General features: G+C 47.9%; 1 protein-coding gene and 1 long non-coding RNA gene across 11 annotated transcripts; one reads left to right on the top strand and one right to left on the bottom strand.

Moving 5' to 3' along the window:
* Positions 1 to 10,636: 10,636 nt before the first annotated feature.
* LOC310922202 (E3 ubiquitin-protein ligase NEDD4-like) lies at positions 10,637 to 97,631 on the top strand. 9 transcript variants are annotated; one of them, XM_083882637.1, is made up of 31 exons: positions 10,637 to 10,728; positions 36,457 to 36,530; positions 46,934 to 47,015; positions 48,857 to 48,895; positions 49,325 to 49,378; positions 69,553 to 69,603; positions 71,578 to 71,639; positions 71,738 to 71,840; positions 72,075 to 72,241; positions 73,116 to 73,248; positions 73,670 to 73,846; positions 74,949 to 75,023; positions 76,473 to 76,532; positions 79,160 to 79,291; positions 79,757 to 79,876; positions 80,500 to 80,697; positions 81,101 to 81,178; positions 82,533 to 82,587; positions 86,528 to 86,586; positions 87,933 to 87,998; positions 88,469 to 88,698; positions 89,329 to 89,450; positions 90,213 to 90,283; positions 90,387 to 90,482; positions 91,517 to 91,590; positions 92,584 to 92,644; positions 92,949 to 93,008; positions 93,497 to 93,604; positions 93,886 to 93,982; positions 94,282 to 94,354; positions 95,308 to 97,626. In XM_083882637.1, exons 1-31 carry the CDS (start codon positions 10,681 to 10,683, stop codon positions 95,408 to 95,410), a joined length of 2,928 nt encoding a protein of 975 aa, XP_083738763.1. In that variant the 5' UTR covers positions 10,637 to 10,680; the 3' UTR covers positions 95,411 to 97,626. The 9 variants fall into 9 exon arrangements, with proteins under 9 accessions (XP_083738763.1, XP_083738764.1, XP_083738765.1 ...); XM_083882639.1 differs by lacking the exon at positions 10,637 to 10,728 and adding an exon at positions 31,466 to 31,486 and having other exon boundaries at positions 95,308 to 97,627; XM_083882635.1 differs by lacking the exon at positions 10,637 to 10,728 and adding an exon at positions 31,770 to 31,931.
* Positions 97,632 to 103,365: 5,734 nt separating this feature from the next.
* LOC310922214 lies at positions 103,366 to 105,472 on the bottom strand. 2 transcript variants are annotated; one of them, XR_014592342.1, is made up of 4 exons: positions 105,409 to 105,472; positions 103,880 to 103,999; positions 103,554 to 103,699; positions 103,383 to 103,427 (listed from the first exon to the last, which is right to left on the bottom strand). It is a non-coding gene; the product is annotated as an uncharacterized lncRNA (long non-coding RNA). The 2 variants fall into 2 exon arrangements; XR_014592341.1 differs by having other exon boundaries at positions 103,366 to 103,699.
* Between the last annotated feature and the right edge of the window lie 4,222 nt (positions 105,473 to 109,694).

The following is a 109,694-nucleotide window of genomic DNA, read 5'->3' as shown; positions in this document are numbered from 1 at the left end:
CCATTGTTCAGCTCTGGCCAATTGTTTTGGGATATTATTGATTTTATGACTTGCATTGTTGTCTGCACAAAACCAGGCCCATTTGGGGTAATTTGCTGCTTTCATACTTTCTGAGGGAAGGGAATGATGTTGGTTTGACTGAAGCAGCAACAAACCCCTTCTATTATTTTATGTGGTTTAAAAAGGGAATCCATCTCCTGTTTCCCTGGAGGCACTTTTGTGATCAGGAGTTACTACAACATTACTCAGAGCCCTTTGTGCAGGCGTTTACTTTGGGATGTTATCCCAGATAGTGCACATTGCTGTTCTCCTGACTGGCTGGCATGCAAAAAAAAAAAAAAAGGGAGAAACCAGTCTGCCAGGCAATTCTAGCTGTAATTCCATGAAAATTCACAGCAGTAGGGGAATCCTCCAGGACAGAGCAAGGTACATAGCAATAATATTACTTACAAATTCAAAGCATTGTACAAAGATTAAATCATCTCTTAAGCAACTCCAAGAGATATGTCCTAGTGAAGTGATTCCAGAGACTGAAATGCTGCTCACACACCAGCAGGCAGGGAATACAATTAAGGAGAGGAAAGTAAGAACACCAAGGACAAATTGTGGCTGCAGGGTATGATCCAGATGCTCCTAATGGATGATTCTGCCTTACAATTGCTCTCTTGCCACTCGGGCAGCCTGTCTGAGCAGGGAAGCAGAGGTTTGAGACATAAAAGGAACAATAGGTTATGTGGATTGTTATTTTTTGTCTATTGCAAAAGCAGTTTGCAAGGAGCACACCCAGCTCTGTGCACAGACTCCCAGCAGTGGTTCCCTGCACACAGGAACAGGTAAGGAGCCACTTGTGAGCAGCCAGGGACTGCCAGTTCTGCAGGGACTGGGGAGGCAGCTGTCCCCAGGATCCACAGGGTTCATCCAGCATGCAGCAGCATCTCTCTGTTTTACCACAGACATGTGAAAGTGACTCAGTTTGTTTGTTTTTGAGGAAAGCTGCTGATTTTAGCCACCTCTGAATGTCATTTTATGCAACATGTTCATGAGTGGGCCTGTACCAAGAGCCATGGATGTATATATATATACATGTATGTATATATATAAAAATAAAATAGAGGCATTATAATAAAGTGGCCACATATATATATAGTTATATATATATATATATAACTTGTCACAGCATCCTTTTCTTCTTTTCCTGGCTTATAGCTCCCATGGTTCTTTTGCAAGCTCCATGTACACAGGACAAAGAAATTCTTTTGGTCTTTGCACCAAGGAAGGTCCATTATGGAAGTTGAAATGCTGCTCCCTCTAGACGTGGCTTGAAGCCTGAAATTAAGGGGAAAGTATTCCAGAAAAGGAATCACTGAGCAGAGCTCATGTGGAGCTGTGGCAAAGATTGATTTGAAACAGAACGGGGGCAAGGAGAGGTTGTACTGGCCAGCTGGGAGTTGGACTTTGCTGATCCCTGTGGGTCCCTTCCAACTCAGGATATTTTATGATTCTATTCAAGACTTAAAATGAATATGCAGAGAAGCATGAGCTAACTAGAAATTCACTCACTCATCCTGCTTTAAGCCTCCATTACTGCTTAAAATGTCTGATTAATGATGTTAGATGGTGATAGCACTCATTTGATTAAACTCCCAAAGTAAGCAGAGTGGAAATGCCTCAGCACTGGATTGCTGGTAAATGTGACTTATGCTTTGTGTGCCTTGGTCTATAAAAATCTCAGCAATCTTGATATAGGCACATCTGCATTAAATTTGTGCAGCTTCTTCAAGAGTGCTGCTATTTGGACCAAACCACATCCCTCATATATATTCCTGTGCGAGGTGTGTGCCCACAGGAGGATGTGCCCAGCTCTGGCTGATGAGAACAGAGGCAGAGCCCTGCAATCCGCGGGGACTCCGTGAGGATGTGCAGCCACCCACAGAGTTACACGTGCTGGGGCTTTTGACAACACAGAACACCTTCCCTGATGCCTTTTTTCTTTCTCTGCTAATCCTCCTCCCACTCAGCAAGGAAAGGAGCTGCACAGGCTCTCACAGATGTCACGCTATCAGCCTTACTCTAGGATAATTTAACACATCTCTGGAGAACTCTTCCTGACTCTTGTTTAGGGAGGCTGGGAATTGGGTTCCTTGCAGTGTTCAGCCTGTACCCTCAGACAAACAACACATTTAGGCTCTGGTTCATTACTATTTCCTCTTCTTGCACTCAGAATTCCTGCAAGTTGTTGTGCTGCCAGAGAAGCTCCGAGGAGCCTCACTTGGGTGGATAGAGCTGTGCTGTCCCCAGCTTCCCTCTGCCATGTGTTGTCAGCCCCATGAGTGTCAGCAGAAATGACTGTGCTTAGAATTTATGAACAGAAATGCAAAACGTGTTTGTCTGGTACAGAAATGCCAACCTCCTGAACCTCAGGTAGCCTCAGATGCTGTTTTTGACAGATCTGTACGTCTTCCTTGCTGATGAAGATTTATCTCTGGATCTTTCAGTGTCAGAGAAGGAGTTTGCTCTTTTGAGGGTGATTGGAGTACGAGGTATGTGATCCCATCCCTGGAGAGCATGTTCTGCATTGGCATGAGCTGCTACCTGGAGGCTCTTCTGTCCAGAGGAGGTGTCACTCACTGCATCTTCTGGCTCCTCTTCCCAGCATACCAGGTGGAGATGAACATGGAAGCACCAGGAGAACAGTCTCCACATGATGTTCAGCCAGTTCAGGACTGAATTTCACCCATGGCCACTGGAAGTTTAGAGGGTGCTATAAAGAAGTGTAATCTCACAGAAATAAATAGTGAGGCAGATAAGGTTTTACAGCAATAGAAAACATCACAGGTTTTGTATAATCTGGCACTGGTTTGCCAGGGTAGGTGTCTGTACTCTCTGTGTGGTTGATTGAGGAAAAATGCCCATGAGTGTAATTCAGAGGCTGGGTGGATTGAACTGATTCCTCCTCAGACCCTAAGCTGGCTCTGTAAGTATAAACCATACAACTTCCTCCTTTTTCAGGGTAAGGCCTTTCAAAAAATTCTCAGTTTTTACATTTTGGCACAATTCTTAATCCCATTCTATTCTTTCCTTGTATTTTGGGCACTTTTGGAACTTGTGCCACCACTTGACCCCACATATATGCATCAGCTCCATGAGTCACCTTTGAGCATTATTTACTGCACATGATGAATACTGGGTGTGTGGCAGAGGGGTTATTTCCCCAAGTTTTTGTGTGAATTAGAAGAATCTGGGATATCCTTTGTAGACTTGTTTCATGCTTCAGTGTTTGACTCACGACTCTAATCTGGTACCATCTTCATGGCTTTATGTACCTCTTAGCCGCCCACAGCTCAGATTGATTTTCCTCCTACTCACCCTTTTGCTCACTACTCTCCTCCCAGTTCTCCTCCAACTAATCCCTCTTGTTTCCCTCTGCTCTGTTTTGTTTGTTCCCTCTTGTTCTTCCCTCAGCCTGCCCAGCCAGGGGACACTGGGCCAAGGGTGCCATGTGGGCCTTACAGCCAGGGAGAAAGTGCCTTGCTGGACTCCTCCACAGACTGACACTGAGTACTTCCAGGAGGATTTTGGAATATGGATTTTCTTACCTGGCATTCTTTACCCTACACCAGAGCTCTCATCTACTGTTAATCCAAAGCAATTAATTATTAGACCGTTCAGAATCTGTGTTTTGGAGAGACACCCTGCATTTCCCAAACCATCCCCAGTCTCTGGGGAAATGTTGGGCAGCTTGAGCTGAAGTTAGACAAACAGCATAAGAGAATAGAGGGAAAATATTCTGGCTGTTTTGCACATGGCTGCTTTCATGGTATGCCCTTCATCCTGCAAGGGAACTGTTTATAAAGATAATTCCACTAAGCACAGACAACTGATTCATTTCCCTACTGCAGTCACACTCACAGAAATCCTAGTGAAACACTCACACATTATTATTCTGCAATTTTATTGCTGCAGTATTCCTGTGGGTCAAAGCTCCTTGGGAAGTTCAGTCAATAACTTGTGCCATGACAGTTTGCTTTGGTTGAATGGACAGAAAGTTTAAAAAACAATACAAACCCAAATGGAACCAAACAGCTCATGGAACAGGAATATCCAAATGCCTCAATCTGAGCTGATGGGATGGGTGCCACATCCTGGCAAGAACTTCGCGGGGTTGGAGCTGAATCTTCCACCCCTTTAAGTGGGATGCTGTTGCTTTCTGTGTCCAAGGATCTACCAGGCTCTCCAGGTTATTATTATCCTTCTTCTAATGAGCATGTTTTATTAAAGAGCAGGTATTTCCTAAAAGATTTGATTTGATTTGGGGACATCACCTGAAGGAAACCACAAAATGTCACTTTTCTCCCAGATCTTTATAGTCCTGTATGGAAATGGTTGAAAGCTTCTTACACCTGGTTTCAGGAATACCTGTCAGTATTGTCTGAAGTCACACAACTGAAATGAAGGCACAGAAATGGTAAAGGTCATTGCTGCTTTTGAGAAAGTGATACCAAACATCTCTCCTTTGGACAGGAACAAAGATGGGGAGCTGAGATTTCTTGCCAAACCCCACTGAAGTAATTTGTTATTAATTGTATGCTTGTCACACTTTAAGTGGTCTAAAGGTCATGTCTTCGGGATCACTCCTGTTTCTCCTTCAGACATGGTCAGGTGGGACTGTGACTTTGACCTGCCTTCAATTCTACAAGAAGCAAAATCCTGAGGCTGTCTGGATTTGAGGTAAATGAAGGAATTCTCCTCTATAAAGATGACACTAAAAGTAGGGAGAGCCCATTGTGAGAAATCTGTCCTCATGCTTCCAAAATCTCCCTGGAGGAGGAGGACTTGTCCGAACTTGGATAAACCTCCACAAAGCTCCTGTGCTGTGCTTGGCTTTTGGAATGGGAGAAGCCATTCCATGCCCTGCAGACACAGGAGAAATGATTGTCAGCTGCAACCCAAACACTGGAGTTACGAAACCCAAAGTGCAGGAGAAATCTCCACCCTGAAAGGAGATATGCATGCTTGATTTGGAATTCCAATGGGACGGGTGGGGTGGCTGTGCTGATTACAGTTTGGGGCAGGAATGATGGAGGATTTGCAAAAGCTGGGCTCCTTCCCAGAGCTCTCCAGCTTGAACACAGCAATGTCTCCTTAAAGATCTGCAGAGAGGGATTTTAGTGCGAGTTCCCTATTGATGATCCTGCACAGAATGAGCAATACAGGCAACAATCTGGAAACTTCCATGAGACCCACATTTCTGTGTCCCTCTTCCCAGGGGCAGGGCTCCAGAGCTTGAGCTGACCTCTCCCTTCCTTCCCCCTTCCTTCCAGAAAGCATTGGTGCAGGACTTTCACTGGGGCTATGCCAGCCCAAAACAGGCTTGCAGGACACGGAACTGTGCCCTCAGCAGACACATTTGAAGCTCACACGGAGTATGGCACCTTGGCTGTGTTAGGGTGGTGTGGTGGCAGCTCCTCAGGTGGCACAGCAGCTTTAGCAGGATGTGAGCTAAGAAAATCCATGTTAGGTGGGGTTCCCCAAAGCTGCAAGTACCAAACCCACAGCCAAAAAGTGATTTACAGGAAGGTGCAGGTCTGCTGTCTCAGGGTTGTGTTTGTCATGGCTCTCACTCCCTGTAACGGGCTGGGAGGGGAGGAAAAGAGGGTGAGGATTGCAAAATGGATTGTTGGAAAGGTTGAGGAAACTGGGGATCTTGGAGGGACTGGGTGTGCTTCAGATTCACAGCAGGAAATAGACTGAAGGAGAGGGTTATGGGCCCATAAAAGCACAAATCTCTGGAGAAGATGCACAGCTGATACTTATTTCCTGTGCACCATAATATAAGAAACCAGAAGAAATCAAATTGCATAGAATTATAGAGAGGCCAACAGAAGGAGGTAATTTTCCACTCTGGCCAGTTCCAGGGACAAGAGACCAAGCAAGATGAGCCTGAATGTTAATGACCCCAGTCTTTTGGGTCTGGGGTTTTCTCCTCCCCCAAGGGGTGAGCAGCCCAGGGAGCAGTAGGGAGAGCTGCTGGCCCTGCAGTGGCCTGTGGCGTGGTGGAACAGGAGGGACAGCATTGCTTGGGAGATGCTCCAGAGATTAGAGGCTCTGGGCCTGACTCAGGCCCGTGTGACTCACCTGAACACCCGTTTTCCCATGGAAGCTGTGGAAAGCTCCAGTGGCTGACTCTACCCCCAGCTCTCAACCCCGGGTCTGTTGGATGCTCTCCCTCCCTGTCACCCACCCAGACAGGGGAGTGTCACACGCAGCTGGGACTCACACACTGCTCAGTGAGCCCGACACTGTGCAAATCTGAGCAACTTCACATCCAGAAATGCTGCAGGTTTCATTTTTTTTTTTCCTCTTTCCCTCTTTTGCTGTCCTCCCTGGGGATGTCTGCCTGGGATTCACAGTAGCACACACATCCCAGCAAACCCGAGGTGTATTAACACAGACAGAATGTGAAATCCAAGTGAAAGAAACAGTGTGCAGAACAAATCTCATGGTATTTGGATTGCTCATGGGCTAAGCAAGGTAAAACATCCTCAGGTTAAGTACTGAGCTGGAAGAAAAGCCCCTGCCCTGTGACAGCACTGCCCAGCTGCCTCTGCTCCCTGAGGACCTGGCCCCTCCACTCCCACACTGCCCAGAACACTTCCATGCTCTGGGAGAACAGTGAGCTGGACGGAATTGTCTGGAAAACAGGCCACTGGCTGTATCAAAGGCCTTGCAGAACAATTAGCAGCTCCTGTCCAAAGTGTTGTGGCACCACACCTCGTGCAGTTCTATTATTACTCTTTAAATAGCCCCAAAATGTTGGGTTTTTCCTTTCCTGTAAACTACGATTGCTGACAGGAACACAGGGCTTCTCTTGACTTCTCCAGGGTTAATCTTTCTTTTCTTGCTCATGCCTGCAGTGTCATATCATCACTGGGAACTGAGCAACAATTAACAATTTATGTTTCGTGGGAGCTTGATTCAACTTGGCTTATAGCTTTGATGAGTTTTCTATGACATTCTCAATAATACATTATAAAAAACTGACATGTTTTTAAATAGTTAATCTTTTACTAGTTTTCTGTGTTCTGAACCATGCTCAGCCCCCAGCCATTTCAATAATGCTTCAAGGAAGGTATATACTGAGAACACAGGGGCAATTATGTTAGTCCAACAGCAACCTGATAAAATATTAACATTTCTTATGAAATTTTTCCAGAAGGAAGGAGAAAAATCATCACCAGCGCGAGGCTTTGCAGTGGGAAAAGCCTTTTTTCAGCAAAAGGTTGTTAAGTAACACCATTAAATATTGAACGATGCTGAGGTGTGTCTGTGCACAGCCTCATTTCAGCCCAGTGTGATGCAGATTTTATTTCCTCCTCTGCAGAAACCATGAAATCCTGTTTCAAACCACGATGTAAGAGCCAATTGGGCAAAATCTGTACCTTGCCATTACTACTTTTATGATTTGTTAAGTTCACTGGAATGAGTAATACAGTGTGAATAGAATATTTTAAATACCCCTTGGCAGTCACTGAAGTACAATAATCATTTAAAAGACACAAGAATTACCAAACTGCATGTGCAGCTGGTGCCACATCAAACCAAAGGGAGCCTTGTCTGGATGATTTTCACCTCTGCACTCTCATTTTGTATTTCACCAGAGCTGTGGAGAATAAATAAATAATAAATTGAACAGCAAAAAGCAAGTCATTCTGGGCAGTCTCTGGCAGCAGTTTGCTCTCATAATGCTGTTTGGTGAGCTGGAAGCATCCAGCTCATTTCCTAAAGAGCATTTTCTGCTTAGGTTTGGGCTCTATTAATCTGTTCAAGCCAATTCTCTAAAATCCAAACCATCTGTATTTGGGAAGATCATGGTTTATTTGGATTCTCTTTGTGTCTGCCGTCAGTGGATGATTAAAAGCACGAGGGATTTACAGTGTAAAGTCTCTCTCCTGGCATGTTACAGTGACCTTCTAAGTAGCACCTCCCAATATTTGGGTAATACTTCTGAGCAGCATCTCTTTCAATATTTGGGTAACAGCTGGTACAGTTGAGTCCAGCAGGGAAACAAAGAACAGCCACAAAACCTGGAAATGGCTGAGCTCTGGCAGTGTAGAACAAATGGCTGTAAGGAGTGGGGATGGCTGAGCTTTCAGTGCTTCACCAGGTGTTTCACCAGCAGTCGCTGAAGGTTCCTTGTGAAACACACAGCAATGTAACATTTTTGTGTCAGGGTGCCTGGAATGTCTGGAGAAGCAGTGAAGCAGTGACTGGAGACGTGGCCATAACTTCAAGTCCTCATGTCCCCATGCCCAGGTGCCATCCAGCCCCAGCTGTGTGCAGGGCTGCTCCTCTCCATGCCCCACTCACTGCAGCCTCCCCTCCTGCACAGGTGGATGGAGTGTCAGCTCTCGTGGAGAACTGCCAGCCATAAGACATACTAAATCTATTTTTCTCAGAAAACTGTAAATAATTCATGGGGCTTGCTTCTATAAAGAGGCCAGTTATAAATCATCCGAGCTGCACCTGGAGATTTCTGATGTCAGCATTATCACATGAATTACATCTCTCCAGGGCCATCTATTATTGTAAACACAACTCCAAAGAGGAATTGTGCATGTAACATGCACAGCCAAACAAACAAGTAATCTTCAGCCTGGATGTGATACTAAAGCTTTGCCATCCAACTGAGTTGTTAGTGGCACTGATTTTCTGCTCTGGCCTCACAGATCCTTTCATTCTGTTCCTCTACAGGTGGTTTTTTCCCTGGGGAGCACCTGTTGGTGGGAATGCTGGCTTACTGTACACCACCAGCAGCCCAGGTGCTGTGAGGTGCAAGAAAAAAGCCAGGGATGTGATTCCAGAGGGACATGAACATGCGCTGCAGGAAAGATCTGGATTCTGAGATTTCCACGTATCTTTACTCTGCTGGGATTCCATTACATAGAAACATTCTTGAATAGAAACACGCCAGGTTCCTGGTGGCTTCCAGCTCTTGGTGTCAGCACAGAAGGATATGGGAGCAAAGAACTGAGATGTGAATCAAAGGACTCCCAAATCCTGCTTTTCCGTGGTGTCAGGGAAGGAGAGGTGCTGGAGACGCTTCTGTGAAGGCAACCAAGTAGGTGAGTGCAAAGCGGGGGGGCAAAGCTACATCCAGAGCTGGGAATGATCTGCTGAGGTCGGAACAAAGGGGAATCAAAGTGAATCCATCCTGGCAAGAGGCCCGTGGAAAGAGCTGGTGCCAGGTGCTGCTGTGGGCTCGACCACCCGAGGGCTGGCCTTGGCCAGGCCAGCAGGAGCAGCGTGGCTGTGCCTGGCCCTGCCCTGCACTGCCTGATCCACGTGTGCTTTATGGCCAGGAGGGACCCGTGGCAGTACAAAGGCTGAGGTCTCTCCAGGCTGGACTTTAACAGTTCATGCTCAGCTCCAAGGCACTGCTGCCTGGGCAGAGGTCACATCCTTCCTGCCCCACAAAGGGCTTTGGAAAGGTTGGAAAAACACTTTCTGGCCTACAGACTGCTGTGGAATCTCCCCAGAAAAAGGGATCTCCTTTTTCCCTTTCTGCTCGGCTCTGTGGAACAGAAACAGGTACAAATTACCTGAGCACACAGAGGCGGGCTGCTGGAGCCAGTGGCAGCTGTCTGAATGCCCAGAACAGCCTCGTGTTGGGCTGTGGTGACACATCTGACACATCTGTCCTGTGCCAGCAGCTCCACGTGCCTTTGGTAACACGCTGTGCGCTCAGAGGTAAATGGATCAGAGCATAAACGTGTCTGGGCACCGCTGCCTGGAACTGCCTCAGCAGCTTCCACTGAAACACCGCAACGCCAGGGGACACCGAGGGATGACAAACGTGCCCTGTGGGGCACGGCTGGGGGCAGAGCCCCCTCAGGGGCACTGAACAAATCAAAAGCATTTAGAGCTAAAGCGGGACTCTACTTTGCCCAGAAGTGCCCTCGCCCCAAGTGCCCACAGTGTTTTATTTCCCTAAAACTCATGATGGCCCGGGAAGAAATGCCACGGTGAGCGACCACCCCCGACTGCTCCGGAGAGCCGCAGGCGGCGGGGACTTTGCTCCGGCCCACCCCGGGCCCCAGCGGGGACACATCCCGGACACATCCCGGACACATCCCGGGGCACATCCCGGTCCGGAGCCGGGAGCGCTCCCGCATTCCAGGCCGGGCTGCGTCGCTCCCGCCCACTGGGGGGCGCCCTCCCCACGCGCCCGCTGCCCCCGCGCGCCAGATCCGCGCGCGCTCCCGACCGACCGCCCGCCCTGAGCGCGCGCGCCTGCTCCTCGCGGCCCCTCCCGCGCGCCCCCGCTCCTCGCGGCCCCTCGCGCCCCTCGCGAGCGCGCGCATCCCTCGCGCCTTCCCCTCCGAGCGGCGCGGGCGCGGATCGGAGCGGATCGGAGCGCGGCCACTCCCGCGCTTTGTGCCGCGCCCCGCCCGCCGGGCCGGCCCCGCGCCCGCCCCGCCCCGCCCCGCCCCGCCGCGCTCCCCGTCCCTGCGGCCGCGCTCAGCCCCGGCCCGCGGCGGCGGCGGCGGCAGCGCGGGCGGCCCCGCCCCCGGCCCCTTTCCGCCGGGCTCGGCTCCCGGCGCCTTCCGCCGCCCGCGGGCCAGCGGCAGCAGCGGCAGCAGCAGCAGGAGGAGGCGGCTCGACGGGCCCGGGAGCGGCTCCATGGCGACCGCGGCGGCGGAACCGGTGTACGGGCTCTCGGAGGACGAGGTGGGTCGGCGCGGCCGCGGGGCTGGGCTGGGCTGGGGCTGTGCCGGGGCCCCGCCGGTGGCTGGGGCTGGGGTTGGGGAGCCGGGCGAAGGTCGACGGTCGGTCCGGGAGGGCGAGCACTGCCCGCCCCGCGGGGCTCCGCGCCCCTTCCCGGCTGGCCCGGCCCGGCCCGGCCCGGAGCGCCGCCCGCAGCCCCGGCAGGTGCGGCCCGGGAGCCGCGGAGCCCCCCCGGGCCGGGCCGGGCCGGGCGGACAAAGAGCCGCGCGCGGGGGCGGCCGCCCCTCTCCCTCCCCCGGCAGCGCTGCCGTGTCCCCGGGGAGCGGCCGTGTCAGACACCGCCTGGCCCCGGTGCAGATGGGGCTGATAAGCGGGGTAGGACCCGCGATAACTAATCGCCCTGTGCCGGTGTTATCAGCCGGTGGCTTCTGCGGAACCAAACAAATCATGCGGGCATGAGGAGAACAGTCCGGTCTACTTTAGGTGAATGTTAAAAATCTTATTTACTGCCCTTTTTGTTTCCTTGCCTCGGTCAGGTGCTCCTTTTCTTGGGAGCCGGTGTCATGGAGCATCAGCCATGGGCAGGGCTGCGTTACCGGGCTGTGGTTTCGGGGTGTCCGCTGTTAGCAGCGCACGGATTGCTTTTATTTTTACAGGACTGAATAGTAATTACAACGGCATCGCTTCCGGTTCTGTGGGGCTGAACACAACGGGTGATGTGTCAGTCTGTTTGTAGTGTAGAATAAATCTAACATTGAAAACATCTTCTGCCTTGTGAAGCTGACAATGTTCCTTACCTGGTGTATTTGAGCGGCACCGAGCCTGGATGGCTGTAACGTTTAATTCTCATTGGGAAGGAGGTTCCTGGGCACAGGAGTGGGTGTTTTGGTAAGGGGGGGTGCCGTTCTGTTGTTGTTAAATGATAAGCTGAGAGCGGAGTGATTGCAAATGCTCTGTGTGTGTGAAGGCAGGGGAGAGGAGAGGGCATTGCAGGAGCCTTGGGTGATGTGGAGGAGAACCTTCTCCTCGCTGGGCTGTTTCCATCAGCCTTGGCTGGCAGCAGTCCCCAGGCGGCTTCGGGCAGCGCCGGTGCATTGCCCGACCCTGCAGGTAGCCGGGCCCGCTGCCGAGCCATCTGCAGGGCCCTGCCTGCCCTGGGGCTGCCCGAGGGCCTGCGGTGATCCTGCCCGCTCCTGGGCTGCCACAGGGGCTCTGGGGATCCTGCCTGGGCTGCCGGGGGGTTTGCACAGGCTTAGGGAACAGCCAAAGGCAGTGGGGTCTGCTGTCCCAGCGTGGGCATCCCAAAACATTCGACTGGAGGTGCTTTTGTGCTCGTGTTAGCCTGTGTGATCTGTGAGGGAAAGGGAAACGTGGAGCCTCCCTGCCAGGACCCGGGGAGGCGGCTGAGAACAGCTCTCTGGAGCTCGGCTGCTGCCTTTTCTGTTGTGCGTGCGCTTGCTGTGTCTTTTGTCCCTGCCTCCTGCCTCGACATATGCTGGTACTTGCACAGAATGCTAAAGAGAAACGGATACAGGGAGAAATCTGCTGCCTGCTCTCACCTTGGCTCCGAGCTGGAGGGATCTGGGGAGAGCAGGGGCTGTTTCCTGCCATGATGCTGAGCCCCAGCTGGTGCTCGGGACCTGGCCTGTGGAGCACTGGGCAAGGAGATGTGTTTGTCCCTCACCTCCCGAGGTAAAGCCAAGCTGTTGGAAAAGGAGCTGCTGAGGAAAGAAAGGCTCTGGTCTCTCAGCAGTCACAGCTGCAGTGATGACCACAGCCACACTGCCTGAGGGACAGGAGACTGGGCTTTGTTTCCTGCTTTGCTGTGCATCTGCTGATGCTGGACACTTCTCAGGAAGAGCAGTGACCATCTAAAACTACAGTGGCAGATAGGATGGAAGAAAGAGGGAAAAGAGACTGAGGGAGGAGTGGCATGGAGAAGGGTGCAGGTGATACTCACAGCCTGTTGGGCTGTAGTTTCATGACCCTGAGAGGCTGACTCACCGTTGAGTCTCTAGAAATGGGCAGAGGAGGGGAGGATGGTCTCTCAGGAAGGAAGGCTGTGAGAAATCTCTAGTAAAGGTAAAGCTCAGGAGGGCAGAGGAAGGTGTGATGACAGTTCTCTGCATGGCTGGCTTGTGTGGGTTATGACTTCCCGTAGCATTGGCTTGGACTTGGCTCATCATTTTTTGGAAAGCAGAGCTCTTTTAGCTGTGAGAGAGCTGCGAGAGGCTGAGTTGCTATGTGGACATATTCAGCCTATTCATTTCCTTTGTTCCTGCCCGGGTTTGAAATGCAGTTTGCAGATCTGTTGTAGATGCGTTTTGGAGGGCTTTGAGTTGGCCTTGTGCAGTGCTTCCACTCCTGGCACATTTGCTGATTGGAAAATGCAGTGATTTACATGCGGGCTGGACTTGCTGAGTGGCTCTCCAGGGAGACAACTTAGCAATCTCTCCTCCAGAGCAGAGCACAGGCTTCCCTCCTGCCTGCACAGCTGATGTGTGTGGTGGGCGTGGGGCAGGCAGGGGACGGGCCCTCGCTCATCCCCTGGGTAGCTGTGCTTCATTCACACCCTGCCTTCCGTGGGGGCATTGTTCTCTTTTGCCCAAGGACTCTGATAGGTGTTGGAACACCAGGCAGTTTGGGGATTTGGGGATCACTGACTCACAGGGGATGAGCCAACCGTTGCAGTGTGTTATGGCAGACCAGGCTGTGTTCACAGATCAGCCTCCTTGTGAACCTGAGCTGTAAAGTGTTTTATATTAATTAGTTAAAATGAGTTGTAAATCAGATTCATAGCCTGCCAGTTTTTCACAGCACTGGGCCAGGCTGCCCAGAGGGTGTTGGAGCTGCATCCTTGGGGCTGTTTGGGACCATCAGGACACAGGCCTGGGCAGCCACCTCTGGCTTGAGCAGGGGCTGGGCCAGGTGACCTCCAGAGGCTCCTGCCAACCTCAGCCCCCTTGTGATCCTGTTAAATAATATTTATACAGGCTCCTGGAGGCTTAGGCGCTTTCATGCAATCTCTAAATATCAGTGTATATAAAATCTTCAAGCCTTTCGTAGCAGAAAATATTTGTGAATGAAGTGCACCTCCTGTTTGTTTCAGTTTGGGTTTCTTGAGAGTCAAATGTTTCCCACACAAATCCACAAACATTTTGCTTTCTCAGTGTCCTTGGATGGAAGCAAAACTTGCGGCTCCTTGGATCTTGTTTGCTTGAATAAAAAATGGAACTTCAGAAAAACAATCCTTGAAGAGTGTCTTTTTATACTTTAAAATATTAGAGGAAAAAGAGGTTCATATGTGAAACTGCTCTTTGCAGTTCCAGCATTCTTTTCTTTTCAAGTTCTATTCAACTTCTGTGACTTGTGATTGAGTCAATTGGAATTAGAAGCTTCCTACTGAGATGACATTTTGTCATGCCTTAGAAATTGTCAAAAGGATCTTATGTTCCTGAAAATATCTCAGTGTGTGAGATACAATCCCATATGCCTCAAGATTAATAATTCTGCATGTAGTCACTGCAGCCTAACCTTTCATCTTAGTTCTTGTGTGCTGTGCTGGACAAAGCCTTGTGCCTGAGGAATGAATCCTGAAGGATTTCAGGACCTCAGGAGCACCACCTGTGTGGTGCTTTGCTTTATTGTCACACACTTTGGGGAAAGGGAAACAAAGCCAGCTCTGAGTATGATGGAGATGGTTCCTATGGACAGGATGAATTCCTATAAAGCACAGGCTCACCTGTATGGGATCGGACATCAGGGTGAAGAATGAGCCAAGATTTGTCACAGTGGTGCTGTGGTGGATAAACTGACTGTCTGTGCAAAGGGAGGTTGGTTTCTGTGCCTTGTGTTTACACGTTCCTGATGGATTTGTTGCTCTGGAATGATCTCCCTCGAGGGTGTCTCCTTTCCTGGTACTCGAGTGTCATGTTAACGGATCCGTGAGATGGGCTGTGGGGGCCTCCAGAAGATGTTATTGCTTATGATCAGCAGGATTTACTGGGGAGGAAAAGGGCTGCGACTTTCCCTCCCTCCCTGGACTTGGTGACAGCAGTGACATGTGGGAGTTCAGGCCTGGATTTCTCTGCTTTGCATTTGAAGCAAACCATAAACTTAGGAAGTAGTGGCAATGCTGAGCTGTTGGGGCAGTGTCAGTGTTGTAGGTGGTTGCAGTTGAATTTCAGGTGACGTTTCCTGTTGTGTGGTCTCTGTGGTGGGGCTGTACCTTGCTGCTGTGCTGGCACAGCCAGGCTGTCCCCACGGAGCCCCTGCCAGGACTGGTGCTGGGGACGGGTTCCAGAGCCGTGTCCCTTCATCCTGCTGGTTCCCAGCTCAGCTCCAGGAGCAGTGCTGGAGCACCGACTGCTGTGGCGCTGGGAGAGGGCTGGAGGAAAGGCGCTGGTGTGCTGGAGGAGCAGCTCGTGGGCAGCTGTGGCTCCTCAGCTGTGGGGTGGAAAGGGGCAGTGAGGGGGGACCAGTCTGCCCAGGGATGCACCCTGGCCCCATAAGCTCCAGCCCAGCCCACTGCTGCCTGAACCTGGAGGCTTTACATGAAAAAAACCTGTGAGTTCCTTAAGAAGACGCACCCTTTGTCACCACCACTGCACACAGACCCTTTAAACGAGAGCTCTTGTTTCTGCTCTGAATATTCCAGTTACATAAAAGCCTCTCTGCTGTCTGAGTGTGAGAGGGGCCTCCCTTGGTCACAGCACTGAGAGTGTCTTAGCAATAAGCAATTCAGAATAGTGACTTTTATTGACCCTGGATTGTTTTTATAGACTCTAAGTGCACTGGCTTCAAGGATAGCATGTAAACATTAAATGATGATTAAAAAGTCCAGGTAAGGAAGCATTTCATAAATGACAGGGCTTGCATATCTACTTGTGTGGCAGAATATCAAAATAGGCTGTGGTTCTCAGGAGGTCAATAGATTTTTATAACAGCCTACATTTTAAACCAGCTTTTGATGAATTATCGGCATATTTTGGTCACTAGTGCTGACACTAAGTAAATTCTAGTTTTATTATAGAATGACTTTAAAGACATTTAAGGAGGCTTGTATTAACACGAGGCGTCTGAGAGAGACAAGGAGTGTTAGTTTTAGCTGTATCCCCATTCAGAGATGGCTCTGTCTCCGCTGGCTGTTGTCCTGTCCTCTGAGGGATGCAGGTACTGCAACCCATGGTCGTTCCGTTGCTGCCTTTGGGAAGGGGGATAAAGCATTCCTTGGGTTCCGTGTGAAGGGCTGGCCGATGGAGGGCACTGTGTAATGGGAAATGGGAACTCGAGGTTTTCCTCTCCTCCTGCACAGGGGCCATTTTCCTGGGAAGCAGACATGGACTGTGAGCTCCACACCTGTTGCTGAGCCGGCACCTCACCCCCGGGGCACAGCTTGTGCTGGGAGTTACAGTTAACAGATCTCTGACGGGATTTTTGTGTTTTGTTTTGAAAATATCACCAGGCAGGGTAGGAGTGCCAAATGAGCTTATCTGTCACAAGGGAATCGGTCTTAGGATGTTGTGGGAGGAATTCACCCCTGCAGCTTCTAGGCTGGAGTTGTGTCTCCAGCCACTGCAAAGTTCTGTGAGATAAAATACTTACCCTTTCTGGGGCAAACACAGCTCCTGCCTGCACAGCTGCTCTGGGATCCAGAGGCCACATTGGACTGGTGCTGTGGGTGCAGCCTCTTGGCAGCTCACTGATTTCTGATAGATTGGGCCAAATTGACAACCTCTCACTCCCAGAAGATGGGATGGGACCAAGACCTTTGCTTAATTAAACTCTGTGCAATATAAACTGGGGCTTTCTGGGCAAGCTGGAAACTTCCAGGCCTGGTAATAGCAATGAGGCCTGGATTATCCAACAGCTTCACTCAACAGAAAGCCGTAGATGTGATTACAATGTGCAGAAGTAACTTGTTTTAATTACAATTAAATTTTGGTGTTGGTGAACAGAGAAATCTCATTCGCTTCTCTAAATTTCTCCATCTTTTGCTTTCTCTGCTACTTCCTCTTAAACGTTTCATTGTGTTGAAGAGGAGGGTTTTACTGTAGCAGTAGAAGTGCTGCTGGGCAGCTCTGTCCCCTTGTGGGAAGAAGTGCAGTGTAATCTTGTGTACACTGTTATTTTGGGTAAGCTGGGTAGGAATGTGGCGCGGGTTGGGTGACTCCTACCTCCAGCACTGGGAGGAAGGAATGTGGTTTTACTGCTGGTGTGCTCAGCTCAGGACTGGAGCTGCTGCCAGGTCAGTGCTAACACCTGACAGGGTTTACCTGGGACTGGAACTGTGGCTTTCAGAAGTGTTTACACACTGTCACACCAACTGTTTCCAGCATGGGGTTCTTGAGCTGCCCAGTTTCTAGTGCTGGAGTGTTTCCTTCCCCTGCTCCCTGTGTCTTTTCCTCTCCACTGCCAGAAAGAAGGAAGAAAACCAAATCCTTAGGAAAGGGATTGTTTTCTGTAGAGAACTAGTAATTAATTTAAAAATAAGAGATGTGGCTAAATTGCACAGGCCTGGAAGCTAATTGCAGTTAAAATAGTTAAAAATAAACCAAGCTACAAAAACAACTCAAAGCCCCAACAAAACAAATCCAGAAACTTGATTTCTGAGATGGATTATGGAATGTAATGAGAGGTATTATGTCTGCCAGGTGATATCTTGACTGGGCAACAGACTTTCTGCGTATACTTGTAATTGTTCATTTTTTTTCCTCCCTCCATTTAACCATAATTCCTCTGCACTGGCAGGCTGTAGGTGCTTGTCAGAATCCTGATTTCTAGGATTTAGGAACCTTGCCTGTAATCAAAATAAATATCTCCATTCGGGAGAGCACTGGCTATTCTGAGGAATCACTGCATGGATGAGCTGGATTTGCCATTGAGCCATAGCACCTTATTTTTGTGCCTCACTGCACGGATCAGTGTGGCTGTGTTGGTGTCCTGCCAGCTCAAGTCAGGTTTTCCTGTTTCCATGTAGTTTATCTGCTGGAGAGGAGCAGAACAGTTTGGAACAGGGAGCACAACCATGCTGCCCGCTCTCCTTTGGCACATCCTAGTGCTGAATAATCCTGGCTTGAGGCTGGAAGTATGTTCCTGTAATCTGTGTTGGTTTTAATTGAGAGCAGTTCACAGTCTGACTCTCCTTAAGCATCTTTACATTGTGTAGATGATCACACCGAATTCATGGTGAGATTTTGTAGGGAATGAATAAGAAGTGTGCAGGAGAAAGTGTCCTGGGATGACTCCCCCATGGATGGTCTGTTTGAAAATTAGTGTGGTGGGGAAAATCTGCTTTTGGCCTCTTCCTGGTGGCACTGGAGGTGCAGTTTGGAATGTGCTGCTCTGGAAGCCATGTGGACAAAAATTAAGTCCCCACAGAAGTGTTGGGTTTTGGGGTGGGAAGGGAGAGGCCAAGCCTGACACGGTGGGTGATGGGAGACAGTGCAGGTGTCTGGAAATGAGGCTGTTACTAACTGCTCCCATCAGAGGTACTTTAGCCTGATTTGTTCAAATGAACCAAATGTGGAATTTTGGGTTGGGTATTATAACTGTCTCCTTGGCACTGGGCCCTTGTGGCAGAGCTGGGGGTGTGTGATGTGCTAAGGACCTTCAGCTGGTGCTGGTTTCAGTGATTGATCCCAGGACAGTTCATTTGCACCTCCACCCTCTACCTGAGCAGGGGCAGTGGAGGTTGGTGGGTTCTGGAGCCATCCAGTGGATTTGTGCTGCTGAAAAAGATGCTGCTCCCTCCTGTTCACCCTGGGGTCACTCGTGGCTCAGTACGACTCTGCAGACAGCATCCCATGTCTTTGTGGGGCTGTTGAATTGCAGGAACTTCTGGAAAGTCTCTTCTGATGGAAGTCTCAGGTATGTGGGGTGGTGGTGGAGGGTGTGTGTGGGGAGGGTCAGGCACCTGCTCTCTGGGGGCCATGAGCTGTGAACTTGGCTGTGTGGGTTTCATGAATCCAGAGCTTTGGCCAGAATCCTGACCCTGATGAAGTCTGTGGCAAGTTTGTGTAAGAGCAGCTCATCTGTAAGTCATATGGGAATGTGAAATGGATGAGTTCTCTAACAAACAGGTGGAGTTTTTGACCTTTCTTTAACTATTTCTTGAGTTGCCTGTCCCTGCTGTTTGTGGTGAAGGGAGTGGTAAGAGGGAGAAGTGGTGTGTGGACAAAACTGAGTCTGGGCTTTGTGCTTGTGCTGATTCAGTCTCATTAACAAAGCAACAGCTTTGCTGCACAGTGATGAGCAATGGACTTGCTTCTTTAACCTCTGCTTTTGGTACAGTGATGTTTGATGTATTATACAATACTGGCTTGGCCATTGTTTGTAACAGTTGAGCTGAAAGAACTTGAAAATGCTGTCTTGGACGGGTGTTGCTTTAGTGGACTGAGCGAGAGCATATGGCAGGGGTGTACCTGCAGCTCCATTTTACAGCTGTGGGAATGGTGCCATTGTTTAGAGGTGAGGGTTGCAGGATCCCCTCCCTGCCTCGCTTCATGTCTGCTTTTTCTCCCCTGCCTCTTGTTCAAATGCATCTTAGTGCTGAAGTTTACCCCCATCCCAGGGGATGGGTGGGCACTTGAGGTGGAGAAGTGTCTGATCCAGGGCGTGTGAGTCGGGCAGTTCAGGTGCTGTGCCACAGCCAGGGGCATGTTCTTTGCACAGCCTGCACTTGTCTCAGATAAGCGGTGGAGGCACATGTTTGGGTGGGTGCTAGAAAGACCTCTGTAGTTATCCTTGTGGCTGTTCGGTTTGTTTCAGTCCCATCTGGTCACTTAGTGTTTTATTCCTTATGTCCGGTGTCCATAGGAAAACATTCATTCCTCAGGGTCAGGTAAATTCCTGTGCACGCCCGGCCTGGCCTGTGTGTGAATAACCACTCCTGCTCCCGTGGCCCGAGGAGGCACTTCTTTCGTTCCCTGTGGGAGGGAGCCTCGCTGTGCGGTTTTCCCCGGCAGGGCAGGCCGGTCCCAGCGCTGCTGTGACACACCTGGGTCCTGCCGGTGCCAGTGACTCAGTGTCCCTGCTGCGGGAGCCGGGCTGTGCTGGGGCCGCAGGGAGGAGGCGAATAATCCCGCTTCGTGCCTTCTCTGTGGGCACTGCCTGCCCTGCACCCCAGCAGGAGGGCTGGTGCTCCTCACCTCCTCCCCTCGGTGCCTCCGGTGCTGCTTCTCGCCCACGGTTCTGGGGCTGATCCTCCCCTGCCAGTCACGCTTGCTGAGAGGCTTGGAGGAGACAAGTGAGAGCGTTCTCATTAAAAACGAGCTGTTCCCAGGGGTTTGGTAGCCTGAGGGTACCGGAGGGGTGTTTTCCTTCCTCATAAGCAGCTCTCTGGCTGCAGCCGTGCCGTCAGGACTCCAGCAGTGCCGCTGGGCGCTCACGGGAGGCGCAGCGACCTGAGCTGGGCAGGAAGAGGGACAGCCTTCCCCTGGCCACCCGGGAGGCGGGGTGAAGGTCTGGAAACCAGAGCTGGATGTGGGACTTTAGGAGAGATAACGGGCAGTGAACCTGAATGGATTGTTCTCTTTTTAAGGTAGCGCTGTAGATGGTTTTTCCCGAATTTTCTTCTTTTTTGTGCAAAGTGGATTATCCTTATGCTTCTGTTGCCTCTCTTATCCAGAAGCTACTTCTTGTTCTGTGTTCCAATTAGCATGATAAAGAATGTGTTGCATTTTCCTCCTGCCTGTTGAAGCTGAGATTTCACTTATCCTTGTTTAGGGGCCAGCCGCATCCCAATGTTGGTGTCTGTGCCGCTCTGGAACCCCAGAATGGGACAGGTGGGTGCAGCAAAGGCCAGCAGGCCCCCCTCTCCTGCAGATGCTGTGCTGGGCAGGTCTGGCCAGGCTGGGAGCAAGGTCAGGGTTGTTTTTTCCAGGGATATCCTGCAGCTGTACTAGAGCTTGTGCCAAATCAAGTCACACAGTCAGGTTTTGGTTTTGTCTTAACTAGTTTCTGTTGTAGTTTGAAAGTCAAACATTGTAAAGCAGACTGCTCTAAGTGGTTACAGGGTGTGGATTACCTGCCAGGTCATTTGTCACCGTGTTCCTGCATGCCCCTAATGCCAGATCCTGACAGAGCCCCTTTGGAAGCTGTTGAAACCAGGGGCCCTAAACAGCTGATGGTGATTGGCCTCAAAGTCTGCCCAGTTAAGGTGCTGGAGTTTGTAGCTAATCTGTTTTCAAGTCTTATAGTGACCTTCTCCTATCACGTGCCTACCTGTGTCACTTTTTTCCTTAGACTGTTGTCCAAAATTTGGCTTGGAACTAGTGCATATTTAAAAACATTTCAGTCACAGCTTTAGTCACTGTTTCGATTGACATTGTTATTAAAGAAATGCCTCTTAACACTGCCTGAATTGATTTAGCAAAACCCTGAGTGGTTTCTTCAGCCTGCTGACATCATGAGAATTTACCTTTAATCCCTTGTGCTGCTGTCATTTTATTTTGGGTCTGGTCACTTCAGTTCTGAGCTACTTGTACCTGCATTTCATTCCAGTGGGGGATGATCAGCTGTAATTTGGTGCAGGTACCCGTACCCTGGGCCAGTGCATGCTGCACAGCTCTCAGCAGCCCTCCAGTGTCTGTGCCCTACAGGGGGTGAGGTTGTTTCAAATTCCCAAAACTTGGGCAGGAAGTGGATCCTGTGCCAGAGGGAGGTCAGAGGTGAGTGCTGAAATGGCTGCTGCAGCCTGGACCTGGTGAGGGAAAGCAGTGAGCACTCTCTGCTTTTAGTCACCTCTGTGTTGGACACCAGAACTGTGGCATTTGGGAAGGGAAATTGGGGTGCCTAGGCCGGTGTCACTGCAGGCTGGAGCACACGGGGGTCCCCAGGGTGGTGTCACTGCAGGCTGGAGCACACGGGGGTCCCCAGGGTGGTGTCACTGCAGGCTGGAGCACACAGGGGTCCCCAGGGTGGTGTCACTGCAGGCTGGAGCACACGGGGTGTCACTGCAGGCTGGAGCACACAGGGGTCCCCAGGGTGGTGTCACTGCAGGCTGGAGCACATGGGGTGTCACTGCAGGCTGGAGCACACAGGGGTCCCCAGGGTGGTGTCACTGCAGGCTGGAGCACACAGGGGTCCCCAGGGTGGTGTCACTGCAGGCTGGAGCACACAGGGGTCCCCAGGGTGGTGTCACTGCAGGCTGGAGCACACGGGGTGTCACTGCAGGCTGGAGCACACGGGGTGTCACTGCAGGCTGGAGCACACGGGGGTCCCCAGGGTGGTGTCACTGCAGGCTGGAGCACACATGCCGATAGCCAGCCTTTGATAAGGCTGGAATGTGCTACAGGAGCTCTCTGTGTCATTGCTAGCTGTTGCTGTGGAAACTGGCTGGTTTTGGTGGTTGAGCACTCGGCATCTCCTGATGTTTGTTGGGAAGGTGGGGCAGTGCTGTAGCTCATCCCCCAGCCTGGAATCGCACGCCAGGGCTGCTGGACACCAGGGTTGTCACGCAGGTATTGCTGGATGTGTGACCTGGGGTAGCTGCCCTCAGGAGGTCAGACAGGCTCTACCTGTGTCCTGGGGCTGGTGTGGCTCCCCAGGGCATGTCCTGCTGGCTCTCTCTGGGGGTGCCATGGGATAGGCTGACCCCGAGGCTGGGGTGCTGTCCCTGTCCTGGAGGTCAGAGCTGGCAGGAACTCCCTGCCTCCCACAGCTGGCCTTTGGTCCAGACAGGTTGTATGAGGAGAGCTGGTCAGGGGGAACACGTGTGTGTTTGTGCTCCCTGTGAGTGTGCTATGCCCAAAAATCCAGGACCTCTGTGTGATAAAAGCTGTTCACAGCTCTTATTCCTGAATTCCTCTTGCTCTGGCATTCGCCTGGGTCTTGTGTTTCCTGTGGATGTGGTTGGTGGTCTCGGTTCTGCTGCCCCTTGTCTTCTCACTCGTGTCCCTGGGGCTCAGCGTTAAACTCAGGAGTGAGCAGAGGCTGCAGGGCCAGCGTGGTGGTCTTTGCTGTGAGGGGCTTGTGTCCAGCAGTGGGGGCAGTTCTTGACCTTTGGATTTCATCTCTGATCTCTGGTTGCAGTCTGTGCTCTTTGTCTTCTCAGAGGTGGTACTCCCTGCAGTTTTCAGGAGAGTTTAAGCCCTTCTCCACTGTCTAACTGGCCATTAATGTTGTGTCAGTCCTTGGAGTGCTGCTGCTCAGACTGGAACATCCTTGCTGTTTTCAGTGACAGTGAGGAGATTTTTCTTTCTGAGAAATCTCGACTCCTCCAGTCAGATGGAAAGACAGGATTGTGGGTAAGTGAGACAGAGGACAAGCCGCACTGTGTGATCACCTCTGAAAAGCTTTTTCGTGGAGAAACTCCCCTTCCCCTTCTCCTTCCTAATATTCCATGAGTGCTTTCAGTGCCTGGAAGGTGCCTTAGAGGCAGGAGGTACCTGATGGCATAGGACAGGGAGTACATTGATTTACTGGTTTTTTTTACAGTTTTCTGACCTCACTTGTAGTTTTTAGGGAAGGCTGGACAAGGAAAAATGTCCAGATTGCTGTTTGAGAGCTGGGAGTGTTGGAAGAGAGAGCACTTTGCTGCTCTGGATGCAGAAATATTGGCTATTCCTATCAGAACATAGCACCAAATTACACAGTAGGCTTTGTGTGCCAGTGAAGGTGTCTGCTGAAGGGTTGGCCAGCACTCTGATTATTAAATAAAAATTACCCTTTTGCATTCCAGCAACGACTTGGGACAGACTAATTGTGAGAATCTTTCAATATTCCAGCTTGCTCCAGTTTAGTGGTAGCTCTGGCCTGGCTACTGTGGGCAAATTGGGAAGAGACTAAGCTGAAATGCTGCCTCTGAGATGGTCAAAGCAAAACAGGATAAAGTTGTTGCAAAGAGTTGAAGAGACAGTAAATAATATTCCTTTCTCATTGCTGCCCTGCATCTTTGGCAACTTACATGTTGTGCTGGGACCTCATTCTGGTTTAGATGTGTTCCCATCTCTCGGTGGTTGTTGGTTACATGGGAGGAACTGGTACTTTTCCTCTAGCATCCCTCTGAGTTCCTTTGTCTGGATATTGGAGTTTTGTGCTGTTCTTTTTTTCCTCATTATGAAAATGCTTGGGGAAGAGAGAATCAATCCCTCTGCAGGACACCTGTTCCATAGAGCTGTTCCTTGGCAGGCTGGTTCTCAAGGCTGGTGACTTTCAGGCTTCCTTCTGACAAGGCAGGCTGGGTCTTGTGCCACACAGGTTGCTGCCTTTTCCTTGCCCAGGGCTGGAGCTGCTCCTGTTGTCTCTGCGGCCTGTGTTGGAAAGCAAGCTGGGGTTCAGCAGGTATTGGCTAGTCCTGTGTGCCAGGCTGGTTCCCTGGGTTTGGAGGCACTGCCAAGGCTCTGCAGGGACATGCTCAGTGCTCACTCATGTTCCTTGCAGAGCTGGGGATGAGAGGGGGGCTTTAGCACACTTGGAAAACAGGCTTTGCCTCAGTGGTGCTGTCTGTGCGTGCGGGGCTGGTTCTCCCTCTCCACACACTCTGAACTGGGGGAATGCTGCTCTTGTTGTCTGGGTGACCTGCAGCAGGGAATGGGGAGTTACCTGATGCTGCAGCAATTGTGTGAAATTACTCGGATGCCACAGCAGCTCCAGGAGGTTTGGGTTTTGGTTTTTTTTCTATTTTTGCACCTAACTTTCTGCTTGCTGAATAAATCTGAACACAGCCACCCTCATTCATATTTTGGATCTTGTGCTTTAACATGGGCTCAGTTTTCACAAACCAAACTGCTGACCCCAGTGTGGTGGTTTGGTTTGATTTAGTTGCCCTCAGGGCTTTGCTGTGCTTGGCAACTTTGGATTTTTTGCTGATGACTTTAGCGCTTTCCTTAGTGTCAGAAGTTCCTTACCAGCATTTGTGTTTTCTGGAGCTGTTACCTGGTCTTCGGAGCAGATTTTGCTGTGTTCAGTATAAGCAGCTGCAGTATGGGCTTGGATACAGGATGATACCATCACATGGAATGTGTGAGGCTGTATGTGTTGTGGAGCCCCAGCCCATCTCCAGTGGGAGCCTGTTAAAGGAGGCAGTTCTGTGCCACTGTCAGAGTTTGGGCTCTGCAGCTCCAAGCTGCTTTTCTCCCTTTGCTTTGGTACAGCGTGGCCACCATTTAGCAGCACAATTGGACTTTGTGTAGATCATCTTGTTATTTCTGGAAGGGGATGTGACTTCATTTAAACCTGCCTGGAGGAAACTGAGTTTGTTCTTCAGACTTGTGGTAATTTGTGTGATCCCAAGAGCTTTTCACTGCTGTACTTCAGTCACTGTAATATGCATCTGTGTTCTTGGAAGAAAAATCCTGTTCTTTATTCCCAAGGTTGTTGACTGAGCTCTCTAAAAGTCCTTGTGGTGTCAGGAGCAACCAGCCCTGTGTGTACCTCATCATCTCTGCAGGTAGCAATGGGATACAGGGTCAAGAATAAGCAGGTAGAAGCAATAATTTCATTACACAGCTGGTTGCTGTGGAAGCTGATCCACTACCTGGAACTTTCCTGAGGAATTCAGCATTGCCGTGCCCTCTGCTCCCTTCCCTTTCTGCCTCTTTGAGGAACATGCATCTGTGCTTCCCCAGGACAAGGTCCTGCTCTGGGATGCTGAATGACTGACCCTATTGCAGCTCTTCTGCAAAACATGGATTCTGAATGTGCCTTTTGTTTGGGGCACGGAGCCCCAGTTTGCATCCAGAATGCCTGGCAGGACACAAAGTGCCGCCTTTGTTTTAGATAATGAGCGGTGAATATTTTAATGAGTGTTTCTTAGTCTAGTCAGTGTCAAGTACCATTTTGGGAACAAGTGACTGAGCTAACCTCTGGGCTTGGTCCAGCAACGATCCATTTATTGACAGAATGTCACAAATTTTGAAGGAATTCCACATAAACAATTAATACAACTAAAACCCAAACCAAACAGCCACCCCAAATCTAACGACCAATGCAAGCAGCACTCCACCCCCTAAAAAATCCTTCCAATCTTCCACCATCAATATGTATGCAGAAATTATTGATACAAACCAAAAAAGTGCTCGGTAGCACTATCACTGTATTTGTTTTTCTTTAGTCTGTTCTTTTACAGTAAAAGACAAGCAAATTCCATTAAAAGAAAAATAAGCCTTTAAATTAAGGTAGTACGTACTTTTCTTCCTCTTCAAAAGCACCTTCAGTGCATGTATGCATAGGAGAGAACTGCAGCTGAATTACTCAGTCTCCTGCATTGGTCATATTCTTGTTAATACTTTTTTTACTCCAGTTATTTTCCACACCACCCTAAATTCTGTTCTTATCTTTGGCTGTTTGTAACATACCCCTGTGTGTCAGTGGATGCACTGGAGAAGCAAAGAAGATTTCCACTGTGGGATTTGTCCTTCCAGCCAGGAGGGGCTGTGTTTGCTCCTGCTCAATTGCCCAAATCTAGTCGGCCTTAAGCCTGGATTAGTAACTGAACAATTTTCTCCTTCTTTGTGAGACACTATAGTTCTCCCTGCAAGAGCCTGCTTGCCCTAGGCTATCCATTTATATGACAAATAAATAGTCAGAATGAACAAAAAGAGTCAAATCTTTGTCAAGGGCTGCTGTGTTTGTAAAGTGAACAGGAAAGGAAGGGGGAGAAGGAGGTAGAATGTGGTGTGTAAGTAGGTTGGAAGCAGCAGAACTACAACCAGGGTCCAAAGGCCTGGCATGAGGCGTTTCTGGTGAGAGCAGATCCCTTCCCCATCGACTGGGCCTTTTCACTGCTTTGAGTCGCTGGTTTCTCTCCCCTCATCTGGGCAGAGGCTGTAATGGAGTGATTCTTCCCCCAGCTGAGAAATTCTTGGGGAGCAAAGCTTTAATGGACAGGAGGTACTGCTAGAGGCTATGACTTGTTATTCTTTTTAAAAAAGAAACTTGATCAAGATGAAGGAGCCAAAGGAGTGAACTACTGGAGTGACTGACAACACCACTCACTGAAATGTTAATGTGTTTGGAAGAATTTTTTCACCAGGGGAGGTTGGAAACTCATACAGTAACATTAATTATTAACTGCAGCCAAGAGCTGGAAGATCTAATTTAATTTCTGGTTGGATAATAGGATGATTCATGCAACAAAACAAACCGTGTCAGAAAATGAAGTGTCTCTGTGAAAACTGACATTCCCAACTTGTGCTCTGAGCTAAAGCTACTGCAGGTAAGCTATTACAGCAGCTAAAACACGAAAAGTACAGGCTGAATTCCCTGCAGATGTCAGGCTGTGATCCATAGGAATGAGGAGTCACTGCCTTCTCCAGTCTGAGCAAACCCACCTCCCTCAGCCTCTGCTTCTGCCCCCAGCACCCTTTGCCCATTGAGGCAGCCTCTCACACGAGTAAATCCATTTCCCCAGCCTCTGTAGAGCAGTAACAAGAGCACTGCCTCACATCAGACACTCCATGGGCTGTTAGGAGAGGGGATTGTGGGTTCTGGTATCCCAAAGTGGTTGCAATGTAACCAGCTCTTCCCTCTCTGAGCCCTTCTCCCTCCTGGCGTGTCAGTGTCCATCCCCAGGGTACCTGAGCCTGGTGTGTTTTTGGGACTGAAGAAGTTCAGAGATATTTCAGGTTTTAAGGGTTCCACTGGCATTTCCTTGTCAGTTGGTGTAGTTTTCCTGCTCTCAAGGTTTTTCCAGCAAAGCCTGTTTAAGCAGCTCCTGTCTCATCTTCCTGCAGGTGAAAGAGCCAGCGGTGCAGCTCTGGGCTGTGGGTGAGTGCCGTGGAATCAATCCCCGGAGTTATCTGGGTTAGAAATGAGCCTCCAATCACAGTTTATTGTTGGATTACGGTTTTATTGAATGTGTGTTTTGTCATTAAACAGTGCAGCCACCAATGGTTTATGGTCTGGAATCGTTAAATGTCTAACAAGAATATAGATTGTGGTTACATAAACATGTTTGTGTCATCTGTTGGCAACTAGCTGGGTTACTGGAGTGAATGCAGCTCTACCTCCCCTGTTTGACACAGGATCTTTACTTGTTCTGTGACACCTTCCACTAGCCCAGGTTGCTCCAAGGCCAGCCTGGCCCTGAGTTGGGAATATCATTAACCAGAGTAACATCACTGCTGAATTTGGGTGGGGAGCGGGTATGTCTGCTGCCTACTGATGGAGGCTTTTGGGTAAATTGGTGGATTTTTGTGGGAACTGATAGTCTAAAACAGCATTACACTAAATTGGTGTGCCATTTCACATAGGAAAAATGAAGGTGATTGTGTTAGGTATAAGGCATAATTTTTCACTTTTTTAAAAGTTGGGGTGTTAAGGGCCTAGTGCATTTCGTGAGATCAAAAAACACCAGTTCAGGATGATTAATGATTTAAAAAAAAAAGAACTAAAATGTAAGTGTATCAGAGGTTGATTTAGTGAAAGCTAAAAACCCTTGTGTTGTGCTAGAGCAGCTGCTTTGAAAGCAAGTCCTCCTGTCAGGTCCTTCTGTGAGTCCTTACTGCAGGCTGCTAATTGGGAATTCAGACCCTTTCTTGTTACTGGCCAGGGCTGTCAGACATCCACTGGGGACACGGATTTTCAGTGGTTCTCTTTTGCCTGGTGAGTTTTGAAGTACTGCTGGAAAGTAATGGATCCGTGTGGGCCCTGACCTGAGGATAATGAGGATCTGAAATTAAACCAACCTGCCTTGTTCTTTTGCCAGTGTCAGGGCCAGTGTCCTGACACTGGCAAAATCCTACACAGAGAATCATCGTTCCTTTGTTTTATGGTAGCTTGTGCATGTCAGAAAGTGGGGTACTTGTTTCTATAAAACCTTGATGTTTTAATTAATCCGTTTGCTTTCTGTGTCCCCAGAGGGGGGAAGGAAAAGAAGTTCTGTCAGACTTAAATAAATTTTCTGTTGAAATTCACAGTAAATGTTCAAATTGATGCAGATGGTCTTGGTGCTGGTCTGTCATGCAATATCAAGATTAGATGTGGGTTTTGGGATGGTTTTGTTGTGGTTTTTTTTTTATTTTTGAAGCTAAATGCATAAAGGAGAGTCACTGTCAGGTCACAGATTGCTGCAAATGCACCAGTTACTCCCAGTCAAAGCTTTGTTTAGGTTTTTAATAGCAGCGTGTACCAAATGCTTTTCTTTTTCTCTGCTCCCACCAAAGATTAAACACTTCTCTTGTCCAGAGAAAAGCAGACGAAGGTTTCCTTTGGAAAGGGAATTTCCTAGACTGTAAATGCATGGCATGTACAGATGATTCAGCAAATACACCCTCCTGCCCTTAGGGTGTTAGTGGGCACTGTGGTGTCGGGTTGAAGGTTGGACTTGGTGATCTTGGAGGTCTCACCCAGCAATAATGATGCTGTGATTGCTGCCTGAGGCACTGGAGAGCTCAGTCAATGAGGTTGTGCAGAAAACAATGTTTTGCTTACATGAATTCTTTTATAAGAATTCTTTTATAAGATATAAACAAGTCTGAAAGTTAAATAAGGAGAAAAAAAACCCCAAACTTGTGCAGTACAGCAGGTCCATTAAATGAAAATTCTTTTGCATCCTCTTAGGTATTTCCAAAGCTCACAGGCAGCCCGGCTCAACACGCTTGCTAGAATTGCCTGAGTATATCTTAACTGCGTGGAGTTCAATTTGGGTTTCTATAAAAGTAGATGGCAATTCACTTGGAACACTTAGTTTTTGAAAACAGGTAGTAAAGATACTTTGTAATCAGATTTTAACGAGAGCAGTGCTGTGGTTTGAGCCTGTTTGTTCATGGTGTGCTTTCAGCCCTGGGTTGGGCATCTGGACTCCTGGTCCCATGGGCTGCCACTGATGTGCCGGTACCTTTGATCCCTGCACCACTCCTGGTGTCTGTGTTCTCACCTGTTCATTCCAGCTTTGTGTGCTCTTTTCTGCTGCTCTGTCCCCATGGAGGAGCAGCATCATTATAGGGTCCCTCTAAGACAGATTTGTGCCTTGATGAAATTCTGCCTGGTGTTTTTTCTGCTGAGTGTGTCATTCCAGCCAAGGAAAACATGGGTATAGTCCCTCTTCTTCAGAGGTCTGAAACAGGACCTAAATCACTGTTGTAACACATGTAATATTTTTCTGTTGTGAGCTTATGAATGCCACAGTTCTCCAAACTCTGCAGTTCTTTTAATGCTTACTGGTGTTTCCTTGATCTTATGATTCGTGCTGTGTGAGAATCCTTGTTTGGCCAGGAGAGCTCTGGAGGACCAGGTATGCTCCATGAACTGACCAATGCATTGTAGCCAGGAGGGTCTTTATGATCCAGACTGCACAGCCTTCTTTTCTCCAAGAGCTGTTAGGTTTAGTTGCTCTAATTTTGTGATTTGTGGAGAAAATAATGGGTTTTTCACAAATACATTGTATCCTGCAGCGAGGGTTGAGAGCTCTGTGGGTAGAAAAAGGTACAATTTCATTTACTCTTGGATTTGGTGAGGAGGAGTGTGATGAACACATGCAAGGACAAAGTTCTGAGCTGGGTTCCTTGGCTGCATGTGGTGAAACTGGAAGATTTTAATGTCTCTGCTTGAGCCAGATGAGTTGTTAACCAAGTGACATTTTGAGTTTGTTTTCTGTGCTGAACTTGCAGAGGAGAGTGGAGATTTGGGTCACAGCCCTGGTGCATGATTTTGTTTGCATTGCACAACTGAGATTTTATCAAACACTGTTGGCAAAATTTCCACTGACAGATTTAAGATTAGTAAGATATTGCAAGAATTATAGGGGAGACTTACCACGTTCTGTTGCTGTGGCCTTCAGAAAGTCACTGTTATGTCCTCAGAGATGGAGCTGTTTCCTTGGGGTGCTCTCAGCTGCCTTGCCTGGGGGTGATGGTGGCAGCCCTCCAGACAGGGCACCCCACTTGGATTCTCCCTCTTGGGCTGCCCAGCATTGATTGATGTTGGGGAGGTGCCAGTCAGAGCAGGGCAAGCCAGTTTGGGAATATCTCTGCAGGGAGGGTGATGTGGAATGGCTTCCTAAAGCACGTTTTTTTTTCACTCAGCCGTATGTGGATTGGTTTAATCCACCAAATGAAAGTAAAGAACCAGCTCAACTCTTCTGCCATAGAACTTGGTGTCAGTTACTGGGAGATTTAGGAGAAGCCTAACATGGTTATTAGACTTCCCGTGGCCAGCACTGGCCCTTAAATAGATGACACATACTTGATTTTGCTTTGGAACTGCAGATCTTGGTTGATTTTCCCCCTGCAAACAGGGAGAATTAAGAGCAGGGTGTGTTTGGGTGACTGCGTGTGTAGCACACCGGGCTCTATGTGTGAGTGTTCATTCCGGAAACCAGAAGTGCCACAGTTAAAACATTGAATTAAAGGTTTGTTGTCTTTTCCATTTGGATTTGTTTTGCCACCAAAACACTGAGTTAAAGATCTGTTATCTTTTTTAGTATGTAATGTTTTGCAAACTTTCAGATTTAATAAACCTGGAGTTGAGGTGCTCAGTGGATGAAACCGGATTCACAGAGTCTCTGCGTGCAGGTAGCATTCCAGTGGGATCTGGTTTCTCTCCTGGCAGCCAGTGGAAATTTACCTCGCTGGCGCCTATCACGGGTTGGAATCAAAAATGTCTATACAGAGAGAAGAGGGGGAAAAAAAATCCAAACACAGCCCAACCAACACTCCCCCACCGTGGCTCAGGTGAAGCTCTGTCCGGGTGAAACCCAAGCTGGCTGGCCTTTCCCCTGGTTGCCTTGGCGATGGTCATTTATTGCCTCCGCGGCTGAACTTCCGCGTGTGCGTGCGGAGCGGCGGAGCCTGGCGGAGCTCTGGCCTGGGGTCCCAAGGTAAGTGCAGCTCCAGGGCCACGGGCTGTGACACAGCCTGGCATCCCACACGGGCCGGCTGCCGCTGGGAAATGGGAGAGTGAACCTGCCCATCGCGGGGTGTTTGACTCGGAGATGGTTTTATATACCTTTGGAAAAGCACGTTAAATGTTTAATCTTCCTGGGCTGCGTGGCAGCTGTTCAAATATTGGTTTGCATTGATCCAGCCGTTGTGCCTTTCACACTTGTCTGTTCATTTAAACGAGTCAACCTTCTAATTTTATACCCCCATCGATTGTTATTTCAGGCTGTTCTCTTAATGCGTACGTTCCGTGTGTCATGGGATTGTCTGTCCTGTTGGGAGCTGACATCTGCAGCTTTCCTTCTTACACCGGGCTGGACTGCTGTGGCTTTCTTTCAGCGTTCATTCAGAGCATACAGATGTGTATTTCCACAACTTGTTCAGGTTGATTTTACGGCACTTCTGTGCGGGTGTAGCTGGTGCTGGCTGAGCTGCCTCTCCTGGATCACCCTTTAACGGCAGCATTTCCCCTGCCTGTGGGGGAGAAGGCAGCTTGGGACACTGAAGAACATTCCTTCTTTTCTGCTGTCACAACTCTTCTCTAAATTCCCAGCTCCAGGGTATTTTACTAATCCAAGGGCAGGACTTAATAAGTTCTCTTTATGTGAGTGTTTTAATGGGTCTTAGAATTACTTGGCTCCCCAGAGCAACTGCAGAAAGTGAGTGCGGTGTGTGTTTAACAAAGAATTAACAAAATGTGAATCATACAGGTAATTTACATACAAAAGTCTCCTAAATCTGGAAATACATCTGTTTTCCTTCATCTTTTCTGAGGTGAATTGAGGTTTGTTCACTGTTGATGAAGTCTGGGTTTTGAGCTATTATAGGCTTCCAGTTCCACCTAAATAAGCTGAGTCCTCTGAACTGGCAATGTGAACTGCAGCTAAGGGAACACAATCCGTGTAAAAGTTATCCTTCAGCAAAGAGGAGAACTCTGTAACCTTTGACATGTTTGGGGAAGGCAGGAATATGTAAACTTCATGTTAATGATTGGACAGAGCAGAAGTCAGTGCGGACGTGAGGAGCAGTGAGGCTCAGCACTAATAGGTAACCAGCCCCTCCAGGGCAGGCTGCTGCAGCAGCTGGGGAGGGAGGCTGTGTTTGGGGACAGACAGCAGCGTGGGCAGGGACAGCTGCAGGAATGTCCACAGCCCCACAGCCATCCCCCCCTGCATTCCCAGGATTGAACCTCAGTGCCCAGGACAGCACTGCTGGGAATTCCTTCTGCACTGGAGGTGCCAAATCCAAATGGGGCAGGAGTGGAACTGCAGCATCGGCTCTGGGGCTGCACAGAGCACAGCCTGGCCTCTGGATGCAGGAGCCACCCAGGGTAGGGAGTGGCAGCACCAGGAGCCTCTTCCAGGCTTATTGTGCTCCAGGCAAGGCTGAAATAGGATAGAAAAATGTCTGTGGAATGAGCTGAACTTCTTTCAAACTGTGCTTCAAAAAGCAGCTTAGGATATGTGCTTTACAAAACACAGGGAATTCAGTGGAATACAAAAATTGCAGAGTCAGGTGTTCACTCCCTGCACAGGTGAATACAGTTTAATTCCCAGACAAGTATTTTTTCTGCTATGTAATTTCAGCTCTGAACAGAACCAAAGATTCTTCCTTGGCAAATGGCAACTCAAGTGGCAAGTGACTTCTGAAGCCTTGTCTCCCTGTAACTGTTCCCAGCTTGCCATTTCCTGCCTCCTGATCTCTGTGATGCTTCAAGGAGGAAAATTTGGCTGGTCGTGGCAGGATGGGGTGGGATGATAAACAGACGAGGGTGGGTGCAGGAGGAGGGAAGGAGTATCCCAAGATTGTGTCCTGCAGTGTGCAGTTGCCTCCACTGCTTGCTGACTCAAAGGGGTATTGGATACTCTTGCCAGAAAATGGGAGTTTGTGTTGGGAAATTGCTCTTTAAGAATATGTTAGATGATTGATCACTGATGGAAGTCTTTCAGTCAGGATATTTAAGTGCCAGTAGATTGTTCTCTGCAGCTTTTGTGTGGATCGTGGTCTGGACAGTTGGAGTCTGAGTGTGCTCAGCAGTGTCAGTTCATGTGGGACCTGAAGCTGTTCAGCTGAGAGAACTCAGACTTACACCATTGCTTCTGGCATCTCTTTCCGTTTTAAGTTACAGCCAAGCTAATTAAGCAAGTGCTTTTTTAGAGTCCCAACAGAAGAACCATCCTGCTCCAGTCAGGAACCTGTCCCTCATCCGCTTGCACTTCCCATCTGGTGCCTGGGGCAGGGTGTCTGTGTGGCTCAGGCGCTGCTCTCCCCAGCAGAGGAGGAGCCCTGGTTTCCCTGGGTGTGGCCTTGCTCCTGCTGTGTGTACCTGGTTCCCGGACTGAGTCCCGCTGAGCTGTGCCGTGATCAGCCTTGTTTCCCTGCCTTGCTTGCTCTTGTTTGTTTACTTGCAAATTAGGACTGCAGCTGTATGTTTGTGATCCTTCAGCCTCGCTCTCTGCCATGGATCCCACTTCTCCCTAATCCTCCCAGTCTGTCTCCTTATCCCATCCTCTGCTGGTGCTGGGGATCACTTTATTGTTTGGGCTTTGGATCCTGGGTCTTCTTGCACAGAGTTTTTCTGCGGTTAGCGATCTTTGTCACTGTGCCCTGGGTTTACAACAAACACCAACCAAAATCCTAGTTTTCTTGTGCAGCCTTTTCAGAGAGGGCTGGGTGGAAACCTGCAGCAGGTAATTGGTACTCTGTGAGTCTCAGGCTGTGCCCAGCCAAGCAGTCCTTTATCTGATTTTTTGGTGGACAATGAGGTGAGATCACAGCTATTGCTGTAATAATTTAACTCCTTTTTTTACCTGGACACGGCACACTTGGAGATAAAGGAAGAAATTGCAATGCAAGGAGTCAGCAAAAATTAATACATGTAGTGCATATGGTAGACCTCATGACTAATTGAGGAGGTGGTGTAATTATTTTTTAAAACATTACATATATATAATATATATAATGTATATTACATATAATTACATATACATATATATTATATTACATTGTATTATATACATATACATATATATTATATTACATATTATATATATATTTCATGCATATGAGAATTGGAACAAACATTTGCAAAAGCACTTGTTCTGCTTGTTGAATTGGAAAATTGAGGAGAGGCTGAGAGCCTCCTTGGAGGGAACAGGGTCAAAGCTTCTGGGACACTTAAAGTGGCTGTAACCCTTCAAGTATGTTTTTGAGAATCTATTTAGATCATCTGGAGCATCATCTTTTGTATCTTGCAAAACACAGTTAGGGATCCTCCAGTAGTGGGACCTCCTCTTGCCTTTTTCTCTTTTAAAGGTGGTGGTGGGGATTGTTTGTGTTTTTCTTTGATTTCTTTTGAATCAGTTAATGTGCAGAGGTGCCCTCAGTGCAGGAAGAAGGTGCCACTCCAGTGAAGTTGATGTTGGACTTTGCTAGAGGGAGTCTGAGTAGCACTGTTAATATAGAAACAGCTTTGCAACTTCTCCTCTAGCTCTACTTCAGTGAGGTCTGAACAGTCTGAGTTTCTGCTTGGGTTTTTCTAGGCTGTCTTCTCTTACTGAAGGAATTCTCTTGATCACAATTTGCAAGTTCATTGCCTTTTGTATATTAAAACTGCTCTAGAAAACCAGGCACATGGTACATAGGAAAAAACTTCAGTATCCACTAATACTGAGTCCATTGAATTGTTTTTTTTCACTTGCTGTTTTGTTCATCTCTCAGGGAAGCTTTGGGCTCTTTTGGGGAGAAAAGTCCTGTTCCCTAGTCAGAAGCTACCTTGCAGTGTTAAGTGCAGCTGGGGGAAACACCAAACTCCAGGTTTACAGGAAGGATTTGTGTCTCAGTGTTGTTTTAGTGCAGCCCAGTTCCTGGGGCAGGACGTGCCAGGGTGGAACTCAGACAGGTTCAATGGGACTGTTGTTCTCTGATCCCCTGGCCGTGCCTCCTTCCAGACGGGTGACTTGGGCTGCCCAGGTATGGCTTTACTTTGGGGCTCGTCCTGACCTTCCTCACAGTTGGAAAACTGTGCCAAGACAGCTGACAAAGCTGTGTCTGGCTTTCAGCTGCCTAAAGCAAACAGTCCAGGAGAAGCCTGTGGGAAAGTGTAATTGTTTTGTGAACAGGTTTCAAGGAACGGAGTCTCAAGTTACTGTAATTGAATCCAGTATCTTGCAGCTCTGGGAGGCTTATCAGAGGAGAGAAGGTATCACTGATATGGGGACTGCAGAACCTGTTTCTGTAGAAGCCTTTCCAGGTTTCATTTTGGTGGCCTCTTTGTGTTGCTCAAACAGGGTGGAAAAAAAAAACAAAGTAAAAAAAGGCCATTTTTACTGATGTTCCTCAGGCGCTTCATGTAATGAAGTGACACACTGAGCATCAGGCTGCTGCTCCAGTGATGTGCACCTGCAGGACTTGCCATCTGTCAGGGAATGCTGATTTTGAGCTCTCCACGTTCACCAAGGTGGTGAGACAGGCTTAAAAATTTTCATTTTAAGGATTTATTTTTAACCGTGCAGCCTCAATTTTTACATCACAGACATCTCTCATTACTAAAGTGTTATGAATAATTTCCTTTGTGTTTGAAGAGCTTTAGTGTCAATGCAGAATGAATTTGTGGCATGTGGATCACTTAGGATGTGCAATGGCCCTGTTCAGCAAATACCCTTCTACTTTTATTGCTATTATTGTTACAGTATTATCACTATGATGTTATTACTGTTATCTGCTCTTTCTCTGCCTTTATTGAGCTCTTAACAGCTCTGACTGGAGTCATACTCCTCCTGGTTGGATTCCAAGAGACACTTCTCTTCAAATCCTCCCTAGGAGAGGTTCCTGCTGTCTTCTAACCTCTTGTTGATCTTCCAAACGACTCACAGAATAAACCTGAACCCCACTTTGTTTTCTGCTGCAGGAGGAGTCTCGCATCCTCAGGGTGAAGGTGGTTTCGGGCATTGACCTGGCCAAGAAGGACATCTTTGGAGCCAGGTGGGTGTTTGGAGCGCGGTCGGCGCGGCGAGGGCTGCGGTCCCCACAGGTGCTGCCTGTGCGTTGGCTCAGCCCTTCGTGCAGCTCTGCTGCTCCTGCCAGCACAGGAAACAGCTCAAAGCCCGGGCTTGCAGAACCCAACCAGGTAATAGCTGGGGGAGAAGCCGGTTCTGAAGCTAAAATGAACCCAAAGCCAGTAATTTTCTTTTTCTGAAGGTTAATTCGGGCTTGACATTCTTGCTCTCTTAAGCCCGAGCATGACAAAATGCTCTACTGCAAATGTTCCAATCTGCTTAGAAGGGTTTTATCAGTTTGAAATTAGTGGTATCCAATTTTAGCTTTTATTGAAATGACTAATTTCTTAATGTATAAATGAGCCTCCCTGTGGGTTTTCCTGTATTTCTTTAATGATGCTTACAAATTGTTCATTAACTTGTGTATCTAGCTTAAAACTACATAAAAGCAGCAATTAAAAGTTTAATCAACTTCAGTGTTTTGGGTGAAATTTGCAACAAGCGTTCCTTTGGTAGCTGTGTGCAGAATATGGTATGCCAAAGCTTTTTTTGTTTTCTTTCTCTGAATGTGTTGTTTTGAAGAGCAGTTTTTGATGCTGACCATAAGCAACATAACCTCTGTCTTTCAAAATGAAGCTTAATCCAAATGTAATTTGTACTGAATCCTATTGAAGTGGCCTTAACATATTTTAAGGCAATTGGTCTCAAGTCAGTAGAATTTCTATAAAAGTGGAGAGTTAAAAGCACATTCCCTACATGTGTTTTTAAATTTGTTTTAATCTTTCCAATGAGTTAATGTACATTTGAAACAACGTTGGTATTGCCGAGCTGTGGAGCTGTGCAGGGCTTCAAACAGTTACCGTGTTCCTGCCTGGCTGTGAAAGATTAACTACAAGGCATACATTGTGTTTTGCATCTCAGTGGATTGTCCTGACCATTTTTAATCAACTCTACCATTATAAAACACTGCCTGGGGGCTTGCAGAGTCTGAAAGACATTTCCTTCTTGATTAAATCTAAGGAAAGTCTCTTACCTGTGTAGAGCACTGGAGAAACTTGTACTTTTTTTTCTGAAGATTGTAACAATAAAGAAATCTCAGTGCTTTTGGGTTTGTTATTTTGGGGTTCTTTTTGACTTAGGAAATCATTTTAATAGCAAGTAAGGATATCTTAGGACACTCAGGGGAAACCACCTTGCTCTCCACAACACCCTGACAGGTAAGTGCTGCCAGGTGGGGTCAGGTTGGATATTAGGGAAAACGTCTTTCCCAAAAGGGCTGCCCAGGGCAGTGGTGGAGTCCCCATCCCTGGAGGGATTTAAAAACCATTCTGATGTGGCACTTGGGGACATGGATTTGTGCTGGACTCAGTGATCTTAGAGGGCTTTTCTAATCCCATAGCTTCCTATGATTCTGCTGATAGTTCAGAAATGTATGGAATTACATTGCAATGACACAAAGTAACTAGAATGTAGAGTGGATTAGTGAGCACCCTGAGATGCTGGATAACTGTGGGGCATTTCATCTGCAGTGGAGGTGGGCATAAGAGGCTGGGTAGTGTAGATGTAAGTGGAGTTCTGTAACCTGCTTTGTATTTTGCCCTGTAAAATTACAAGTATAATATGATACATACTGATGGTGAGCAGATACCGCAGATTGGGATTTTGTGAATTTAGTATCAGCTTGCTTGTGTGAATGTTTGATGTTTATTTTCTTTTCATTTCCTTCCAACTTCTTAATTGAAGTGTCTTGATAAATTTTGTACAAGAATCCAGATACTGTCTGGACTCAGATTGTGAGTATCCCATAAAGGTACAGCTGATGGGGTGCCTTAGCTACTGTATTTTGCTTTCTAAATCATGAAGTAAGTGAAAATTGTGGCTGTCTGGAAGTTGAAAATGTGAAGTGCTTTTCAGTAAAAATTGCAGATGTCAGGGAGCTGTGCTTCTAACAGCGTAGGAGTTTGTTATGTGTTGCCTCAGGGCTTATTGCTTTTATTGTTTTTTTTTCTGAAAAGCCCTTTTTCTGGTTTGATTTCATATGTCCAGGATCCATGATGGAGCTGGGGAAGGCAGGCTCCAGGCTGCTGGTAGGATTGTAAGTGCTGTACACTGCTGTTGTGAGCAAGGCTGCTTGAAATGTGGCTGAAATCTTTAATTCATGTGTGTACTGTCACTGTGGTTTGTGATGGGAGGAGAGCACACCAAGCTGTGGCTTTGCAGATGACAAAGATGGCAGGTGTTTACCTTATATTCCTTTATTCCTCTATTCCTTTATGTCTGCTATCACTGTTTCTAGTCCACTTAGAGTTATAGTTTATGTGGTTTTAACTACGGGAAGAAGGGTGGTGGAGGCTGTACCCTGGAGCTGTCTCCTCCAGCACTTGTTCTGCCTTGGAACTGGATTGGCTCCCCTGATGAGCAGAGACAAATCCACGGAAGGGAGTTGCTTTCATAAATTAATCAAACCATTTAAAAAAAGATTCTGGCTCCTGAATGCCTCTTCAAATGACCTGCCTCTTCAGCACTTGCCTGTGTGCCAGAGGGAGAGTGCTGTGTGCATCCTGGCTGAGGGAGGTGGAGCAGAGCAGTGACAGAATTCCCAGAGCCACCTGACTAGAGGGCAGTTGCTCAAGTAGGAGAGAGTTCATACTGTGTTGTTGTTTTTTCCTTTTTCTAGCTGATTTGCAATGGAACTTTTTCCAGTGTAGTGGAAATGAAATGTTATTAACAGTGTGGGGAGGGAAAGAAACCTGCTGAGACCTTCCTCAGATCCAGCTCTAGCTGGACTTGGGAGTGCTAAAGCAGCCTCTGTTTTAGCAGCACCCATGGCTCATGCTTTCCCTGTGGAACAAAGTGTGCTCCCATAAAAGCTGTAGATATATAAATATATATGGGGTGTAGGGAGCAGCCGTGGGCAGGTCACTGCTGGCTGCAGAGCCAGATGTGTGTGCCCACCTGGGAAGGAGGGGAATTTTGTAAAAGCAGAGCCAGTGCTTTCCCAAAAGTGTCTGTTTTCAGTGGCAGTGCAGCTCCAGGAATGGCACGGGGCAGAGCTGTTTGCTTCCACCGGGGGAAATGCTCTGGGCTTACCTGAAAGAAGCCCTTGATGGGACAGCGAGACAAGGACTTGTCTCAAGTGTGTGGCCAGTGTAGGAGAGGGTGCTGGCATAGGAAGAGATGAAAGGCTGCTCAGCAGAAATGTGCTGGATCATGGATAGTTTTATTTGTGAAACCTTAGCGTTGATGCTCGTACAGGTGTGTGGAATGAATGTTGGGCTCCAGGTGTGGCACAGGTATCGGTGTATCCACGACACTGCTGCAGGCGTTTGATCTCCCGGGCAGTGCCTGGCCAGCAGAGGGCACCAGAGAGTTTCCTCAGCTTTCCTTGTGGCTCCTGGGCAAATGAGGCTTTGAGGTTTTTCACCAAAATCAGCAGGTTTTTACCCATTTCTACATGTCATGTTCTTTAGGATGCACTGGGTATGTATTTCAGGAGCTTTCAATGGAGAAATTCTGCTTATTCGAGGATGTGGTCTTGCTACTTAACAAGAGGACTTGGTAATAATTGCTTACAGTTATAATGTCATAGTAAAAAAAATTCTCAACAGAAAAAAATCTTTGTACAAATACAGAAACGTAAAATGTTTCTTGTAACTTGAAGAAAGGAAGCTTTTGTGTTCAGCTCCTCAGCTTTCCCACCTGCCTGCTTCTACTGTGATCTGTGAGTTTACCTGAATCTGGTATCTTTAAAAGAAAAAGGGGGCACATCAATAAAATCATCTAAGGAAAACCTTTTGGTCTTAAATATTTAAGGCAGAACTACTTGCTGAGCTTTTCTCTTCCAAAAGCCAGGTGTCATGGAGTTCTCTCTCTCCTTCCCCACCCCCGTTGGATTTTGGAACTTGTTAAGATATTTTGGGAGTGTGAAATGGCATAGGAAGATCTGTGCATACATCAGCCCCTCAGCTCCAGGGGATGATGTATGCGTATTCTTTTAGAGCATGCATCTAACCTTTGCAAAAGAAATGGCCCCGGGGACGAAAAAAGCCCATATTTACACTTCCATCTGTTTGGGAAGCTTAAAATATTCTTTATGCTCTGGGAGACTTCCAAGAGAGCAAGAATACAAAAGGAATCCATCTCGTTACCCATTATTAGAACACAACATGGTAAAGGAAGGTGGAGACACTGGAGGTGGGGTTTGAGGTGTAATTTTTAACTCCTTTTTTCACCCACAGGCACTTCTTAGCTGTCTGTGATGTGAGTCATTATCTCTAGCAGCTCTTGGTAAAGCCTTGCTACATTTCTTGTAGAGTCAGAAGAAGTGTGAGCCTTTCTTTGCAAAATAAAACAGTAGAAGGGAAATGGGAGGTCTGTAAAATGACTCTGGGATTTGGTATGGAGGAGTGAAATTTTGGGATGCTTAGGCACAACGGATTGCAAGTTTGGCTTTGCGGTGAAGGGTAAGGTAAGGTTTTATTTTCTTTTCAGAAGCTGATGTTCCTTCATCTTTGTGTTATTGGACACTGTGCTTTGCTTTAGTCACAGGACGCGAGACTTGTATGACAGTGAGGACAAAATCTTCTTTCTCTTTGAGAAAAACTCTTAATGGATGTTACTCAGTACAGGCAGAAAGATGAAACTTGGGAGACTCATGCTAAAATAAAACCAGGGAGCAAACACAGCCAGTGTGCTCTGGAGTGTTCCTTGTAGTTAATTGCTGTGTATTTCTATTGTACTTCTCCTTTCTTACTGTGCAGGAATGGGGAAAGTCACCAGGGGAATGGTTATTGGGATAAAATGATAGTGACTGTAAAAGGTTCTGCCTTAGAACATTGTTTTTACTGTTCTCCATAAAACTTGGTTAGAAGTATCACATTATAATTCTAATCTTCTTTAATGATGCATATTTTGGGGGTTTGTTTCCCTCATCTCTGAATCTAAAAGTGACTAAGCAAAATGTTGGGATTTTTAAAAATTCTTGGAACTTTTTAAGCTGCAGTAAGTGCATGCACAGACAGAATTTCTCTAAGTGTGTTTAAATTATTCTGAAAAACATTTTGATGCTCACAGAATTTCCTCTTACCGAGCATAACCTGCTTTTCAGCCCTGATGTTAGCTGCTATCCAAGGGGCTCCCATGATTTTGTGGAGACTCCTTGAGATCAGTATTTTTGAAGATGGTATGTGGTACTGATCTGAATATGAAGGTGGTGGTCTTGAAGGCATGTTGTCTGTAAAAGCAGTTTCCACTGGCACAGTCTGTAGATTGACCAGTGTCCATGCAGAGCACCTGGACACATCTGCCTCTGTCCCTGCCCACGGGAGGAGGGATGCCCAGAGCCCTCAGCCAGCCCAGTCCTTGGGGAGGAGGTGGCCTGAGGTCAGAAATCTGAAGGTGGTCATTTTGGGGGTTGTTGAAACATTCAGCTCCTGTGACTCAGGAGCAGAGGGAGGCACGTGCCTTAAGGGCTCAGTCAGGAGGTGGTTCTATGTATACCTGCACTGAGGAGAGTGCAGGTGGGTTGGATGGAGTGAGGGGTGGGAAAAGAGGATGGATGAAGGTTACTGAGAGCCAAGTAGAGGTCCCCTCAAGACCAGGGAAAGAATCAGATTGGGATGTGGCTTTGGGCAAGAGGCTTCTCTGCATTCATGTTGGAGTGTGCCGGGATTTCTGTAACCAAAATTACAGGAGCTGTCGATCAGTTCCTTTGCATACGTGAGGCAGAAAATGGGCAGCACAAAGGGAATGGTTCTGTGTGTCTTACAGCAGCAAAATTGTCTTGTGCAAGACTATTCCAAAGGAAACCAGCCGGGCTATTTTGAAATGCAGAGTTTGCCTCCATGTGACAAGCCTGGCATTCACGCACTTGCATAACCAGCGTTACTAAATTTTATATGTGGGGAGGCGGTTTCAGCTTTTAAAATAAAAATAGAGCCATGTAGGCCTTAGTAGTTCCATTGTTCTTTTACATGTGCCTGTGCTCTCCACCCCCTTCTTTTGGAGCTTAAAATAAGTAAATAATACATCATGTCACTGGCAGAAGCTAGTTTGAGACTTGCTTTCAAAACTGTTTCAAAAGTACAGAGCAAATGGGATTGCGGACTCAAGTGAACAAATGGGACTCTTCATGGGCCCCAGTTTTACACTGCTCCAAAGTAATGTGATTCTTAAAGGAGGCTTATCTTCCTTGAGATTTTTGCTGGAGTTTCTAAGTCATCAGTGCTTTTGTTGTCCTCCAGAAGAAGAGCTGGAAGCTTGCCTTCTCATGCTGAGATTCAAATGAAAGATGATAATTATATATCTACAGTTGCTTGAGCTTTAAGAAAATGCCAGATACTGCAAGTTGGCAAAACCATAGGAAATAGCTAATTCTGGATGTCTGAGGGATTCCAGAGGTCAGGAAAAGGATTTCTTAAGACTTCAGATTGTTTTGATGGCTGTTGTTCTGCCAAACTCTCTTTGTACTAACTTGTGATTATGATTAACATAACTTTCATTATTAGCATTGTTTTCTTAGGATTCCCTTTTATTCTCCAGAGAACTGTTATCAGCTTCAAGGTTCTCCTGATCTTGACAGGCATTGATGTTCTCTTTAGGTTTTGGCTGATCATGTTTGGATAGATGAGATTTTAGTGCTTTTAATCATTTTCCATTTTATAGCGAGGAACGTTTTAGATAGGTGTTCACAAATCAACTCCCCTTCACCTCCAGTCACTGGTATGATGGTGGCTGGGCTCATTTCTCTTTTGAACACTACTTGGTCCTTTGAGATTTCTCTTTGTTGCCCTAAATGTAGGTTTATTTTGCCCTGTGGTACAGTCGGGTCACATCTTGGGCACTGGCTCTCTGTCAGTCTGTCCTGTCCCTGTGCTGGTGTCTCTGTGCCTGCAATGCTGTTTGGGGGCTGCCAGTGTAACTCTGGCTGTGGGCTGGCCATCTGTAGTGTCCCCAGGCTCCAGGCTTGTGCTTCTTTTCCTCTATCCATTTTCTGGTCTTGCAGTGATTCTACCAGAACACTGAGATTCCACTTGGATATTTCCCACATTAACAGCCTCCTAGCAGTCCATGACTGTCAATTTGTTGTGCTGCAGGTTTCACTAAGATGGCATTTTAGTGCTGGTACTGGTGTGAAAATTGCTGTAGAGAAAGTTTTCTACTGGCATTTCCACATTCACTCCTTTATCCTCTTCCCCAGGCACACCCAGTACTTTTCCTCAGTGATCCCTGCAGCGAGTTTTCCTGGCAAGGTGCAGAACTGTTAGTTCTGTGTGTCAGATACACTGTGTTACCCATGTGAGTGGAAGGGCTTCATTCTGCTCATCCACTGCCACACTCCTGAGCTTTTCCAGCCCACCCTTTTAAATCCTGATGCAAATCCACAGTTCAGGGCTGACACTGGTGTTCACAAGCAGCTCTGGGATGAGTTGCTTTATCTTCCACTTGTTTTTAGAGCACAGTGAAAGTGTTCATGCACCCCTTGGAATGGTGTTTTCCAGGAGTGCTGTAAGGGGGTTTATAGTGCTTTCTTGAGGAATGAGTGTGTCTACCTGAGGAAAGTCAAGAAAGCACTATCTCATTTTAATCCCCATCTCCCCTCCTTTTAATCAGTCAGTTTCAGGGTGAGAATATCTGACAGGTACAACTCCAGACTGATTCCAATCTGCTTTTTGTTCTCAAAAGTTACAATCATAGAACTATAGAATATATTGAGTTGGAATGGACTCATCAGGATCATCGAGTCCCAGCTCTTGGCCTTGCAAAGAACATCCCAAGAATCTCAGCATGTTCCTGAGAGCATTGTGCAAACTTGCCTGATTGATCTGTTGGGGTTTTCTGTGCTCTCAGCAGGTGTCTCATTTATTATTGTCTTCTGTCATCTGAATCATCAGGATTTCCTTCCTTTAACACATCTGCAGGCACCGTGGTGACACAGGAATCTGGTATTTTACTGCTTGTCTTCACATCTATTTCATTCCAGTTTGTGGATATCCAGTGTTTTCCAGTGACTTTTAAAAGACCAGATGCAGTATTTCATTCTTTCGCAAGTTTTCCTCAATATTCCTGATTTTCATGTTTTTGTTTAATAGGCCTTCCACGTTGGTACTGATTTTCCCTTGCGAAGATGCCGCTTTTATCTGGAATACTTGTTATTAGCTGGGCTTTTAGGGTGCAATTAACCACTAAAATTTCCTCAGTGTTTCTACTGCTGCTTTGACACGTAGCGTCTGTTCTCTGGGATTCCAGTTATTTTGTTTTGCTGCTGTAGTTATGTTCTTAATTTGGGTTCTGCCTTCTTCCATTCTTTGCCCATTCTTTGATTCCTTCACCAGTTTGTTCCCCAGGCAGTCTCAGCTGGTGTGTGTTATTTTCTCCTGTAGCTCGTTTCATTCTCCCTGTGTCTGTGTGGATCCCAGGAGCCCTGGTTGTGTTACCTGCAGAGCAGGATCCAAACTGCTGGAGCTCTACAGACCCCTGGAGCTGCTCAGTTCGTGGCACTTGCAAATCAGACTGCTTCTTTGGTTGTTGGAATCTGAGCCTGATTCTAAGGAATAAGTTTCTTAAAAGCTTTACAATGCTTTTTATTTCTTGACTTCTGAACATAAGAATTTTAATACTAGTCAGGTGCATTCTAGTCACTAAGAGGTCCTGTAACTGCAGGGTGAAGAATTGGCATATACTGACTATGTGGGTGAGCTCTGTGTTCCCCATGGGCTGTTGGGGCTGGGAAGGGACCTCTGTATTCCTCTGGCCCATTGCCTTCAGCTGGAGCCCCTGTGTGCTGCCAGAAGAGCTGCTCTGCCCCGGGGCTGGGCAGCAGTGCAGGGCTGTGTGAGACAGCCCCTGGGGCAGTGTCAGCTTTCCCTGCTCTCCGGTCTCCGTTTGTTTTAAGTAAACAAATGCGTGTAAGTAAACAGTCTCAAATATCCAGTCATTTGGGTAAACTCCAGCTTCACCTTCAGGACCACGAGCTTGGCTGCACAGCTCAGTCTGACTCACTCTGTCCCTGCTTTTAGAGCAGGCAGAGATGTCAGTAGTCTGTTCAGTAAAGGCAAGATCTCCTTACTGAAATTTGTAATAAACTTAATTATTCTCTAGGTTTTTTTTTTTTAATAGAAATCTAAAAAATAATCTGTGCCACTTTCACAGTTTTCATTTTCTGTAGGCAGGAGATTCATCCAGGGTATTTTAGCACTAAAAAACAGTAGTATTTTAAGGTTCCTGAAAACAACATTGCCCAAATATGGATTGATAACCTAAATCTGGGAGGATAGCTGTAAATATTAGCACAGTACATCAAGCAACTCAAAGCAGCATCAGCATTTCTTTATAATCACTTTGCTTTCTTCTAGACCTTGGTGCTTAATGCTGAACTTAATTGTAGTTTAAGTAGGTGTATTTATGTGCATCTACTGATAGGAATAATTAATCCAACAAGATGTCTTGTTTATTCTTGTTTACAGCTTTGTGGCATTTTATATTTGATACATGGAGCATCCACTATAATGGACACGCAAGTGCCGATTGTTCTGTCATGATACTGTCACAAAATAGTTCCTTAAATTCAGAAAGTATCAGCATTTGAATGACTTGGTTGGAAAATCTGAGTGTCTGGGGGTATTGTGAGTGTCTCTTGTTGATGCTTTCAAAAAACCTTGGCTCATCATCCAGCTGGGTGTGCTGCAGCCTTGAGGGAAGCACCAGAGCAGCTCAGGGTCCTGGTTTTCCTCAGGCACTCATTTCCTCCCTTCAAGCAGAGACTGCTCCAGTTCCACTCCTGACACTGTACCTGCATGAAGTTCATCTGCTCCTGCAGGATGCTCTTCCTCCAGTTTAGAGCACAGAACCATGGAATGGTTTGTGTTGGAAGGAGCCTAAAGGCCGTCCAGGTCCACCCTCTGCAGGGCAGGAGCAGCTTCCACTAGAGCAGGTTGCTCTCTGCCCTGTCTCTCTGAATCACTGCTGGTACTGTGCAGCTTGGTTTTATGGTTCAAAAACAATTACAGCCGCTGCTTCAAAATGCTTCCTGTTGTACTTCCTGTCAGCCTCCAGGGGTTACCTGCAGCCAAACCCCACGGCTCCCAGTTTTCCCTGACTGATTTTAATGGAGTGCTATGGGCATGCTCGTGGGCAGGAGCTGTGTGGGAGCAGGCAGGGACAGAGCTGCAGGGAATGACTCGGCTCTTATGGGCAGGGTTTAACTGAGCACGTTCAAACATTCATTTTCAATGTGTTGGTAGTTTACTGGAGTTCTGAGCTTTCACTGAAGACAATTCCACTAGAAGTGTTTGGAGGTGCTGTTGTTACCACGTTAAATGACAAATTCCTTCTGCAATGCTCTTTGGCTGTACCATTGTAGCCCATTAAATCTGATTTCTTCTTTTGCAGTGACCCCTATGTGAAACTTTCCTTGTATGTAGCAGATGAGAACAGAGAACTTGCTCTTGTGCAGACCAAAACTATCAAAAAGGTATGTACATACTCTTTTTAATTCCATGGCTTTGGAAGGATTAACAACACTGGAACATAATTGTATAACATGGTGCAGCATTAATTAAAATCATTACATACATATATAGCAGCTGGATAAGGTGGTTTTCTCCAAACCAAAATCAGAGAACAGGTGTCTGCACCTCAGTGTGTCTGGCCTGGAGACAGCACCTAACATGTTGCATTTTGTTCCCTAAAGCTCGGCTTATCAAATGCCACTGCACCATTCACAGGTTCTTTTTTCAAATTCATATTTCTTTGAAAGACATGGCTGAAAGAAAGGACTGAGAAATTCTGCTTTAATTAGAGTTTATCTGACTTGTAACAAAAAAAGATCATTCTGTTAAAATTTTCCATTTTCAAAATATTTTCCTAATATGGGAGTTTAAAACAACCAGATGACAGAAGATATGCTATAAGAAAAGCCTGGAATTTCTTACATTTTTAATTACAACCAAAGCTGGGTTTTATTCATATCTCAATTTTAGTTTGCACCAACAAAATTCCACCAAGAGATATTTGTCATTATCAGCCAACTAAGAGTGGGACCTGTAAAGGTGGGAGAGATTTCTGTGAGTTGCCAGGCATTTACCCAGGACTCTGCTGCCTCCTCCAGCAGGTTTCCCTGAACTCTGTGGTTAAGCAGCATTTGGAATTAATGGATTATCAATGGGCAGCAGTGCTTTGGTAAACTGTTTTTACCCTCTCTTGCCAACAGCAGTAGCATTTGATGAATACAAGTGTTTAAAACGTAACATTGTTTTCCTTCCTGCTTCTTTTAATTTATTTTTCACTGAATACATTGTGCTCCTTCAGAGAAAGAAGCTGAAAGTTCCTCTGTGCCCACAAGCCCATCCCTACCCTTCCCCTCATTGATTCACCTGCCCTTTACTGTGGTCTTTTCTTGGAGGAAGCATTTCCTGCTCTGCCATGAGGTCCTGTATGCCCAGTTTGTAGGGATGCAGTATAGTCAGCCCTCAAGTCCTGCACAGGAGGTACCCATTGGATCTACAGCAAGGAGTAAGATAAACAGCCAAGATTCCCCTTCTCCACCAGAACAGAATTGTCGTGGGTGTAAAGCCAATTTTTCCTGTCAGCTCTGCCCATAAATCTCTGCTGTGTGAGAGCATGAGGGAATGATTTGGCATGAGCACAAAAACATTGGACAGATTGTCCAATTGTTTTTATACTTACCCAAGCTTGAATTCCCCAGATTACTGTTTGTAGTTCTCATCTCTTTTTTATCAATTTGTTATGTCATGCTTGAGCTCACTTCAGCTTGCAATCTATATGCACATTTATTCTGTGCATTTTAGTCAGGTTATTAAAATTAAAATCCTTGGACTGGGAGGAGATTGGAAGAATATCTTGCCAATTCTAAGGACTAACCTCTTCTTTTGGGTTGTTTTTTTATTATTATTTTTCTGTTTATTTCACGGTATAAATCTGAGCATATTTTTGTAGCCCTAAAGTTACCTTTGTGTTTAAAAAATACTTTTTTAAAAATCTGGGTTTAAATTAATCTTGAGAATGAAATGTCTTCAGGTTTTATTTCTATAGGTTTTCAATGATTTGTCTTTTAATCATCAATTTCTATTTATATTTTACATCTATTTTAGGATCATCTGACTCAAATATCCTCCCACATTTGGTTTACTCAATAGAGAACTTCTAGATGGAAATATATTTTTCAGTTTATTTTATTACATGCTTTTCCTTTTATTTCCCTAGAAAACTGTCACTTGCATGTATGTTTTTATAATTGCACACCAGGAAACTTAAAGAAACATCAGTATGTAAATACTGTAATTTCTTTTACAGACACTGAACCCTAAATGGAATGAAGAGTTTTACTTTAGAGTAAGTTCCTCTTTATTTGTGGTCATTATTAGAACATGCACAGCTGATGTTATTTTCTATTTGGGCAGTAACATTGCTACTCAGTTGCAGACAATATTTTTCCAAAGAACAACTGTTGACTTTTAGTGTAGCTGTAGCTTCACAGAAGCAGCTCAGGTAGAATTTGGGGGGTTGCAAACATTAATCTCGAGCAGTGCCTGAGGGCAGACATGGCAGATTGTGCCTCTGGGATGGGAACTCTGGGAGAGCACTGCCACCAGTGGAATATTCAATTGCAGTAAGGTTCTGGTGCTCCAGTTGAAGTACAGATTTACATCAGACCTGTTAGTCCTGTCCTCTTTTCCTTGGTTTGATGCTGCCTGAGCTGGTACCCAGATATCATTTTAGTCCAGCTCCTGAACTTCCAGTGACATTTGGATTTTCTCACAGGTAAACCCAACCAACCATCGGCTCCTGTTCGAGGTGTTTGATGAAAACAGACTGGTGAGTGCTTGTCTTGGTTGTGTTACACTGGTCACAAGGCTCTGTGAGCCACAGCTGATGAGAATGCAACACAGCTTCAAGGTGTCTGGTCTGTTGTTTCAGTGAGCGTGCCAAGAAACACAAATAGATGTGTAAAAACCTTTTGAGTTTGGGACTAAAAGGGCCCCAAAATGGTCTTCCTCAGCCAGCCCTGTCACAGAGCAGTGAAACCCTCACTCTGTCCTTCTGCAGGCTCTGCACTTCAAACCAATAAAGTCCTGACCTTTTTAGTCGCTGCTAAAGCAGCTGCTTCAGTCCCTGATCATTTTAGTGTCCCTTTTCTGTCCTTTAAGACTTCTGCATCTTGCCTTGGGAGGTGCTTATCAGAGCTATATCTTGTCTACACAATGTCTGTGGGGAGGGTTTGAGGTCAGGGCAGAAGGATGCTCTGTTGGGTTTCAGTTCTCTGCCTCACAGGGCTCACATGGTGTTAGTGGGTTTAGTCTTTGCCTCTTCTGGAGGAGGCTTTCACCATCTGATTGCTGCTGGCTTCTGTTATGGATGTGATCCCTGGGAAAAGTGACACTGTCCCTCTGTACCATCAGGGTTAAATGTGCCAGTGCTTGGGGTTTGTCTTTTGAACATTGCAACACCATCCCTCTGACCATGAGATCAGGAATTAACATTTTCTGAGCTGGGGGCAGTATAATGCAGTATAACTTTTACTGAACTTGTTTACTTTCTGAGAATTAAGATCAGAGTTGTGAAGATATTTTCATTTAAAAAAAGACAGTGTGGAAGCATCTGTCTTCAACGAATAGGTTCTCTCCTTCTTTCTTCCTAATAAATGAAGAGCAAAGTTTACCCCACAAGCTGTAATCTGGGGAGAAAAAGGACTGGGCAGCCCAATGACTGCATCTTTCCTCAGGAGGAAATAAATTGGTGAATTGTGCCTCTACAGTGGGCTGACCAGAAGCGTATTTACTTATATATAATGATCATAATGACCACTTGCACTATTCAAACTGCCATGTGCCATTGGAATGCAAAGGTGCCACAGGAGCAGGGAGGTAAGTGAGAGAAAAAACTCGTGTGCAGTGACAGCTGGGACATGACAGGTTTGGCATAATCATTTCAGACATACTGTTTTGGATTTTCAAGTTTGTGTGTGCAGTACTGGCCTTACCCTGGAAGTTTCAGCACTTTTTATTGTTGAACTGATTTGTGTGTGTTCTCCTTTTGGTCTTGCCTCAAGTCAGTCTGTCCTTGGGCTTGGAGCCTCCTGGCCAAGGCAGCACCTGGGGTTAGGAGCTATGGCTTTCTTTGCAGGAGGTCTATGGCAAGGGAATTACTTTGGGGGGTTTGGAGTAGCAGGTTTCCATCAGGTTGTGTTTATAGAATGAGACACTGAACTGATTATTTTGGCTTTACTCTCACATACTAATTGTTGATACTTAAATGGCTTTTCTTGGGAGGACGTTGTTCCTTCTTCTTGTTCCCAAATTACCAAAGCACACTCTGTCTCTGCAGGTGTCCTTGCCTTTCTTAACAGAGTGAATGTGATGTAGTTTCATTTTGGGTGCAGAGACTGTGTTCCTAAGTAATATGTTTTAGCTGAAAAATAAGATAATCTAATACCAGCACCTGTGCCTCTACAAGGCAATCTCCAGGACCTTTGCTGTGTGGAAGCTGTTCACATTTTTGTTGTGTCTCATAATGCACATAAAACAATGTGGGATTGTGCTGGGTGCTGGCAGTTTGGTCAGTTTGAGCAGCCATTGGTGTTGGCATTGGTAATTTTCTGGCTCTTGAAAGCAAGCTGCTTGCAGGCAGAGTTCAGATATCTGGGCACAGGACTGACCCGCTACATACAGGTTTTCAGAGCTGTTGACAAGATTTCAGCTTTCCAGTTCTCCCAGGGAACAGCTGTCCAGGCCTGAGATGGAGCTGCACTTCTGGTTAACCAGAGTTTCTTTTCTGGTATGTGCTGAGAAGCGTGAGTGCCCTCGGGGCACTGAGTATCTTTGTTGTAGCAGAGCTGATTTAGGGTGATTGGTTCACATTCTGGCGTATCCTGGCTGCCTGTCCTTCTCCTGAGCTCTTCTGGCTCTCGGAGGGTGTAACTGTACTCGGGGCTGGCAGTGCCACGCGTGCTGGCATTGCTGACTCCCTCGCTGGAGCCCGGCCAGGAGCAGGCAGTTCTCTGCAGGCTCTGAGACAAACCAGTACAAACGGACATGCAACACCCAGCTCTGCTCTTCCCTCTCCCGTACTGCCTGGTAAATCTGGAAAAGGAGCTTTGTGTCTTGCTGTCCTGCACGTTTCTGCTGGTTTGACTGTGTGAGAGATCTCTGCCATGTGTATGATTGCTTTGTTTGTAGTTACTCAGAGGGGAGCACAGGTTATATTGCTGCTATAGATATATATGTTGCCTTTTTAAAGACAAAAGTTTGTTGCTTAACTGTGTTATGAGCATGGTTAAAATTGAAAGCATAACCATGTTGTATTTATTCCTGTTCTGCCATGACAGCCCAGAGCTGTAACAAACCAAAATGTTACGCTTGAAAGAATTTTCCTCATTTGCATGTGGCGTTGACTTAAACTTTTAACACAAAATGGAAGTGTTTTTGTTGTAGTTACATTTTTGTGCAAGTGCTTTCTCCAAGTGTGCCCTGTGAATCTGATGTGGTTTAGATTTATAGCAGTGCTGAGTGTATTCGCTGCCTTGGTCAGCTGCGAGAGCTCTCCCACTGGGGCCACTCCTCCCTGATGGAAAAGGAGCAGCTGGGAAGGTGCTGTTTCAGGCTCTTGCTGGTATTAAAAAAAAAAAAAAAAGGAAAAAACAAACTCCTCACACTCTTACATTGGAGAGGGGGAAGCAGGCCACGTGACTCCCACCATCCTACCCTATGTCACCATGTGTGTAGGAGCGCTGACTGCTCCTGCCCAATCATGCCTGGAATGCTGCTTGCCACTTGGGCTATTTCTGCTATCTGTCGCTCCCAGGGCTGCAGTGCTAACCGTTTGGCAGATGGGACACTTTTTCTCGGAGTTTATGTCTTTGGTTTTTAACTTCTGGCAGTGCCTGAATTGTCGCTGTTCTCCCTCTCCTTTTCTCCTCTCTGTAAAACCATGGCCCATCGGTTGCGGTTTCATTTTGGCTCTGGGAGAAGCAACACGGCCCCCGAGTCGGAGATCCTCGCCCGGGAGAGAGAAGATGACTTTTTCATGGCATTCCACACCTTGCCCAGAAGGAGCAGCCCTCACGCCTTCTCGCGGCACGGGGCGGATTGTGGCGGCGAGGGAGATCTGCACGAAGTGGGCTCCCTGAAGAGGAGCACATCCATGTTTATCCCGCAGCTGCTGAACGGCCTCGACGTGCGCCCCACCAGGAGCTCCTCCATGCAGATCTCGCTCCAGCGCAAAGCTGCCGACGAGAGCGCGGCCCCGGAGTCTCCTGAGGAGACGCTTCCCTGTCAGTTGTCAGACTCCAGGGAGCATTATCCATCCCCTGTAGAAAACTGCTCTTCTCCACAGGCGACTCCTGAACGTTCTTCTCCTGGGCTGACAGAAGAGTCAGGGCAGCAGACAGAGGGAACTGTTGGCTGTAACCGTAGGATATTTTGCAGTGTTCCTGCTAATAACCCGAGTGAGGAGGCTCTGCTGACTGCCCAACGAGAAGAAGCAAGTGAAGCGCCTTCGGGTTTAAACATCAGCGGTGTGAGGATTCAGCATCGGGCCTCGAGTGCAGATGTGCCTCAAGTTACTCTACTTCCCTTTGGTCCTGAGGCTCCAAATAACGCTCCCACCCCTGAACCCCGGCGCTGGTCCCTGCAGCATGTGCCAGATCTGTCAGCAAATTCAGGGAAAAAGTTCTTTGTTCTCCAGTTACAGCAGCCACAGACAAGTGGTACAGGCACGGGAGGTGGAGGGAACTTTGGCTTTACTGGCACAAAAGGGGACAGATTGGTCAGGTACCCTCGGATACGGCTGGAAAGGAGTACTTCCTACCCTGTCCAGCCACCAGCAGAAGGAATTACCCCCACAGGTGATGGGCTGAATTCAGAACTGCCTGGAAACAGCAGGAACAGGGCAGAAATACCTGGAAGCAATTCAGTAGAGCGGGTGCCTCAGGGGCAGGGATGCTTGTTTAAAATCAGACCAGATCAAAACATGAGGCAGCAGCACTTCAGGATTCTGGTCACGCGTGGGGCTGAAGAACAAAGTCAGGCTGTTGGTAAGGAGGGTCGTGGCACCCCTGCTCCTACGGCAGCCGGCACCGCAGTAAGTATGAGTGTGCTGTGCTGGTAATGTACGTGTGCTGGTGAAACACAGACTGCCTGACAAAGGCTGCCAGCCTGGAGCCAGCTGCAGCACTGCCATTGGTAGTGCTGGAATGTTCTGCCTTTCTGGGGAGCAAGGCACGAATCATCTTTATTTCTGATCGAATGGAACTTTGCTCTCAGTTGTGGTTGCATCCAGTGTAGTGTTTTCAGATCTTGCTGTCATGTGTTTCTTAATTCACTGTTATGTCAGCTGGAAAGATTTTTTAAAATCAGAGCATTCAAATAGCAAATTAATGTTCTTGTTAGTTTAGCTGGCTGAGACCTTGCTGCATGAAGAACTCTTCATGCACTCTGGTTTTAGAAACAAATGCTGTGGCACTTTCTAGATATAATGGACATGTGTACTTCTACTCACTTTAGAAATGTGTATCGTAATGAAATAGTTGTTAGGACTGTGGGAATCTTAGGGTAATTTCAATCAAAATACTGACTTTGTTAAGGTACCAAGAAGTCTGGGGAGAAAATAATCCGTAATTTTTCTTTCCTCCCTCTGAAAGTGAAAAACATGTCATGCTTTTTGTATGCCACAAATCCTGACCTAAGTCCAAGTGCAAGTGGCTGGGCACAGCTCAGTAAAGAGTCTCGTTGTTTGGATTTGCCTTGGTTTGGTGTTAGGAGGGCAAAATTAATCTTCTGGGTTTGCTTTGTTACAGTGGATGAGCACTGACGGTTGATGTTTTCCAGCCACTTTTTCAAAGCCCAAAGTAGGAACGAAACTGAAGGGTTTAGATTAGTCATTTGCTTAAATTGCTTTGCTGTGCAATCCAACACGGCCCACTCGAGTTCCCAGCTCAGGGATGCTGTATTTAGCAGAGCCAGCTCTGGCTCCAGCTGTGGCGTGGTCGCTGAGGAGATTTCAGGCTCCATGGCTCCTGTGCTCTCAGGCACTGAAATGCAGCACAGGGACAGCTGCTCTCTGCAGCAAGGCCAGGGGTGACTCTGCAGCTTTCCTGTGGAAAAGCTTATTGGCTCTGTGGTTTTCCAGCCTTTTTTGGAGCTCTTCAAAGAGTAAAATAAAAAGAAACCCCTTGCTGGTACAGGTTTGGTTCCAGGACCAAAAAGAGAGCAGAAAAAAGTATGTCTGACTTTCCCTTTCCTCTTTATTATCCCTTGCTCCTTTCCCAGATCAGCTGTTCATGGAGACCAGCCACAGCCAGTTCTCTAAGTGGCTGTGGGATGTCAGACCTGGCACAGAGGCAGCAGAGGTTTGCAGAGATGTGCCCTGGGGTCTGTGCAGCAGTTCTCATTTTCCTAAAGGATCTCCCCCTCAAAGTCCCTGCTTTCATCCCCCCTGTAGTAACAATTCCCATCCCAAAGACATGCTTCAGTGTTCCCAGAGGAGAATGAGGAAATCTGTTCCTCCGTGCTTTGGTTTGAGTGACCGTGAGGAATGGATTGAGGCAGCTGTGCAGCGTGGCAGGCACAGAGGCGCTCAGCCCATGGCACTGCATCCTGCAGGGCAGAGACTCTCAAAGGAAGATAACTAATTGAAACTTCAGCCTTTTTTGTGGTGTTTCTCATCGTTGGAGTAAATCCGGAAATACTGTGGGCAGAGATGACAGACTGGGCAGCATGCCATGGGAAGTGTGGGGAATGGAAACGTTTTGATGCAAGTTTTGTTGCATTTTTTGACCACAGAACATTCCTTGTTAAGGTGCGTTTTTTAATCTGTCCCACAGAAGTTTGTTTGAAAGATCTATGATGTGAGTAAAGGGAGTGCCTGAAATATCTGATCTCTTAAGCTGAGGGAAGAGATTGCCATGGTTTATAGCTGATAGTGTAAAAAAAATTAAATAATTGTGGTGTGTCCCAGTGCAAGAAGTTTGTGTATGTGATTGATATAGGGCCTGGGCTGGGGCTGGGAGCAGCAGCTGCTGCAGCCTGATTTATCTCCGAGCAAACATCCGAGCGGGCGTCTGCAGTCCTGCTGCTCCGAGTGGTTGTGACCTTTCAAATATCTGCTCTTTTAGACAAGTGCTTTGGGGCAAGCAGGATGTCTTTCATTACCAGACAGAGTGAAATATTAAGTAAAGGCTGAGCTCATGTCAAACTGTGAAAAATTTTATTTGCCTGCTCTGATATTTTATATGCCATGCAATAAAATGTCTGGGCACTGTGCATATCCCAACTGCTGTTGTTTATCATTGGAGGCTGTGAGTGCAGAGCTGGATTTGTGGGAAACACTTCAAAAATGTACTGGACAACTGTTGGAGAGAGCTGACAAAGGCATCTTTGTGAGCAAAATACAACGTGCCCTAACAAAGTGTTGCAGGAGTAGGACTGAATTATACTTAGTAAACAAACAGAAGCGGCACCTCTGTGTTCTGCAAGGCTGCATTTCTCACAGCTCAGCTCTTTGTCTCCTTTCTTAGAAATCATTTTAGAATAAATATTGTTACAAAAGTACAGAGAATCTATTTATGCTCTGAAGATCCCAGCTGGGATTGGGATGCATAAACTAAAAAGAGCAAGCTCAGATAAGGGGAAGGGAATCTTCCTCTAGTGGAAGGTATCCCTGCCCATGGCAGAGGGTTGGAACAAGATGATCCCTTGCAACCCAGCCCATCCTGGGATCCTCTGCTAAAGGCAGTTCAGCAGTCACAAAGGCCAGAGTGCTGCATTGCAGGGTGCCTGGTGGACTGGCATGGGGGCACCAAACCAGGGACTGAGTGCCTGAACTCTGGCTAAAACACTGCTCTGGCAACACTTCCTTTCTGTCCAAGTGGAAGCAGGGTTGGGTGAACATGTGTTGGGAACTATCAGGAAAGGGATGTGATCATGACAATATTAGCAAACAAAAGGGCAAATATGCCCAGTAACTCACCGTGGCTGGTGTTAACCATTAGCCTGGTTTGGATCAAGGGCTTCTGATGTGCTGTGCTCCAGGAGATTTATAGTCTATGATCTGGAAGCCTTGGGGTAGCATTCTCTGAGTGTATCCATGTACTCCAACAGGTGCACATCTTTCTTTCACTGAGAACCCTAAGGGGGATGCAATACTGCAGGTCTTCCTTCTGGACACGTCGGTGTGTCCCTTTCAGCTCACCTGCACTCTGGCATTCCTGGGAGGCAGGTGTGTGCCAGGTGCTGGGCACCTTCCAGAGCCTGTTTTCTCCTCAGACCTGCACAGGACTGATGCAGCTCGAGGGCTTTTCCTTCTGCATTCCTACTTCAGGGGGTGCTCCCTGGACTCTTAACAGGCATTTCTAGAAAATAATTCATGTGGCCTTAGCTGGAGGTTTAAATGGTTCTAATGAATAGTGCTGTGAATTTCCTGGCTCTCCACTTGCTCTGCAAGGAGTGTGGATGGCCATCTGGAAAGCCTCTGCTCCCTGCAGATAAGGACTTTGTTGACAGCTGCAGGTAGAGGGTGATGAATTCCATTCCTTGAGTCTCTTTGGCTTTTCTGTTAAGGACAAAATCAGTTCTTCTCTCTTCAACAAGAAATCACCTGCCCCCCTTGTTAATTGTAGTGTCCATCAGCTTGCAGGCCTGTTCTGAAGCCCTGGCTCTTGGGGAGGGCACTCTCAAACCTGGGCAGAGCAGGAGCTGGTTTTCAAGGCAGGACCTGAATAAATTCTGCTTTTTTCTTCCTCCCCTATGGGTGGAGGACAAATAATTAATGGCAAGTAGTGTAAATTAGTTTGTAGAATTAAGAAACCCATCTGTAATTTTTTTGTCAAGTTTTCAGAGAGTTAAGAGTTGGCGCTGCTGTGTTTTTACCTCATCCCTCAAGATTCCCAGAGCTCCCTGGGATTCTGAATTTTGTGTCAGGCATTTTTCTTTTTCTCCCTGAAAACTGTACGTATGGGTATTTCTCTGTGAAGAAACCAGAATGAAACATCGAGCAGCAGAGATGGAAATAGTATCACTTTTTAAATAGCAGTAAGAAACTCTTTGCTCCTGCCTGGAAAATCTGTATGTGAGTTTGAGTACACAGCAATCTCTAAAGTGGAGAATTTATCATGGAAATGCTGACACGGGTTTAACGCTGCAGGTGCCAGCCAGAGCTGCCTTGGTGCACATCTAGCCACAGAAAATTACAGATGAGAAACCAGAGAGTGCTGATTGCTTTTTGTGCTCTTCTGCTGCTTTTCTATTTGAGAAAAGCTGTCAAGTAATGATGAGTCTCAGAATGTGACTGTTTTGTACACATAAACAGAAGTGCTGCACGTGAACTGAAGTTTTTAGTTCAGCAGCTATTCCAAAGCCAAATCTACCCTGTTTAGTTAGTTTGCAGATCAAATCTCATTGTAAAATATATTACTGCATCTCTTCATCTGAAGTCCCATACTTTTATCCATCTTTTCCTCTATCAGGATGGCATTGGGAGCTTCCCAAAAGTCAGCAGTTATGTACAGAAAAATAAATTAATTAAACCACCGTGATGACCAGCCAGGATTTTGTCTCCAAAAGGAATGAAAAAATTAAAAGGGTGTGTGGGAAAAGCTCCAGAGCTGAAGGCAAAGAAATGAGATCAGTTGTTCAAATAAAATAAAAATTGCACTGTGTGCTGTGGTGTGAGTCCAGAGCTGTCAGTGCTTTGGTGGAAAGCTGCAGCTTCCCTGGAAATAACAACTTCCAGGCTGTATTTTATGGATTCTAGAAAATAATGTTTACAACTTTGTCATAAGGTGGGAGTTTTATCTTCAGTGAGAGAGAGAATGAGCTCTGAATGTCCGTGGCCTGACAGGATTGTCAGCTTTGTCTCAAGTGCTGTCATTCACCCTGTGGAAAGAGGGCAAAGGAAGACCCAAACCCCTCGGAGCTGTAAACTGAGCTCTGTCTGCCCATGCCTGTGTGGGAGAGCTGTGCAGGAGTGCTGCCAAGGGAAGGGGATGTGCATCTGGAAGGACAGGCTGTGCTCCCAAAAGGTTGCTTCTATTTGCAACCGTCGGGGAAGGAGAACCTGCAGATCCATCTGTGTTTTCTGCTGCTCCTGGGGCTGCCCCTTTGCAAAGGCTTTGCTGTTTCTGTGGCATTGACATAGTTATTACTGAATATCTGCTCACCCTATTGAATTGCACTGGGAAGTGTGCTGAGGATTTTCTCCTGATTTCAGGGTGAGCAGTGCTGTGGGATTGTTGTTCAGCAAGCACCTCAAAGGTGTTTTATTTTACAACTAATCTTCTGATCATAAATTTTAGAGAACAAATCTGATGCCAACTCTGTGATTGCTTCTGTCTCTTACCATGTGTCTGTCCAATAGTCAGTGTCTCTCCTCATTTCTGCCCTTTTTGCTCACCAGTCACTCATGTGCAGTCACACCTACAGCATTAAAAAAGAACAGGTAAAATGGGAAATATTAGAAGTTGAAAACATAATTAATTATTAGCTTGGATGTTATCCGGAGCCTAAATATACTTTTGTGAGTCAGCTCTGTGCATAAAAATTGCATAATGAAATAAATTATATTTCCATTTTCGAGCAGTTGCCTTGGCTCTGACATGAGGCTGGATACCAGCAATTTCTGAAAGGGTTTAGTTACACATGAAGTATGAAAAAGAGGTTTTCAGTAATCAGTTAATTTGTGGTGATGCTATTTGAGGTCTGTTAAATGTTTTTAATTTACTGTGTAAAAATACCTGATCTTAACTGAGCAAGTGAAATACAATTTTTTTTTTGTTTGTTTGCAAATGTGGGGAATGGCATGCTGGCTGAGTAGGGAAAACCTTCCAGGAACCATTGCACTGTGGGAACTGGTCTTAAGAGATTTGTTTTGGTCTGATGTCACCATTTTTTAATATCTTTTTTGGCCCTGCAGCAACGCCCCAATGCAAATGTCTTAAAGGAAAAGAAACCTTACCTGCTTTATATTTAGTGAGAGAACTGGAATTAATCTACTCTTGCTCTTGCCATCCCCCCAGAAAGCCTTGCAGTGTTTTCTCCTTAGGGAGTTAACATTGCATTTTGCTGGGGTTTGGGGATTTTGTTGTTCCTTAACTATGGTTAAGGAAAGAGCTAATTAAAACTAATTAAAAAGAGGAGGGAGAAGGGTTTCTGTAGCGGCTTTGGTTGCTTGTCTGTCTAAGCTTGTAAATGCCGTGAATTCAGTGCAGTTAACCAAGTGCCCAGCTTTCCCCAGGCTGTAGGTAAGAACGTGAAATACTTTCCTTTCCCATGGAATCGATGTCTCTCCATCCCCCTGTAGGACCTGAAATCTCTGAAGTGTCTCAGTCATGTTCCCTGGCACTGCCCAGGAAGGCTGGGATGGTTCCTCGTGCCCCCAGGTGCCGAGCTGGCTGTGCTGGGCACTGTTTGTGGCTCCAGCAGAGAGTTCCAGAGGGCCCCATCGGGCAGGTGACATCACTCGGGTTCCTCTGCCAGGTGCAGCCCAAACAGATGCGGGAAGGGGAGGGAGGAAGGAATGCGGAGCCGCGGGTTGGCAGCGCCAGCTCCATTCTCCACGGGGCTGATGTGGGAGTTGGCACCGTGTGTTCCCTTCCCAGCACAGGCAGGCTCCTGGAGAGGGTTCCTGGGAGCTTGGAGCTGGCCAGAACTCTTCCTTGCCTTTCGTTCTGCTCCTAATTTTAATGGGCATTGGCAGTTCTGACCAGACGTTTGCAGCCGATAGTGCTGGAATTGTGGCTTTTCTGGTTTTTGCTCTAATCAAATCATTGTGCAGAATTCCAGAATACAAACAAAATAATTTTAAAAAAATGTGTGTAGCAAACTTTTCAAGCTTTTTCCTATGTTCTCGATTTTTCACCCAGAGAGTTCATGTTACCAGTTACCCACTGGATTTTCAACTGACTGCAATTTAAATTCCCCACCATAAAAAAATCTGGCAGTAAATATTAGTGACTGATCCCCATGAACTAGTCAATATAATCTTGGCTCTCCTTTCTGTTACAAACAAATGTGTTGTTTCTACCCTTGAAAACTGAGCAGGTGTGAAGGTTCTTGGTCTCAGCAAGGAAAAAGTGCTTGAACATGTGTAGGTGTAAATGATGATGAATTTACAGAAGTTAGGAGTAGTTAAGTTGATGTCCTCAGCATGAAATACCTCACTGTTCCCTCTGGTCAGTGCACAGCCATGTTTCCCCTCGGGATTCTGGTTATTAGAATGCACAGTGTCACAGAAAAGTGGCCTTTAGAACTCTTACAGTGGATCTTGCTTTTTTCCATAACATTAGGAAAAACATTAAAGCAAAAATATGATATCAGGTATTGCCAGGCCTTAATGCCTTCTTGAGTGTAAGTGCTGCTGGGATCCGGCAGTTGAAAGAACGTACTTAGTACCTTTGGAAAATTCAGGCTGAATAAATGTCAGCGTGCCTTCCCTGATTCCATTCCAGCAATCTCATTTCCCTGCCTGCAGAGCCTCGCACGACTTTGATTTCCCTGCCACCGCTTCTCTGTTGTTTAACCTCAGCCCACATACCCAAAGCCCTGCATCATGATCCAGAAAAGGCTGGTGATGCTCCTGATGTAACAGAGCTGGATGCTTGGCAGAGGGGCTGCCTGGGGCTGCTGCTCCCAGTCATCCCTGGCAGTTTATGGGGCACTCACACTGTCGGGGAGAGCAGAGTTTTCTCAGCACTGCTGCAGTCTTAGGATGTCATTTTTAACCAAAGGCTTGCTCCTGCATTATTACTGAGGGGAACTTAAACTGCACTTTGCTGGACTGGTGCTAATAAAAATGTGCACCTTCAGCTTCCCCAGAGAGAGAGAGAGAGAGAAAGAGTTCAGCTGGGCACACAGGGAGCTGTAGCTCTGTGAGCTGGACACAACCACCACCACGCTGACATGGGAACCACAGCTGGTATAAATGTGTGTGTGTGTGTGTGTGTGTGTGTGTGTGTGTGTGTGTGTGTGTGTGTGTGTGCCCACAAGGGGTTTTTGGGGCTTCATTTGGTTCCAAACTGTCCCGTGAGCTTGGGTTGTCGTGCTCAGGTTACAGTGGGGATTACTGTGGGTATGAGGCTGCTCTGAACTCCTGGGAGTGGCTGATGCCCCAGTGCATGGGGTGGGTAAGGAGAGGGGGGAATGGCAGAAATGAGTCTCTGCTGAGTGGAAAAGTGGGGAGTTTTACTTCACTATGAGTCATTTCTATTATTTTAGTGCTGCTTTGCAATGAGCAGTGTGCATATCGAGGAGAGCAAATTCGGGAATAGTGCTCAGTAATGAAGGATGTTACGTCAGTGTGATGGATGACTAAAACTTCATTGTTCAAAGAGCAGTTCTTTGCTGCAGAGTTCTTGAGTTGAGAATTATTCTACTTTGTATGAAGACTGCCAATAAATTTGACCGGAATCATGGGAGAGATGCAGGAAGAAGAATCATTAGTTAGAAAAATTCTAAAGTGCATGGTTTTGCTTACTCAGCATGTCTCTGCAGAATATATTGTACACATGATGCCTCTGGAAGTGGTGCACCTCTAATCCCTCTATTTTTCAAGCTATTTATTAAAATAGCAGTTCCATTTTTGACCCATTTTGAGGCAGAATCTATGGATTTCTGTTTTGTGTCTCTTCAGTTCTCACAGAAGTCACAGTCTAAGCAATTATCTTTTCTCAGCTGCCTTCTTCAAGTTGCAGGAAGAGGTGAAAGTGTTTTAAAAGGTGATGACCATTTTTAACCTTCCTGTTAAAGCCAGCAATCCTGCTGCCCATCTTCCAGCACACTTGCAAGAGCTGCATACATTCTGCATCTCGAGTCCTTCAGATCTCAGTTGCTGCAGTTCTCCAGGATATATTAGAAGCACTGGAATAGCTTTAGGGGGAATAAAAGTCCCCCTAGCACAGGAGAGCATTTCTACTCTGGCAGTACTAGGCTTTTCTGAGGGTTGTTTTTCTGAACTGCTTTCTGCCAAGAAAGCAGTTACACAGAAAAATTGGTCGTGACAGATATATGTCTGAATATATCCAAAAATCTGAACTGCTGTTGATGAGGAAAAGAAACAGAGAAAGTAGGACATTTCTTTGAGCAGAAGGGAAAGGTAGGATAAATGGATAAGTAGATTACTGCAGAGGAGAGGAGACGAGAAGCAATGGTGGTGGAGACAATAAGAGGTCTGTTGTTTGAACGGTTCCTGGTGTCTGCAGCAAGACAACATTAATGAACAATTTGCCAGCTAATTACACTCTTTTTGTTCTGCTCAGCGCTGTGCAGCACAGCAGAGCTCCCCCAGCCCCCCTGGCTGCTTGTCAGGATCTGCAGGAGCAGTCCCAGCTCCAGGTGCCCTCCCTCTGGGAATGCTTGTGCTGGGATCCCTGGGTTCTGGGGCTCTGTGGGGCTCTGCAGGAGCAGGGAGTGCTGCACTCTGCTCTGGGCACCTCCCAGATGGGAGCAGTGCCAAGGAGGAGGCTGAGCAAATGAAGATTTTGGGGGGGGGCCTCTGTGCAAGTTCCAAGTAATAAAATGCAGCTGTTTGTGCTTTGGAGAGCCACCAGCCCCCCTTCCTTGGAACAATCCTCCTGCTGTAAACCTGCCTTCATTTTGTTTGCTGCCTTTACCAAGCTGGCCTCACATCTACAATTTCTCAACTTGGAATGCTATTTTTTTTGAAACTCTGTGCCTTTTGACTCCTCAGCTCTCAAAGGTATGCAGGTGTTTGTGTTCCATACCGTGTGCCACAGCTCTGCACGTACTCAATGTACTTTGCTGCTGCTTCTTTGCCCTTTTGAAAAGCAACATTTCCTAAACTTGGTATGAGACTTACTTTCTTCCATTATTTTCTGCCTCTGTAACTCGGGTAAGGAAGGTGGCTTGAGGGCTCTGAGCGAAGAGTTCTGCAGAAAACTGCTCTTGGCTCAGTGCCCTTCTCCTGCCATGGCACAATGTGTGTGGAGAGGGCAGGGGGAGGTTGGCTCCTGCTGGGCAGAGCTCTGAGCACGAGCTGCCGAGGTGCCACCAGTTCATGGATGGGTTCAGAGACATGAACTGCTCTGGCCACGTCAGGGGGCCCCGAGGTCTGTGCTGCTGCCCAGGCTACAGCTCTGGGACTGCTGTGGGAGTGCTGTTTGGGTATCCCAGGCTGCAATTACAGGGATTGCAGAGGGCAGGGTTTTCTGCTACTCCACAGAATAGATTATTGTGCAGTGTTTAGAATTTAATGATGCTTACTGACTCTTGCACTGGGAACTTGAGCCTTTCTGTTGTGCCTCACTGTTCTTTCCTGAGGAGTTTTGTTGTAACTTCATAAGAAGATTGTTTTATTTTTGTTCTGAGAGGGTTTTTTTCAATGGCTCCTTCATTTCTTAGAGAACATGGGACGGAAGTTGTCCTAATACATTTACTTTGTTTTACACTTTCTACCTGTTCTTTCTCTTCTGTACATTGATTCTGTTCCTCTTTTCCACATCCTCTCACAGCTCAGGCCTGTTTTCTGTATCTCAGCCATCAACTCCTTCTTTCTGCCATTGCTGCTCCTTTACTTTGTCCACATTTGGTTTGTTGAGTGTCTAAGGAGGAATGGATTCCCATCATTGCAGAGGCTGTTGGTAATGCAGCAGTGGCAATTCTCTCTGTCCATCACAGGTAGAGAGGAGCAGCCTCCTGTTGGCAGCCCTTCTGTGTGTCACACCTTTCATTGCAATGGGCAGCTCAGTAATGAGCAGAATAAGGTTTAACTGGTTGTTTTTTCCCTGACATTGTCCCGAGTTTGCTTGGCTGTTACTGTGTTTCAGGAGTATGTCAGATCTTGGCAGAGGTGCCCAGTGTTTTTTTGTTAGGTTTAAATTAGCAGTGGCAGTGCAAGAGAAATAATTCAGAATTTAAATAACTGATGCTTGTCTTGCAATTTGCTTAATCCATTTAAGAACTGATCCAGTTGTGATTGTCCCTGTGTGCCAGGAAGGAGACATTTCTCCCTCAGCTCTGATGCTTCTGGAGCACCACTGCCTCATCTGGGAAATTGCAGCTCAGGACACAATTGATAAATCTCAGTTGTGGTTTGGCTCCCAGGCCCAGGGGCCACCTGCATGTCCCTGGTTCTGTGGTGTCCCAGGCTGCAGAGGGAGGGCTGTGTGACACTGGGAGCCTCGTGCCTTGTCCTCCCCTGTGCCCAGTGCGTGGCACTGACACCCGAGCGGGCACTAATTGGGTCGTAAAGTGAAAGTTGAGAGGGAGGACGCCAGGAAAACTCATCTGACACTGCTGCATTGAGCTGCCTGGAGAAGTCAGGGTTTGTTTACTCTGCTGGGAAGGAATAACAGGAGATCATTTTTTGGGAAATAACCCACCTGTATAGTTTGTTCTACCTGCACTTAAAGATCTGGAATAGGAAAAGGACTCCCACACACACATCAATTAGGGGCTTTTTTTCTGTTGTTACAGTGCAATATTTTTGATTAAGAAAATACCAGTGAAAATATCATAGCCAGGTTGCAGAGATCCACTGTATAGTCAGTTGCCATTATTAGCAAATGAATAATGGAATTTTAGTTATGCTTGGGAAGTGCTGCTGAAAATATTTTGCTTAAGAAAAAAGCGGTGACAGTGGTAAGTGGCAGAATTTCTGGAAGTTCGTATAAATAAAGAGAATTTTATTGCAGTTCAGTTAGAAAGAAAGAAAAATTGCTGAAACCTGCCAGCTAAGAATTTTAGTAATCATCTCATCAAATGATAGAGGAATATCATAGAAGTATCATTGTAGCTTTACTCATGAGAATGAGATCAGGGAGTTGATAAGCCTGAGGTGTAGATAGACATCTGTGATAACTAATTAATACTTTTAGGTTTTAGTCAAGAGCAGTTAAATGTGCTTTGTTTCAATTAATAAAATTGTGTTTTCCTGCTAGTTTTTTTGGTTTTTTTTTAATAATTAACAATACTTTCATGAACACAAATCTTCTTTGTTTTTTGAGGGGTCCTTTTCATTTTTAAAGCCTTTGGTAAAAGTACAGTTCAGAGGAGTTTTCTCTTCAGGTGAGACGTGATCTCCTGTAGCTCTCTGGTAAGGCAGCAGTGCTTTCTGCTCTTGTATTTTTCCTGTTGATGTGTGCAGTTCTCTTGTATTTGTGCTGGGAAATATGGTGCTGTCTGAGCCAGACAGTCTGGATCACTCCTGGAGCAGTTTCCCAGGACTTGGCAGCAATGGCACATCACATCTCAAGTGCAGGGTTTAAGTACTACATCAGGAAAATTGGCTTAATTTTTCACTTTCGTTCTACCAGGGTGGCTGCTGAGTGCTCAGTGCAGGGGAGAATGTCCTCTTGAGAGCCTGGGATTTGGCTTTGCCAGGTGGGTTTATCCCATCTTGCAGGGTGCCTTTGGCTGTCAGGGTCAGCAGGTTAAAGCCAGCTGCTGTGTCCCCAAGGACTGGGTTCCTTGTCCCCTCTCTGCCACCAAACCACTGCTGGCACACGAACCACATGGTGTTCCCATGAGCATCCTTCACAACCACTCCCACCAGGGCTGCAGTGATTTGAAAAGCTTGTAGATAACATGGCTGTAATATATTTAGAATAAATAGATAAGATGAACCTCAGCAGGCTGTTCCTGCCTGGATGATAATTTAGGCATATAGCTGTGTGCTGAAGGGTGATTGTGGCCTGAGAAAGGTGTGAACTCTCTGGTTTCCTTTAAGGCTTTAAAAAAAGAGTTAAATTTACTGTAGGGATCATGTCTGCCTGCTCTGAAATGAAGCAATATCTGGGTTGGAATGCAGCATCTCTTCAAACAGTGCCCAGAAATAGTACACAGCAATGTTCAGGTCAGGGAGCTGGGAACTTCCTGATCACCTCAAAATCCAAGGGAACTGTAGGTGGTCAGAGTATTATTGGAGTGTTGTTACCCAGCCTGGTGCCTGGCCAGGGACCCAAAGCACCTCTGAGAGCTGCAGCTTTATCCCAGGCTTTTCCTCTGGCTTGCAGCTTGGATAGGCACCAGATTGCAGCCTAATTTTTACATGCATTTGGCTCAGGAGTGTCACCTTGTTACCTCAGTGTCCTATGATGAACAGTTAGCTGTTTCACATTCTGAGGTGTTTGGCACAAATTAGAATTTCTAAGTAGTTTTGTTGGGTTTTAAAGCTTTTTCAGTCACTGACTACTCATTACACTTAATGAAATATTTCCTTGTGTTTTTCCATTGTCTTTCACTGGACAGCTGAGCTCTTGGCTGTGGTTGGGATTTGCAGTGTCTGTACAGGTGTGTGGGGTCCCTCACTCACTCAGGAAAATTCAGTGCACAGAAAACTCACCGTGCCTGGTGTGTGTGAGCCTGGTGCTGCTTTCCCACAGGATCAGTGCATGAATGAGGGAGGTGCTTGGACAGATTTGGGTTTCCTGAACCGACAGGGGGTATTGATGTCTCTGCCAAAACACTGAAGTGATTACCTTTCATTTCAAGAGAGCTCCTTGGAAAATGGGACAGCATCTGACTTTCTCCTCTTCCACAATAAATATGCTAAACCAACCCCACAGGTGGAACAGGGGATGCTGAAGCTTTGTAAAATTGCTCTGGAGTGTTAAAGGCTAATTAGGAAATTTTGGGCCAGCTCTTGTTATACTTGTGCTTTGCAGTGAGACTGTAACAAAGCAGCTGAACCCTGCCCCACTCCTGCCTGCGTGTGCTTGTCCTGCTGCCCACACAGAGTCCCAGGAGGGAACAATACTGAGGGAGCAGTGGCATTGGAGGGGTCACTCCTGCTTGGGAAACTCCCATCCTGTGCCTTTGTTGTGGATTATTCACTGTCCAGGGGCTCAGACTGGAGCAGGAGTTAGCAGTGGGATACTGTGATGCACAGGTGACCAGGCTGCTGCCTTGGGTGGTTGTGTGGATGTTAGTGACAGAGAGTTTCCCAAACAGACATTGTTGTTCCTGCCTTTTTCCCAGCCTGGAAATGAAACTCTGGATAATTTTAGTTAGGAGGTAATATAAAAGGGGATCTTTTTTTGAAGGCCTTCAAGAGCAGGTATGGAAAGCTGTCCACAAAAGCCCACCTCCTCCCCAGGGGTGAGTACATTTTTATAGGTGTTAGGAAATTAGCATAACTGATAAAAAACACCAATTAGGAGGACAGGTGGTGATGCAATTCCCCCCCAGGCTGAGTCCCCCCTTAGCACCAGGTGTATTTTGTCCATAAAATGTATCTGGAGGAGTTATTCTCAACTTTGGTTCCCAGGAAGAACCAAGATAGTACAGGGCCTTGTACCTCCCAGGGCTTGGAGCTCTGGAATTTGTTTTGTCTTTTTCCCTAGGGAAAGGCCATGGAAAAAGTACTGGGAAAACTAGCTACTAGTACAATAGGTGACAGAGTTACAAATATACATGTGAAGAATACAGAGAACATAGAAGAGAAAGAAAAGGCAAAACCCAAATGGCATCATTATAATGAGAAATGGGAAAAAGAAGGCAATGGAAAAGGTTCCTGTGGCTCATGAGGTGCCTTTGCTGGAAGTAGGAAGCCCCAAACTGAGAAAGCCTAAATTTTAGAGCTGTGATGGCTTGCAAGAGAAAATTCTTTTCACAGAGCAAAAATACTAAATATTAATATGCCAGCCTCCCCCCCCTTTCTTACAGACATATGTTTACAGACAATTATTACTTAAAGACTGAGTTTTCCAAGAGCCCTAGCTCTGGCAAAGGTGACCATATCCATGCAGAATTAGATGAGGAAGTAATTCTGCTTACAGAGCTGGCTGGGACTGAGGGGTTTCCATTTCCTCTGTAAGCTGCAAACACATTTTGTTGGTTCATCTTCTTTAAGGCTGCTTCTAATCTACCTGGGCATTTTCTGTATCCATGAGTTGTGTTTTTCTTGAGCTAAAAGCTGCAAGAAGAGACGTAGCAATAGGTGTGTATTTTCTTCAGAGTGGTTGCTATTGGGGTGACTGTACTGAAGCAGGAGGTGGGGAGTACTTGGCATTTGCTAGTGTTAAGTATTCAGGGGAAAACAGATTAGTTCCCTAAAAACAGGCCATGCCACCAGGGTTTTCTAGTATTTGCTAGGAAGAAGATTAATAGTTAAAATCTGTAATGAAAAATCTACTCACTGTTTTGACTTTAAATTGTAAAAACCACAATCTCCTTGGTGCTTTTTCTGTTGTTCCATAGCATCCAGCACAGCAGGATGTGTCCATTCTGTGGGGATCACAAAACCATTCTGTCATCCTATCTTTGTAGTAGAAACAGAATTGTTATGATGTTATCATATAAAATATGAATTTTAATATTAAACTTAATGCTCTGCTATGGGAAATATGTAAACTTGGCTGTGCAGCAGCAGCCTGCACTTCCTGGAATTCCATGCATAGCATGGTTATAAATAGGCAGCAGGTTATTTGGGAATCACTGGGGCTGATATCTGGTGTCACAAACAGTATCTGGGAGAAAATGCATTCCCTGGTCAATGGTTGGGTTTGGTCTTGAAAATTCCTGTCTGAGTGAATCCCAAATGTCCCTGGAGCACAGGGCCCAGGTCCCACAGCAGACACCCCTCTGCCACTGGTGTCCTTTGGTGTCCTGCTGCCAACATTTCCGTGCCTTTGTGGGTAACAGCCCCGGGCTGGACCCAAAGGCTGGAACTCGCCCTGTTGGGTGAGCTGCTCCCACCACGGGTAAGTGTGGGGCTGTCAGTCCAGGAGGGGAGCCTTGGATCTGTCCCCCATCAACAGGAAACCACCTGGGGGGCTCTGAGTTGGCTTTGGTGGTTCACCCCAGGCAGAATCGTCAGCACCACCACATGAGCCCTGGGATCAGGAACCTGTTTGGAGTGTCACAGGAAATACTGTGCTGAGGTCAATGAATTGGGTCAACAAATAATGGCAACAATAACGGGGTAGAAACCAGCGATTCCTAAAATAATGGTACTCACCCATCTTTCTTTTTTGCCTCATTGTGACTAGATTGATATTTATTGTTTTTTGCCTCTCTGATGTAAATTTACTTTCTGTGTGACAGACCAGAGACGACTTCCTGGGCCAGGTGGATGTGCCACTCAGTCACCTCCCGGTAAGCACCAGAGCTCTGCAAACCCCTGGGGCTGTTGCACACACCACTGACATTCTCCTGAAGCCAGCAGAGCCTAAAGGAAACTGTAATGGGCAACCAGGCCTCACCTGCACAGGGACAGGGAGATGCGGCAGCTGTGCATGGAAGGGATGCACTCTCTGTGCACAAAAAGCTTCATGAGAGCAGATTTGCTTCAGCAAATGCATGAAAAACCAAAATGCTGCCAGAACTATGTCATCTGTTCATTATTTTAACTGAAATTGAATTCTTTGCCAGCAGTAAGAGTTCAATAGCAATCAATTGAAAGTAATTGACACTGGGTTTGAATAATTTTATTGTCAACAGACGTGTGAGGTGTTTGGTTTGAGGGTGGTAATGCTTGTTTCTGTTTCCTAATTAATGGAGGAATTCAGTGTAAAGCTGGTTCTGTAATTCTGTAAAGTTCCAGCTGTCTGCTTTTCCCCCACCAGACAGGATTCTGCATGGGCTGCAAAATTAGATGCTAAATTAAGTGCAATTTCTATTTATAGATTGATAAATAGGAATAAATATATATGTGTATGTATACACAGTGATTGCTTTAGCCTTGGTACAAACATTTCTGATATCATATACTAATGTTGGATGTGTTGGATGACTAATACTGGCTGAATGTAGTTAAGATTTTTTAAATGTTGTGCGTGTTAATCTTAACATCTGTGACCTTGCAGAGCTTTTTATGTGAATGGGTGAAGTTACTGCAGTTTTTACATCAAAATAAGGTGTCAGTTGAGCATAACTGGCTTTTTGTGTCTGATTTTGACTTCTTGCTGTTGATGGATGTTATTGTAGGAGAAGAATGGCTTTGTACTGACTTGCACAGTGGTGCTTGTTTAGTTGTATCTGTATGGTTGATCTGGAGTCTGCACCTGGTGTGTTGGGTTATAAACTGTAACAGTGGAAAGCCACCAGGGAAGGATCAGGAACACTTTGTGGTGACAAAGGTATCGTTCCCTTCTCATGGGAGCTCTTGTCATCCCAGCTGTGCTGTGCAGGATTGCCTGCTCTGGGCTTGTGTGGATATCTCAATTTATCTATCCTTATGCACAGACAAGATCTGAATAGCCCTGGTGGAACAGTGGCAAGAGTCCTTTTCCCCTCAGACATTTGCCATGGCAAATCTGCTGTGTCTCAGAGCAATCCTTCCCTCAGAGGCTGTGACCTCAGGACCTCCCCAGGCTCTCCCTGTTCCAGGGGGAGTTACCTGGTGGGCAGGTGTGTGAGCACACTGGCTCAGGGAAGCACACTGTGCATCCGCAGTCATCCTTCCACTGCCTTGATAGATAAATACATTGGGATGGGTTTAATAACAAATTAGTAATCAGCTTTCTTATCCTGCTGATTTTTAAGTCCTTGTTTCTCCAAACCCAGCTAATTACTATTGACAGAATTTGGGTAAAACATACAGCTCCTCACTGGGAGCATGTCCCTTCCAGCTGAGCACTAAACAGCAGTGCTGAGTCGTGCATGCCTTGGTGTCCTGCTGAGCTTGTTAAAATCTGCATCTCTGAGCAAAAGGGGCAGTGTGTCTCTCCCAGAGAAAGTGGGCACTGGTGGGGGCACAGGTCAGGCACTGAGAGGAGAGCTGTGTGGGATTTGGCTGCCAAGTATAACACAGTTCATGCTTCAAGTTCAGTTCCCCAGACAATCAGCAGGGGAAGAGTGTGTATGGATTCGTCATTCTTTTCCCTTGGCATCTGAAATTCCTGGTTCTGTACGTACAGCAGCTGTGTGTTCACACATGTGAAGGATGGACTTACTTGGTAACAAAACTGAAATTCTCAAGGAATAGAGTTTCCAAGATTCCAGGCTTTAGGTAACTTAGGATTCAGTGGAAATCAGAGATGTAATCTGTCAGTCTGTTGTGTGAATGTTCTTAATGTGGCTGAACTTGTGGGCAACCCTTTAATTTGCCATTTTCTCCACGGCTTACAGACTGAAGACCCAACCATGGAGAGGCCATACACATTTAAGGATTTCCTCCTCAGACCAAGAAGGTGAGTGGAAGGACCTTTAAAATACTTCTTATATCATGTCTTTTTTATTTGCAATTATTTAAGAGTTGTTAAATGCAATGTACCTCCTTGTCTTGTAGCCACAAATCTCGTGTGAAGGGTTTCTTGAGACTGAAGATGGCGTATATGCCCAAAAATGGTGGCCAAGAGGAAGAAAACAGTGATCAGAGGGATGACTCTGAGGTAAGGCTGAATCCTCATGGAACAATTCAAGAAAAACTGTAGAGTCAGCTGCACATGAAGGATAAAGCCTGGAAACAGAGTTAGCAGGTGGTTCTCTTTGGCACCAAGCCACCAGGAGAACACCCAGCCACCTTTGGAAATCCCTCTTTAATAGACTGATGGGCATTTAGCTCTTTTCTCGTTGAAATGAGGAGCACACAGTAACCACAGAGGTCTTTTTCCTTCATTCCTAAGCATGGCTGGGACGTGGTGGATTCCAGCGATGCCGCATCTCAGCGTCAGGAGGAGCTGCCGCCTCCTCCGCTGCCTCCGGGCTGGGAAGAGAAGGTGGACAACCTGGGGAGGACTTACTACGTGAATCACAACAACAGGACCACCCAGTGGCACCGACCCAGCCTCGTGTAAGCAGCCCTGGGCTGGGTGGGGTGGAGAACCAGGCTGAGGCTCATCAGAAAGGAAAAGGAACTTTGTTTATGCCTCAAAGAGACTCTCGCCCCCAGCAGATCACAGAGACACAGAGTGTTCTGGGATGGCAGGGAAGGCAGAGCAGTAACAACACAATTTAGAATATTAGAGAACAAATTAGGGATTTTTCAGTAAGTAATTTAACAGGAATAAAGTACTTTGTTTATAGAGACTGTTGAAGAGGTAAGGAAAAAGTCAACTCTATTAAGTTTTAATGAAGTTGAACAGATTAGCTTTGAGGAGATCCTGGTTGTTATTCTGTGAATAGGCTTCATTCCCTGGATGAAGGCCATCAGAGAGGCCTACAAGCTGTGGTGATATCTTCTGAAGATTAGATTTAGCAAGCTGTGGCAAGCTTACATTTTACAGTGTGTGAATAACTGACAGTGTTAAGAGATACACTGAGATGATGTATTTACCCAGCACTGCCAAGGCCATCAATAAACCATGTCCAAGGAAGTGCTGGAAACTCCAGCAGTGGGACATGTTCAAGGTTGGGCTCCACAGAGTGCTGGGCCATCCTGTCTAGGCCATGCTTTCCCTGCCAGGAGAGGTTGAACCAGATGACCCCTGAGGTCCTTCCCAACCTGCTGTTCTGTGATATTTGTGAAGTGCTTCCAGTTTTCTTTTCCTTCAACTGAGGGATTAAACAGTCTCCTAATTATGAAGCTTGACACATGCATGAATAATGATTTTTATAATCAAAGGCATTACTGAGGTTTTGAAGGCAATGGACAAAATGGGGGCTTAGTTTAACTTGGGTTATTTTCTTGTTCTTTTCTCTTTCCCATGCTGGGTTCCCCCCTGCAGCGACGTGGGGTCCGAGTCAGATAACAATATCAGACAGATAAACCAAGAGGCAGCTCACAGGCGGTTCCGCTCGCGGCGCCACATCAGCGAGGATCTGGAGCCAGAGCCTATGGAGAGTGGAGACATTCCTGAGGTATGCCCAGGCCTTGGCCTGAAGGAGCTGCTGTGTGTCTCACGTGTGAGCTCATTGCACACAGCACAGGGTGGTGGTTTTACATGGCACTTGTGGGTTTGCCTTGGGAAAACAGCAGCAGCAGCAGCACCATGACAGTGCAGGCAAAGCCACACTGCCAGGTCCTCTGCAGCTGCCTGCTGGCCTATGGACAGCACTGAGAGAAGCGTGTATCATTCCAAATTGCTTGATAAATGATAGAAAGAAGGGAAGTGGACTGGCTGGAGCTGCCCTGTGCTTCAGTTTTCTGTAGTGCCTTGATTTAGGGTGAAGACAAGCTGTTGATGTGTGTTGGGCACAGTGAGGTGATCACACAGAAGGCAAAGGGAAAGAAGACTCGCTCTGTATAAAAGCTGAAACTTAGTTTCTTCTCTTTCATTAGCCTTGGGAAACCATTTCAGAGGAGGCAAGTGCCAGTGGGGATTCCTTAAGCTTGTCACTGCCACCTCCTCCTGCATCTCCAGTGTCCCGGACCAGTCCTCAGGAGCTGTCTGAGGAGCTGAGCAGAAGACTCCAGGTCACTCCTGATTCCAATGGGGAACAACTCGGCTCTTTGATTGTACGTAATGTGTAACCTGTGAACCTCTAGTGCACAAATGTGCAATTCTTTGGCATAACCTGAATCACTTCATGCATGGGGAGCCATTGCTGGGCTCAGGAAAACCCGAGCATGCAGTTAAAATTCCCTTCCAAAAAATGCATCACAGCTTCACCATCAAGCAAACTGCCTCAGACAACAGAATTCCTTCTGTATGAGTTAACTTCAGACTCTGCTACTGTTAGACCTTTAGTGAAACAAAATATATGAGAGCAGAGAGTATCAAGGTAAGAATTTCCAAAGGAAAGGGAAAAACAAAGAAATGGTCTCTGTATTTGTGTTATTTGTTAGTCAGATACCATAAAAAAAATCAGGGTAATACACGTACAAGTGAGGCACTTGGGTTTGTGTTGAGAAGTGCAATTTTTGTAGCCCCCCCACTGGTTTTACTGCAGCTGTGTCAGTGCTGTGTTTTCCTGAGCACTGCTCAGCCCTGGAGTGCCCAGATGGACTGGTGGGGAGGAATTACATTGTAGTGTCAATCAGACATGATGTGTGTCTGCTTTTTTAGGGTGGTTTGTTTCTAGTTCACAATCATGAAGGATGTGTCTTGAGAAAAGACACAACTAATTCAGAAGTTAGCAGCAAAGGGGGAAATTGAAACTGATTTTTTTTTTAAGAAATACCATAATTTTTAAAGGAAATTTACTTTTAAGGCTTTGAGCTTTCATCCATAGTATTTGATTTTGGGTATAGTTCTTAATGCCTTATTTTTTTCAATAATTCATTTGTTGGTTTGTTCATGTTGACATTACTCCTTTAGGAAAATGGATGGGCGTGGGTTTTTTTGTTGTTGGTTTTTTTTTTTCTTGCTTTTTTTTTGTTTGTTTGTTTGTTTGTTTTGTTTGTTTTGTTTGTTTGTTTGTTTGTTTGTTTTGGGTTTTTTTTAGTATATAGGAAGTAGAGAAATGGGATATACCACTCTGTGGTAAAACAGAAGTAGGTAATTGTTTACAGGAGGTTTGCCAGAAAGAGGGTAGTACCTGTAATTAGTGAATTTTCAGGATAAACATCATGTTTTAAGACACCCTAACTTGGAGACATCATTTTTTTTTCCTTGCAGCAAAGAGAACCTTCCTCACGGCTGAGGTCCTGCAGTGTGACAGACACAGTCGCTGAACAGTCCCAGTTATCCCTGGTAAGCCAGAGCTCCCTTCCAGTCCTTCCTTTTTGTGTGGACTTCTCTGATTCTGAGTAACACCTTGCCTTGGGTCAGCTCCAGTCAGGCACAGATCAGTGACCAGGGTGGGCATCTGATGGTCCCAAACAGTAACAGAGACCAAATCCATGTGAGCTAAAAAAGGAGGACATTCCTGAGACAGGAAAATGTGCAAGTCACCCTCTCCTCAGTTGTTTACCATGGAAGTTTAGGTTACTGCACTCCACATGCAGTCAGTGGAGAAACTCCTCCAAGGGCTGTTCCCAGCTGGGTGAGCAGAGGGCAGGAGAACCTGGAACTGGAGCAGCCACAGGACTCTCACAGCAGATGTATTCCTGTGGCCCCATAAGTTGATTTTACTTGCAATATATAAATCTGTCTGAAATCCCAAAGGATTGCTGTTTTGCCTGGTTGTAGTGAAAAGGAAGCAACTTATGCAGGTTTATTTAAGGAGATTGTTCAGACAGGAAAAGATACAAAGATGTTTTGTAAACAAAGCTTCTCTCTCCCATCAGAACCATCCACTCTGCTCCAGCTGACAGAAAGTGGTGCCTCTCCTACAGCCCACGAGCAAGGGCTGCAGAGGTGGCAGGTTTGTTCTCTCTGCCACCCCTCAGCAGTAGGTACAGAGAGGCCACTTAAAATAGGAGTGTGCAAGATGTGTTTGAATAAAACTGGTCAGATTGCAAAAGAATCTTACAAAAGATTATGATTTTCTCCCAAGAGTTTTTCCTTCATTTTTTAGAAGTTATAAATATGCTGCTCCATGTGAACCTGCTAATAGAAAAGCTGTGCATACCAAGAAGTTTCTTACCAAAGCTGCTGTCTCTGTGTTGCTTGTTCTCTCTGCTGCTCTGGGGTGAACATTTCCAGAAACCACGGAGGTTTTCTCCTGGCTGGATTTTTCCTGTGCTGTAGCAGTTGTTTAGTGTAGCTGGAGCATGTCCCTGGCTCTGGGGGTGAGCAGTGGGGTGGCCCCCAGTGCAGTCGTGCCTCAGCTGTTGCTCCTTGTGCCTGACTGCAGGGGAACAAGGGCTGCTGTGCTGCTTTATTGCTGTTTAGCACTGCTGGAGCCAGGGCTGGGGCTGGGGAGGCCTTTCTCCTGCTTCTTGAGGGACACGCATTTCCTGAGCACATATTCAAATCAGCAGCACTGAGAGCGTTGCTCCAAAACATCATCTTACCTGATCTTAACCACATTTCATCCTTCCTGAGCTAATGATCATTTCTCTTCTGGCAACTAAGTACATGTTCTTCCTAACTCCTCTGGGATTCTGGCTTGGTTACCAGCGACTGACAAATTTCAGTTTTGCAATTATCTAACCACTCTCCCTTGGTAAATGTGTCTGCTGCCTTGCTCCTAAGGATGTGACAGTAACCTGTGACCTTCTTCAGTAAATATGTGTAATGTTAATTGTCATTTAACAGCAGAATGGTCCCTCTAGGAGAGCTCGTTCTTCAACTGTCACAGGGGGAGAGGAGCCAACGGTAATAAAACTCTTTATCAAGCACTATCTCTAAATAAAATGGGGGGACATTTAGGTCTTGTACAATGAGGAACTTTTTTGTTTCCACAGAGCAGCCATGTGTTGAATGAAATACGCTATTGAATGAAAACTTACATATTTTTGTCTTGTATTTTCTCAAAATTTCTCAAAACACTGCAGTTGGACTCATGGATGTGCCATTGAATTATGACAAAGCTGTGCACTAAGGAAATGCCATGGGCTCCTGAAAAATAAAAGCTACAACAGCTAATTCTTTAAAAAGGGATACTGGAAGCAGCAGTGATTAGAGACATCAAATCATTGTACATGTAGCTCTGTTTGCATCTTGTATCTGTCTTCTCTTACTCTCCATTAGACTACTTAATTTTAGTTCTTTAAGTTGGTCTTAATTTGAGAGCCTTGGGGCTACACTGATATAGCACAGAGCTCTTAATGGTCTTACTGAATGCCAGTTTCATTTTCCAGCAGTTCCTCAGCAGTCCAAGACTGTAGTCTGATCATCCCATAAAATTCTTGATGTGCCTTGCTGACAGTGGGATTAATCTATATTGAACTTTAACCAAATTAGATATATTGAACCTTTAACCTAATTAACTCCCAGTCTGAAGTGAGTTATTTCATTGAAATAATTTACAGTAACTATAACAAATAGCTTTTATGAATTTATGCCCTCCTAGAGAATTTGTTTGAGAGAAAGAAATTTAATTTTTACTTGGTATAAATTGCTCTTTACATCTGGGAAAAAAATAAATCTTACTTTGGGTATTGATGCATCCTTCTGTAATACTGTCTGTATTCACTGGTTTTTAATTTTGGAGGAGCATACCTGCAAATAGCAAAGTCTAAATAAAATGCCTGACTCATTAGTGTTAGTTAATTGTGCTAGATGAGCCTGCACTGCAGTGGTACTTCCTTGGCAGAGCATCTTGTCTTGGTTAGACTTTTTAGAGCAAAATATTAATATTTTCCTGCAAACAACTGAGTTCAAACGTCAGTGACTCATCATTAGTGCAGCTGTACCAAGATGTTTTACCTCCCCATGCTGCAGTCACTAATCCCCCCCTTGTCTTAGTTCAGCATTTACGCCCAGAGTCCCAGATCTGTGGAGGAATTGGGATTTAGACAGGATTTGTGGTCTCAATCCTTTGTCTTCCAAGGCTGAATGCTCTTGGCTCTTTGGGCACCTGAGGCTTGCAGACGAACAACCTGTCAGCAGTGGAAGTCTCTGGTCACCTTGGTTTTGCCTTCAGAATCCCTGCAAACCCCTTCCTTGGAGCAGGAGCCACAGGTTCAGGCCCAGAAGCAGTGTCCTTCTCCTCTCCCCACATGAGTTGTAACTGAGACACTGTGGAGTGTTTGCAGCCCTGACTGATGGATTGGCAGCCACTGGCACAGCCTGGGCAAGGTGTTCACATTGCCTGCCAGCTCTGTGAACCAGCATAGGGAAAACAGCCCTTGGCTCTTGAGGAGGGAAAGAAATGAGTCAGAGGGTCTGTCCTTGGATTCTACATCTCCTTTCCCTCTCTTTTCTATCCCCTGTTGGAATATGTCAGCATCCTGACCCATCCAGTGTCTTTTCTCCTTTCCTTTCTTGATGATCCCTGCAGTTCTCCAGTTCCTTGTGTCAGCTGTGCTCTGCTCTTAAACAGCACCTGCATTGCCTTTGGCACTTGCTCTGGGAAAGGTCTGACAGGCGAAGCAAGAAGAGGAATTAAATTAATTCTCTTGCTCTGGAGCAAGGAATATAGAGGGTAGGAAGAGAATGTGTCCTGGATTCCAGCAGGAGCCTTCAGAGGCCTTTACTGCTTCATGGCAAAACCCCAGAGCTTGTGCATCAGCCTCTGAGTGATGCAGCTCCTTCATCCCGCTTGGTTCCAGTTCCCAGCTGATGTGTATGAACTCGTGCTTGAGTATTTTGGGGACAGGAAGGACACAGGAGAATGTCAGCTACACTCAGGGACACGGTTCCTGTGGGCAACAGGACATGACTCTTCTGTTACCTGGATGCTTCTCTTAGAACTTGTGGAGCTGTTCCTAAAAGTTTTTGTCATGCTGAAGTTGAGGCTCCATCTTGGGGTTATCTCATGTCATTGAGATACAGAGCCCTGAGTGCAGCATTTGTGACACAGCAAAATGGTTAAAATTAACTTTCCAAACCCGCAGTAGTTTCTGGCAACTGATTCAAGACACCCTGGGGTAATGAAGAGAACAGGACTTGGGAGATCTTTAGTGCATGGTTATTTAATTCTTATCCATCCTGTAGAAGGAAGAAACCTCAGCCTTTTAAGAAAAACTCTTTAAAATGTAGAGTTCCTTTTTGTCATTATGTGTAGCAAAATAGAATGTTTGAGGGCATATAAACTTGTCTGTTTGTTGAATCTGTGTCAAACTGACCCAAAAGATCTCTTGGGAAAAAAAAATTATTTGATTCAAAGGCACATGACAAAGAGCTTGAATTAAATTAAATGAGAAACTGGATTTTTCCATATGGTTGTTGTGATTAACAGGAGCGTAGGTCAACAAATAGCCTTTTTTTACAAACAACAGACTTTGAAATGTTTTTTAGCTATTGTAAAATAAGAATTCAGTGATTTCTTGCCTGTGCAGCCTTCTGTGGCTTACGTGCACACCACGCCTGGCTTACCCTCGGGCTGGGAGGAGCGCAAGGACGCCAAGGGCCGGACCTACTACGTGAACCACAACAACCGGACCACAACGTGGACACGGCCCATCATGCAGGTACCGGGCTGCATCCGGGGGGCAAACACTTGGCTTGGCTGAGGGGCATTACAGTGGAAGCAGCTTCCAGAAATAAGAAATTTAAAGGAAAAACCCTAAGTCATCCTTGTCATGACAATACAGATGAATCATAAAAAGCTGCAGCAATTTGGGATGGTTTTGGTTACTTCCTTTAGTTGTGTCAAGGCACAGGTTAAGGTGATTGCTGCAAGGGAAGGAATTTCCAGAAGTGCAGAAGAGCTCTTAAAAGGAAGCAAATGTATTCTTTGGATTGAATTTGAAAGTTGGCTCAAGCCATTAACAGAACCATATGTTCTTGGTCCTTCCAGTGGAATTACATTAAATACCTGGCCCGGAAGGAAATATAGTTAAGAAGAACAGTAATGATGATAACAATGACATCAGTTCTAGCATGGGCATGGGCAGTGTTTGTGATGTTTGTGACCTGGCTTTGCTCTGGCACAGCTCGCCGAGGACGGGATGGTGGGGCCGGGCACGAGCAGCAGCAACCACCTGAGCGAGCCGCAGATCCGGCGGCCCCGCAGCCTCAGCTCCCCCACGGTCACCCTGTCAGCACCGCTCGAGGTGAGCCCTCCCTCAGTCCTTGTCCTGCAAACAGGGCCTGCATTTCTTTTAAGTCTCTTTCAAAGCAATTCCAAATGCTGTGGACTGATGTGCTCTGTGACGTGGCTAAAGAATAGCTGAAGTGGCTCCTCACACAATCAAAGCCTGTGCGTGTTTGTCTTCTGACGGTGTGATTCAAACTCTTGCCTCAGCTACTCATGACTGTGCTGAAGAGAGGCAGTTCTTCAGATTTCCTCTTCACACTTAAGAGTTTGAAGAGTTGTGGCTCACACAGCCTAAAGGCTTTCTTGTAAATGAGATACATTGCCCCCGAAGCACAAAACACTGCTTTTGTCTTCTCCTTGGTAAAATGAAATATGGACACATCCAGGGCAGGTGCAGGGGAAGGTACAGTCAGGTGTAAATTGCAGAGGAAGGCACAGAACACCATGTCCTTCACAGCAAAAGACTGAGCATGTTAGAAGGCACAGATAGAGCTAATTAACTTCTAGTAAATCAGTCCCAGCATTTAATTCTAGTATGAATTGCATCTGGAACGAGAAGCTATTTGCTGTGGAGCCAAGTTGGATTGGCTGTGCAGCCCCAGAGCCGTGTGAGCAATGGTGCTGTTTCCTGCTCCGCAGGGCATGAAGGACTCTCCGGTGCGCAGGGCGGTGAAGGACACCCTCTCCAACCCTCAGTCCCCGCAGCCGTCCCCCTACAACTCCCCCAAGCCCCAGCACAAGGGGGCCCAGAGCTTCCTGCCCCCGGGCTGGGAGATGCGCATCGCCCCCAACGGCCGCCCCTTCTTCATCGACCACAACACCAAGACCACCACCTGGGTAAGGGCTCTGCGGCCGGGCCACGGGGCCCTGGGCACATCTCTGTCTTCCTGTGTGTGCCCCTCTTCAGCAGGGCACTCGTCCTGGTGTTTTTAAGAGCCACAAGTGTGCGTGTGGATGTAAAAGCCCTTGTGGAGTGCAGGCATCCTAAGGACAGGCCTGTGGCTTTTGAACCATATCCCTGGACATAGCACACCTTTAATGGAGTCGGGTCTTACATCACCCTAACTCACTCAGCATTGGAAAATTCGTTGCGCTGTAGGAATCCTAGTAAGGCATGTTTTGTCTTATTCTCCAGAAATAAAAGAATGATGTATTGTAGGAGGATTTCTAGATAAGTCTTGCTTGACTTTGTAGATCTGCCTTGATCTGTTGGATTCACAGTTACATACCTATGTTCCAGGAGGATCCACGGCTGAAGTTTCCAGTGCATTTGAGATCCAAAGCGTCTCTGAACCCCAATGACTTGGGCCCTCTTCCTGTAAGTGATGCTGTGCCTGTGTTCTGACCTCCACCCGCTGTGCCAGGGTTCAGCTCTGTTCTGGGCACAGGCTGCTGGAGCCCTCCTTGGAGGCTCTGGAGCCCTGCTGTGTGCTGGGGCTTGCCAGGCCCTCCAGAGCCAGCCCAGGAGGCTCTAACTGATGGCCTTTTTCTGTGCTGCTGAGGGGCTGAGCTCTGCACACACTTACCTGGGCAGTATCTCTTTTAGATAATTATTTACTGCTTAGGGAAAACAGAGCAGATTGTGCCAAGCAAGCTCTATCAGTGCACCAGCATTTAGAAATCAGAATAAATTTTGATTTTTCAATGAAACTTCTATATTTTGCAGAGCAAATAATCCATTTAATGGCAGAAGTTTTGCCATACTTGTCATCAAAGTATAATGAGGATTTAAAGACATGTCAAATGCAGAGCTTTGCTTTGTTTTTAAAATACTCCCAGACCTTAAAGGCAGAGAATAATGTATGAAAGCTGACACATTCCTGGTAACAGCAGCAGGGAATGCTCTTTGGCTTTAGAAACAGCTGTGCTTTTGCAGTTGACAAGGTACATGGGGTGTGGGTTAACCTTGGAGGCACTGAAGGGCCAATTACAATTTGTTCTGGTAACTGCAAGGAGTGGAACATGCAGTGAAACCAGGGTAGCCTGACTTGTCACTAGCAACAGATCGTTAGTAACAGATTTCACCTCAGTTAAACCTCCTGGTTTGGAGTGAGGTTGGGATGACTACAGAATTGAACACGAGTTTCTCCAGCAAGACTGAAGTGAAATAATTTCTCCTCTGTATTTTCTGGCAGCCCAGGCTGGCCAGCATTGCCTGTCCCTACAGCCTGCCATCCGCTCTCCTTTCTGCACTGCAGGCGCTTGGGACATGAGAAAAGGGAACAGATGAAAGGGAAAGCACTGAGGACTAGGTTAGGACATTCTTGTCCCACTGTACAGGGAGCCTGGGTTACACATTTACAGTAAGTAACCCACATGGCTTTCAGAAGTAGGAGCAGAAGCTTTAAACCAAGCCACGATGGACCATCTGTTCTCCGTGATTGTGTGCTCATAGCAGGAAATGGGTGGGAATCCTGAGGCAAGAGGTTTCCACTTCCAAGCTTTAAAAAAATATTCCCTGCACAGGATGCAGTCACCTGTATAAGATCTAGGTCTGAGTCTGCCTGGATTTCTGGCCTTGCCATTATGCATCTGGTCACCTGGGGTTTCCTACTCATGAACATCTTTGAGACAAGTCCAGGGGGTATGGACAGTGCACTGCTTCAGGCTGTGTGAGGCTGATACCATTTCACTTACTCTCTCTTTTCTTTGTTTTTATTTCCCATTTCCAGCCTGGCTGGGAGGAAAGAATACACCTGGATGGAAGAACGTTTTATATAGACCATAGTAAGTAAGCACTCAGGTACTAGAGCAAATAGACAAAGGGAGGTACTGAGTATTGAAGTGAAAGCTTTGTGATTTTACTCTTCATTTAGGAAGCCAGGTGTTGATATGTGGAGACATTGATACCAGAGACTTAGTGCCCTCCTACGGTACTGTACATTCACTGGAAGCTTGCTTTAATTGGCTCATCAAGCTTTGTCCCTCTCTGACTTGTGAAGCATTAACATTTCCTCTCTGTGGTTTCTTTTGTTCTTGTTGATATTTTGGATTTGTTGTTGTTGTTGTTGATGATCCCATGGCTTATTTGCACTTAATAAATTAAAATACACACTAGGAATAGAAAATAAGATGAGAAAAGATCCTGTAGCCACAGCTCCACATATAGGCAGTGGAGCAATTAGCACTGAGAAGTACTTTCCTCTGCTTTCAGGTCTGTGGCAGTGCTGATTCTGATCTTATTTCCTATTTAGAGCATGTGAAACTGCACCAGCCCATTAATATTCTCCAGTTCTGTTAGTGGAGTTTTAGTGTAAGTGATGTTTCATTGTAGATGTCTTCCTAGAGCATCTCAGAACTGCTGTGTGAGTTTTGTTGGTGTTTGGAAACAAAGCAGCCCAAAAAAGCTGGGCTGGGTCTTCTTGCTTTTTTTTTCTTTTGGTTGGTTTTTTTTTTGGTTGTTTTTTTCCAAGATTTTAAGACTTAAAATGGGACATTTCTTCACAGCCATAGCTAACTCCCATAACCATCAGAGGAGGGTGCACAGAGAGTTAAAATTAAACTTACCCAAGTTTGGCAGATTTAGGTTTGTCCCTCAGTATCACTGACTCCCACGCTCATCCACAGAGATGACAGTATTAAGTCATTATTAAGACTGCCTTTAAAGTAACACCAATTTTGAAATGGTATGAATGCTTTTAACTAAACATTAGAAATAATACACTTGTCAAGCACCTGATGAACCTCTTCCAAAGTTCAGTACAGTTATTATCCTTTATCCCTTCTGTAATTGTTTTTCCCAACAGAGGTCTGGAAATGTAACTATGGCCAATGATTCTAAACTGCCTCCACTAAGGAGTCACAGGATAAAACTGTCCCATTAAAACATTTGTGTAACTGCTGAGCCTCCCAATCTCTCTTAAAACTCTTTAATTTTTCAGTCTCCTAAAGCTATTTGAGCATGAGTTAGTCCCTAAAATGGAATGTTAAAGTCATACATTAATTAGACTTCCTCAAAGAATTTGTAACTGTTAGGAAACAAAATTTATGTGCATCTGAATTCTCCCTCTAGTCTCTTTTGATCTGAGTAGATTTAGCTGCTTATGTAGCATTTTTCACAAAAGTTGAGGGAAGGTTTTGGTGATGCTGCCTGTTCCAGCAAATGCCCCTTTGATATCCCAGCCTGGCACCCGAGCACTGCTGTGGTGGCTGGGCTGAGGGCCTGGAGGGCTGGGGGCTGTGCCACTGCCAGGACACAAAACCAGCAGGACAAGTCTGGCAGAGTCAGCTGCTGGCCATGTCCTGCTTCCCTTCCACATCTTGTAACTCTGCTGCAGAGTTCTCCAATGCTGCTTGTCCTATTTTTGTAATGTTTTTCTCATCCTCGGGAGAAACTGCAGAAGTCCCCTGCAGCCAGCACAGCCCCTCTGCTGTTACACAGGGACCAGAACTCTGAGTACTGATGCAGCACACGGGTGCCAGTGGTACCAGAGGCTGTGTGTGACACTGAACCCCTTTCCCTGCCTCTCTGGGCCCTCAGCTGCCCCAGGCACTTCTCCTTCCATGGACACAGAGGTGTTTCCTGTTCCCTGCAGGACACACACAGTGCTGCCATTCCTGGCAGCCTCCCAGGCACGTGCTGCCTACCTGTTGGAAGGGAGCAGAAGGGGAAACAACATTCTGCAACCATTTTCTGAACAGTTACCAGTGATTCATGGACAAGGGGGATGGATACAAAGTCTGTCCACATCCACCAGCACAGGGTGATATTCACAATATGCATCAGTGATTTACACAAGGAATTAGGGGAAGCACTCCTTAGTTCAGCAGAGCAGGGCAGGAGGGGGAGAGGAATGGGATGAGGAGTCAGAGTGACTCTGGCCAATGGCCATTGCAGTGTGCAGGAAGAGGCTGTGTAAGGAGAATTGCAAAGTGTTTCTCAGAATGGGAATAATGAGTAGAATTTGGTTGAAAAAGGCATGAAAAATACCAGCACCTGGTCATGAGTTCTCTCACCCTGTGGTGTACAGTTGACAGGAGTGCCTAAATCCAACCTGGGGTAACCTTTCTGATGCCATCAGCATTGGGAATGTCTGGCTGTGAGAGTTCTGTATCTGGCAGGGGGTCCCAAACTTCAGGGGAATAGTGGGCCCCTTGGAAAGGCAGGGAGAAGAGGAGATCCTCTAAGGCCTGAGAGCCTGGTTTATGACAGAGAATTGTATTGGTGGGAAGACTCAAAGTTTTAAATTTTTTGAAAATGTTGAGACTTGAAAATGTTCTTCAAAAAGAATGAGTTTGTTACCCACTTGGGATAAGACGAAGAATCCTGAGCTGCAGTTCCAGGTGGAGAGGTTCATGCCAGACCCTTGTAGCCCTGGAACACCATTTTTAGTATGAAGTCCCTGTAAGACTCTGAAAAGGAACTTTGACTTAGATTTGTTGGTGTCATTGCACGCTCTGAAGTCCAGAGAGCAAAGAGCTGGCACACTGTCGGTCATTTCCAGTTGTGTTACCTCTGATTTCACAGAAAACTAGCACTGTGAATTGTGGCTGCTGGTGTCAAGAAGGTGACCAGAGAACTTTGTAGAAAGGAATTCCAGTGTAAGGGTTGAAAATGGAAAGGGCTGGGCTGTGTGTCCTGCCTTGGCAGCAGCTCTGCTCCATGCATCTCTGGGGTCCCTGGGGCTCAGGCTGGCAGCCCTCCAGCATTCCCATAAATGATAAATAGCTTGAATGTGTGAAGAGAAATTAAATAGTATTTTACTATTAAATTAACTAATAGATCAAATGTCTTGAAATGTGCTTGCAATCCTTTAGAATTTTCTCCAGTTAACATTTGCTGAATGGCGTCTTTCAGATCCAGTCCCTCTTAAACCAGCTTGGGATGCTCAAAACTTACAGGGCTTTTCCAGTTCCAGAAACATGGAAAATGCAATCTTGATTCCTGATACCCAGTTCCTATCCCAGAGCAGTGTCTGTAACAAAGAGAGGGATGGCAGGCCATGGGTGTCCAACACCTCTCCATTGCAGGTGGCACCTGGGATGGGCTTTGGAGCATTGTCTTATTGTTGCAACACCATTGTTTTGTTGTGATTCTGTCGTGTTCAGAATCTTGGGAGGAGCAGCTGTCTGGAAGCAGGGAAGGGGAGTCCCACCATGGTCCTGTAGAACCTTTCCTGTCACCTCCTGGTGCTCTTCAAAGCTGTAGATGGAAAGAACTGGGCTGTGTTGTGCCACTGCCAGTATCTCCGTTGGCCATAACTGGGTGATTCTCTTGCACCAAAACAGGACAGTTCTGCCTCCCTTTACTTCCTCATCAAATCAGAGTCTAGGAAAAATGTGATTCCCTCCAAATTTAGATGTATGATACTTCAGCTGTCTGTGTGAGATTTCCAAACGGTAACCTAGGGTGTCACTGCCAAAAGTTTTGGGTTCCTTTACCTGTCAGGCCATGTATCTCCAATCCCAGCCCACGTTCAAATGAACATGTTCACTCGCTCCTGCAGACGTTGCCATTAAAGCAGTGCAAATTCCCTGGGTTCTGGGGTAGTTCTGTGTTTTTGAGTGAATGTTTTCAACTAAACAGTGTGTTGGGACTGGGGAGGGTGGGGGACACAAGCCTTTGCTAACCCTGACAGAACTGAGCAGTGCTAGGGAGAAAAGACCAACAGAAATTCACACTGTGGTACCAGAGAAGCCATGGGATAATTTCTTTTGTTATTTGCAGATAATAAAATTACCCAGTGGGAAGACCCCAGGCTGCAGAACCCAGCCATCACAGGCCCAGTAAGTACTGCTGTGGGATCTTCATTAAATGCTCTGACTCGGGTCCAGCTGGAGCAGCAGCAGGCCCTGCCTGCTCCCCAGATCAAGGATGGGCAGCCTGGGAAGCAGGAGCTCTGCTGGTCCACATCCTAAATCAGAAGAAGCTGGGAATGTCACACCAAGTTCTGGCAGCCTCCCAGATTGTTCAGGGTTTGGGGGTGCCTATGGAGAGGTGCTGCTATTTACCCGTTAACTGGGTCATTACTGACAGGAGGATTTTACTGAGCTGACACATCGTTCTATTTATTTTGGGATCTCTGGACAATAAAACGCTGTTTACACTTGGGAGGAAGGGAGGTGGGCCTATGTGGATTCAAAATATGACAAAAAAGGCAAAAAATGGGTCAGTCAGTTTAAGAGACATAAAACCTCCTGCAGGTAAACAGAAGTTTCAGAATATCAGCCTTAGAAAAAAAAAACCACAGCATTTTACTTCAGTATCAAATTTTAAAAACATCAAAGAGTGATTCTTTGACTTTTTATGCTGGTTTTTATGCTGAGTTATGCCTGTTTATGCCATTTTATGATATTCTGAGTGACCAGACTTTCAATCCCAAGATGTTGTCTGGTGCTAAGAGTACATTTTTGTTCTGGATAAATCCTTGGGACTGACCTTTAAGAGTTTCAGGACACAGCAGATGAGCCTGCTGCGTGGTGTAATTCCAGTTGCTTAATATTAATATAATATCAATAATGTAATATATAATGTAATAATATTAATAATAGTCACTTGTTTGGCCATAGTTGCTTTTGGAAGGATTTACCAGTTTATCAGGCATTTAAAACTGGAGATCCTCACACACAGCACTGTGCAAATTGCTAATAGGGCTCTCCCCAGAAATGCTGAGTGTAAATGAGAGAGACTGTTAAGAAAGTTTGTTGGAAAGAAATTAAATGATCATGGTCCCCTTGAGTGACTGACAGTGGTTTGTTTGTTGGTTTTTAAGGGAAAGCAGGAGCTAATCCATTTCACAGAAGCACTAAGGATGCATCTGAATGCTTTCAATCACAATATTTCTGGTGCCATGACAAACAGAATTACTTAAATTGCCTTTCATGTTGTGTTTAAATAAAGGAAACACATAGAGTGATTATTTAATGGCTGTAGTAAAGTCCTATTATCTTTCAGAGTAAAATGATGTTATTTGTGGGATTTTTCAGTCTTCCTGGCTGCTGTCCTTCCTGGGTGGGTTGAGGGGAGCCCATAGCACAGTGTGTGGGTGGCAGGGTTGTCAATTCCTTTTCAATATGTGGGTATCAGAGTGCTGAGTGGCTGGAATGACCCGTGCTCCCTCTGCTCCCAACAGGCAGTGCCGTACTCCAGGGAGTTCAAGCAGAAATACGACTATTTCCGCAAGAAGTTAAAGAAACCTGTGAGTAGAACCAGCACGGGGGGGCTGCAGGACACACCTGCCAGGTCACTCCATTGTGCTGCTCCTCAAGGGCTCAAGGAGGAACCAAAAACACGAAGCAAAGTTTGAATTTGATGGGTTTCTCAACAAAAACCTTTTCTAAGTCTTTAAGACTCATATTTTTCTAGATAAATGCAAATGCCCTTAAAGTAGAGCACAGTCAATCTTTCTCCTTTTTCGGTTTGTTTGTTTGATACTTTTTTGGTTGTTTTCATCAAATATTTACCACAGAAGTCTGCAGCACTGTTCTGGAACTGGCCCAGTTCCCCCCATGCTCTCAACCTGTGGACTGAGAGAGCACTGGGAAATAAAAACATGGGGAACTGGAACATCAGGTGTCTGATCTATCACTGGGCTGTTACCAGTCAGTAATTTGCCCAAAGACTTATTTCTTGAGGCTAACAAGGATAATCTGATCTTCTTTGACACAGGCTGACATACCCAACAGATTTGAGATGAAATTACACAGAAATAACATTTTTGAGGAATCCTACAGAAGAATCATGTCTGTGAAGAGACCTGATGTATTAAAAGCCAGACTCTGGATTGAATTTGAGTCAGAAAAAGGACTTGACTATGGAGGTGTGGCCAGAGAATGGTTTTTTCTCTTGTCCAAGGAGATGTTTAACCCTTACTATGGTCTCTTTGAATACTCAGCAACGTAAGTGTCCATTAAATATTTGTATTCTCAAGGGATATATATTGCATTTTGCATAAGAGACACAGTTGCTCTGGGCAGAAGTAGCTCCTCCTTCCCAGGGTGCCCTGGGCAGCCCCACTGCCCTGTTCCTGCTGCCCTTCAGAGGGCCTCTGGAATCGTCCTTGAGAACCCAGAAAACATTTCCATTGCTCAGACAACATCCAGGGCAGCAAAAGTGCTGTTTCCTGAGGCCAGTAATGGTGAAGGGACCAGTGTCACAGAAAAGCCTTTCCTCTGCTGCCCAGAGTTGCAGCGCTGCTGTAGAGCGAGCTCAGAATGCAGCTGCTCGTTCACACTGCAGGAGTTCCTCAGCAGTGGCCTCCCAAAACTTTAAACTGCCCTTTAAAATCTTGGAGCAATTCCTTAGTGCAAGGGAGAGAGGGCATCTCCTGCTCACAGTGGGTTTGGTTTGCTGCCCTGTCAGCCCTCAGTGGCTCTGTGGTGGGGCAGCCTGGAAAGGACTTGGACACAGCCGCACAAGGCTGTTGAAGGGAGATGCCCCTAAGCACAAGTTATTTATTAACATATCTGAGTGTCTGCTTATTTAAAGACTTGGTCCTTTAGCTATTTTTTTTTCTTTCCCCAAAAAAGGGACAACTACACACTTCAGATTAATCCTAATTCAGGTCTCTGTAACGAAGACCATCTGTCGTACTTCACGTTCATTGGCCGGGTGGCCGGCCTGGCCGTGTACCACGGGAAGCTGCTGGACGGTGAGTCCTGCTCCTGCTCTGCTGCTGCCTCTGGCCTGGGGGGAATGAAATGCACCTCCTTGAGAGCCCCAGGGTCTGGGGACAGTCTGGGTCTGGCACTCTTGAGACTTGAATGGTGATTCATAAAGTTACAGTGTCTTACTCAATCAGCGGGTTTCATACAAAGCTTTGCTCTTTCCTCCACTCAAGTTAAAACTCCAGAACCAGCATGAGCACTGTCCCTAGAGGAAAAGCATGGAATTTGTATCAGTCATTTCCATGCAAACCTGCAGCCAAATAAGGGGGGTCAACTGCAGCATATTTTGATATGTAAAATTATTGCTGAATGATTTAATAGCAATTTCTGCTGCATTTTGAAATCTCAACCAGGCAGACATTACTGACCAGATTTTCCTGAGTCCTGTTGCAGCAGAGGAAGCAGAAGAGTCCTGAGCAGAGGAAGCTCACCAGCCTGGTTTTTAGGCAACTCCTTGGAGAGAGGAGTAGTGATTTTAAATGGAATAGAGTGTCCTGAGCTCAATTCCCCAGCTTTGGGGTGTCTCTGCCATTAATGTTAGAGTGGTCAGTGGAGTATGGTAGTTAGTGGATAATTGATGAAACTGAAAAATGGGACTTTCTGTGCCTAAATAAACATGAGCTGCTCTGATGGTGTTGCAGCTGCAGGACTGTTACAGTCAGGAGGTAGCAGGAGATGCCGGGGTGGTGCCTCTCTGGAATGTGCAGGGGCAGAGCAGGGCAGGTAACACTCTCTCTCTCTCACAGGCTTCTTCATCAGACCTTTCTACAAGATGATGCTGGGGAAGCCCATAACGCTGAAGGACATGGAGTCAGTGGTAAGATTCCATTTACCCCATGCCAGTGCTCACAGGCCGGTGGGTTTCTAGAACTTTGCACTAATTGCCCATTTTCAAACTGCCTAATTGTGATCTGCCCTAGGATAGTGAATACTACAACTCTCTAAAGTGGATCCTGGAAAACGACCCTACAGAGCTGGATCTCATGTTTTGCATAGATGAGGAAAACTTTGGACAGGTATGTAAAGGTTATTTACATCTTAGGACTGGCTATTGCCAACAAGGACCTCAGTACTGAGCAGAGTCTCGTGGTGGTGAATGCACTGGTCAGCTCCACCTCGGTGTGTTCCAGCTGGGACTGGGGGTGCCACATTCCTGTCAGGGAGCCACAACATCTCTGGGACAAGCTGGATATGCCACTGGGTAAAATACTTGCAACAAAGAGGAATAAAGGTGTCCCACAGTCCAGCTGGGACATGCTCTGAGCCCACGGACTGTTTGGGTTTCTGAGGTTTAAGGTGTTCTCAGAGGAGAGTGGCAGAATGAAGCCAGGGAGGTCCTCTCTGTAGTGCCTGTCACAGAGGCAGCAGGTTTAAAAGGGTCACAGTCTGTGGGTAACTTTCTCCATTACAAATGAGAATGTTCTAGACATTAAATTAAAATTATTTGCTTAGAGACTTTTATGATCTTTTTTAGCATCTTCCCTTTGTTTACTTCTGAGACCTAGATCCTGGCTCCAGGTACAACTGGACCTGGGGACTATAGAGCCTTTTATAAAAACTGACATCAACATTTCAAACCATGTACTCAATGTCTTGTCAAAAAGACATTCTGATCCACTTTCCAGCACTTACTGCCTTTTTCCTGAAGCAACATAAGGTTATGGATTACATGGAGAACTAGGGAGAGTATTGAAGCCACAGAATAGAGAAGTTCTGTAATACACTTGTTGGCTTTGGGCAGTTTCAATATGTGATTTATCTTATTTTATTATAAATAATAACTATCATAATTTTGTAAATTTAAAGTATATATTTCATTGTTATATTTTATATTAATATATGAAATTATTATTAGAAATAATAATTTAAATAAAATTATTAGTAAATACCCATCTTCTCTCCGCCAGTTTTCCCTTCTGTCAGCACAAGTTTGTTCAAAAGTGTAAATCAATTTACTAATGATTTCCTGATACTGTTTGTAAAATGCTGCTCAGGGAGAGTGGGACAAAGATGTCCTCAAATAACAGGTTTTTGGTTTTCTGAAATACAGACATATCAAGTGGACCTGAAGCCCAATGGGTCCGAAATCATGGTAACAAATGAAAACAAGCGGGAATACATTGAGTAAGTATCATTATGGAATGCACCTGGGGATATGAAAGAGCAGTTGTACTTACAGCTGACCCTGCTGCAATTCCTGTAGTTTGTACTGCACAAGAGCATCAGGGATTGTTGGAAAAAAAAAAAATCTTATTGTTAACATTGGTTATATCCAGCCAAATATAAGAACAAAGAGTAAAGTAAATGACATGCTTTGTTCTCCTGAAATTCCCCCCCATGGAAATGTGCTTCTCCAACACCTGGCTCAAGTTCAGATGAGCCAGAAGGTGCTCTCCAGCCTGGCCCTCATCCCATTGTCCTCCTCTGTCAGTCACAGACCAGAGCCAGGATTCCAGTGCCAGCGTTCCTGCCAAAAATTGGCCAAATCTGAAATTAGATTTAATTTTCAGCTTTCTCAGTTTTTCCACCTACCAGGATGTAAAATGCTAAATTCACTTACACCTGCTGGCATTTTAAAAATCAGGGCCTTCTCCAAGGTGAAAGGCATTAAAATTGCTACATTCATGCAAATTGGGAATTCATTTCCAGTGCCTTGACCTCATTTTTTCCATGCCTGGAATTGATTTTTTATGCCTCCACCTGTGAAGTGTTTGTGCTGTGGGTGGCTGGTACTGAAAGCAAGGTGTCCCTTTGATGCTGCAGTTTATTTCTTTATTCATAGGCGAGGTGCTGTGTCCTGACAGCTCTCCTCAGAGCTTGCAGACTTTGCTGGGAATTTTTAATTACTCAGTGCTCTGGAAGAATAAAATGTCTGCTCATGTAGATACCTACAGGAGTGAAAATATTCCCACTGTGATTTGGTCATAGTCACCAGGGTTTTTTGGTTTGTTTCTTCAGAATTCCATCAGTCACCAGCCAATAAATTGGAACAACTGGTGAAAGCTGCTTAGTTGCCTGAACTTGCTGAAGTTGTAAATGACAAACTCAAAGCATTTGGGGTTGCTGAGACCTGCTAATGAGATTGTTTATCTGATGGGGTTTTGTTTCTTTCTGCAGCCTGGTCATCCAGTGGCGGTTTGTCAACAGAGTGCAGAAGCAAATGAATGCCTTTCTGGAGGTGAGGCTCTTCAGCTCCTTTCTTCCACAAAAATAGGGATTTTTTTTTTTTCTAATGCAGATTTCTTACCCACTGGTGTCTGTGTAAAGGGAGCAAGGAGCTTAGCACAGAATGCAAATAGAATACTTATGTTTTATGATTTTACAGTTTTATCTTGTGTAAGAACATATAATCTTTCCCTTGTGAGAATAAGGTCATTCTCTTTCAAGGTTAATTATTTGAGCTTGAAGTAATTTGGTCATTGATATTTTTAATTAGGATTTATATGGGATGAGAGTTTTAACTCTGCTCTTCTTCTTTTTAGGGGTTCACAGAACTGCTTCCTATTGATCTGATTAAAATTTTTGATGAAAATGAACTGGAGGTGAGTCAATTTGGTGCCCCAAGCTGACAGTTCTCTGACAGATGTGCCATGTTCTGGGCTCTTCAGTCATCCAGCCCTCTCCCTAAGGGAATGTGCAGACACAGCTGCCTTGCTCAGAGTTGGAAATTAGATGTTTCTTCCTAATTAATAGATCTATTAATGACATGCAAAGAACTGCACTTACTCAGGGAAGGTGGTTGGGGGTGTGCCTCTGAAAGCCTGGAAGTAGCTTTAGTGGATCAATGCCATCCTGCCTCTGCCAGTCACATTTGAGGCAAACACATGGAAGTTCTGTCACATTATGGCAGTGTGCAGCCATTCTCCAGTAACTGGAATACTCTGGGAAGAAGCTCAGACTCCCCCCTGTGTGTGCATAAATGACTGAAGGTCAGAGCCCTTCAGGTCAGAAGGGGCAGTGACACCTTGTTACCCTGTGAGTGCAGGGAGACACACACTCCTTAACATCCCATCCTTCTGCTTCCCTGCAGTTACTGATGTGTGGCCTTGGTGATGTGGATGTCAATGACTGGAGACAACACACCATCTACAAAAATGGTTACTGCCCAAATCATCCTGTTATCCAGTGGTTCTGGAAGGTAAGACTGGGCACCACCTCTGGTCCTGTAAGTGAAAGTTACTGCCCTTTTTTGCAGTCATTTTTCCTCACGAAAACTGCTAATAATGGGGGGGGTGTTGTGCTGGAGGCAGGACTTGCTTCCACCTCACTCAGGTGAGGGCAGGTGTAGCTCCTGCCAGAGCAGCCCAGAGCTGGGACCTGGAGAGGAGACAACCCGTTCTGTCCTCCTGAGGGGTTGGCTGGTGATTGCTGCTGGCTTTGGGCCAGGGCAGAAGGCTGATGGTGTCCATTTGCCCACAGGCTGTTCTGCTGATGGATGCTGAGAAACGGATCCGGCTCCTGCAGTTTGTGACCGGGACGTCACGTGTGCCTATGAACGGATTTGCTGAACTTTATGGTGAGCTGCTGGTGGCATGATGGGAGCCCAGCCAAACTCTGAGCCCCACGTGGCACTGAGTTTTAAGTGCTGATGTCTGAGCTCACTTTCTTGGCATTTCTTCTCACTTCTTCTGTACAAGCTCAGAAACCAGCTCACTGGGCTTGGAAAGAAAGAACCACATTCGTGTTGCTTTAATGTACCTGTTACAGGTGACAAATCCAGCCCACAACTGATGCCAACATTTCATGATAAAAATTATGTTTAGGCAGTCTCTATACTGTCTGGCAATTTGTGTTTCATACTGTTTTCATTTTCAGGTTCAAATGGTCCTCAGCTGTTTACAATAGAGCAGTGGGGAAGTCCTGATAAGCTGCCCCGAGCTCACACCTGGTAAGTCACCAAAGCAAAAATTCCAGAGCTGCTCCTGCCATAGGGGACACACTGCTGACCATGGTCAGCTCTGCATCAAACAGCATTTGATCCTGTGGGTCCCCAGTGCCTTCACAAACTGAGAAACTGAAGGATATTATTTTACTTCCCACATCCTAGTAAGGATGTAATGAACTACAGCAAGTCAGACATCAGACATAGAAACAGCCATAGAAAGCCCACAAGTAATTGGAGAATTCAAACAAATGTAAGGTTATAAGATAATTTAACCCTGCTTTATAGATTTTGCAAACATTGAAAGCATTTAGTACAAATTTGTCTTGCTCTGTTACATTTCAGGAATGTAGGTTTTTAAAGAAAAATTGTTCTGAATGGGAAAACTATTTTATAGGCTATCAGTACAGACTGGGGATCTTTCCATAAAACTAATCACTCTATAGAATAATGAGCTTTAATAAAAAAAACAAACCTGAAAACAAAAGCACAAACAACAATACTGCCCTGAACACACTCCAAAGTCAACCCATCCTCTTTGGGTTCCAATTCTCTGCTAACTTTTACCTGTGGAAGATTTTCTCCTGGATGTTTAATGTTTTTTCCACCCAAAGAGCAAAGAATCTGTCCTCTAAATCTAGAATATCTTTGCTGAACCTCAAGAAATCAGTCTTTTAACAAAGACTGTGTTCCATCATCTAACTACTGTGAGGGGCTTTCTGTTGGCTTTTTTCCTCTCCTGAGTGATTCTTACCAAATTCCTGCTTCCAGCTTTGCAAGGGAAGGCAGCACAGTTACTGGAGAGCTCACCTTGGGCAGGTATGAGGAATGCAGGGAACTCTGTGGACCACAAGCTGCATTTTTAATCAAGACCCCTAATTATTTAATCTCCTCTTAAAGTTCTTTCAAACTCTGTTTTTCCATGGATTATGAAGTGACTCTTTCCTTGTCCCTCCCAGCTTTAACCGCCTAGACTTACCTCTGTATGAATCTTTCGAGGACCTGCGGGAGAAGCTCCTCATGGCCGTGGAGAATGCCCAAGGGTTTGAAGGGGTGGATTAACTTTGCAGCACACGTTCCCTCTCCAAGCACGTTCTGCTGGCTTTGGCACCTGCCCGAGGGACTCGGAGGGACTGTGGCACAGCAGCTGCCCAGTGCTGGCTCTGCAGCAAACCCCGGGCGCGCGGGGGCCGAGCCCCGAGGCCGGGACTGTCACCGGGGGTGGCCTTGCTGATGTTCCCGCAGCAGTTGCGAACTGATCACATTTCAGCAGGACTTACTCTATTTATGTTGTGCCTCTGTAGGCAAAGCCCTTAATAAATATTTTACACAATTTCTAATGACAATGAATGGAATTAATAATTTTACAGGTATAGTATTACAACTCATGTTTACTTCCTAATTGATTTAGACATTTTCAGATTTTATTTCATTACAATTAAATATCATATACTTGGAAAAATGAGCATTTTTCTTAATTTCATACCAGACTTATTTTTCAAAGTACATTGAGCCTTGTGTTCCTAAATCATTAGGAGAGTAGGAGAAAGCTCTGTTGGAAGCTTTCTCTCCACGGGCTGTCTCTCCAAAGCAACTCTCTTCATGAAGCACATCACTGTTGTTCTGTATCCAGAAGTAAGGGCTGGATGTTGCATTTTTGTATAAGTACTAGAAGAGTGTCAAGGCACAGCAGAGCCCTGACACAGCATGTCTAGATCTCTGTTGTACCGAAACGGCCTCGTTACTGCCGAGCTGTACATGTGCTACAAAGCATCTGGGCTGGGGTTGGCATTATGCCTTTTAGGAGAACATGCTGAACCCTGTCATTCTTTCTGTACAGTGATTCGTTTTCCATCCTTTCCTCATTCCTGTTTGCAGTGGAGGCGTTCCGAATGAAATCTGGCACTCTGGGACACAGCTCTGTTCTGGCTCCTGTTTGTGTGCACTTGCTAATGAACCTAATTCACACTGGGGTTGTTCATTTCTAACGGCACCGACTCTGAAGGCACTTTCTGTACCATGGGGAAGGTAGACTGGCTTGAGCATAAACATTAATGGGATTTTACTCCTTCCCACTGCACATGTCCTCCTGGTGCAAGATCTGTCCATGGTGAATTTGGCTGCTGCTGTGTAAGAGAAAACCCAACCAGCTCTAGACCTGAGCCTGCAGACATGTTCCTCAGCAATTGTTTCTGTGATTTCTTTTTTACTTACAAAGATTTATTTAATATACACTGCTATCTAATCCATTTTGTTACCTATGACATGTTGCATGCCTAATCTATAATGTCTGAGTTGCATCTGTTTTGTGGCGGATTAAAGGTGACGGATTTGTGCTTGCCCCAGTGCAGTGACATGGTGACAGCACTGCTGGTTCCACTGACCTGCAGCTCTGCCCCAGCCTGTTCCCCAGCATCCAAACAAGGTGACACCTCACTGCCAACAGTTTTTGAGCCCCAGCCTTACCTGTGTGTCCAGCCACACTGCGGAGCTTAGGGTACAGCATCACCCAGCTGGGAAGAAGCTTCACTGCCAGTTATGGTCCCAGTCCTGAGGAAGATTGGGGTAGTACCTGAATGCAGTTCAGGATTCCTTCTCTGTTAAATACGCTTCCTGACATTCCTGCCTGACCTTTTCCATCTGAGGAGCAAGCTGGGACACAAGACAGGGGCTGGCATCAGAGTAGACAGGAATGCTGGACTGACTGCTTGGCTCTGGGGATAAAATCAATAAATTCTGGTCATCCCACTGACCTGTACATTGAGCACAGCTGATTCTAACATGGAATTCTCTGAGAGAAGTGTCATACTCCAAAATTTGTTTTGTCTTCTGGAGGATTTGTGGTGAAGTCTGATGCATACATCAGAACGGGGACTGCTGGGCCTGTTTGGCTGTGAAGCCACAGTGCCGTGTCAGGCAGAGGAAGGCTGGCAGCAGCTGAGGCAAGTTATGTTTAACAATCCACCATTCCTCCTGGTGTGCTCTGTCTTTTCCCTCTCTTAAAACAGGTTCACTAATACCTACCTCAAAGCCTTCTCAGGCCCCTAGAATTACACAGTGCCATCTCACTGGAAGTTTTTGTTGGTCGGATTCTTTTTCTTTCTTCCTAAAGTTAAATCTAGACTGGTTGGCTTAGCAGCTTCTGAGAGCTGCTCTTCAGCCCCACAAGCCAAGCCCACAGTCCCCCCAAAAGCATGACTGGTGATTGCAGCATGGAGACAAGGATCACTCCATTAACTACAATTACTGAGGAAATTAGCTGCTGTGAAATAAAAATGTAAATGAAATAATAAAAAAATCAAGCTGTGAAATAGTTCCACAGCTTTATTTTTCCCAAGGAGTTTTTAATTTACAGCAGAAACCATCCCCTGCCCTCAGACCCCATCCCCATTATTTTGGGGGTTTCTCCATGAGTGTTCTCTGCTGGCGCTGGACTAAAAATTTCCCGAGCTCTGGTGGGACCGGTGGGATTTGGGGGGTCGGGACAGGGCTCGGAGTCCCAGGAGGCAGAGCCCGGGTGGTAACGGGGGCGGTAACTGGGGATGGGACACCGGGGATGGGACACCTGGGTTGGGGACACACCGGGGATGGCACAGCGGGGATGGGACACACCGGGGATGGGACACACCGGGGATGGGACACACCGGGGATGGGACACACCGGGGGGCGGTACTGAAGCCGGGGCTTCAGGGGCGGGCCCCGGGCCCAGCACAGGTGCGCGGGGCGGGGCCGAGGTGATTTAATCCCCGGAAATGGCTCGGATGCCATTTGCTCCCTCTGAGCAGGGTGAGAGCAGGAGTTCATTGTCCCGGCTCCCCTGGTGAGCCGCGGGGGCTTCGGCTTCCCCATCTCTACCCCTCCTTCCTTCTCCCGGTGTTTCCCTTCTTTCTCCTCCCTTCTCCCCCCGCTTAAACTCCATCCTCTCCCGCCCAAACCCTTCCTTCCTTCTCCCCGTCTTCCTCTTGTCTCTGCCCCTTTCTACCCCGTCCCTCTTCCCCCCACCCCCCAAACCTGACGACCTCCCATTCCTTCCTCTCCTGTCCCTGCCCTTCTACCCCCTTTGTTCCCCCTCTCGCCCTCCTCTGTCCACCGTCCTTCTCCCCCCACCCGGCCTTTCCCTTCCCCTCCCCAAGCCCTCGGCACCTCGCCCCCCGCCTCTGCCCCTCCTCATCCCCTGCCCCTCCTCATCCCCTGCCATCTCCCCCCTTCCCTCCCCGCCCTCCTCTCCTTTTTCCTGGGGCCGGGAAAAAGAAAAAGCCCCGAGGGCCGGAGCCCGGCGCACCTCGCAGGAGTCGCCACACGGGGGCGCACCCGCCGGGCCGGTATCCCCAGAGCCCTGCGGTGTCCCCGGCTGTCCCCACATCCCTGCGGTGTCCCCGGGTCGGGGGTGTCCCCACATCCCTGCGGTGTCCCGGGGGTCGGGGCTGTCCCCAGAGCCCTGCGGTGTCCCCGGGGGTCGGGGCTGTCCCCAGAGCCCTGCGGTGTCCCCGGGTCGGGGGTGTCCCCACATCCCTGCGGTGTCCCGGGGGTCGGGGCTGTCCCCAGAGCCCTGCGGTGTCCCGGGGGTCGGGGCTGTCCCCACATCCCTGCGGTGTCCCGGGGGTCGGGGGTGTCCCCAGAGCCCTGCGGTGTCCCCGGGTGGGGCTGTCCCCGGGTCGGGGCTGTCCCCTCCTCAGAAGGGGATCCTGGCGTGGGGGGGGTTAGGAAGGGTCCCGTCCTTCCCAGGGCTCCTGCGGGGGATGGACCCCCTTGATAGTGATTTTCCTTGGAGCTCTCAGGATGAGGAGGAGGTGGTGGTGTTCATGCCCACTGGGAAAGCACAGAGCAGGATTAGGCGTGTGGCTGCCGTGTCTTTTTCCTGCTCTCTGCCTGTTCCAAGGATGCCCGGAGTGCTTTGACTCCAGGCAGGATGGAGATGTGTGTGAGAGCTTCCCGTGCAGCTGGGTCAGCACTGGGCGTCCCATGGGATCCCCGAGGCTGGAAAAGCCCTTTGTGATGCTGAAATGACCCCAAGACAAACCTTCCCAAGCTGGAAGCAAAGCGAGCGGCAGGGAGGGAATTCCAAGAGCGTGGTGGGAAAGGATGTCTCAACCTTTCTCTGTCAGGCTTTGGAGGAGCTTCTTTGGGATTTCTTGTGCTGTGCCATCCCAGGTGTCCCTTCCTTTGTGCAAATGTCCAGTAGTAAAGGACCGAATAACTGACAAGTCGGGTCTGGGATGAAAATGGTTCTGTTGAAATTAAACAAAGAATGCAAAATGAAAAAATGAGCATCCTTTGAATGTCTGAAATAGCTAGGAATAAAAATGCTGTAAAAGGGCAGTTTTATATTTGAATTGGTGTCACCCCTCATGGATAAAAGCCCACAGTTAGCAATCAGAGCAGAAGTGTGAAAGCCAGAATGCTTTGACATCTGCAACAGACTTAATTTTCTTTCTCTCCTCTCTTTCAGGACAGGAAAGTTCACTAAATTTCTCCCATCTTTCCCAAAAGCTTTGGTGTTTAAGCAACCAAAGCCAAGAGGCTTCAGCACTGGGACTCGTGCAGGGGCTGATCTGGCACCAGAGCTGTTGACCCTTGGAGCCATTTAAAGGTATGATCCTGGAACATTTTGGAGGCTGCTTCCAGAATTCCCTTTGTAGCTGGACCTCCCTCCAAGTGCATCAGCCCAGGTGAGGGTTCTGACCTCCCCACACTTTTGCTCACCTCGGTACAGACTGGGGCGGGTTTTCCAGGGGAGCGGAGACCACTGAGGAGATCACTGATGCTCTGGAAATCAGGGGCCGGTTTTTGCCCAGCCGGGATGAGCTTTGGGGGAGGGCGGGAGGTGCTGCCCTCCTGTGGGCTCAGCCCGGTACTGCAGCCCCGGCGGCGGCGGGGCCCCGCGGAGCGATCGCGCAGCAGAGAACGCAGAGAACGCCCCGAAACCTGCCCGGCCCCACGGGCAGCGGGTGGGCTCAGGCACAGGGCACGGGGCTCCTCTTGCCTCTCCGCTGGGGTTAACTCCCCGGGAAATGGCATTTCCAACAGCCCGGGCCGACCTGTGGCTGCTGGAACAGCGTAGGGGTGAAGAGGCAATGCCAGGGTTCCTTTGGGATGAGGAGCCGTGGAGTTCAGGGATGCAAAGTCTGAGGAATTGGGTTCACCTGGGGCTTTCCCGGTCTGCGGGTCCCGCCGGCGCCGGGAGCGCCGCAGTGCCGCCCTCCTGTGGACCGCGCCCGGTACTGCAGCCCCGGCGCCTGAGGCCTGTAAATTCACATTTGGGGTGATCTCTGTGACTAAAATCAAGTCACGGCCCCACAGGCTGATGATTTCTTCTCATTCCTGTCCCCAGCCTGTTGCTAACGAGAGGCATCTGCTCTGGTTTCAGGCTGTCCGTGCTGGAGCACCCTGGTCCCTTCAGTGCCCAGTGCTGGAGACAGAGAGAGCCCTGCCCAAAGGGACCTTTCCCACCTTGCCAGGAATGTGAGGCAGCCCCGGGAGCAGCTTGGAGGTGAGAACTGGGGCTGTGTTTGAGACTGATCCAGGTCAGGTCAGTGTTCACCTGGGGGCAGGGGGAGCTGGACCCACAGGCTGAGTTCAAGCAGGATCAGGGTGACAGAGGCTGCATTTTGTGCACTCTGGGAGTTTCTATCTGCCCAGATTTCCTGCTGGGATGTGGCAGGGCAGGGAGCAGCTGCACTTCCTGTGGGCATTGCTGGCCTTAGTCTCTCTGTTGTGCCATCAGACCGTGGGAATTTGCTGCTGCCACTGTCACCCGACCAGGGGCTGCATCCTCCTGGCAGCCCTTGCCAGCCCCACACACGAGCTCCAGTGGTGCCTCTGTGCCGTGTTGGGAGTCCTTGCTGGGAATGTGCCTCATCTCTGGGAGTATCCTTTTGTTCCTGGGCAGCTGGACAGAGCCTTTGGGCCTGTCAGCTTCAGAGTTTGATGGCAAAAGTCACTGAAAAGAACAATGACAAAGAGATTTGTCAGAACGGTGCTGTCAGAACCCATTTGACAGTCTGTGCTTTGTGTTGGAGGTTGTTGTGCATTTACATTGCAGGGAGTGAATGTCCCCTTCCCAATTCAGCCCAGAAGGTCCCAAAGGCTCTTACAGGAATATTTATCCTTTACTTCCCTTTGTGATAATTTAATCTCCACCCTGCCATGAGCCATTCCTTGATTTCTCCTGGAGAAAACCTCACTGCAGAGGCAGTTCTGCAAAGGAGCCCAGGGCTGTGTCTGTCTGTGCTGCTGCAGCCTGGCAACAGCCATGTGGAACAGACTGGGCAAAGGGGATCACATGCAGCAAAATCCCTTCATGGAAGAGGTTTTCTCCTGTGCACACCAGGTACAGGCTAGGAAGTGAATTTTGGAAGTCAGCTGATTTCCCCCAGAAAGCCTCACCCCCATCTGCATGAATGGCATGACCCGTGCCCACTGCTCAGGATTCACCCAATCAAAATAAAGAGCAAAGGTTGGTTGGGCTTTAAGAACTTGAAATAACTTTGAAGCAAAATAAATCACTTTTTCTTCTGGTTTTTTGTTTGGTTTGGGGTTTTTTTGGTTTGGGTTTGGTGGTGTGGGTTGTTTTTTTTTTTTTTTTTTTTTTTTTTTTTTTTTTTTTTCTTTCAGGTGCTGGACTTGCTTCTGTGGATGTGCACTGAGCTCTCACTGCAGGGGACTGTCAGGTCTGAATGGCTGTGAGTCCATGTGCTTCTTACTGGGGAAGCAGAGATGATTTCAGAATAATTAGAAAATTTAGAAAAATAGAGCTAAAAATCTCACCTCTGTCCTCCCCTAAGGACATCTCCAGGACATCATCCCAGTTTTTCCCAGCTAGGAGCTGCAAGGAATTCAGGCAGGGGAAATGACATCAGGGAACAGCTTTGTAAATTCAAAGGCAGAAGATCTACCAGCAAACGGCAGGAAAGGGGAAAGGTTTTGGAAAACATTTCTGCAGTCTAATTAATAATTATTTCTGCTTCCCCAGGAGAAGAACATGAACTCACAGCCATTCACACCTGACAGTCTCCTGCAGCGAGAGCTCAGTGTACATCCACAGAAGCAAGTCCAGCATCTGAAAGAAAAAAAAACAACAAAAAAACCCAGAAGAAAACAGTGATTTATTTTGCTTCAAAATTATTTCAAGTTCTTAAAGCCCAACTGAGCTGGTAGGAGAAACAGAGTCAGGGCTCCTGGCAGACAGAGGGTGTTTTCCCCCAGAGTGGATTGCAGAGGAATTGTCTGGGACTTGGATTGTCCCTCTGGGTGATACCAGTTGCTGTGATTTGTGTAATTCCATATGTTTGACTCCCAAAACTTCCCGGCGCAGGGGCTTGAGCTGACAGGGCAGCACAAAGATTGTTCTCTGTGTGGTGCCCAGGTTTGGGGTTCACTCTCACCTTTGCTAGTTTAGATGAATTACACCCACAGCCCTGAATTCCCTGCTCAATTCCCACTGCAATAACCTCACAGTGCCTCATGGAGCACGGATATTCCCACCTGCAAAAGCTTTCCGTCACTTTGCACTTCCAGCTGGCTCCCTGAAAAACCCCAGACATCATCCAGACAAAATCCATCCCACTCAAACCTTTGATTTTAAGGCATCCCCGAGTGCTATTGCTTGGGATTTAATTTCTGTGAGGGCTTTAATGCTGCTGATGGATGATGTTCTCAGGCTGGAAGGGAGGGGATTTAGGGTGGCCAGGACACACCTGGGAACTGTGTGGGAGCTCTGGGAGGTCAGAACTGGGAATTGCTGTCTGAGCCCTCTGCAGACAGCCCAAGCTGCCATTCCCAGGCCATGGCAGCTGTTCCTGGGGGGCTTTGGGGCTGTGGGTGCCTCTGTCTGGGCTGAGGCATCTCCAGGTGCCTGGGGAGAGCAGCCCCTGGCCCAGGAGCTGAGGCAGCCCTGGGGCTGTGTCTGTGCCAGCCCCATGTGAGCAGCCCCTGCCCATCCCTGGCCCCTGTGCTGGGCACTCTGTGCCACGGGCAGGGCACTGCAGGCACAGCTCCCCCCCGGCAGATCCCAAGGACAAGAGCTGGTACTTGCCTTGCTGGGGCTGCAGCCTCCTTCCTCCCTGTGCTTCCAGGACACCTGCAGGAAACACCAAGGAACATTGCTGGCAGCAAAGGAGGGGCACCAAGGCCTCTGTGCAGCTCTGGGCCAGAAAAGCAGCCCCGGCCTCAGCAGCTGCCATCATTCTGGCCTGGCAACACTCACCTGCAGGAAATGCCCTTCTGCAGGTGGGACCAGCCCTGCCTCTCTCCAGAACTCTGGCTGTGGAAGAAGGGAAGCCTCAGGACTTGTCCTGCTCCTTTCTGCCTGGAGGGGGACATTGTGTGACTTTTATGGCTGTTGGGTAAATCCTGGAAAAGGACAGAAAACGAGCATTATTGGAAGAGTTTTGTGCTGTGAGGTGCCAGCTCTGCCCCAGAGCCGTTCCAGGGGCTGCTGTGTAAAGCAGCTTTGGCAGAGAAGAAGGCACTGCAATTCCCTTAGTGGTGCCAAGGATTCCCATCCCGGGAGATCCCCCTCCCGTGACTCACAGAGTGGCTCAGCTGGTTGGAGCAGAATCCTCGTGGTGCCAACGAGTTCAATTCCGAAACGGTCCACCTACTGCCGAGTCAGATTTTAGGATCCCTCTCCACCTCGGTGTATCCTGTGATCTGGAAATAAAGAGGGAAATTCTCAGCCGAGTTTGATAAAAGACTCGTTGCCGTTGCAGAGTGTGAGTGGCAAAGGGAGGGGAAGGGAGGGTCTCACCCGGCGGGTGTTGGAAGAGCAGCCGAGTGGAGCCGGGCCCGCCCGGGGGCCCCGCCCGGCTCGTTCCGGGGGCTGCGGGCAGGGGAAGGGGCATCGGGGCGCTGCTCCCCCGAGGGGGGCGGGGGCCTCCGGGGGCTTTGCACCCCCGCGGGATTTGGGGGGCACCGGGAGCGGCGGGGTTTAGGGGTCCCGGGGCTGGCGCGGCGCTCCCCGTGCCCCCGCCGCGATCCGGCGCTGCAGGAGGAAACTCGGCCGCCGTTCTCCGGTGCGGTCACCGGCACAGCCCCGGTTCCCCGCGGCCGCGGCGAGATCGAGCCCGGAGTCCCAGGCCGGCTGCGCCCGGAGCGGCAGCGCCAGTGCCCGTCCCGGAGCGGCTCCTGCCGGCCCCGGCCCCGCCGCGGTCCCGCGGGCCGTGCCCTGCCGGGCGGGCAGAGCCGGCGGCATTCGGGACCCCCGGCGGACACGGACAGGCCCGGACACGCCGCTGGTCCCACCGCAGCGCCGAGGGCAGCGCCCGGGCCGGGGTCCCGCACAGCGCCCCGAGCGAGGGTCCCGCCCGCCGCATCCCGCAGGAACGGGAGGAGGATCCGCGCACGGAGCGGGCCCGGCCGCAATTGAGGGGCGCGCGCGGGGCGGGGCCGGGGCGGGGCCTGCACAGGTGTGAGGGGCGGGGCCTGCGCAGGTGCGCGGGGCCCCAGTGCGGCTGCGCGGGGCGGGGCCGGCACAGGAGCGCGGGGCCTCAGTGCGGCTGCGCGGGGCGGGGCTTGCACAGGTGCGCGGGGCCCCAATGCGGCTGCGCGGGGCGGGGCTTGCACAGGTGCGCGGGGCCCCAGTGCGGCTGCGCGGGGCGGTGCGAGGGGTATTTAAACCGCGAGGAGGGCGGGGCCAAGCCATTTGCCCCTCGGTGCTCGGTGGTGGAGGTTGCTGCCGGGCTGGGCTCTATATTTCTTTCTATATCTCTTTTTATTTCTCTTTCACTCTTTCTCTATACCTCTCCTTTCTTCCCTCCCTTTCTCCCCTCCCCCACCCCCTACACCCTCCCCCTCCTACCCTCCCCTCCTTCCCCCCCCACCCCCGTCCCCCCTTATCGCCCTACACACAGCAACCCTACCCTACCCTTCTCTTTCCCCTCTGCTTTCCACCCTTCCTTCCCCTCAGTCCTGGCTCCCCCGGCCACCTCTCCCTGCTCCTCTTCCCCTCCCAATTCCCCCCACCTGCGTTCAATCCTCCTCCTTCCTCCACCCTTCCTTCGCCCCGCCCTGCCTGCCCCCGCCCCTTCTCCCTGCTGCCCTGCACACCCCAACAGCTCCACCTGCTCTCTCTTCTTGACTCATCCACCAGACCACTCCGTCTGCGCTCCTCTTCCGTCCTCCCCTCTCCTTCTCTCTCCCGCAGCCGCGGGGCGCCGGATAATAAAGCCCGAGGGCCGGCCCGGCGCCCCCACCGTCCCTGGGAGCCCCACAGGGGACGGGCCCGTCCCCCCATCCGGTTCAACACACGGCCCGACACCGCCGGGGCTCCGGCTGTCCCCACATCACACCGGGGGGTCCCGGGGGTCGGAGAGAGGGGGTGGGCGGGGGGTTTAGGGGGTCCCCCTCCTTAGGAGGGGGTCCCGGGGGGCGGGGGGTGGGTGGGTTAGGGAGGGAGGGCCCCCTCCGGAGGGGGGGGTCCTGGGGCGGGTCGGGGTTGGCCCCCTCCGGAGGGGGGGGTCCGGGGGAGGGGGGCGGGGCTTGAGGGCAGGTCCCCCTCCAGGCCCCGCCCCTCCCCTCCGGACCCCCCTTTCCGGACGGGATCCAGCCCCAGCCCCTCCCCGGGACCCCCCTCTCCGGACCGGGGCCCGGGGAGAGGGAGGGGGGCGGGTGGGGTGGGGGGCCGGAGGGGAGAGGCTGTTCATTTGTCCTGCGATCTCTCTATGTGTTCACGCTGCAGAGTGACGTGACCCCCCCCTGCTTCCCCCCCCCACCCCACCCGCCCCCCTCCCTCCCCCCGGGCCCCGGTCCGGAGAGGGGGGTCCCGGGGAGGGGCTGGGGCTGGATCCCGTCCGGAAAGGGGGGTCCGGAGGGGAGGGGCGGGGCCTGGAGGGGGACCTGCCCTCAAGCCCCGCCCCCCTCCCCCGGACCCCCCCCTCCGGAGGGGGCCAACCCCGACCCGCCCCAGGACCCCCCCCTCCGGAGGGGGCCCTCCCTCCCTAACCCACCCACCCCCCGCCCCCCGGGACCCCCTCCTAAGGAGGGGGACCCCCTAAACCCCCCGCCCACCCCCTCTCTCCGACCCCCGGGACCCCCCGGTGTGATGTGGGGACAGCCGGAGCCCCGGCGGTGTCGGGCCGTGTGTTGAACCGGATGGGGGGACGGGCCCGTCCCCTGTGGGGCTCCCAGGGACGGTGGGGGCGCCGGGCCGGCCCTCGGGCTTTATTATCCGGCGCCCCGCGGCTGCGGGAGAGAGAAGGAGAGGGGAGGGTGGGAAGGGAGAAGGGCTGGCAGGGGATGAGAGGGGTAGGAAGGGCGAGTTGGGTGTGGAGAGAAGCGGGAGGGGAAGGGAAAAGACAGGTGGGGGGAAGAGAGAGGGCGGGAAGACAGAGGAGGGGGAGAGGGAGAGGTAGAAGGGGGTGGTGGGGTAGGGACAGGAGAGGAAGGAGTAGGGGGGTCGAGTTTGAGGGGAGAGGAGGAAAGAGTTTAGGGGAAAAATAAGGGGAATACAAGGAGGGGAGGGAAGGCTAGAGAGGGGGACAGGAAGAGGGCTGAAAGGGGAAGGAAAGGAGTCGGCTTTGGGGAGAGTGGGAAAGGGGGGAAAGGGAGAGAAAGAAAGGTTTAGGGGAGAAATAAGGGGAATACAAGGGAGGGAAGGAAGGCTAGAGAGGGGGACAGGAAGAGGGCTGAAAGGGGAAGGAAAGGGGTCGGCTTTGGGGAGAGAGGGAAAGGGGGGAAAGGGAGAGAAAGAAGGAGAATACAGGGAGGAGGAAGGAGGGGTAGAGGGGTGGAGAGGAGGGGAAGCCGAAGCCCGTTCTGTCCCGGGCTGCGGAGCCCGGACAGGAGAGACCCGAACGCAACGAGCTCAGAGTGAGCAAATGGCGGCTGGGGCGTTTTCCGGGGCTTAAATCACCTCGGCCCCGCCCCGCGCAGCCGCACTGGGGCCCCGCGCACCTGTGCCGAGCCCGGGCCCCGCCCCGCGCAGCTGAGCCTGGCCCGGGACCCGCCCCTAAAGCCACGCCCCCAGTTCAGCCCGGCCCCGCCCCCGCCCCCGGCCCTGCCCGGCCCCGCCCCCGGCCCTGCCCGGCCCCGCCCCTAAAGCCCCGCCCCGGCCCTGCCCGGCCCCGCCCAGCGCCCCGCCCTGCCCGGGGTGGGGGCGGGACCATCGCCCGCAGCCCCGCCCTTCTCCCTGGGCCGGCCCCGCCCCTCACAGCTCAGCCGAGCCGGGTCCGAGGGGAGAGGAGAGATTCTGGTGTAATTTCAAAACGCATTGGGAAAAATAAATCTATGGAACAGCTCATTTCCTCTCCCAGATTGGCTTCTGTGTGATCGCCTGTGACTCCAACTGCTCCGATGGGATTTTCAGCCTGTGGAGCTGCCAGAGTCTAAGCATGAGAGAAAATAACAGGAGAACTCCCTGGATCAGGCAGTGGAGCCCCTCAGTCGTGTCCCAAAGGCCCAGCAGTGCCCAGCACCTCTGACTGGAATTTGAGGGGTCCCAGCACAGCCCCCCTGCACATCCCCCTGCTTCTTCACGTCCCATTTAACCAGAATGAGTTTTGGGGGTAGTAGCACCCAAAGCCACCAGAACTGACCTTAATCACTTTTGGAGGATCGCTCTTTTCTTCCTCACCAAACTCCCACTGTCAAAACCCAGCCTCAGGCTCAGCTCCCCATCCCCTCAGTCTCTCCAAGGACCTTGGCTTGGATTTCCCAATCCAACAATGCTGCTGTCCTCATTGTATATCCTAATTGCAGTAATTGCTTAAGAAATAATTGAGAGACATTAAAGGAATGAAGAGAAATTAAACAAGAGCTGCCAGCTCCAAGGGCCATCCCAAGGGCTGCTCAAAACCCTTATCAATGATTTATTTTGATTAACCAATTCCAGTGGAGTAATTAACACCATATTGATACAGTATGATTCTTTTTATTGAGTTACAGATAAATACTGCAGAATGTAAAAACCTTTCTAAACCCAGAAACTCTTTTAAGAGACACACAGGGCACAGCTGCAGACAGAGTCTGGTGATTCAGGGGAAAACCCCCAAAGTTTTCAGTCTTTAGCATCTTCCACAATGTCACCGTTGGGAGCAGACGCGGCTCCAGCCTCGGGAGGACTCAGCAGCTCCTGGTCTCACCTCAGCCTTTCAGCAGCTCCTGCTCAGCCCCGGGGCCGGGAGAGCTGCAGTACCGCGCTGTGTCCACACGGCGGCAGCACTTCCCAAACCGCTCTTGGAGATGATTGTTGCTTTAAACCAGAACTGCTTTGCTTTCATTGAAAAACATCAGGTGGAACACTCATACTGCATGAGAAACACTGACAATTAGTCGAATGCACAAAAAGCAAACGCAACGAAAACAGCAGCAGAATCGCTCAGTTGTGGAAGGGAAAGCTCATCCCATTCCAGCCCCACCCAGGGCACAGACCCCTTCCACCAGCCCAGGCTGATCCGACCCCAACGTCCCAGCCGGCCTTGGACGCTGCCAGGGATCCAGGGGCAGCCACAGCTTCTCTGGGGAACCTGTGCCAGGGCCTCGCCGCCCTCACAGGGAACAATTCCTTCCTGATATTTAATCTAAACCGGCCTCCCTTCATCCCCTTGTCCATCACTGCGTGTCCTTGTGAGAAATCCCTCTCCATGAGGCCACAAGCGGCTCGCACAGACCCCTCAGATCAATGTTCCGGGGGCTCTCGGGGCCACACGGGCACTCCGGGCCCTTTACTGGTTTCTCCTCGCCGCCTTCCCCGGGAACCCCCCGCCTCCCCCGGGGCTGTGTCCAGCCGGGACCGGCCCTCCCCTCCCGCACCTTGGGCTCCGGGCCCACGGCGCCGCGGGCGGCCGCACCTGCAGCGGGAGAAAGGGAGGGATGGCGGGAGGGCCCGCGGGGGGTGGCAGGGCCGGCACTCACCCGCAGCAGGACGCAGCCGCTCTCCTCGCCATGGAACGCCCGGCTCCAGGTGCCGCCCCCGGGCCGCCTGCAGCGGGGGCCACACAAACACCACGGGCACGGGGGCCGCCCGCGGCAGGAGAGAGGCGGAGAGAGGCGGCGGCGCAGGCCCGGTTCCCGCCTGCCCGCCCGCCCGCGGCTCCGCCGAGCCCGCAGCCCGTGCTCAAAAAGCGGTAAACGGAAAATTGAGCCCGAGCCGCGCACAGGCAGTCAACTAGACACACTCGGGGTCCTTGCAGTTTCCCGCCCTTTTTGACCGCCATCTTTGGAAGGTCAAGCGCTGCGTGCCAAGCTGCCATCTTGAGTGTGGCGCACCTAACTTCCGCCCTTCCCTGCCGCCATCTTGGTTGTGGTTGAGACCACTTCCGGTCGAGCCGCCATCTTTTTTGTGGCACACCGAAGGCCCCATAGCTGCCCACATTGGCGCCTGACTTAAAAAATGCCTGAACCCGCTCGC

The sequence above is a fragment of the Zosterops lateralis genome (genome assembly GCF_965231275.1).
Source record: "Zosterops lateralis genome assembly, chromosome: W".
Lineage (NCBI taxonomy): Eukaryota > Metazoa > Chordata > Aves > Passeriformes > Zosteropidae > Zosterops > Zosterops lateralis.
Note: the sequence above shows the minus strand (reverse complement) of the source record. Positions and strands in the feature narration are given on the sequence as shown.

Excerpts from the sequence above, each read along its gene's own strand:
- LOC310922202 (XM_083882631.1), top strand. The coding sequence starts at position 52,490 with ATGGCCCATCGGTTGCGGTTTCATTTTGGCTCTGGGAGAAGCAACACG. Across the intron at positions 79,877-80,499 it reads CCCTGTCAGCACCGCTCGAG|GGCATGAAGGACTCTCCGGT; the intron begins GTGAGCCCTCCC and ends CCTGCTCCGCAG. Across the intron at positions 94,355-95,307 it reads CTGCCCCGAGCTCACACCTG|CTTTAACCGCCTAGACTTAC; the intron begins GTAAGTCACCAA and ends TGTCCCTCCCAG.